A 143408-nucleotide genomic window follows, 5' to 3' on the forward strand; every position below is an offset into this window, starting at 1 on the left:
GCTAAAATAAAAACTTTGTTTAGCTCACAGGAAACTTCCTGACCAGACTCACTTGTGAATCACGGCAGGGAGGCAGACATTAACACATCCTCTCTGGATCCTGATCACAATGAGGAAATATTTGACTTTCCTCCCCCACCACCTTTGAGAATTAAGATAAAAGGAGCCTGAATTCTAATTCAGGCAAGATGGGTCCTGGGACAAGAGTCCTGAGTTTCTGAATAAAGTCACTGTTCCTTGCCCCAAGAACTCATCTCTCAATTTATTGGCCTGTCGTGAGGTGAGCAGGACAAGCTTGGACTCAGTTACAGAAGAGCTGACAGTCTTGCTCTTTTGGGAAGATTTCCATCTTCATTCATTTAGTCATTGTTCATGTATTTGAGTCCTGCTCAGAGCCAGGCCCTGCTGAACTCACCCTTGGAGACCTGGCTCAGACCTCACCGGGTCCACGATGGCTTTCTTGATCCCATGCTCTGCCCGCACCATTTTCTGCCTCACCCAGGACCCCTCAAGTCTTCAAGCACGCTGCGATGAGCTCTCCAGCTTGTGAGCCCTGTGAGGACGTCGAACAGATGCAGAATGGGGCTCAGAAAATGTGAAGATGACAATAATCAAATTAATGAGCTGGTCAAACACAAACCAGGTTTAGGTCACATTCACCAAAGATCATCTTCTTCTGCCTCCTTCTAGAGCCAGAGTTTCAGGGGGAGATTTACCAGGAGCTCAAGGATCTTCTCTGACACTAATCTTATCCAAAACGTTAACAGTCTGAGTGGATTTTATTTTCAATTTTATTTCTTTTTACACATGAAGTCACTTCGTGACTATTCCACTGAATACTGAGTAACTTAATGATCACTTCTGTTTTGTCTGGGCCAAGAAAGCCCAATACGGGGGAAGGATGCTGAGGAGGAGACGGTCAGGGGAAGCAGGGGGTGGTGAAACAGCAGAGGCAGGCGGCACCCACCCCCGTCCTCACTGCTCCACCCCAGGGGTAGGATACTGAGGAGGAGAAGGTCAGGGGAGTGGGGGGGCGGTGAACAGCAGAGGCAGGCGGCCCCCACCCCGGTTCTCACTGCCCTGCCCCACCCCCTTTGTACTTAACTGATCTGACTGTGATTACCGGGGTCCAGATGTCTCCTTGCTAGATGTTCTGTCCTTTAGAGCCAGCTGTAGAGGTCACAAGATAAACTTAAGTTCTGGGGCCCCTGTGTGATCCAGGAGCAGTCATCTGTGCCTTCAGAGGGTCAGTTTCTGACCCACAGTGATGCTCTCCCAGAGTCAGGTGTGAGTTGGTGGCCAGCCCTGCTTACCGTGAGATGCTGCAGCTCTTGCCCTGCCCTGAAACCCCTCCCTGCAGCCTGGCTGTGTTCAGGGAACACCTGGACAAAACAGGCATGAGCGAGTAGGAGAGAGTGGGCACTTCAGGGGCAGAAGAGATACAGAGAAACTGGATTTCACTCTGGCCACTTCCAACTGGTTCCAGCCTAATGCCACTTGTCATACACCCTGAGTGGACACGACCTCCTGGGAGCTCAGAAGACTCTCCTGAGAGCTGGGATGTAGAGCTGTGGAGGATGGGGCTGGGATAGCCCCTCACATGAGGCTGGGGCTCTGGGACTCAGAAGCTGGCCCGGGGAGTGAAGCTGGGCTGGTGGGTTTGCATTGCAGACTGTCGGGTGTCTGGCTGAAGCTGCTGGCATCCGTGGTCACACCTCCCTCAGCCATCTGATCGTTTCTGATACCAGCAGTTAAGCAGGTATGGTCTGGCAGGCAAATGGCTGAGACAGAAGTTCAGCATGGGCGGCTCCTCCACCTGCCTCTGCTCTCCTCTCTCCTGGTCTTTCTTCTTCGCCACCTCTGCCCCCCACCCCCCATGTAGCTCTCTTCTTAGGCCACCGTGGGGAGGCCTGTGTGGAGTCCGAGTCGGGAGGGTGGCACAGAGGGTCCCGAGAAGGCGTGTCATGGCTGGGCTGGTTGCTCTGTGCTCACCGGTGGCTTAGGGTCAGTGAGGCAAAGAGCCTCCCTGCACAAAGATGGTTCCTAGTGACGTGGATGGAGCGACAATGGTAATTTTATATTCTGTGAGTTTTTCACAATTAAAAAGAAAAGAACTCGGGGGTGTGTGTATGTATTATAATGACCTAGAAAGGAAAATTTTCAAGTCAAACAGAGGAATGAATCGTGTGCTAAACCATAGATGAGTCTCCAAGACATAGCACCAAGTGTAAGAAACCAGCATACGTGGCCACAGTTGTACAAATCCATGTACTTTAAATATGCAGAATAGGCAAATCATTAGGGTCAAAAAGCACACAGACAATTGCCAAAAGCTGGGGGAAGGAGGATGGGGAAGTGCCTGTTTAGTGGGTAGTGGCTTTCTCTGTGAGGAGATGAAGTGCTCTGACTTAGATAGCCATGATAGATGCACAGTTTTGCAAACAGATGGTGAATCATTTGGAGAAGGAAATGGCAATCCATTCCAGTGAGTTGCACGTTTTACAGAGTAAATTTTATGATATGTGAATTAGATTCCAACTTAAACATTGTGATTGATAGAGGATTTTTTTTTTTTTTTAAGAATTCACACAAGAAACACGTCTTATCCTGAGTTTTGTTTGGTTCTCACCCTTCTAACGTCTGTAGGCAAACAAACATCTGGACAGGGATGAGGATTCAGGTTTCCTCCTTCAGGGACTGACTTCTCTGAGCTTCCCTTCATCACCAAACGAGGATCCTCAGCCTCCACAGGAGCTGCTCTCCATGTTCCTACCATCCCCTCTCCTTCTCCTCCCCCTGCTCTGACAGGCTTCCTCCCTCCAGCTCTGCCTCCTGAGTTCAGTCTGGGCTCCTCTCACCAGGGCTCTTGCTGGGCTCCTGACCCCCCTCTGACTGCAGCCTCTCTGCCCTCCTGTTCGCTTTCTCTCTGTGATAACTGATCTGCGTTAACTGCAGTTCTGAACATATGCGTTCTCTACTCACAGCATCTGAGTGGCTCCCACTTCCCTAGGAAGGATAGTGGCATCCCAGGCAAGGCTCTAAATGCCTTTCACTATCTCTCCTCTGTGCCCTTCCTCTGCCAGCCCTCAACCCCTGCATCCACCCTGCAGTGCAAACTGCCTTTGACATCATCCAGGAGTTGAGATGAATGCTCTGCCTTCACAGCTGCCTTTCTAGGGGAACCTGCTCTCTGTTGCACCTACCACTGGCCCCGGCTCTGAATTCCTGGCTGCTGAACTGCATTCCTCTGAGGCCTTGACTTGAAAATCATCTGCTCTGCTGATTTTCCTGACTCCCTCGGGCTGTGTCGTAACTACTTGTCTTTCTTCTGGTCCTGTGTGCCTTTTCTCAGTGAGCACGTGCCACATGGTGAGGGGTCTTGTCTGACGCCCCTCTTAGGCCCAGGGCTTCCCGAGGACAGGAATCCAGGCCCCACGACTCTCCACAACTCTCTCAGGTCTGGAGGTGCTCACTGCTCACCTGCACGGTGACTGAAGGCTGTGGCTCCCCCATCAGGCTTGCAGGGCCATCTGGGTCTCATGTCAGGCACTGTCCGTGCTGTGGGGGAGCGGCTTCCACTCCAAGAAAGCTCCCCACGCTCTTGTTGCAGAGACAGGCTCTGGGAGGCCCGGGCGTCAGGGGTTGTGGCTCCAGGCTCTACAGGAGCAATAGTCGTGGCGCGCGGACTTAGCTGCTCCACGGCGTGTGGGATCTTTCTTGATCGAACCTGTGTCTGTTGCATTGGCAGGCAGATTCTTTACCACTGAGTCAGCAGGGATGCCTGAGATTACACATTTCTGACTTCTGCCAATTTTGTTGAGGCCCAAGGACCGTTGAAGAATCAAGAAACACCCAAGAGCAGCAGGGCCGCTCGTCTTACACGCGTGGAAGCCGACATCAGCGGAGCGCGTAGATGGTGTCCCTCGGCGCGTGGCGCAGCTCGGGCCGGGGTCCTCACTCCACACCCAGGGTCTCTCCTGAGCCCACCGCTTCCTCCCCCAGGTCAGAGGAGAGCACCGGGACCTACGCCAGGCCTCTCAGGGTCTGTGACCCCCCGGAGGCGTGTCTGAGGGTCTGGGGGTCAGACAGAGCCTTTATCAGAGGGGTTGAGAGGGGCGGGAGCTCGGCAGGCTCCTCTCTTGTGGCCCAGCTGTGCCTTCTGCAGGCTCACTTTCTACTCCTCATGGTGACCAAGAATGTATAGCTTCCCAAGGAGGGCCCTTCCATATTTTAACAAGTGTAGTGAAGGGTCCTTCCTGTCATTGTATATTTTATTTGCCACCAGAGCTTTGAACAAGCAGTGACACACTCCGTCAAGCCCTCATGTAATTGTAGACACTTCCAAGAAGGGGTCAAGATAAAACTTTAAAAAAAGAATCTCCTAGGCAATTGAACCACTTGAGCTGTGACATACAATCATTTCATTTAATCTAGTTTATTCATTGTGGATAGCACTCCAAAATAATACTTTAAAAGTCATAATGGTCTTTTTGCCTTTATTTCTGAAGGTCTTTGCAGGTGGGCCCCATTTGTCTGAGGAGATCGGTATATGAACATGAAACAGCATCATTTCCAGTCTGATGAAAGTTGCCATTTTCCTCTTCTCTGCAAGGGAAACACCACCTTGGCTCACCCCGCAGCTATTTCACACTGTCAGGAATGGAGGCCAGAAAAGCCCCTGTGCTGTACTCATAAGTGTTACTGGATCCCTGAGAAACCAGCCCAGCTAATCTCCACCCTCAGGAGCTTTAGCACCTTGCTACTCAAAGTGCAGCCAGGGGTCTGCAGGAAATTGTCATTTCCTGGGAGCTTGTGAGAAATGCGGAGCCCCAGGCCTATCCCATCTGCTCCGTTCAAGGCTGTAAGTATCCTTTACATCACTGAGAGGAAGGGGAGACTGCAGACCCTGAGGCAAAGCTAGTGCTTCATCTTTCTCAGCAATTGTGAGAGCGCATATCATCCTTCCACCATTTTCTTTTTTTAAATTGATACATAGTTGACATATCCCTTCATATTCATTTTAGACGAGCAACGTAATGACTCAATATCTGTATGTATTGTGAAATCATCACCATTGTAAGTCCATCGCACGTCCATCATCTCACATTGTTACATCTTTTGTGTGTGTATGGTGAGGGCTTTTTAGATCCACTCTTTTAGCAACTTTCAAATATACAAAATAATTTTTAAAAATAGTATTATTGGCTATAGTTGCCTTGCTACACATGATTATCCCATGAGTTACTTTTCTATAATTGGAAGTTTGTACCTTTTGACCACCTTCACCTACTTCACACACCCCCACAGCCCACCTTCTGCAAACACCAATCTGTGCCCTGGATTGAGGACCTTGGTGCTTTGCTTTTTATTTTATTCATTTATTTTTTAAGATGCCACATGTAAGTGAGCTCACCCTTTTTCTGTGCACCTGTAGGACTGGTGCAAGTCTTAGTAGGTCCTGGATCTGTTACTCTCTCAACATTCCATGTGGAGTCTTGGGCTGCTGTGTGAGAATGATCATAGTGGATGGTAAACTCGGTAAGATGGGAATATGATCTCCTCCCACCGCCTGTCGTGGGGAAGATTCTCCCAGCCCTGGTGTGTGGCTCTGGGGCACTTCCACTCCACATCAGTAAAGTGTGTGGTCACTCAGTAATCACTCTGTTTCCAACAATCATGATAATGGACATCACCTTTGATAAACGCTTCATTAATTAGAGCAACTGCTGTTTGGAAACACAAGTCCAGGCTTGAATCTCTCCCTTTGAAATATCAAACATCTGGCAGGAAAACAACTCCCTAGGAGACTTTCCCCCAGATTTTAGTCACAGAGTCAGCAAACCATGAAAACTTCATATGTTCTATAGGCCTTTACAGAAGGTTGCTTTTACATTAATTAAACTACAGGAGTGGGTTTGAACCTGCCCTAATCCTAGGTGATGCAGAACTGACTTCTGTAACTCAGGGAACATTAATTGTGCTCTTGGAATCTATGGACAGATAGGAATGAGAATTCACCCATATAAAAAGCCACCAGCAAAGATCTTAACCCTTTCTCAAATTCTAATTGCACCTATGGCTGGCAGAATTTTGCCCTGTATAGTTCCCATTTCAAAGATCATTGAAAGCTTTGAATAAAGTGAAATTCCCATGGGGAGGACCCTTTGTGTTTCTAGAGTACAAGTTTCAACCTGCTTGATTAGTCCCCCCAGAGGGACCTGGGGTGAGGGAATTAAAGCCAGTTGATCATCAATCACTTTCCAGTGTCAGTATTTACCGGAGGATAAAGACTGCCATAAGTTACCTTCTCCATTGTCCAAGCATGGCTAGTTCCTAGACCTTCAGAGATAACACTTGGTTCTTTGGCTACAGTGCTTTGGTACCCAGGAAACTATGGCCAAGTGCATGTCTATGTGATTTTGGTGGCTGTTCTCTGACCTGTGTAACTGGAGAAAGATCACAGAAATTATGCAGATTATTGTATGTGTGTAGCAAGCAGCTGTCACTTTTAACTCTTTCATCCACAGCCTAATCTTGAATCTCAAGTTCAGGACAATGAATGTTCAACCAAATATCTAGGAGCAAATGGAACAGGCTGGGGGTAAGCCTAAAGACTAATACATGTCTGAGCTGATGAACATTAGCAATTACCTCATCCAGTCTCCAAATCCTCCGAAGATGTGTGGCACCTCCAGATCATCGAAGAGCCAGGCCCCTCCCAGCACACCCCCATCACTCATCCTTCAATCATCCATTCAACAGTGACCAAGAATCAACTCATGTCAGGAACCAGGAGAGAACTGTGAGCAAGACACAGCCCTGCTCTCACAGAGTTTTCAGTCCAGCAGGAGATTACACGAAAACTGGCAATCTGATGAATGTTACAGAGGGTCAATACAGGTGCTCTGGGAGCTGATGGAAGGGTTAGGGAAGACTCCCCTGAACAAGGAGTATTGGACATCAAGATAAAATGATGGGGAGCTGGTGGGAAAAGGGGTAGGGGGAAGAGCTCCCCAGACAGGAGGAACAGCATATATAAAGCAATGCCTCAGGGGGAAATGTATGGTGCCAGGCACTAAAATAACTCCAGGGTGGCAGGGAGATTAGAGTGAGGAGAAACACAGGGGTCACTCATGGAAGGTCCTAGAATCTTGGGCCTGGTGGTAGTGAGAAACTACTGAAATTTTTAAGGAGGATTTGGTTTCTATTTTTTTAGTTACATTTTCTGTTATAGGAAGGATAGGTTTAAGAAATGCAGAGAGACCCTTTGGGGGCAAGGGGCAGGCAGAGATGGAAAATTTGACAAATCAAGGCAGAAAAGGGTGGGGGGATTCAATTAAGGGGTGACATTTGAGACAGAAAGTAGAGTAAACATCACTCTCAGAACTCCATTCAGCTTGACCATTCTCCTGAGAGGTTTTCCTGGTGGCTCAGATGGTAAAGAATCCACCTGCAATGAGGGAGACCCGGGTTTGATCCCTGGGTTGGGAAGATCTCCTCGAGGAGGGCATGGCCAACCCACTCCAGTATTCTTGGCAGGAGAATTCCCACGAACAGAAGAGCCTGCAGGGCTACAGTCCATGGGGTCACAAAGAGACACAACTTAGCAACTGAGTAGCAACTGAGTACACAGGCTCAGTGTTCACTCTGGCTGAGATTACTGAGAGCAATGTAACCAGTGTTACATCTCCCTACAGGAGGTTTGTTTCAAAGAATAAAATTCACAGTGTTATGTGAATTAAATTCACATTAATTGGTAATGTGAACAAAATCCACAATGTTTCTAAAGTATAGCCCTCAGCATATGTGTTACAAACAAACAAACAAACAAATAAACAAAAAACCTACCATATTTCTACAATGGAGATGGGCAAACTTCTATAAAGATCCAGAGAGTAAGTATTTTAGCTTTGCCATATGACATCTGTGGAGAAGGCAATGGCACCCCACTCCAGTACTCTTGCCTGGAAAATCCCATGGACCAAGGAGCCTGTTAGGCTGCAATCCATGGGGTCACTAAGAGTCGGACACGACTGAGCGACTTCACTTTCACTTTTCACTTTCATGCATTGGAGAAGGAAATGGCAACCCACTTCAGTGTTCTTGCCTGGAGAATCCCAGGGATGGGGGAGCCTGGTGGGCTGCTGTGTATGAGGTCGCACAGAGTCAGACACGACTGAAGTGACTTAGCATAGCATAGCATATGACATCTGTTGCATCCACTCAGTTCAGTCATTGTATCCAAGAAGCACCACAGATAAAAAGTACATGAAAGAGTCTGTTTCAAGAAAACACTGCTTATAGACCAGGAAATCTGGATGAATATGAGTATAATGAATATAATTTTCATGCTGCAAATATTATCTTTAAGAATTATTTTCAACCATTTAAAGATATAAAAACCATTTTTAGCTTTCAGGCCCTACCAGCACAATCTGGGAGTGGAATTTGGTCCATGGGACATAAGATGCAATGGCCTATTCTATCCATTTATAGTGGATTCTCCCACCCATAGGGACCACCATTCCAAAACAGAGTGACTGTGCTATGTGCTGTGACTATGGAAGCTATACTCAAAAAACAAAACCCAAATTACCAAAAGCTGCCTGAGGTGTGAGGGGTTCAAGTCCTACCCACCCCCACCGGGATGCTCCACCCCCGACCCCTCCTCCCGCTCATGCGTGGCTGCCTTGTTACTGCCAAAATCTCGCCTTTCTCTGCCCACCAATGCCCAATTTAAAAATACCGAGATGGGATTTTGGAGGAAGTAGACGGCTTTACTCCTCAGCTGGCCGAAGGGAGCACACAGCAGGCTAGCACCCCAGGAACAGTGCCCTGTCCCCACCCGGGGGACCTGAGAGACTGTACACAGCCGGGGTCTCCTGGGTCCCTCAGCCTGCCACCTTCCTTCCGAAATGCAAACAGCCCTAGGGGGTGACTTGCTACAGGAGGGTGCAGGGAGAGCAAAAATGCAGTACAGGATGAAAATTCCGTAGAATTAGGGGACTTGTGGTTACAGACACTACAGGTTAGTGTCTAGGAGCGAATAGCTCTCTGACGACCGGTCATGTTTCTTCTCTAGGCTTCGCTGTTTACTGTCCTTGTTCTCAGGTGAGGAAACACTTCGTTTCTATTTTTGCTGCGACAACCTCATCTGTGCGTCCCCAGCCTCCAGCAGGGAGTGAAGCTGCCCTGTCCGGTACCCCTTTCCTGCTGCGCGCTGGCGCCCATTGAGTTTTGAGCAGCAGTTGCTTGCTGGGCAGAGTTCCTCACCCATCAAGTCGTCAGTACCTGCTGAGGCTCCCAGAGGGACAGAAGCCGCCTTCCCAGCCCCAGCCCTGGAGCTGGAGTCCAGCCCTGAGAGTCTGACTCTGACGGCTGATGACCAGCCGAGGCGGGCAGTGTTCTGTGCTCCGCGCACCCACAGAGGGTCGGGCTCAGACCCGCCCTTCAGGCTCACCGCCAACTGTGTGGGTAAAGGTGGCGGTTCAAATCACCAACCGGCTTATTTTGTCCGGGGAAAGAACGCCTTCTACAAAATATTTACAAAGAACATTTTTTCCGCCCAGGGCTGGAGATCTGGGTTCTTTCACACCAGAGACATGGATCAAAGAAGCGGCGCGCATGCAGTTGACCCCAAGTCGTAGTTTCGGGGCTGCCCCTGCGCTCCGCGGGCAGACGGCGAAGCCCCTCGCTTGGTGTCCCCCGGCCCTCGGGCTGCAGACGGGGCGGCCGGCGGAGTCAGGAGCCCAGGCGGCCCCGTGTCCCCGTCCGACGGCGCCGCCAGCGGCCGCATCTCCCCAGCTGGGGGCTGCCGCTCGGCCGGCCGCGCCCGCGGAGCAGGCGAAGCGCACGAAGGGCCCGGGGCCGGGCGGGATCTGGGGTCCCGTCCCCGCAGGAGCTCCGGGCCCCTGGCCGCCGCTGGAACCCGGGAGCCAGATGAGCCCCGAGAAGCCGGGAGGCGGCAGGAGAGAGCGGGGCGGTCTCCGGGCCCCGGAGACGGTTTCGATCCCCCGCGGGCCGGAGATGTGGAGGACCCGGGACTCCGCCGGCGGCACGGCGGCCCCTCCTCCGGGCTAAGGGCTTCCGACCGACCGGGCTCGGCCCCGCGGGGAGAAACCGCACCCGCTCCCCGCACGCGGCCACCCATGGGGCCGCGCGTCCCCGCCCGCTGGCCTCCCTGGGCTCGACCCTGGGCCTCCGGCCGCTGCGGGAACCGGGAGAGGAGGACCGGGAGAAGGGGCGCGCGCGGCACACCCGAGCTCGGTCGCGGGGCCCAGGGCTCAGACGTGCGGGCGCCCGGGCCCCTCTCCAGCAGAGGCCCCGAGCGGGAAGCTCCGGGACTGGGGATCACCGACGGGGCGGCGCGGAAGGAGTCTCCTGGGGCTCCGGGCTCAGCAGCGCTGCTCTTTCTCAAGTGCTTCTTGATCTCAGCGGTCCGAACCGCCCTCTGCAGTCCTGCCACGCTGCTGTTACCACGTTGTGCTTTTGTGTTGAATGGACGCTGTAGATCAGGACATCACGGGGGAACTAGGAGTTAGAGAGGGTGGGCACTTGCACAAATAGGTGGTGAGAAGACTCGGCTTCTCAGGGACCCCCACACCCGCAGCCACATCCTGCCCACCCAGCTCCCACCCTAATGTCTGGGGCTCCTCCTGCCTGAACCCTGCAGAGGCCTAGCTGTCCCTTGGATTCTGTGCCTGTGTTCACCGGGACCTCTCCAGGCTCAGCCCTGTCTGTGCAGACCCCACCCACCCTCCCCGACCTCAGGCTTCAGGAAACGACCCCGACAGGTGTCACCCAAATACAATCTGATCGTTGTTTCTCGCTGATGAAAAATTAGGAAAGCATTCTTCTAGGCCTGTTTATTGTGACCCACATTATGACCCAATTGTATTAGCTGTATATCATATTTTAGTAGGTGATTATACTCTGAGCTGTTGTGAAGGTACTTTGCAATTGTTTAAAGTAATTTTCTCTCAAGTTGTGCAGAAAAAGTAGTGTGATCAACAGTTTCCCTCCCCCCAAAAGACGTCTGGGTCCTAATCCCCAGAACCTGTGACTGTTAACTCACATGGCAAAAGGGACTTGTGTGGGTGTGGTTAAAGAAAGGATCTATGCCTGGGGAGGCCCTTGGGTTACTGGTGAGTGTGCAATGTAGTCCCAAAGGTCCTCAGAAGTCAGAGAGGGAGTCAGGAGGGTCACAGCTGGTGAGGAGATGTGAGGACATGAGCCATAGCGGGGCTGAAGTGGCTGCTGGGCCCACAACTGAGCCGTGTGGCGACCCCTAGAATGAACACCCCCAGACCCTCCAGAAGGAACACAGTCCCGCCGACACCTCCATATCCGCACAGCGAGATCCACATTGGACTTCTCCAGATGGATGAGAAAGTGAACTTGTGCTCATTTGTTATACCAGCAGTAAGAAATGAATACAGGTAGGGAAATGTATCTTTTTTAAAGATACATGGGTTGCTACTGGTAGGAAGAATTTCTTTAAAAGTTAAAATGTTTTCTTTAAAAAATGTATCTTTTTAAAAGATACATGGCCCCCCTACTGGTAGGAAGAATTTCTTTGTATCAGGGAGTTAGAATGAGGAAGGTAATTCGATAATATGTATCCTCTGAAAAGCAATTCAGAAGCCACTCTCCTGAGAAAGAGGGAAGGGAAGATGTGGGTAGATATGAAAGGCCCTCCCTGGGGGCAGAGGAGCCTCAGGGAAACAGCTGGGAGGGGTGTGCTCCTGATCTTACTTAGATCTGGAGATGCTCTGGAGACAGCTGAGCTGAGAGAGGGTGATGCACAAGGGGCTCCTGGGGCCTTGCACCTGCATCTTGACCACCAGGTGAGCGCCGTCCCTCAGAGATGAGCATCCAGAAGCGGGGAGGGGGGGTCCCACTGGAGGGAAAGAGTAACCAGGAAAAAAAATGACCTTATATCACAACGTGCCCCATGGAAACTTAGCTTTGCATCTTTCTCTTCTGACACCTAGCTGAAAGTGACAGCAATATGTTATCAAATGCTGAGGTAAGAAGCCAGGCATTCTCAGTGCACAAGCCTGAAGTAAACTGTGCTTGTGTGAGTCGGGGTGAATACGAGCTGGCTGTGAGTCACACAAACATCCACATCCTATCGATACCCCTGTCTACTTGTGTGATTTTGGACAGGACACCTAATTTCTTTAATCACCTGTTTCTTTACTTCTAGAGTGGAAATGACAATCCTATTGCATCATAGAGCTGTGTGGAAAGTTACATGAGATAAGACATGTACTGACACTTAGATGAGGGTAGCTCAGTTCAGTTCAGTCACGCAGTCATGTCCAACTCTCTGTGACCCCGTGGACACCAGGCCTCCCTGTCCATCACCAACTCCTGGAGCTTACTCAAACTCATGTCCATCAAGTCGGTGATGCCATCCAACCATCTCATCCTCTGTCGTCCCCTTTTCCTGCTTTCAGTCTTTCCGAGCATCAGGGTCTTTTCCAGTTTGTCAGTTCTTCACATCTGACAAACTGAGCATAGCTAGCGATCCCCCCAGATCCCAGGGAATGACTCGTGATACTGAGCACAGGGGAATCATGCTTAGCATCCTCTGGATTCCGGTCCTGCTTTGGATTCTTTCCATCTGTCTGGCCTGTTTCTACTTCTGCATCCCCCTTGATTCAAAAAGACCTTATTACTCTCAACTTTAAAAATCTACTTTTCACTGTACAAGGTTGGAGGAGTTGGTGAGAAGCAGCCTTTCTCTGTGCCCACTCTGAGCCCTTTGAGTTCAGGAAACAAGGTTCTGAGGCAGCTGACAAAACTCAGACTTTGGTACTTTTAGAAACCCAGCCAAGATTAGAGCAAGTGAGAGTGACCACGATTCAAATGCAGATGAATCCTGTCCCTGGGTCTCAGACCCACAGGAGGTCCGCTTCCCATTCTACTCAGATCACCTTGGCAATTGCTTTCGTGTTTCTTTTGAAGTGACTTTATAGATTTCTTGGGCTTCCCTGAAAGCTCAGCTATAAAAAATCTGCCTGCAGTGCAGGAGATGTGGGTTCCATCCCTGAGTCAGGAAGATCCCCTGGAGAAGGAAATGGCAACCCACTTCAGTATTCTTGCTTGGGAAATCCATGGACAGAGGAGCCTAGCGGGCTACAGTCCATGGGTTCACAAAGAGTCAGACACAACTTAGTAACGAAACCACCACCACATTATTATCAAAGCAATCTATAGTTTATTGTAGCAAACTTTGAAAAATATTGATAACTGGGAAAGAAGACATTTAAATTTACCTGTATACAATTCAGAAATCTACCTATCAGAGATGATCTCGCTCCATATTTTGGTTTATTTCCTTTCCAATTTAAACATTTCCATGGTGTGAAAGTTGCTATACTTTGTTTAACCAAATCCTTATGCTGAGAGTAAAGATTATTTCTCATTTTAGAGTACATATTCTAATAGTCAAAATATTTACCAATTACTTGGTATAAATGCCCATAAGTGAGACTTAAAATTTCCATGCCAAACATAAATCATTTTTACCACTCTTTGATCTGTATGTACTGTCAAAGGACCAAACAAGAGGGAATGTTGAATACTTAGATCTGCTAAGGATGATAGCTACAATCTTTGTTAAATGTGTATGCTATTATTTTATGAGGCACTTGTCTCTTAATAGAAGACAAATTAGGATCTCAGCCTTAATTTGTTGAGGGAAGTTGACATTTTTTTTCTGTCTTCTAACAAGCATTTTTATTTCTTTATATGAACATTTCAGTTTATGGATCTTGCCAAACTTTTTGCTCGATTCCTTGTTTTATTACACACTTATAGGAGCTATGTGTTGGTAATGTCAGACTTTTGTCAAGTGTATTATAGTCTTGAGTTTGTAATTTTCCTTTTACTTTTTGACATGTAAGTGTTTAGCAATGTTGTAGTAAAACCCATGAAGACTTTTCTATGTAGTTTGGCCTTCAATGTAATGCTTATATATTAGTTTGCTGGGGCTGCCATAACAAAATTGCACATCCCCAGAAGCTTGAATGGCAGACATTTGTTTTCTTACAGCTCCAGAGGCTGGACACCCAAGATCATAGTGTGGTTGGGGTTGATTCTCCCAAGGACTTGGTCCTTGACTTGCAGACAATGACTTTCTCTGGGTCCTCACTTGCCCCTTCCTCTGTGTGCACCCTTCCTGGGGTTTCTTTCTGTGTTCAATTTCCTTTTCTTATATGGACAAGAGTCATACTGGATTAGGGCACAACTTAAAGGCCTCAATTTATTTATCTCTTTAAAACCTCGGTCTGCAGATACAGTCACATTCTGAATCCCTGCAGGTTAGCACTTCAACACATCTACCTGGCGGGACACAACCCAGTCCATCAGAGTTTATCAAGGTCTCCCCCATCTCAAGACTGCATAATGTTTATACTTTATTCTTAAAGTTTATTGTATCAAATTTTATATTAAATGCCACTTCGAATTTATTTTGATATGTGGTGCAAATATTACTGAGAAATAGATTATACAAAGAAAAGCTTGTAGGTAATATAAGTACATAATTTGCAGAATAATAGTAAAGCAAATTCTCATGTTCTCAACACCCACTCTCATTTTAAAAAATTCTAATTTTTCTGTATATCTCAATTCTATGTCATTCCCTGCCTTTTATTTGAGATTTGCATATGCATATGAGTTCCTGAACAGTAGACAGACTTTTCTTCTTTTGTCCCTTTATGTAAGTAGAATCACAGTGATTACCCTTTTGTGACATAATATTTATTTTGTGTGTGGTATTGGGTTCATTCATTCGTATGTATGCAATTGAATTACTTTTACTGCTGTATAGTTGGAGAAGGCAATGGCACCCCACTCCAGTACTCTTGCCTGGAAAATCCCATGGATGGAGGAACTTGGTGGGCTTGCGGTCCATGGAGTCGCTAGGAGTCGGACATGACTGAGCGAGTTCACTTTCACTTTTCACTTTCATGCACTGGAGAAGGAAATGGCAACCCTCTCCAGTGTTCTTGCCTGGAGAATCCCAGGGACGGGGGAGCCTGGGGGGCTGCCGTCTGTGGGGTCACAGAGTCGGACACGACTGAAGCGACTTGGCAGTGGCTATATAGTAGTCCATACTCTAAATGTACCGAGTCTGTCCATCCTATCGTTGCTGGACGTTGGCGCTGTTTACAGCTTTTTGCTGTTAAGAATGTCATTCACATGTATCTGCTTTATGAGCTGGATGGGAATTAATGAAACCTAGGGTGTGCACCTGTCCAGCTGTGCTGTGTTACAACAGTTGCCATTCCGATTAACAAGGAACGACAGCTTCTTCTGTCCCACATCTGAGCCAGCCTTTTCATAGTCACTCACAAATGTTTGCTCAACTGTGAGCTGTGAGATGGTGTTTTGTTGCAATTTTAACTAGTATTTAATTTATCACAAATGAAATTGATCACATTTTAAGTGTTCGTTGGACTTCCATGTTTCACCTTCCATGCAATGCCCGTTAATGTGTTTTTGACATCTACTTTAAAAAAAATATTTATTGGTGAAAGATCTTTACACTTGTTGCACATGTCACTTCCCACTCCCTGGCTTTTGCTTCCCTCATTTTATGATGTCTCTTGATGAGCAGCAGTTGTTACTTGTAACAGGATCATATTTATCCATCTTTTGCTTACCTGTTTGTTTGGCTTTTTAAAGAAGTTCTTCATCCCCCAGACATCATAATAGCATTCTGTTAGGTATGCTCCAAAAGGTTTCATGTTTTTTGTCTTTCACACTTAATGTTTAATGTATTAATACCTTCAATTTAAGTTTCAATTTACCTGCAGTTTATATTCATGCCTTGTCTCTGCAGAAAAACAGCTTCTTTTCCAGCAAAGCCTGTGGAGAGAAGATAGCACCCTACCCTCTCCCCACATCTCCCTTCACCCACAGCCCCATCCCTAGAGGCTGTCAGAGATGCAAGAAATAAGAGAGAGAGAGAGAGAGCAGGACGAGTGGAAGAGAAGGATGGCGCTGATGCCCTCCATGTGGTGTGGGGTCTCTCCCCCAGGAGGCAGCATTTAAGTAAAGGCCTGAAGCCAGTGGAGGAATGAGATGTCTGTCGCTGGAAGAGAAGTGTGTTTCAGGGGAATCAGAGAGAAGGGAAATGCTCTATGACTGAGGGGGTGTGGGGATTTCAAAGAACAGCCTGGGGTGCCATGTGGTCCAGCACCTGAGAGGAGAAGGCGGGCGGGGCGGGGGGGGGGAGGGGGATGAGGTTCATTTTCACAAACGTTCCCATTCTTCACACGAGCTGCCTCCACCTCCAGGTAAAAAAAAGTCTCACTTTTAAAGACTCACCTGAACCTCCCCTCCTCTATGAGACTGTCAGGGCCCCCAGACTCCTGAGTGGAGCGAGTGGACTCTCCACTGCCCTGTGATGGGGGTTACTTTCTGTATTACCAGCAGAGAATGAGCTTCTCAAAGAGAGATTTTGTTCTTTATCACTAGTGATAAAAATGTCCAGTAAATATTGGATGAATTTACAAATGAATCCAAGAAGGAATGATGCTAACATTTTCTTCCATCTTCACCTTGGCCCATTAGAAACTGGGTATAGTAGGAACCCTGGGCTTCTGTTAAAAAGAATCTAGTAACAGTCAGGTCAGTCTTTAACCTTGTAGGTAGGTCCTAGGAATGAGACTCAGGGAAAAGCTTCCTGCCGCCTCCCCTCACTGAGAGTTGGTGACTGGTCAGCACTTCTCTCTGTGTTCCGCCCAGTGGGTGTCAAGGTCTGCAGGCTCCATGGGCTGACCTTCCACCTGGCTTGGCTCTCCTTGGCCATCCCAGATTCACAAGTGCCCACCTGGTTCAAGGACCAAAAAGCTGATGTCATTATCTGCTGTGTCACAGCCCTGGGACCCCAGCTGATTTGTGTTTGCTTCTGGTGACAAGGGCATCCACCTGTCCCCGAACAGAGGGACTGGCCACACTTCCCCAGTCAGCTTCCCACACAGACAGCTTCCTGTCATTTCACCTTGACTCTGCCTGTCCCTTTGACTTATTGGGACGTCCTGGGTGTCACAGCCACTGCTGTTCCTCACCCTGAATGAGGAAGTAGGTAAGTTCTTATGACCCCGAGAATCCCCGGGTGGTGAGTTATGTGGCCAGCCCTGGCCTTAGCACCCCAGGATGATCTGTGACATAGCCCGCACTGAATGCAGTTGATTCATTCTGCCTGAGAGAGAGGAGGAGAGGGTGGACTTGGGGTGGGTCCTGAAGGTATTTACTGAGTCAGAGATGCTGAGATCAGGCCTGGTTTTCCTGATGGGGAGTCTGAATCATCATTGAAAGATGGCAACCTTCCCCAGCAGTTTGGGGGCTCAGGAAGTCCGGCCAGCCTGCGGGTCTTCTGCTGCCCCTGAGTGAGCACGCAGACAGCTGCTCCGGGGTCCATGGGCTGCTCTCCTCGTGGGGTTTTCTGGTGGTTTTGGTTCATTGCTCCCCTCACATCTCCTTGGACTATTCAGCACAAGTGATGTGTGCCTGTTCCCTGAGACACTAAACACACTGGGAATTCCTCCTTTTCTGTGACCTGGAGTTTTGTAAGCATCCTAAATATCTAACAGAACCAGGTACAGAATGTCAGAAGAAGAATGAACATAAAGAGAAATGAAATGTCATTCAATTTTTTTTTTTTTTCCAGACTCAGTCTTCTAAAAATTCAGCTAATTAATTACTTCCTTTGGCTGCCTGGGGCCGTTACTGCCGCACACCGCTTTGTGGCCTTCGTGCTGCAGAGGCTGCTCCTCACTGTGGTGCTTGGGCTGCTCACTGTGGCGGCTTCTCCTGTTGTGGAGCACCTGCTTCAGGGTGTGCACGCTTCAGTACTCGGGGTGCACAGGCTTGGTTGCTCTGTGGCATGTGGGATCTTCCCAGACCAGAGGTCAAATCTATGTCCCCTCCACTGCACCTCCAGGGAAGTCCCTGGACTCAATCTTTTGGAAAGAACTGAATTTAGTTTCAGAAGGGAAGTATAGAAGTGGCAAATGAGGCCAATGGTGGTTGGGGAATCTTTCAAGAACTAGTCTAAAGGAAGTCCTAGGATGGCTGGAAAGAGCACCCATGGTAAAACAAACAAGCAAAAAAAGAAACCAGATCCAGAATTAGAGCTGCTGGGGGAGAGGATGGGGCAGTGCTGGGCCTCTGGAGACCCTCTTCTCTTTCACATCAGCTGCTGCCCACAGACATCTTTAGGATAATAACCCAGAGGGGAGGGAGGCTTGGCAGAAGATTAGCTGGGGAGGGAACCCAAGTTCTCACCACATTAGCGAGAGCTTCTCATTCTCCTGTGGCCACTAGATCATCTGAGGTATTTATTTCGAGGGTGAACTTATGGCTGAGGCCTGACTCTCTTATGAAGACAAGAGAGTAGGTGGGACTTGTACTCAGAGGAAGCACACCTTTTTGGGAAAATGGGAAACCTGGAGATGAGCAGGATGAAATGAAACAAATGATTATATTTCTTATCTTTTTAGAAGATGGAGACCGTCAACTAATGTCAGAATATGCTTTGAGTGGGCACATAAATTTGTTCAATGAAGAATGTAATTAGTTTATTTTTTCTTCCTTAAAGACAAATACTTTCCTAAACAAAAATTGTGAAATGATGACTGTTTCTGCCAATAATATTTGGTAGGGCAGAAATCCATGTAGTATTTCACCATGTCTCTGAAGGTGTCAACTAGATTTCACCCCAAAGTAAGCTTCCTCTGCATTTGATGAGCATGTCTGCCCTGTGGGACTGTGACACCCACCAGGGGGCTCATGATGTACGTGCTCCTGCTTCTTTCCTGTGCAAAGGGGTTTAAGAGCTTATCTGTGCAGCCAGAGTGCCTGACCTTCCACCAAGACATGACTCCTTAGATTGTTTCACCCACTATTGAAAAGATTCAGAGTCGCTTGGCCACATATCTGAGGCCATGGATGATGGAACTAAGCTTAAGGCTCCAAAGCTGCCTGATTCCCACATGGGGGTGGGGGTGGGGGGCGGGGAGTCAAGATGACTGAAGGCAGTTGCATCCAGAGGGTCAAGGGAGGGCACAGCAGGAAGGACGGGGAACTCTAAACCACTTTGGTGGGTACTGGAGAACAACACCTGATGCATTTAATCAAGAATTAGTTATTGAAATGTTTGAGAGTGGTGTTTGTTCTGTGGAGTCAAGATTCCCCAAGTGGTCATTGTGAGGGTTTCCTGGGATTTGATGTAAATCATAGGAATTGAATATTAATTTAAAAACTCTGAAGAAGTAGGTCTTATCAGAGTATAACAGCTCATGACTTTCATTTTTTTCTGTGTAAAATGGAAATATTACTACATTGTTTATGTGGGGAATAGCCCATAGTGTTTTTGGAGAAGGCAATGGCACCCCACTCCAGTGTCCTTGCCTGGAGAATCCGAGGGACGGGGGAGCCTGGTGGGCTGCCGTCTATGGGGTCGCACAGAGTCGGACACGACTGAAGCGACTCAGCAGCAGTAGCAGCAGCCCCTCGTGTTTTACCTTTGACCCCAAAGAGAGGAGGGTTCCCTATTTCTCTGCATGCCCATGATTTGGTGGGAGGGGTCACCCCCAGGTGAATGCTTGGGGACTCATGCCTGGAGTATCTAGCAGGGCTTTAGAGGCTTGGCTCTCATAACTTCTTTCCATCTCCTCAGCTTTATCTGGTCAGTTTCAACTGTGCTGCATGAGGATGCAGAGGAGGACCGTGGTGGCTGAGTTCTTGACCTTGAAACAATGAAAGGGACTTGCTCTAGCTCCTGGTTTGATCTGTGTCTTGCCAAATTGTCCGGTTTCTCCTCTCAGCCTAGATATTTTAACACCACCCAGGAAATATTAATGCCAGTAACATCCACCACTCTGTTAGGCATATGCAGCTCAGGGACGGATACGGAAACACCCTCTTTGTGTCATTCACACCCGCTTGTTGCAGCATCCGTAAAGGTTGTGACTTTACAGGACAGATGGGAGAGGTTTCTATTAAATTAAAAAAAAAAAAAAAAAAAACTACAACCCTCAGGCTCACTAGAGAAAAATCCCCTGATTTACCATGTGAATGGCTACCATGGCCTCAAGTGTGTAGTGAGCATAGATGATAGTGATGAGTGTGAGAGAAGTCTCCAAACCAGGAGAACAGGCCTGTCGTCAGGTAAGCCCAGTGTGACAGAAGCTGCGGCAGAGGTGGTGATGGGTAAGAAGGAGCAATGAGGGATTATTTACTTTTCCTAATTTTAAAAAATATTAAGCTTTTATAGCCTATATTTGAACATTTTGGTAGCTACAAAACAGATAAAATTTTCTCACTACCTTTTTCACAATAACTCAGTTTCTCTCTGTGTTCTTAAACTTTGTTAAAATTTGAAAATTGAATGCAACATGTGTTGATTCTTATTTCTTAATGGTGACTCTGCATTGAGGAGAAAGGGTAGAGTGGACCAAATAAAGCGCAGGCCACTGGACAGCAAACTGCAGACTAGTGCGCTCCAAGCCCGCACTCCCCACGGTGAAATCAGCAAAGCAACCAGGGTCTGCCAGCGCAGAGGACCTGAGAAGCAGCAACAATGATTTCTTTTCTGCTCCCACCATTGCCAGCCCTAGCAGAAGTCCAGATTAGCTCCTGGGGTGTGTGTGTGCCTCTATGTTTATACGTGGGTGTGTGTGCGTGTGTGCATGTGCACACTTGTGTGTCTGTGTACTTCGTATTTCTTCCTGCCACATAAGTGAGTCTGGATGCTTCAAGTAAGCAATGGCCATGCCATGCAAACAGCACAGTGAAAAGCATAGTTTCTTTGGGAGTTGAGTGTGCACACAGAGTTTGTATAATGGGTCCAGGTGCAAACTTCCGGTTGTTCCCGTGGTTCATACCTGTTTTGTGAGGGGAATGGTCTTCCCTTGGGATATCAGCTCAAAGCTTATGGAGAGAAGGACTACACAGGTGTATGTTAGAGCCAGCAGCTCTGGGCATGGATGATTGGGCAAACCAAGTGAATTGCTCAAGGCTCCTGACATGAAGGAAGAGACTGTGGACAAAGGGATCCCAGGCCTGCAGAGTCAGAGTTCTGATTGCCTGCAGGGGCTGTGGGTGTTAGTGGAGCAGAGAGGTGGAGGGGCTGAGATGCCAGCTGCCTGTCCCAAGACTATAGTAGGAGGGAGCAGAGAAGCACGTAGTGTGGCCCATCTTTGTTTCTGGCACGTCTTTCTGTCCAGACACCAGGCTACAGGGCAGACTTGATTCTTGCTTTTTAAATCCGCTTTAGCTATTCTAACTCTTTATTTTTCTACTTCATTTTTTTAAAAAGCTATATATATATATATATATGCACCACTGGAAGTGCTAAAACTTTGTTTTCATTTAACAGTTTGCCATAGACATCTTTCCAATACCTATAGATCTAACTCATTTAAATAACAGCAATAAATCAAAAAGTAAATTGATAGTCTTGTGTTATGTGAATGCACTGAAGATTTACTTAACTGGTCCCCTACTAAGTTTTCTAAATATTGTGTTATTAAATAATGCTGATATCAACATTCTTATTATGTGTATAGTTGCACAAATGTTCCCGCACACCCATTTCTTGTCATCTGACTTTGGTAAAAACTTAAAGACCAATTACATAGTCAAATTTTCAGTCCTTTCCTTTATGTCTTCTGAGCCTTGTTTTTTAATACTTCAGTAACATCTCAACTCTGAAATTACAGAATAAAATGTCTTCCGTGCTTGCTTTCTTTCTGTTTTGCTTTCACTGTTGAGCTTACAGTTCACACAGCCCAGCCCCCTGCAGAATCTCCCTTGCTCAGGTTGGCCTGGGCCTTGCAATCTCGCGGGGAGGGCCTCTCTGCCGCGGCCTCCCGCTCTCCGCCCGCCCTGGGCCGCCTGGGCCGCTCGGCGCCGTGCTGTCCCAAGTGGTGAGTCCCCTCCGAGGCAGAGGCCCCCGGCGAGCTCGGGCGTTCGGGCGGTCGGCGCCTCGTCCCGGGGACGTTCGAACCGGTCGTCGGGCGCCCCCGGCGGCCGCTTTCAGAGCGTTCCTTTCCTTCGGCGACCTTCACAAGGGCTGCGATTCAGCCGGCAAACCCGGAGCAGAGCTCCAGAGGCCGGCATCATTGGTGGAGATAACTCCGGTGTTTCGGAGACCTGGGCATGCCTGCTCGTGCTGAAGATTGGGCCTGCAGTAGTCTGAGGTGGGCCGGCGCCGCGCTGTGGTGGTGGGGTGGTTTCTCGCTCGGGTCGACCAGCATCTCCCCGCGCCCCTTCATCCTCCGGGGCCTCGGAGCGGGCAGGGAGAGGGTCTTTCGCGCCAGAGCGCTTGTGGCTCGGCGGCCGTGCTCCTGAGTCACCGTTTAGGGCGTTCGTTTCCCCTCCGCGGTACACCCGCTCTAGGCTCCGGGGCTTGGCCAGCCGGCCTGAGTCCGTGCTTGGAGTGGTCGTTGCTGGGCGCGTTCTGCTCCCGCTTGACGAGCATGCAGGCTTGCGTGGTGAAGCCGGGCCATGTTTCTAGGAGCTGTAGAGCGATCGGGAAGTTTCCTTTGCCCGCGGGTACCGCTTAGCCCGCGACTGAGTGAACGTGCCACGAGCGGTGTCCTGGGGCTACATTGTCCAGTTTTCCCGTCTCGGCTGGGAGTGGCCATGTGTCTACGTCGGCCGTCCCTGGATCCCGGCCTTCCTCCCTTAGAGTAGGGACGTGCCGAACGCGTGGAACAAGGTGGCGCTGGCCTGCGCGCCCGGCCGGCACCGTGGTCCCCGTGCCCGCGTCTTCGCCGCCTGGGGTTCAGGTACGACCGGGGCCGGGAAGGGGGTAGCTGCTCCACGACGGACACTTTCTCCAAGCTCTTCGATCGTCCGCATGCCGTGCTGCGTTTTCGTGGGGACCACCTATGGTCCCTTCTGTTCCCCTTGAGGCCGCTGCGGTTGTGTGGACCCCACGCACACGAGTCTTTTCAACGTGGTTGACAACAGGGAACGCGGCGGGCGAGCAAGGACGTCGCCCAATGCGCGGCTCCAGTCCTGCCTGTGCTCGGCGGTCAGAAGCGCCAAATGTTTGTGAGAGTGTACGGTGAGGGTCCTGGGGAAACGGAGCCTGGCGCGTCTTCAGTCTCAGAAGAGCCTCTGAACACACGTGAAAGGGAGGACGCGGGAGAGAAATGTAACCTGCTGCGTACTCGGAGGGAACGAGCGTGGGGTAGTGGTGATGCTGTACCTTCTCCCTACGATCCGAATTTGTCCCGGTGGCATTCACGCTTTGATTGTAGCTGGGCCGCCAACAGGTCGACCAGATGGCCAGACAACTTTGGTACTTTGTAATTCACTGTAGTAGGTTTTAGTGGAAAAAAGGTAATGATAACCCACTCCAATACTCTGGCCTGGAAAATCCCATGGACGGAGGAGGCTGGTAGGCTGCAGTCCAGGGATCTCTGAGAGTCGGACATGACTGACTTGACTTTCATGCATTGGAGAAGGAAATGGCAACCCATTCCAGTGTTCTTGCCTGGAGAATCCCGGGGACGGGCGAGCCTGGTGGGCTGCCATCTATGGGTTCGCACAGAGTCGGACACAACTGAAGCGACTTAGGAGCAGCAGCAGGTTTTAGTAGATCAAAGTACTGAAATCTATAACAATGAAAATTACTATTATCGTTGTTGACGTTACTGTAATTATTACCGTTGTCTGTAATTATAAAGTTTATCCACAGAACAGCTGCTCAGTTGAAGGTGACCAAAGAGGAGTTTCAGTATGTCTAAATATTTGTTTCAAAGCAGAGGGAACTCTACAACCCACGAGGCCATACCCCTCAGCAATCATTCTGGCAATCCACACCCCCAAACTGCTGCAATAGGCCTCAAGGTCCGGTCTGGGTCAGTGACTGTTTCCTTCTGTATCCTTTCCAATTAGAAACAAATCGGTGGGAACAGGTTCCTCTAAGCAATCCCATGGGCGCCCCTCTTCCCATGAGCCTGCTTCCAGCTTCCTTACATCACAAGCTCCAAGCAGGACGTGCCTTCCTGTTTTGCTACGGCTCTTATGCGTACCCCTAGTCTCAGCCTAATGCAAGTGGTGCTGGCTGACCCCTCGCAATGCAAATAGTAGCTGCTCAATGCACTAACTGATCTGTATTTTTAAATCTTCATAAACATGGTAATGGAAGGATATTGAGTTAGAAACACGTGTGACATTGTTAACGATTTCCTTACTATTTAGACATTACATATAGGGCTCCTTATAACTTTTCCATCCTAAAACTAAAGCTATTCAAGGAGGGGAGAGAGGCTCAAGAAGCAAGTGATATACATATATATAAATAATTATGGATAATTTGCATTGTTGTATGGCAGAAACCAACACAAAATGGTAAAACAATTTTCCACCAATTAAAAAAAATTTTTTAAAGAATACTAAAGCTATTCGAATGCCTTTTGATTGCAAAGACATATTTCCACATTACTTTTTTTACTTTTTTAGTAGAATTCTAAAATTGTCATGACAAGAGGTTTATTGACATTTTTAAAAATTGCTTTCTAGAAACATATACATTTTGTATATGTGTACTGCTCACTAGCCTTCAGTTAATTGCCATACTTTGAAAAAAATAATATGGAAGGAATTGTTTTATTTTTTGCTTGTGAGACCAATATTTTCTGTTTTTGTGTTTTTATTCATTATGGAATCTCACCTGTGTGTCCTCAGATTGATATTCGATAAAGACTCAAATGGATCATTAAGCAGTTGTGGAACTTTTTCTCTGAATAGCTCATTCCTCTTTGATGCCCTGCACACAGATTATAGCCTCCCTGGCCTCCCAACTCACCAGTGTTCTCAATTCAGATTTTTGCCAGAATGTTTATGGTTCCTCTACCTGCAGCTGCAGTGTGAAAACCGCCTGAAGGCAGAGAGCGGCGGAGTCATAAGGTTGATGTGTGTGCTCACCTTCACTCGAGGAACCTAGCCCTGGAGCCTAACACTGCCTGCTGTTCAGGGTCTGAGAACCGTTTCCTATTTTGTTCAGCTTTCTAATTCCCAATGGTAGGTGAGCAAGTCTAGACACTGTTCCTCTTATTGCTGCAGGAAGAGGAACCCTTTCCAGGGCCCTAGAGTGGGCTCACACGTGCTGACAAAGCAAGAGACCTGATTGGGAAGGGCAGGCAGGAGGACAGCAGCAGGGTGAGGAAGCCCAGGGGACTTCTCTGCCACGTGACGTGCAGTCTCAGGTTTTATGATGATGAGGTTGGTTTCCAGGATGTCTCTGGCCAAGAATTCTGACTGAAGGTTCATTTCATGTATTTTGTTCAGCTCTCTAATTACCAGTTAATATTGGTGAGGAAGTCCAGACACTCTTTGTATTTATTTGGAAGCAGAAATCACATTTTATTTTAAGAGAAAATTATACTTTTGCATCAATAATTTAAAATCACCTAACCACACATGCTTGAAAGGTGTCTTTTGTTTCATATTCTTTGTTTTGCTCCTGAACATGTTAAAATAAAATGAAGTATCAGGAGACACACTTAGATGGCTTTCCCCACCCCCTAGAAGAACTTTGTGCCAATAAATCCTGGGTAAGGTCTTAGGAGTCTCTGAATTTGAATCCTTCAGGTACTATCAAGTCACTGTGGCAATTTTTGCTCCTGTTTTCATAAGATCTGTTGGTGTAATAAGTCACACTAAATTTTCCCACAGCTTATATTGTGGAGAATTTTTTTTCCCCTGAATCCCAGTGTCCATCTTCTTTTTCAGCCACTAGCAGTTCATTGTGCTCTAAAGTGTGCAGTTCACTATCTCTGGATTGGCTTGAGGTGACCACCTGTGTGACACCTGGCAGCTCATGTCACATTTCTAATCCATGAATTAGAATTAAAGGGACTTTAAGGCTTTTACATTCATTACTCAATAAATAATTATCAACTGAGAATTGTAATCACTGGAGGCACATTAATAAATTGAATAGATATGGACCCTGCCCTCATGTGGCTTTCTGGAGTACACAGACTCTTATAAATAAAATTTTTAATTGGGGAAAAAGTTTTGATTAGCATTATAAAAAAAAACACACACACAACTGAGCTTTCCAGGTGACTCAGTGGTAAAGAATCCACCTGCCAAGCAGGAGACATGGGTTCAATCTCTGGGTCAGGAAAATCCCCTGGAGAAGAAAATGGCAACCCACTCCAGTATTCCTCCCTGGGAAATCCCATGGACAGAGGAGCCTGGCAGGCTGCAGGCCCTGGGGTCGCAGGAGTCAGACATGACTTAGTGACTAAACAACAACACTGATGGAAAACATCAGGGTCACGAGGGATGGTAAAGGGGAAACACCAGCATTAGACAGGCTGGTCCAAGAATGCCCATCCCAGAGGTTAATATCTGAGCTGCCATCCAGATGAGCAGAAAACAGCGGCCACTTTAAGCTCTAGGACAACGGCATTCTAGGAGAGGGAAGAGCAGGGACAAGGGCCCTGAGATGGGCACCAACTTGGAGGGTGGAAACATATGGGGGCTGAGTTGACATGAGTGAGCGCACACGCGGTGAAGGGGAGGGGGGCGGGGCGGGGGGCGGAGTCAGTGCTAGCTCAGTGCTGCCAGTCCCTGATCCCGGGATTTGATCCTGCTCTGAATACTTCTCACATAAATACAGCACATTGATGCCATGTGCCCACACAGATGGATGACGCAGGGCCCCGGCGGTCAGACAGAGTGCATGCAGTAGTCAAGGCACCAGCAAGATCACAGGATCTGAGATCAGCAGGAACCTTGATGATACCACAGAGCCTATTTTAAACTCACGAGACTGAGGAGCAATTTTTGTAGTCTTGGCCAGTATGAACCAAAATGAATTTATTTCTACAGTTTGCAGAACTGTTGCCTCAAAAAAAAAAAGTTGGGATTTTCATAAATTTATGTAGAAAAAATACATAGAACCCATGCCTAGAAGTCCTACTTCCAAGGGAGAAAGCCAGCGGGAAAACTGCTTGGAAAGTTTAAGGAATGTGACTTTTAATTATAAAAGAGAAAGACACTAAAAGACAAGAGAAGTTCAGAGACAGAAGGGGTTGATCCAAAGCCGGCAGGCTTTGTCCTGGTGAAAAACCCAGCATACAGCACACTTCCTCACCTTGCTGGGTTTATTCCTACCATGCTTTCCCATGGACTGTAGCCCGCCAAGCTCCTGTGTGCATGGAATTCTCCAGGCAAGAATACTGGAGTGGGTTGCCATTTTCTTCTCCAGGGGGTCTTCCTGACCCAGGGATCAAACCCGTGCCTCTGGCATTGCAGGCACATTCTTTACGACCCGAACCACCAGGGAAGCCATTGCACTTTACATGGTGCCAATTTAAAATTCAGTTTAAGTAATATTTTTCAGGTTAAGTAATTCCTAAGACCCAAATAGCTCCCCCCTGATGTTATCTGCACACTGGCACATGTAGTATGCAAGAACCCTCTCTTCCCTGAAGACCTCCAGTCACCAGCCTTTTCCACACGTGTCTCCTATCACATCTGTCCACCGGTGTCATGGGCTCTCTGCCCGACTCTGCACAGAACTGTTGCTGATGGCATCTCTTTTAGGCAGGGAGTCATTCTGTCAGCCATCACCTAAACTTCAACGTCCTCCCGTCTGAGATTGTATTTCTATGTTCCTTAAAAGAACATTTTAACAAAATCTCGATTTGAACATGAGTGGGTTTTACCTACCGATTTTATCTGTCTTTTATTGTATACTATGGTCTGATTCTGCCCTTGGTCTCTCATGAAACAACTTGCCAGGACTTATGAATGACTTCTGATCCCTTTTCCATTTACCACCACCCTTCTGTGGCACATGCTTCTGTGACACGTCCTTATTGCCATGACGCTCTCCCCTTCCTTTTGGAATGCCTGCTGTTGCCTTCCTGCCTCTCTGCTGCGTCCTTTCCTGTGTGTGTCTCTCCCTGGCACTCACAGCAGGTTCACAGCAGACTCACTCACACGATCTTCCCTTTGGAGTCCCTGCCTCCCATTTTAGCTGTGATATTTGGGGACAAATTCCCAAGTATGTATCTCCAACCAAGACTCCTGCTCCCACGTGTGGGCTCTGTAGAATCTTCACCTGAATAATTACTGTGGATCAAACTTAATATACCTTTCCTTCTCCCCAGTTATACCCCTTACAGACACTCCCTCTCTCCTGGGCATCAGGCTCCCTGGTTCAGATCATCCATGACCCATTTCTCTACACTCAAAGAGTTATCTGGCCACGTTGGCTCCAGCTCTAATGGAGTGAGTTGAGCAGTGATGGACCCAGAGAAGAGTGGAGAAAACAGGTACGTACCCGGTGAGATTGTAACTACACTGAGAATAAAGGGCAGTGCTGATGATAGGAAAGACTATAGAGGGTTTCTGAAGGTTAGAAAACGTTGGAAAGCAGTTTTAAACACAGGTAGGGGAGTGGTGTGATGGAGAAGTTGCAGTTTAAAGAGAAAGGCTCATTGCTGGCTCAGAAGGATCTTACTGGTAGCATCTTATCAAATGCTCTCTCTGTTACAAATACTCCAGGTTACAAATCCTTTGGAAATATATCATACACATTTGCTAGCAGCAGAATAACACAGGTCAAAGTTCTACATTACAGCATTGTTTGTAATATAAACAGATTGTTGCATATCAGTGTTCATCCCACTGTGGATGGGCAAAGTGTATTATAATACTACGTCATCCACTCAGTGCACTGCTCTGCAGGAAATTATGTCCTGATAGAGGACAATTTCCAAGGCATTGTCAAATAAATAAAAGCAACATGTAACAAAACACCATGCTTAATATACCACTATTTGTGTTTTGAATTAGGGCATGAAGGAGAAATATATTTTCGTGTTTGCTTATAAGGAACTCTAGAAGGATCTGTAAGAAACAAAATACTACCTGTGGAGGCAGATGGCCCTGGACACACAGGCTAAATGACAGAAGGAACAGATTAAGGCGAAGTGTATTTTCAGTATCTTGAATCATGTACCTGTATTATAACCTCTTTGGAATTTTCAATAAATTGAATTTTTTAAAACTTCCAAAGAATAAAATGCATTTTACTGTTTTTATTTTACTATATTATTTTACTGTTTTTACCAACTGAATGATTTTCTGGTTGTTTTACCATGGTTGCTGTTTGGCTTCTCTAAAATGTCTGTTCATGAGTCTTTTCTGGTGGTTTTGACGTTTTTATTTTAACTTTGGTAAGAAACAAAGAAAAAGATTTTTCTCAACACCCTAGGTAGTTCGTCCTTTTCTTTTTTCCTCCTTTCAGATACTTTATATACTTTGTGGGTTTTGGCACTATTTTCATAACTTTTATTTGCAAGAAAGAGGATAAAGCTGTGCTAGTTTGCTAGGGTTGCCAGAATAGACTATCACAGACCGAGGCTTAAATAATAGAATTTCACCAGGGTATCCCATCTGGCTGCGCTCAGCTGCTCAGAGCTCTCCCTTACTGTGCTATTGTGTCATGTCAGCAGTTATGTCTCCTCTTTGTTACTGATTTTAGTTGTCTTTTTTCTTAGTCAATATAGCTAAAGATTTGTTTCTTATGTTAACCTGGTTGAAGTAACTTTTGTTTAAAATTGATTTCTTTGGTTTTCCTCTTCTGTATAATTATCTGAGAGCTAATCTTTATTATTTTCATTCCTCCTTCTAGCTTTGAGCTTGGTTTGCTCTCCCTTTTCTGCCTAGATGTAAAGATAGGTTGCTTATTTGAGCTTTCTTTTTCATGTATGCATTAACAGATTTATATTTCATTGTTGGTGATGTTTTTGCAGAATCCCATACATGTTGGTATGTTCTGTTTATATTTTGATTTGTCTCCAGGTGTTTCTAAGTTCCTTTTTTTATTAGTATTATTTTTTAGCCTACTGGTTATTTAAGAGTGTGTTTAATCTTCACATAACTGTGGATTTTCCCACTTTTCCTTCTACTATTAACTTCGTTTCATTGCACTGTGACAGGAAAAAGTTCCTTTGTATGATTTGAGTGTATTTAGAGTAGACTTATTTTCTGGCCTAACATATGGTCAATTTTGGAGAATGTTCCCCGTGCACTTGTGAAAAGTATGGAATCTGTCTCTGCCCGGGTCACACGGTGCCCTAGCTGCATGGTTCTCAGGGGTCACCTCTCACGGTCGGGCGCGACTGTTGGGTCAATCGGCCATTTTCGTGCATTAGTCACACGGGGAGATCACTGGGACAAAACGGACGCCTTTCTGTCAGCCGGTGACTCTCAGTACCCCTTTCTATGGCAGATAGGCTAAGAGTGAGCTCTGGTACGTCCTCGGAGCCTCTCTCAGAGTCACCCCTTGGCTACATTCTCAGAAACTGGAAAATTTAACCCTGCAAAAGGCCTGGCCCAAATACAAACTCAGTTCAGTTCAGTTGCTCAGTCGTGTCCGACTCTTTGTGACCCCATGGACTGCAGCACACCAGGCCTCCCTGTCCATCACCAACTCCCAGAGCTTGCTCAAACTCATGTCCATTGAGTTGGTGATGCCATCCAACCATCTCATCCTCTGTCGTCCCCTTCTCCTCCTGCCCCCAATCCCTTCCAGCATCAGGGTCTTTTCCAAAGAGTCAACTCTTCGCATGAGGTGGCCAAAGTACTGGAGTTTCAGCTTTAGCATCATTCCCTCCAAAGAAATCCCAGGGCTGATCTCCTTCAGAATGGACTGGTTGGATCTCCTTGCAGTCCAAGGGACTCTCAAGAGTCTTCTCCAACACCACAGTTCAAAAGCATCAATTCTTTGGCGCTCAGCTTTCTTAATAGTCCAACTCTATGTTCATTCTTGCTGTTGTAGCCACACGTTCTGTGAAACAAACTCACTCAGAAGGACAATGCAGATAGTGGAGTGCAGTTTATTACACTGGCGGGCCCAAGGCAGAGTCTTCTCTTAGCCTAGGACCCTGACCAGTTTTTCTGAAAACCTTATATACTCTAAGTGTACGTGTCCAAACTCACCTCCCCAAATTCCCTGAAACTAGTCTGAACAAAGCAAAAGAAAGATACAATCAAAGTTAACCCGTGATTCATAAACCTTAAGCTTAGGTAGTTAACAGCGGACAATTATCAATAGGCCTGTGGTCATACCCCAATAAGCATAATAGAATTTATGATTCTATTCGGTTACACAGATAATTAGGGTATTCTTTGGGCAACAGAGAGTCTAGGTACAACCCCTGGGGCTCTTCCATACAGGGGGCCTGGTTTTCCAGTTGGCTTGTCGTTTCCATAGATACTGGGAATATAGCTCAAAATCCACGGTCCGACCCAAGATGGAGTCCTGCTTTCAAGATGGAGCCTGTTCTGTCTGTTTCCTCCTTAATTGCCATCTCCTGTTTGACCACTTCCAATTTGCCTTGATTCATGGACCTAACATTCCAGGTTCCTATGCAATATTGCTCTTTACAGCATCAAACCTTACTTCTGAGACCAGTCCCATCCACAACTGGGTGTTGTTTTTGCTTTGGCTCCATCTCTTCATTCTTTCTGGAGTTATTTCTCCACTGATCTCCAGTAGTATATTGGGCACCTACCAACCTGGGGAGTTCATCTTTCAGTGTCCTATCTTTTTGCCTTTTCACAATGTTCATGGGTTCCCTAGGCAAGAATACTGAAGTGGTTTGCCATTCCCTTCTCCAGTGGACCACATTCTGTCAGACCTCTCCACCATGACCCATCCCTCTTGGGTGGCCACACAGGGCATGGCTTAGTTTCATTAGGTTAGAGAAGGCTGTGGTCCATGTGATCAGATTGGCTAGTTGTCTGTGATTGTGGTTTTCAATCTGACTCCCCTCTGATGGGGAAGGATAAGAGGCTTATGGACACTTCCAGATGGGATAGACTGACTGAGGGGGAAACTGGGTCTTGTTCTGATGGCCAGGGCCATGCTCAGTAAATCTTTAATCCATTTTTCTATTGATGGCTGGTGCTGTGTTCCCTCTCTGCTATTTACCTGGGGCCAAATTGCCAACATCCGCTGGATCATCAAAAAAGCAAGAGAATTCCAGAAAAACATCTATTTCTGCTTTATTGACCATGCCAAAGCCTTTGACTGTGTGGATCACAACAAACTGTGGAAAAATCTGAAAGAGATGGGAATACCAGACACTTGACCTGCCTCTTGAGAAACCTGTATGCAGGTCAGGAAGCAACAGTTAGAACTGGACATGGAACCACAGACTGGTTCCAAATAGGAAAAGGAGTACATCAAGGCTGTATATTGTCACGCTGCTTATTTAACTTCTATGCAGGGTACATCATGAGAAACGCTGGGCTGGAAGAAGCACAAGCTGGAATCAAGATTGCCGGGAGAAATATCAGTCACCTCAGATATGCAGATGACACCACCCTTATGGCAGAAAGTGAAGAGGAACTCAAAAGCCTCTTGATGAAAGTGAAAGAGGAGATGAAGAAGTTGGCTTAAATCTCAACATTCAGAAAACGAAGATCGTGGCATCTGGTCCCATCACTTCATGAGAAATAGATGGGGAAACAGTGGAAACAGTGTCAGACTTTATTTTGGGCTCCAAAATCACTTCAGATGGTGACTGCAGCCATGAAATAAAAAGACGCTTACTCCTTGGAAGGAAAGTTATGACCAACCTAGACAGCATATTCAAAAGCAGAGACATTACTTTGCCAACAAAAGTCCATCTAGTCAAGGCTATGGTTTTTCCAGTGGTCATGTATGGATGTGAGAGTTGGACTGTGAAGAAAGCTGAGCACTGAAGAATTGATGCTTTTGAACTGTGGTGTTGGAGAAGACTCTTGAGAGTCCCTTGGACTGCAAGGAGATCCAACCAGTCCATTCTGAAGGAGATCAGTCCTGGGTGTTCATTGGAAGGACTGATGCTGAAGCTGAAACTCAATACTTTGGCCACCTCATGTGAAGAGTTGACTCATTGGAAAAGACTCTGTTGCTGGGAGGGATTGGGGGCAGGAGGAGAAGGGGACAACAGGGGATGAGATGGCTGGATAGCATCAGCGACTCGATGGACATGAGTTTGGGTGAACTCCGGGAGTTGGTGATGGACAGGGAGGCTTGGCATGCTGCGATTCATGGGGTCACAAAGAGCCAGACACGACTGAGCAACTGAACTGAACTAACTGAAACTATGGTGGAGGTAATGATGATAATGGTCACCTCTCAAAAGATCCCATGCATATACTGCTACTCTCAACGTCTCCGACCCCGCAGCAGGCCAACACCAACCCACGCCTCCACCGAAAACTCCTGGATACCCACAGACATGTCCAGGACAGTCTCTTGTGGTGTCATTGCTCCTTTCTTGTGGGTCCTGGTGCACAAGGTTCCGTTGTGCTGTCCAGGGGTCTATTTCCTAGTCTGGTGTAAGTTCTGGCAGCTCTATGGTGGGGTTAATCGCAACGTCCTCAAGAGGGCTTATGCCATACCCAAGTCCGCTGCACCCAGAGCCCCTATCCCTCTGGCAGACCACCGCTGACCTGTACGTCGACACAAGACGCTCAAACACTGGAGATTGCAACAGTTTTCAAATCATTAATCACATAATCACACTCTCTTTGGCATACATCTTCAGTATTGTAATATAGTCTTCTATTAGAACCTGACAGCAATCTCCTTTAAGATTGCCTAAGACATCACCACACATTTTTTTTTTTTTTTTTGGATGTATTTCACATCAGTCTCCATCATAGTGAACATGTTTGGTTCAGCTTGACTATTTCACATAATATGCCCCCATCTCTGCCTCCTAGAATGAGTACATATTTTCCAGTGTAATCTTCTTTGCCACTGTCCATGATACCCTGAAAAGTGAAAAATGAAAGTGGTTCAGTTATTTCAGACTCTTTGTGACCCCATGGACTATACAATCCATGGAATTCTCCAGGCCAGAATACTGGAGTGGGTAGTCTTTCCCTTCACCAGGGGATCTTCCCAACCCAGGTCTCCTGCATTGCAGGAGGATTCTTTACCAGCTGAACCACAAGGGAATCCCACAATGATAGCCTGGGGTATATGCCAAATCACTTTCCACCAAATTAACATCCCCGTTGAGGATAAGAATATTTCCAAATAGTTTTATTTTTTCATTTTTTAATTAATTTATTTTTTTATTAAAGGATACTTGCTTTACATAATTTTGTTGTTTTCTGTCAGATGTCAACATGAATCAGCCATAGGTACACATATAACCCCTCCCTTTTGAACCTCCCTCCCATTTCTCACCCCATCTCGCCCTTCTAGACTGGTACAGTGCCCCTGTTTGAGTTTCCTGAGCCATAGAGCAAATTCCCATTGGCTATCTATTTTACATACTGTAATGTAAGTTTCAATTACCATATGTAATGCATGAAATTCTCCAAGCCAGACTTAAACAATACATGAACTGTGAAATGCCAGATGTTCGAGCTGGATTTAGAAAAGGCAGAGGAGCCAGAGATCAAATCGCCAACATCCACTGGATCATTGAAAAAGCAAGAGAGTTCCAGAAAAACGTCTACTTCTGCTTTATCAACTACACCAAAGCCTTTGACTGGGTGGATCACAGCAAACTTTGGAAAATTCTTTATGAAATGGGAATACCAGACCACCTGATCTGCCTCCTGAGAAATCTGTATGCAGGTCAGGAAGCAACAGTTAGAACTGGACATGGAACAACAGACTGGTTCCAAATCAGGAAAGGAGTACACCTTGCTTATTTAACTTATATGCAGAGTACATCATAAGAAACGTTGGTCTGGATGAAGCACAGGCTGGAATCAAGATTGCTGGAAGAAATATCAGTAACCTCAGATATGCAGATGACACCACCCTTATGGCAGAAAGTGAAGAGGAACTAAGAAGCCTCTTGGTGAAAGTGAAAGAGAAGAGTGAAAACGTTGGCTTAAAACTCAACATTCAGAAAACTAAGATCAGGGCATCTGATCCCATCACTTCATGGCAAATAGATGGGGAAACAGTGGCAGACTTTATTTTGGGGGCTCCAACATCACTGCAGATTGTGACTGCAGACATTAAATTAAAACACGCTTAGTCCTTGGAAGAAAAGTTATGACCAACCTAGACAGCATATTAAAATAGAAACATTACTTTGCCAACAAAGGTCTGTCTAGTCAAAGCCATGGTTTTTCCAGTAGTCATGTATGGTTGTGAGAGTTGGACCATAAAGAAAGCTGAGCACTGAAGAACTGATGTTTTTCAACTGTGGTGTTGAAGAAGACTCTTGAGACTGCAAGGAGATTCAACTAGTCCATCCTAAAGGAAATCAGTCCTGAATACTCATTGGAAGGACTGATGTTGAAACTGAAACTCCAATACTTTGGCTACCTGATGTGAAGAACTGACTCATTTGAGAAGACCCTGATGCTAGGAAAGACTGAAGGCTGGAGGAGAAGGGGACGAAAGGATGAGATGGCTGGATGGCATCACTGATTCAATGGACATGAGTTTGAGTGAACTCCAGGAGTTGGTGATGGACAGGGAGGCCTGGTGCTGCAGTCCATGGGGTCGCAAGGAGTCAGACACGACTGAGCAGCAGAACTGAACTGACTGAATGTACTTTTCCATGTTACTCTTTCCATACATCTCACCCTCTCCTCCCCTCTCTCCATTTCCATAAGTCTGTTCTCTATGTCTGTTTCTCCATTGTTTTTTTGTTAATAAATTCTTCAGTACCATTTTTCTAGGTTCCATATATATGCATTAGAACACTATATCTATCTTTCTCTTTCTGACTCACTTCACTCTGTATAATAGGTTCTAGGTTCATCCACCTCATCAGCACTGACTCAAATGCATTCCTTTTTATGGCCAAGTAATATTCCATTGTATATATGTACCACAACTTCTCCATCCATTCATCTGTCGATTATTTCCAAATAGTTTTAAGTGTAAAATTTCAGTGTTCTGATAAGGTGAGTCTTCATCACACACCACGTCTCTATGTCGTAGTCAACCAGGCAGTGGGCCAGTATCTTTCGATGTTCCCTCCGCAAAATATGGGTGGGAATCACTTCACCAGCTCTGTACTGCCTGACTCAATTCTTTCATTCTTCCTTATACTTTGTTCAAAAGAGTGTCAACTTCTTTGCTTTGCACATCACCATTGTAATGCTGAAAGCCCTGCAACACCAGTTCACAAGGGTAAATTCTCAAATTGGCAAGGCTGCCGTTTTTGTTTGTTGTTGTTCAGTCGTTCAGTCGTGTCTGACTCTTTGCAGCCCCCTTGACTATAGTCTGTCAGGCTCCTCTGTCCATGGGAATTCTCCAGGCAAGAATACTGAAACGGGCTGCCATGCCCTCCTCCAGGGGACCATCCCAACCTAGAGATTGAACCCAGGCCTTCTGCACTGCAGGCGGATTCTTTACCATCTGAGCCACCAGGGAAGCCCGAGAATACTGGAGAGGGTAGCTTATCCCTTCTCCAGGGAATATTTCCAACCCAGGAATTGAACCAGGGTCTCCTGAATTGCAGGTGGATTCTTTACCAGCTGAACTACCAGGGAAGCCCATATATATATATGTATGTGTACGTATATGTGTGTATGAAAACCAAGCTTATTGATACAGAGATTGGTGATTGCCAGAAGTAGGGGATGGAAAAATGGATAAATTGGGGTGGGGGGGGCGGGTGTGGAGGTTCCCCTCTTTAAATAAATTGAATCTTAAAAGGGAGGAGGGGACATTATCATCCACTTACTATCATGGTTTTCATGCAAGTCTTAGAATTTTTGGTCCAGTTGATAGATAGATAGATAGATAGACTGACAGATATAATTAGAGAGAGAGAGCTAGAGAGGTTAATTCACACAAATATATATTTACCAAAGAGAGAGAGAGAGAGATTTATTATGAGGAATTGACTCATGCAACTAAGAGGGCTGAGAAGTCCCAGGATCTGCCCTCTGCAGCCTAGAAACCAGGAACACAGGTGGTGTGATTCGGTCTGAGCCCAAAGGCTCGAGAACCAGGGAAATAGTATTTATGTCATTGTACATGTGCACCACATCTTCCTTATCCATTCCTTTGTAGACAGACATTTAGGTTGCTTCCATGTCTTGGATATTGTAACTAATTCTGTTATAAACATTGGGGTGCATGTATCTTTGCAAATTGTAGTTTCCTCTGAGTAAATGCCCAGGAGTGAGATTGTAGGATTATATGTCCCTATATTTTTAGTTTTTTAAGGAATGTCCATACAGTTCTCCATAGTGGCTGTACCAACTTACCACCAACAGTGTAACAGAGTTCCCTTTTCTCCACACCCTCTTCAGCTTCTATTCATTGTAGACATTTAAAATATTTTATTTATTTATTTGGCTGCAAGAGGTCTTAGTCGCAGCATGTAGGATCTTTATATTCCTGAATATGAACTCTTACTTGCAGCACTAGGGATCCAGTTCCCTGACCAGGGATTGAACCTAGGTCCCCTGCATTAAGAGTGTGGAGTCTTAGCCCCTGGACAACCAGAGAAGGTCCTAACAGTAGACTTTTGGTGATGGCCACTCTGACTGGAGTGAGGTGATACCTCATCATAGTTCTGATTTGCATTTCTCTAATAGCGATGTTTAGCAGTTTTTTCATGTGTTTATTGGCCACCTGTATGTCTTCTTTGGAGAAATGTCTATTTAGATCTGTTTAGATTTTTTATTAGGTTGTTTTTTTTTTCATATTGAGCTATATGAACTGTTTGTATATTTTGGAAATTAATCCCTTATCAGCCACATCATTTGCAAATATTTTCTCCCAGTCTGTAGGTTGTCGTTCTGTTTTGCTCATGGTTTCCTTTGCTGTGTGCACAGGATTCTTCAGAGAGTTTTCAAGTGCATGTTACCCCAGTTGGGCAACCACAGGTATAGGCAAACGTTTTAGAAGTTCATTGTGAAGGAGAAAATGTGGGGTCAAGGGGAACTCTTTTTTAGATGGAAGCTGGCTTGTATGCTGATGGGAATGGTCCATTAGAAAGGAGATGTTGATGTTAACACGACTGAAAGACTGAACAACAAGGATTAATCTGTCTCCTGGTTAGAATGGGAAACTTTAAGAATCAAACCAAACCACCTCAAATCCACTTTGGAATGAAGAGGGGTATAAATCAGATACAGAAGATGTTGACAGAGCCCTGTCGGCTCGCCGGGAGCTTGCTGAGTGGGTGGAGACCTGAACTAGGAGGCTTCCTCCACCCCCACCCCTCCTGGCCCCTGCTCCCTTTCTGTTGGAGTGAGAGAGTGTCAGACTATATACTTGGCCTCCAGTTCAAGCATATAATCCATTAAAAATGGAAACCCTCATCTCCTGTGGTAGTGAACCAGGATGACTCTAGTTGAAAGATTTGGCAACTCTAGAACAACAGTTCAGAAAAGAGAGTACTTTAATGTTTACTGGAGCAAATGCTCCCATGAATTCCCCCAGAAGAGTATTTCTCTTTGCAAGTTCTAAATATTCTGTGGCAAGTCTACCAAAAATGTGAAAACTATAAATAGGGAAGAGTGGGAAGGAAAAGTGGGAACCTGTCATGAGGCCACTGAAAATAGGGAACTAAAAACTTTTCAGAGATTTGAAGTCAAAGGGGGCTAATATTACTTAGAAATGGAGCAGGAGGCACAAGCTCTAGAATGAAATGAAGGGCAGAAGAATGAAATTAGGGAATATAAGATAGAAACTTGAAGATAGAACAATGTCAAAATGAAGTCCAACTCTTGAAGAGGGAATTCATAGGGCATGGGCCCCATCTTAGGCCTGTTCATGCTGATCATGCTCAGCCACATCTCCCATGGACTCCAAACTCTGTGCTTAGTACCTATGGAAACAGCAATAGAAGGATAAGACCCCCTCCAGACAGGGGAACCTCGGAGATATCCAGGTTTCTCATCGTCTAAGAGAAAACATACACTAATCACCCCTGTCTCTGGACAGGCCATAAATTTTTCTGTATCTATCAGAGTGTAACCTCGGTCTTATTGATTATTGGCCAGTTGTTTAACTGTTTGAACACATAACACATGAATGATGGTATTTACCCTTCCTTTGTTTATGTAAGTCTCAAGGAATTTGGGCGGTGAGTTCAAACATGTACACATGGGTATAAAAGACTTTCACAAGTGCTGGTCGGAGTCCTTGGCTAAGAGAAGACTCTGCCTTGGGCCCACCGGTTTAATAAACTGCACTCCACTATCTGCATTTTCCTTCTGAGTGAGTTTGTTTCCCAGAATGCATGGCTACAACACTCTTACAAAAAGTATAGATCAAAGAATTAGGGAAGAAAATTAAGATATACTGACTGCTTACTCCTTGGAAGAAAAGTTATGACCAAACTAGACAGCATATTGAAAAGCAGAGACATTACTTTGCCAACAAAGATCCATCTAGTCAAAGCTATGGTTTTTCCAGTGGTCATGTATAGATGTGAGAGATGGACTGTGAAGAAAGCTGAGCACTGAAGAATTGATGCTTTTGAACTGTGGTGTTGGAGAAGACTTGAGAGTCCCTTGGACTACAAGGAGATCCAACTAGTCCATTCTGAAGGAGATCAGCCCTGGGATTTCTTTGGAGGGAATGATGCTAAGGCTGAAACTCCAGTACTTTGGCCACCTCACACGAAGAGTTGACTCATTGGAAGAGACTCTGATGCTGGGAGGGATTGGGGGCAGGAGGAGAAGGGGACGACAGAGGATGAGATGGCTGGATGGCATCACTGACTCGATGGATGTGAGTCTGAGTGAACTTCGGGAGTTGGTGATGGACAGGGAGGCCTGGCGTGCTGTGATTCATGGGGTGGCAAAAAGTCAGACACGACTGAGCAAATGAACTGAACTGCAGTGATTTTGGAGCCCAAAAAAATAAAGTCTGACACTGTTTCCACTGTTTCCCCATCTATTTCTCATGAAGTGATGGGACCAGATGCCATGATCTTCATTTTCTGAATGTTGAGCTTTAAGCCAACTTTTTCACTCCCCTCTTTCACTTTCATCAAGAGGCTTTTGAGTTCCTCTTCACTTTCTGCCATAAGGGTGGTGTCATCTGCATGTCTGAGGTTATTGATATTTCTCCAGGCAGTCTTGATTCCAGCTTGTGCTTCTTCCAGCCCAGCATTTCTCATGATGTACTCTGCACATAAGTTAAATAAGCAGGGTGACAATATACAGCCTTGACGTACTCCTTTCCCAATTTGGAACCAGTCTGTTGTTCCATGTCCAGTTCTAACTGTTGCTTCCTGACCTGCATACAGATTTCTCAAGAGGCAGGTCAGGTGGTCTGGTATTCCCATCTCTTTCAAAATTGTCCACAGTTTATTGTGATCTACACAGTCAAAGGCTTTGACATAGTCAATAAAGCAGAAATAGATGTTTTTCTGGAACTCCCTTGCTTTTTTGACGATCCAGCGGATGATGACAATTTGATCTCTGGTTCCTCTGCATTTTCTAAAACCAGCTTGAACATCTGAAAGTTCACGGTTCATGTACTGTTGAAGCCTGGCTTGGAGAATTTTGAGTATTACTTTACTAGTGTGTGAGCTGAGTGCAATTGTGTGATAGTTTGAGCATTCTTTGCCATTGCCTTTCTTAGGAATTGAAACGAAAACTGACCTTTTCCAGTCCTGTGGCCACTGCTGAGTTTTCCAAATTTGCTGACATGTTGAGTGTAGCACTTTCACAGCATCATCTTTCAGGATTTGAAATAGCTCAACTGGAATTCCATCACCTCCACTAGCTTTGTTCATAGTGATGCTTCCTAAGGCACACTTGACTTCACATTCCAGGATGTCTGGCTCTAGGTCAGTGAGCACACCATCGTGATTATCTGGGTCGTGAAGGTCTTTTTTGTATAGTTTGTGTATTCTGGCCACTTTTCTTAATATCTTCTGCATCTGTTAGGTCCATACCATTTCTGCACTTTGTTGTGCCCATTGTTGCATGAAATGTTCCCTTGGTATCTCTAATTTTCTTGAAGAGATCTCTAGTCTTTCCCATTGTATTGTTTTTCTCTATTTGTTTGCATTGATCACTAAGGAAGGCTTTCCTTTCTTTGAAATGATCACTGAGGAAGGAGATATGGAATAATTTCTGCCATATCAATAAACAAAGGATATCACAGTCATCAGCACTTGCAGCCACCATGGGAGGTGAGCTAGTGAGCCCTGAGGGTATTCAGGACGGAAATAGTGCCTGCCATCTAGTAGCCATCAAACTGCAGCCATTCCCTATGGTGAGTCCTGAGGAAGCTCAGGATGTGAAAACAGACTACTGGCCCCAGATAGTTGAGAGGCATATCAAAGGAATAATCTCAGTAAGCCTAGTCTCTTGCATCTTCCTTTACATAGAAAAGCACTAAATTTCTCAACTTGGGATATCTGGTTTTCTTTAAGTTACAAAACATTTTTGACGTTCAGACTACCTACACTTTGTTGCAAAACTTCTATATAACCTGTCCCCCACCTCCCTGCCTCCTCAGAGCAGTTCTCTCAGGGTCACTTGAGCTGCTATCTCCCGGATTTGAAGTCCTAAAAATTCTCACCAAATAAAACATAACTCTCAACTTTTAGGCTGTGAATGGTTTTAAGTAGACACTGGCTTAGATTAAAAATAAATATGTATGCACATGTATTTTGTGTGCTATGTTCTGACTAGGTAGGTGATGAGGTGCTCTTTAAGAAGAGTGAAGACCAAAGTTACTCAAAGGTGCTCCCTTAAGAAAAGTGAAGACCCAAGGTTACTCCGACCTCCCACCTGGATCTGAGCCAGACCCTAGAGCAAGATCAGGGAGAAGATCTTGGAAGAATGCTGCAGGCAGATTTTTCCCAGTGGAAACGGTGGCTGGAGAGGGAGCCCCAGACTCCTCCAGCCAGTGGTCTTCAGCCTCAGACCTACCTCAATGGGAGCCAGACTGCCCAACCCAGCTTGCCTGAGCTGCAGTGCCGCCCTCCGCCGAATGGAGGCAGCATGACCTGCAGCGCGGTGGCAGCGCCGATCCCCACGCCCCTCTTGGCGGCGGCGGTCGGAGGCCGGCCCGCGGAGCCCTCGCTGATTGGCCCCGGCGGCCGCTGCCATGTTGGCGGAAGTGGCGCTCTCTGTGCCGCGGAAAGTGGCTGTGGCTGTGGCTGCGGCTGCACGGTCGGTCCGCACAGGGTCTTCCTTCTTCCCCTCGCCCGGGGTTGGCGCTGAGAGGCGGCGTCCGGCGGGATGGAGAAAAGTAGGATGAACCTGCCCAAGGGGCCAGACACGCTGTGCTTCGACAAGGACGAGTTCATGAAGGTGCGCGCCGGGGCTGCGCTCCCCGAGCCGAGGCGGGTGGCCCGCCTTCCTTTCCCTCCGGGGCCTCCTCGGGCTGCTCTTGCTGGGTCCTGGGCCGCGCACGCCCCGGATCAGCCCCCGGCGGGACCTCGCTGCCTTCGCAGTGAGTCTTTTGGCCTCAGGTGTGGCCGGGGCAGCCTTCTGTGAGAAGGCACTTCTGTGAAATTGTGCATAGGGACGAAAAGGCCTGAAGTTGTGAGCAAGTGGTTTTGAGCTAGGTGTAAAAGCTCCTGTTATTATCCGAGCCCGTTACCATGCAGTGCAGTCGGAGTTGCCAGATCCTGGGCAGACAGAAGTTTGTCGACCGCCGCCTTGCACCTGGAAACCCAGTACGAATGCATTGACCACATTTCGGGACCCACGTCCCTACCCAGGGATTAGGTGGGTGGGAAAGGCAATCGAAAGTTTTTCCTTAACGTTCGCCTAAAGTTTCTGAATGGGATATCTAAAAGATTAGAATCTTATTACTGATTTTGTTGCAGTACAACAAAGCAAACCATTTTGCTTTTCTAAAGTTACTCTACTTTTTATAAGGTGAACTTGAAGTTGGTCTGCAGGTAAATGTAGGACATGAGGTTACATAAACAGCATTGAAGTATTATGGATATTAAAGGTTTTATCAGGCGCAGCCTTGAAAATGTCCAAGATTTGAATCAGAGCTGGGAGAAACTTTGCATATTTTTTTGGTGTAATGCTCTGGGACTGTACATACACCATCAAGAAATACAATTATGCTTTATTTCTAAGGATTCGGGTTTTTTATATCACTTAGCGGCTGCTTTCAGTGTTAAAAAGTTAAACGTTTTTGCTCAGTAGACACTTAAACTTTTGAGCAACTGAATTTAAGTCTTACTTTTTTTGTTTTTTTGATGACTTCAAGTCATAGTATGTTTTTTTCTTTTTAGCTTCATTAGTTTATCTTTTTCATACTTGCATTCAGTTCATAGTCTCTGGTTTTAAAAAGTATTTACATCTGTTCTTTTTTATAGCTGAGTAGTATATACCACCGGAGAAGGCAATGGCACCCCACTCCAGTACTCTTGCCTGGAAAATCCCACGGACGGAGGAGCCTGGTGGGCTACAGTCCATGGGGTCGCTAGAGTCGGACACGACTGAGTGACTTCCCTTTCACTTTTCACTTTCATGTATTGGAGAAGGAAATGGCAACCCACTCCAGTGTTCTTGCCTGGAGAATCCCAGGTACGGGGGAGCCTGGTGGGCTGCCGTCTGTGGGGTCGCACAGAGTTGGACACGACTGAAGTGACTTAGCAGCAGCAGAATGTACCACATGGACATGAGCTTGGGCAAACTTGGGGAGATGGTGAGGGCCAGGGAAGCCGGGTGTGCTGCAGTCCATGGGGTCGCAAAGAGTCAGACGTGACTTGGGGACTGAACACCACCGCATCTTCTTTATCCATTCCTGTGAGCTTTTAGATTGTTTCCATGTCTTGGCCATCGCAAATAGTGCAGCAGTGAGTATTAGGGTGCGTGTATCTTTTCAAATGATGATTGTCTTCAGATATACGCCCAGGAGTGGGATTGCTGAATGATATGGTAGTTCTATATTTAGTTTTCAAAGGAGCTTCCATATTGTTCATAAAAAAGAGCAAAATAATGCCATTTGCAGCTACATGGATGGACCTAGAGATTATCATACTAAGTGAAGTAAGACAGAGAAAGAAATATATCATTTACATTTGGACTGTAATAAAAATGATACATGCATGCATGTATGCTCAGTCTTAAGCAACTCTTTGAAACCTCATGGACTGTAGCCTGCCAGGCTCCTCTGTCCATGGGATTTTCCAGGAAAGAATCCATTTCTTTTTCCAGGGGATATTCTTAACCCAGGGGTGAAACTCACGTCTTCCATGTTTCTTTGCATTGGCAGGTAGATTATTTACCACAGAGCCACCTGGGAAGCCTGAAAAGTGATAACAAATGAACTTATTTACAAAACAGACTCACAGATCTCAAAATTAAATTTATGGTTCAGTTCAGTTCAGTTGCTTAGTTGTGTCTGACTCTTTGCGACCCCATGGAGTGCAGCATGCCAGGCCTCCCTGTCCCATCGCCAACTCCCAGAGTTTACTCAAACTCATGTCCATTGAGTTGGTGATGCCATCCAACCATCTCATCCTTTGTCGTCCTCTTCTCCTCTCGCCTTCAATCTTTCCCAGCGTCAGGGTCTTTTCCAATGAGTTAGTTCTTTGCATCAGGTGGCCAAAGTATTGGAGTTTCAGTTTCAGCATCAGTCCTTCCGGAGAATATTCAGGACCAGTCTCCTTTAGGATGGACTGGTTGGATCTCCTTGCAGTCCAAGGGACTCTCAAGAGTCTTCTCCAACACCACAGTTCAAAAGCATCAATTCTTCAGTGCTCAGCTTTCTTTATGGTCCAACTCTCACATCCATACATGACTACTGAAAAACCCATAACCTTGCCTAGACGGACCTTTATGGTTACCAAAGGGGAAACACGGGAAGAGGTGATTAATTAGGAGATTGGGATTAATATATACACACTACTATATATAAGATAGATTAGCATAGGTTTACTATATAGCACAGGGAACTCTACTCAGCACTCTGTAGTAACCTACATGGGAAAAGAATCCAAAAAAGAGTGGATACATGTATGCACACGAATGACCTACTTTGCAGCACACCTGGAACTAGCACAACACTGTATGTCAACTATAATAAAAAAAAAAAAAATTAAGTGATGAAGTTTTTTAAAAAAAGCATTTCCATCTGGATCTTCTCCAGTGTGGCCATGTCATTTTTATTATGCAGGCCATCTAGACCCAGGAATAATGTGCTCTTGTTCTTGTACAGTGATGTTTCTGCTAAACCTCTGTTATGAAGGGCGTAATTTGAAAGGGAATACAAAGTGAACTTGCTGATCCACAAACCCTTGGTTCCATCTCCTGGCTGAGAACTGTCCTGGAGCAAGGGTAGAAGCAAAGAGCGCGCTGAGGCGAGGTGTGCTGAGAGAAGCCGGGGCGCAAGCAGGGGTTAGGGGCTTTGTTCTGGTCAAGAGTCTCAGAATACAGAGAGCTTAACGTGACCAACTTTTGCCTTCAAGGCTTCCTTCAGGCTCAACACCGGCATTCTTTCTGACTTGCTAGCCTCACCATGTTTCTTGCTCTGAACTGATAGAATGCCTTTGGGAAGAGAGGCTTCAGAAAGTAGAAACCTCAAAATAAGTTCTAAAGTAGAACTTGATGAAGGAGAGAGCACTGGGGAGGTGGCTGAAATGGCAGCAGTTCCATATTCTTCACGCCTCTGAATGTGCTCTGTAAATTGTAGTGCTAATACATGTGACCACTTCACGTGTAAAAGAAAAATACACAGGACAGCTGCCCTGTGTTAGATGTTGATTTTCTAGGTGAGACTTGGAGATAAAGGTTACTTGCAGTTTATGTTTCCTTCAGAGAGACATTTTAAAAGTTTTGGTCACATGGCAGAAATGTTAGGTAGAGAGTTTGCCTTTGGGGTTATATTTCTTAAGTCTGTCTGATTCAATGCATATTGTAATTTGTGTCTGTGAGAAAGTTAGAGAATGTCCGATTTGCATTAGGAGAGTGGAGGTTGCTCAAAAAATCCAGTCATTGGAAACTTTGTCGCACACATGATGAGGGCCTGTTAGGACAATGGTAGCAGTCATTCATTTACTAAACATGCACTCATGGATCACCTTGAGAAGGAAATGGCAACCCACTCCAGTATTGCGTGGAGAATCCCATGGACTGAGAAGCCTGGTGGGCTACAGTCCATGGAGTTGCAGAGAGTTGGACATGACTGAGTGACTGTCACTTCACTTCATTGATCACCTGCTTTGGGTCTAGACGGGATAGTACAAGGGTAGATAAGATTTAGGCTTTTGAGTATGGTCACAGAAAGACCACAGTGTGTGCTGAGAAACTGGACTTAGTCCAGAGAGGCTGGGAGGATGACCAGAATTGAGACGGGAGAAGTAGAAAGACAGCTGGGTGGGACGCCAGTTGGCCTGTGCACTGCACTGAGGGGTTTGCGCTTGATGAGCTACAGTCAGGTGTAAAGCAGGAAATACGTAGTCGTGTCTGCTGCATTGAACCCGTGTTACAGGATGCTGTGCCACTGGTTACTTCGGGTTAATATAGGGTTCTATTTCAAGGGGAAATTATGTTGGATTTGAACTGATGAGCTAGTGTTTTGATTTGGGCCATTCTTGCACGTGTATTTCAGTCCTAACTCAATGTCGTAGTGGTATCTCAGACTTTTAGGAAGTTATTTAATAAATGCTTAAGAAACAACCAACTACCTTTCTGAACACAGAGACAAAAGAGGCTACTTAAAATGCTTCAGTGGCCCTTGTAAGATCTAATGAGAAATACAGAGCACAGGACAGATTTGTGAAAGATGTAGGTGATCAAAAGCCAAGAGTGGCAGATGGTAGTAGAGGTGCCATCACTTGGGCACCTCTATCACTTGGTAATGGAGGTGGTGATGACATCATATCATTAGTTTTGTCAGCTTAAAAAAATACAAAAATCCTTAGTGAGGGCTGATAGCCAACTAATACATGAAATAGGACGTAAGATACTAGCAGTACGGGAGAGAAGAGGCTGCTAACAAAGGTAAGTTAGACCCATTCACCTAGGTGTGCTGTTGAAATCTGTCCTTCTATCCCAGCATATGACTTCTATTTTATAGAAAAAATAGTGCCATCAGGTGGGAACTTCTTCATCTTCACTGCTTACAACTCCATTCTTTCATGTGTGCCCGTCCCCTTTCTCCTCGCCTGTTTGGGAAGGGGTTTCCTTCCTGAGGTTGGTCCTTCCCACCCCACTCCTCCCCGAGCTTGCAGCCCAGACTCCCTGGGCTCTCCCCACCCTCTGATTCACCTCTCCTCTGACCTCAGCCCCAGTGGCTTTCACACACGCTCCTGCTTTGGTCTCTTCCTCTTGACCCTCCTGCCTCTAGTCATTTTCATATCACTCTCTTCCACATCACAGCCAAACTCTTGAGTTGTTTTTACTTTTGTATATGCTGATTGGCTATTTGTATATCTTCTTTGGAGAAATATCTATTCAGATCCTTTGCTAATTTTTTAATTGGTCTATTTGTCTTTTAATTGTTGAGTTGTAAGTTTTTATACCCCGGATATTAGACTCTTGTCAGATACATGATTTGCAAATATTTTCTCCCATTCACTGGGTTGTCTTTTCACCTTTTAAATAATGTGTTTTGACACACAAGGTTTAATTTTGATTGAGTTCAGTTTATCTTTTATCTTGATGCTTTTTCTGTCAATGACTGCCTAATTCAAGGTCACACAGATTTTCACCTCTTTTCTTCTTAGAGTTTTATTGTTTTAGCTCTATTTGTCTTTTAATCTATCTTGAGTTAAATTTTTGTGTATAGTGTGAGGTTGGTATCTAAATTCATTCTCTTCCATGTGGATATTTTCTAGATAATAATACCAATTGCTGGATGTTTAGTAAATCTACAGTATAAAGTGAGACTTTCTGGTAAATGAAATGTGGCAGTTACTACCTGCCACTGTGAGTCTGAAGTTGTTTTCTCTCATAGCAAAAGCTGCCTGATCCAATATTCATAGACGTTCTAAGTCATTTTCTCTTGTGTAGTGCAGCATTTGTTTATCCAAGAACAAATATATAAATGTCAAATTGAGCACTGATATTGCCTAATAGCGTTTGTTAGAGCTCAAGTTATATGATTTAGAATGCCATCATGAAGTTCAGATCTGAACTTCATCCATTTGAAGTTCATACTTTCAAAGTAACAAGCCGAGTGCTCTGCATAGAGTCGTATGGCTGGTCAGCACCAAGGCCAAGATGTCAGGCTGAGTCCTGCCCCCACATTCTTTCTGTGATTGTTGTGTAACTGTGAGTCTAAGGCGTTATCTGAGGTAGTCTCAAGAAGTAAAAGAAACAGTTGGTTTTTCACTAGGTGGCTGTGAAATGATAGTTTGGTAAGAAATCTCTTATCTGACACTATTATAGCAGGTGTTTGGGTGATTAGTTAAGAAAGCCAGTTTACATAAGTACTCTTATGGAATGGTGCATGTTGTCCTTACATATTTGTACATTTGTTCTACATTGATGTGGCATGAAACTCTTTTCTCTGAAAACGTGTCTGCGAATTAGATTGTTTTGTTGTACTTTAAGTTGAATGAGAACCCTAAGGCATTTGCAGAGAATCTGGTATAGAATCCTTCAAGATGTATGTGATCCTCCTTCCCACAGTACTACCTGGTTCATGGTCATCTCGTATATTTAATGTATTTCAGCAAAAATTGGCTTATCAGTTTCTCAGTATCAGGTCTTTGCAAAGCATCTGCCTTAGTTTTCATGAAAACAGTTATCATTTTGTACTTATATTTTGTTGGTTTACACAATGTTTAATAAAATTATGTAATTTTGGTGACAAGTATAAGTGGCCTTAACAGGTTTGGGAATCATCATACCTGATCCTTGATAACTAAACAGCTCAGTGAGTTCCGAAGTCATAAGTAGACAGTAATTTGCTGTCTGTATGCCTGTGTGCCTACCAGGGGCATCAGAATGTTATAAAGGGAAATAGGGCATAATGATTCTGTTCAGTTGAATACTCAACATCCATATAAAATGTCAATACCAATTAATATGTATTATGAAAAGACATTGAAGTTATATGTAAAAGGAGAAAAATAGCTTAGAAAAGTTTATTAAGATTCTGTGTGTGTGTGTGTGTCTGTGCGTGTGTGTGTGAACATGGAAAAAGGTCAAGGTTTTCATTCAAGGAGGACCCTACAACACTTACCTCCTCCCACGGACACACGCAATCAGTAGCTACACATGGCATAGTTTCCTCCTCTGAGCAATTCCTGCACACCTGGCAAACAGCCCACATCAAAGTGGAGAGGAGAGGCTGAGACATGGGCTCGCTATCCACCCCACTCCCAGCATGGTGACCCACAATCGGAAGGAAGCTCCCATCCCCAGCTGCTCCCTGGGAAGTGAAGGGTCAGAACCCTAAGCTTGGCACCCCTCCTTTAAAGACTTTTACCTGGGAGATCAGCCCCCAAACATCTACCTTTGGGCACCTGAAAGACCCACCAGGCTCATCATCTGAGAAACAGCTTTTGAAGGGCAGCATGAACTTGGTCACCCTCCTGGGGCCTGGCACAGGGACAGCAGCTGAAAAGGGCCCAGACTTTCTGTGAAAGAGGCTTGTTTATCTTAAAGCATCAGCCTGAGGGGCCGGCCTCTAATTTAACAGTCTCTGGGGGCTTGGAGGCTGGCAGGAGCTGTCTTTGCTCTTTCTGCCTCATTCCAGCTGGACAGTATCTCCTAGAAAAGAACTTGTTTACTGGTCTGGTGCCCTGATGTCTGCAGTTGCTGCCCAGAGACAACTCTAGGTCACCTGGCTTTGGTGGCCAGTGAGGCTTACACTTGTAGGTCCCCAGTGTTCACTGTACTATGATTTGTAATAGTCAAGACATGGAAGCAGGCTTAGTATCCATCGATAGATGAATAGATAAAGAAACCATGATATACACACACCACACACACACACACACAGAGAGGAATATTATTCAGCCATGAAAAAGAAATAAATCTAGACTCCTCTGGTGGTACTGAAAAGGAAAAGTTAAAATTTTACATAACCTCCTGCTCATTCTGCCTCTGTAACTCAGCTTGCTCCTTGCAAAGTCTGGATCACATAGGTCATGTAGTCTCAGAAACTAGGGACTTAAAATACTAGGAACTGGAGCTTATCTCACCACCCTTGTCCTGCTCTTTGCAATTCCCCAGCCCCTGTAAACCTGCCTAATCATGCCTATCTGTGTAAAGGTCAGGCATCCCCCTCCCCATCTTGACTGCTGTTCTCGTGCGCATGAAACTGCTAAGTTTAAACCAGCCTATTTGGTTTAAACGAGCTAGTGTTGCCCACTGTGGTCTGTCTATAAGAACTCTGGAACCCCTTTGTTTGGGGCTCAGAGCTTAGAGTGTCAACTGCTGGGGGCCCGCTGGCGTAATAAACGTGAGTTCTCCAACTCTGCGAGTGTGGTGCTTGGTTTCTCGATTACTGGTTTCTACAACAGTACGATGGCTAAGAATCTGCCTGCCAATGCGGGGGACGCAGATTTGATCCCTGGTCCGGGAAGATTCAACATGCCACAGGGCAGATAAGCCTCTGAGCCACAGCGGCTGCGCCTGTGCTCTAGCGTCCATTGCCCACAACAAGAGAAACCACCTCAATGAGAAGTCTGCAAACCGCAACGCAGAGTAGCCCCTGCTCGCCACAACTAGAAAGCCCGCACGCAACAATGAAGATGCAGCACAACCAAAAATAGTAAATACAAGTATTTTTAAAAAGAAAGAAATCTTACCATTTGTGGCAACATGGATGGACCTTGAGGGCATTAATGCTGCATGACGTAAGTTAGGGAGAGATGGCCATGGCCTCACGTTTATGTGAGATCTAAAACTAAAACAAAAGTTAACTCAAAGGTACTGAGAACACATGGCTGGTTGCCAGAGCAGGGGTTGGGGAATGGATGAAACGGGTGAGGGGTCAGATGGTACAGACTGCTGGTTAGTTAGTTACATAGGTCGTGGGGATGCGGTGTGAAGCATGGTGACTATAGTCAATAATACTGTACAGTATATTTGAGAGTTTAAGAGAGTAAATCTTAAAATTTATCATAGCAAGAAAAGGAAATTTGTAACTGTGTGATGGATGTTACCTCATGAATCCTCACAGTGAAAATATTTGGGGAAAAAATTCCAGGAAGTTTCAAAACACAAAATTTGAATTTGCGGCAACAAATAGTTGGCAACTATTTACATAGTATTTTCAATTATCTATATAACATTTACTTTTATTAGGCATTATGTAATCTGGAGATGATTTAAAGTGTATATAATACTGTGCCATTTTATATTAGAGACTAGGACATACTAGATTTTGGTGTCCTTGGAGGTCCTGTAAACAGGCCCCTATGGATGCTGAGGGATGGCTTTATTTATAGGTTGAAATTGTCACAGTGAATATTTGTTACTTTTAAAACTCAAGGGAAAAGCAACTATTTGTGTCTTGAGAAGAGCCTATTTAACGTGTGCAGTTAAAGACAAATGGACGCCTTTCAGGATTTAGGCAGCAGGAGAGCATGCTGTGGGCCAGGGCCTCCCTCTTGGCACCTTGATGGTGTGCCAGCACCTTTACGTCCTGTGTGTTTTCAAGTGCTTTATCCTGACAGCAGTTAACCTTTCAAATGAACAGAATGGTGCTTCTCTGTTATTCTCTCTCCTTTTATTTTTATATGTAACGTGATATTGTTGCAATAATTCTTTTTTTCTGGTTTTATTTTCAGGAAGACTTTGATGTCGATCACTTTGTGTCTGACTGTCGGAAGCGAGTCCAGCTGGAAGCACTCAGAGATGACCTGGAGCTCTACTACAAGCTGCTTAAAACAGCCATGGTTGAGCTCATCAACAAGGACTACGCAGACTTTGTCAACCTGTCAACTAACCTGGTAAACTTGAAATCCACACTTCCTACCTGTCAGTGTATTTACACATGTACTGCACACCTTTTTTCTCAGTCATGTTTATTCTTAACAGCTATGAGTCTTTTTAGAAACCTTTTAGTTATTTTTTTCCCCCAGAAATTTGAAGGGGTTGCTAATCTTATTAATAAAGGAACTAAACTTTCTGCATACATTTTCTTGTTGTTAGTTTGATTGTTTTTTGAATGACTTATTAAGAAGTGGTGAAAAGTAAAGGATAGCAGTACCAAGAGTGTTTGTTTCTGTTAGTTGCTAATTGATTACCATGAAATCTCACCAGTTTAGACTAATTTCCGAGAGCAGATACCAACTCCTCTTAAGGAAATGTTTAATTTACTTTCAGGTACATGTGCTAGCCAGAGATAGGTTGAGAAAACATTGGCCAGTATTGATCATTAAGAAGCCTATTTTTATACATTTTATAAAAATATAGGAATTGTTTATAAGAAGCGTGTCAATTACTTGGAAAAGTTGTTTAGAAATACTTGAGTTTTCATAGTTGTGAAAGTCTTGTTCATATTTTGTTTTTAAGTCTGTTTGTCAAAAGAGGTATGGAAAATAGCCCTCTGTATGGGAATTTCAAGAAGCTTGAGAATAATGAGCCATATTTGCTTTTGGGAAATACACCACTAAGATAAATGTTCCAGTAGGATTAGAAACCCTGAAAATTTTATTTCCATACTATTTAACTTGGATTTTTCTGAAGGGTTGTAATAATGCTTAGGAGAGATGTAGTCCATCAGACTTTCATATCATAAACAAAAGAGATAGCTATTTTTCCTGTTAGTTTTTTAAGTCATTTAAAAAATTTCATCCAAAGACAAATTGTGCATAGAAATTTTTTATTTATTATGACTTTCCTTATTTTTATAGTTCTTATATATCAACAGGTTTCTCACATTCAATGAGCAATATTTATGGCAAAGTAACATTTTTGTTATGTAGTTACTAGCAGCATATAATTGTACAGAAAGAATAACCTAAATCTAATGCTGCTGTGATCATTAAGCACAGGCTTCCCTGTTAATCCTGGCCCTGATGTGTTTGTGCCAACGTGATTTTGCCTTCAGGTTGGTATGGACAAGGCCCTCAGTCAGCTTTCTGTGCCTTTGGGACAGTTACGAGAAGAGGTGCTGGTAAGTCCCCAAATGCTATGCTGAGTCGCTTCAGTCGTGTCCGACTCTGTGCGGCCCCAGAGACGGCAGCCCACCAGGCTCCCCTGTCCCCGGGATTCTCCAGGCAAGAACACTGGAGTGGGTTGCCATTTCCTTCTCCAACGCGTGAGAGTGAAAAGTGAAAGTGAAGTCGCCTAGTCGTGTCCGACTCGTAGCGACCCCATGGACTGCAGCCCACCAGGCTCCTCCGTCCAGTCCCCAAGTAACAGTAAACAATCTACCGTGAGGCATATTACACTGTTTGCCTTCTCCAGGAATTCTTTTATTAATCTGTTAGATTGTTGTGATTGTTGTCGTTGGTGTTTTTTAATGTTCCATGATTATAGTATAATACTTTTAAAGTGTAAATGATTTGCATGTGCTATTACAACCTAAGAACACATTTGGTTTGAAGATGGCAAATTCTCAAGAGTAGACACTTTGAACATCGGGGAGGAGAGGGTGTTTCCGATTTAAACTTGCTGATACCACCTTCCCCATGTGTAGGTGGGCTCCAGCCTAGAACTGCCTTACTTACAGTTTAGAGTTTGTCATTTCACAAGTGTTTTCCCAGACAGTATTTTATATGTAGTTAGATTCGTGGACCAGTTTATACCAGCCATTTAACCCTGATGTAACTGAAGGATAAAATAAATGTCATGTAATACTTAGTTTCTCTGAGAAAACCTCTCCCTTGGGAATGGAACTGTCTGCCTCTAAGCCCTGAGAACAAGGACTTCATCCGGGTGAACAGTGGAGGGGGAGTTTTGGCATCACCTCCGACAGAAAGCCGTGCCGCCCTGTCCGCCTCACCCTCTAGGCTGTGCTGGCACCTGGCCCTCCACTCCGCCTTAGCGGTGAAGACGGCACCGTCACTTCTGCGTGTGTCAGCACTGGAGCACGCCAGACCAAGTGGCCTTATGCTCCTTGCCTCCAGACAGCACCTGGCACATGCAAGGCTCTCAGTAGATAGCGTAGTTCAGAGGTTCTGCTTAGATAAAAGCTGTAGGAAGTGCAGGACAATGGGAATGTCAGGGCTGACAAGTCCGGAGGAGGGTAGGCAAGAAAAAATTCGTACAAGAGGTTAAGTTGTGAGCTATGCCTTGAACTAGCAGATTGTTTGAAAGTTTGTGTCTTGTTTGAATTTTACAAAGCTTATTAAAGTGCCTTTTGTTGGAATGGAAGAGAAAGAAGTTTTTGGTCTGCTGCTGGATTCCACACCAGCCTCTGCATGGCCTTCCTGCCTCCTTTTCAGGACTCCTCTTACTTCTCCCAACGTGTAGCCATGACATTTCCTGAGCTCCGTCCTTTATTAACCCTCCACTCTTCCTCTGAACTGTCTCCACTCTGCTGACCTGTTCTTGAACTCCCTCAACTGCTCTCATGCGTTCAGGCTCATGTTCTAAACTGCCAGCTGCCAGCACCACCTCCCATCCCTTACTCTGCAGCTGTCTTTATAACCATCCTTCTCCTCATCAACCATAGACCTCACCTGCCTTTTTAATCTCAACTCAAGAAGCTTCTCTGAGATTCTAAGATCACTGAGGGATAAGACTGTTTCTATCTAATTCATCGTTGTATCCTCATTGGCTGACAGTTAGTAGACATTTCATGTTTGTTGAATGAATTAATTCACTTTTTATAAAATTTTTGTGATTTGTCTGGTGGTGGTGGTGGTGTAGTCACTAAGTCGTGTCTGACTCTTGCTACCCCATGGACTGTAGCCTGCCAGGCTCCTCTGTCCATGGGATCCTCCAGGCAAGAGTGCTGGAGTGGGTGCCATGTCTAGTTTATTCTAATCGTTTCTTTTACCTTTGTTTTGGCCTGATTCTTCATATTTTGTTTAATTTATTAGCTTCTGGACATGTTTCTCCACCTATGAGCTGCCTTTTCCTGGCCATTCTGTTCCTTACTCCTTGATTCGTAATATCCTTAGAACAGCATGGCATTGTGATGTATCAGTGCTTAAGGATTGTTTAGTTCCTGATAGAATCTAGTCTAAAATTCTCCTAAATCATCCCCCCACCCGATTATGTCTACTTCTGTCCAAAACGCAGCTGCTGGGCACGCGGGTGCACCCTCCAGCCCCACCTGTGCCCTGTCAGCCGTGCCTCTCCAGCCTCTGTCTTCTAGCGACTCCTCCCCTCCTCCATCGGCTTCCACAGGCTCTCCAAGTCAGACTCGAGTTCCATCCCCTGTGCCAGATTTTCCTGATTCTTTGATTCAGATGATTCTGTTCTCTGACCACGTTTGATGGTGATTGTATATGTATTGGGTTGGCTAGCAAGTTCCACTGGTTTTTAAGTAAAAATAAAAGACACAGTTTTCATTTTCACCAAGAACTTTACTGAACAGTGTATTCACAGTTTTGCTCCACTACCTTCTGCCGTTTTTCTCAGGCAGCTTCATAATTCCATCTTCCCAAAACTTTTTATATTTTTGAGCAAAGAACTGTTGCAGGTGTCTTTTATGGTCTTCCAGGGAATTGAAAATTTTCCATTAAGAGAATTTTGTAAAGACCAAAATAAGTGGAAATATGAAGGTGCAGTGTCTGGTGACTATGGCAGATGAACCAGAACTTCCCAGCCAAGCTGTAACAGTTTTTGCCTGGTCATCAAAGAAACCTGGTCTTGAGTTATCCTGATGCAAGCTGATGCGTTTTCTGTTGACTAATTCCGGATGCTTTTCGTCTAGTGCTGCCTTCAGTTTGTCTAATTGGGAGCAAGTACTTGTTAGAATTAATCATTTGGTTTTCCAGAAGGAGCTCATAATAGAGAATTCCCTTCCAATCCCACCATATACACAGCATTACTTTTGGATGAAGAGCAGCCTTACATATGATTGTGGTGGCTCATTTTGCTTGCCCCACGAGCTCTTCCATTCCACATAATTGTACAGTATCCACAGAGGATGAGATGGTTGGATGGCATCATCGACTCAATGGACATGAGTTTGAGCAAACTCTGGGAGACAGTGAAGGACAGGGAAGCTTGGCATGCTGCAGTCCACGCGATTGCAAAGACGGACGCAGCTGAGCAACTGAAGAACAACAGCAATCCCCTTTTCTCTCTCCTGTCACAATTTGTTTTAAAAATTAAACATTTTTGTTATGTTTAAGTAGAGAATTACCTGTGGAAATATGGTCAAGAAGGTTCTTTTTTCGCTTCAGTTATGTGGAACCCAAATATCAAAACGATTCACATAACCAAGCTGGTACAAATGGTGTTCAACAGTTGATTTGAATATTTTGAGTATGTTGGCCATCTCCTGCATGGTATAATATTGATTGTTCTCAGTTAAGGTCTCAATTTGATTGCTGTCAACTTCAACTGCTCATTTCAACCGTGGCGAAATCTATCCAGTTAGAAGTCTCCAGCACAGAACTTTGCAAGGCATTTTGACACTTCAGTCAGTCAGAGCACCTTCTCCATACACTGCACAAATCTTACTTTGCATTTCAGTTGTATTTTTACCTTTCTTGAAATAATAAAACATAATACGCAGAAAATGTTTATTTTTTTTTGTCCTTTAATATTAAAATGACTACACAAAAATTCAGTAGTTTTTTTTTTTTTTAATGCACACTGATATGACAGCTGTCACAATACAGTCTTACAAAATTATTTCTAATGAAATTAAAGACAGCCAAGCACTACTAGAGCCATCTTATGGTAAAAAGTAAACTAACTTTTTTGCCAACCCAATATTGTTATTCTTTTGGCCATTAGTCCTCTGTGATCGTGGCTTTATATGTCATTTTGCCCTCAAATCATGAGTACCCTCAGCACCAGTTGTATTTGATATTATGTATTTTTGTCAATATCTACATAATACTGGCCCCAAGATAATTAAGTTACATGGAATTTAATGTATAAGTTTCGTAATGCCACAAAACAATTTGTGTAATACGTTTTCTTTATTCTTTTAAAGAGTCTTCGGTCATCTGTCAGTGAAGGAATTCGGGCAGTAGATGAACGACTGTCTAAACAAGAGGACATTAGGAAAAAAAAGGTATCCTTGAGTGTCAGACTGTTAAACATGGGCTTACAGTGGCACCTGGGAGCTAACGGCACTTTCATGGATGCAATGTGATGGACTCCTCTTGGTGCCTTTGCAGAGAGGAGTGTGGGATCTTCCTTTCTCTTTAGGGATCAGCGTTCAGCCAGGCTCCTGAGGGGTTCAGCCAGAGCTGGGGCCCAGGTCTTCTCATTCCTTGGCTGATTAAAGTTCTATTAACAAGAATGGTGTGGTAACTAACTGAAGAAAAAGACAATGTTGCATATTCTTCTCGTGCTTCATTAATGATAGCATTAAAAGTTTTAAATACAGATTTCTTACGCGACATGCCAGCTGAAAGCCTCATGTCTTCTCAACTCACCATATGAACCTTTTTTCTTTTTTCTCCCAAAACTGTTTCTGTGCTTATAATGTCATGTTAACTATTTGAAATAAAGCGGAATTTTAGAGGTACCCAAATGGACACAAAATTAGCATTCCTCAATTTTTCCAGAATAAGAAACCGTAATAATGGTATCAGTGAAGCATTTTACAGTTTAACAGGCATAAAACTAATTTCTCAGTACCCTTGTAAAGAAGATATTCAAATTTTAGTGATTAGGGAGCAAGTAGGCCTGTAAGGCCAGCTCTTGGAATGTTGTGCTGCAGGTTGAGAGACTGGTGTGTTGCTCTCTCATTCTGCCACGTTTACTTCTTTTGCTTCCGCTTCTTAACTGTACCTCTGCATGCACTACTTTTAATTTTTAGCAGTCTTATGTTTTGATTTTATTTTCTGACTTTAATGGATATAATAATACATTATAATATTATATGTCCATTATATATATTATAATAATATATAATATATATTATATCCATTAATATTGGGTATAATAGGGTTAGAATTTGAGACAATTATCAGCTTTTGTCCAGAGATTTCAAGCATGTAGTGCCTTTCTAGAAAGGTTGTCAACTCTGTGAGAGCAGGGACTCCGCCTGTTCCATTCCCTTGTGTCCTCCCCGTCTGGAACAATGTCTGGTGTCCAATAGGTGCTCAGTAACTGTTTACATATTTTATTTTGTCTTTTTTTTAATCAATTTTTATTGGAGTATAGTTGCTTTATAATGTTTTAGTTTCTGCTGTACAGCAAAGTGAATCAGTTATACATACACATATATCCCCTCATTTTCAGATTTCTTTCCCATTTAGGTCACCACAGAGCATTGAATAGAATTCCCTGTGCTGTACAGTAGGTTCTGGTAACTATTTGTTTAATGAGTGACTTTATATCTTTCTGTTCTTTTAAGGATGGGATTTTTTTATAATGCTCAACTTCTTTGATAATGTTGTGTAATAATGTTGTTAATGAATTGATGCTTAAGCATATAATTGTGTCATATACATGTAAATAGGATAAAGGTGATCAGAAGCTACAGTTACAACATGAAAAAGGGTCATAAGAAAATAAATGTAGTACCCATAGAGAGGTTCATTTAAGATAGGAAAAGAAAGGAATAAAAGTGTGGGAAATGAGAAAACAAGAAGTCTAGTTTTCTTCTTTTTTTAACTATAAACTTGTAGTAGAATATTGAAAATGTGCTTCTTGACACCTAAAATTAAGATTTGCATCCTTGGGAATTCAGTTTTATGTAGAAGTATTCAAAATATAGAATGCCCTACATACCCTAAGTTGACATTTTGCTTTGTATTTCCCTGTATTTAGAATGGGGAAATAAGATGATTAAGATTAAATATCGTGATAACTTTTTTTCCCTTAATTATTATTTTATAGATATGTGTGTTGCGACTTATACAGGTTATTCGATCAGTTGAGAAAATTGAAAAAATCTTAAATTCTCAACATTCTAAAGAAACATCTGCACTAGAAGCAAGCAGGTAAGTATTTTCTTTACTAAATATTACATAAATTAATACTTCACATCTAGCCTAATTTTTTTTTTTTTTTGTAGTTAAAATTCATTTCTGAAAAAGGAGAAAAGCCAAGTCTATGGTTCAGTGTTTTTGAGTGTAGCTTGTGGAAAGTGGAGGATGTGAGATGGTAAAGTTTATGATACATCCTTATAAAGCCTTTATGGTTATGGGCCACAGTTCCAATACATCACTTCACAGGGAATCAGAGGAGTGTGCTTTTATTGCAAGAATTTTATCTTTGGAATTGCTTTATAGAAGCACTGGCAAAATTTTGTTGATCTTCAAGATATGAAATAGCTTTCCTCTTTCCTAAAGTCATTTAGACCAGAGTAATGCCCAGAGTATTGCCACTTAAGTGTCCTACCCTAGGATTACATCATTAAGAAACAGGATAGGCACGTTTAGTTAACATTTGTCAACAAGAAGAAAAAAGCTTGTGAAATTAGAAAAGGATGACCATTTTCTTTGTTACATACTGCAACTGTCTTATCTTTCTAGTCTGAATTTTAAATCAGCCAGGTAGGTGAGTGACTCAGAAAATGAGCAGCTCATACCAGCACCATGGGAAGCACCGTGGTGCCGTGGACAGATGTGTGCTGTATATTCCACGGGGCGGCCTGAGCCGTGGAACTCCACTCCTGGGGTCATTGACAGTGGAAGGCTAATGGGAACTCCTCTGGCAGGGTTGTCAACACTGAGATACCGTCAGCCCACACCTGGCATGTAGTAGTAGGCCCTCAGTTCAGTTCAGTTGGTCAGTCACGTTCGACTGTTTGTGACCCCATTTGATGGGTCATCCCTTCTGACCCATCCAGGGGAGCTGTTAGTCTCCAGCTGTTGCAAGTCTCTCGCCCTCAGCTGCCTTGGCAGCCCCTGCCAGCTTATCCCCACTCGACACCCACCGTGCCTGCCTTCCTGCTCTCTTCCCAGTTTGTCCATTCCTACTCTTCCTTTGATAGAAATGCATCACGATGACTTTTCCTGTAACACTGCTCCTTCGTGATATTCCGTGTTTAATGTACTAGACAGTATGCTGTTTCTTGCTCAGAATCACCTTTGAGGACTTTTTAAAAATTCAGATCAGCAACTTTGAGTTGTAGAGGAGAGACAACCAGGGCAGTGTAATGTAAATAACAGGGTAGAGCTAGAGAGGGAAGGGAAGTTAAAAATGAAGAAGGCCCTGAGCGGGAGAGCCTGGGGAGGAGATGCAAACACCCAGACTGGCCTGGCCGCTCTTGCTTCTCGGCTGGGCCCTGTGGTCGGCCTGGCAGTGTCAGGGGCTTATGCTTAACTATTATAGTTTTCCGCTGTCCTAGAACATGCTGTAGAAGGTCGTGGCACAAAGGATGCTACAGCTTCTACCTTATAGCAAGGGGGCTATGGCAAAGCACAGTGAAAGCATCAGGATTGCTGATCATGTGATATATTCTTGGGAATTAAAAACCTTTAGGAATTAACTCTTTTTAATTGTCTCCACTAGCCCGCTTTTGACTGGACAAATTTTGGAGAGAATTGCCACAGAATTTAATCAGTTACAGTTTCATGCTGTTCAAAGCAAAGGCTTGCCTCTTTTGGACAAAATAAGACCAGTAAGTGTTGTTTGAGATTTTCACGCTTTAGTATTTAGGAATTTGCTAAATAATTTTGAGTTTACCTGGTACAGGCAGATCTTGTTTTATTGCCCTTAGATTTATGGTGTTTCACAGGTATTGCACTTCTTTTTTTAAGAAAATGGATGGTTTATTGCAGCTCTGCTATCACCACGCTAGTTCCCTTTTAACAGCACTTGCTCACTTCAAGCGCTGTTATCTCTGTATCTCATTCTGGTAGTTTTCACAGTATTTCAAACCTCCACCAGCAGAATGATTGTAGCCTAGTGAAGGTTCACACGATGATTACGTTTTTTAGCAATAAAGCAGTTTTTAATTAAAGTAATTAAGGTCTGTATCTTGTTTTTTTTTTTTTTTTTTACACATAATGCTTTGGCAAACTCAGTATCCTGTATGTAGTACAGTATAAACATCCCCTTAATATCTGCTGAGAATCCCAGAAGCCCCCGTAACTGGCTTTATTGTGATAGCAGTCAGTTCATTGTGATGGCCTAGAGCCACGCCTGCAGGACTGCCAGGGTGTGCCTGTGTTGTTCTGACAGTTGTTGATCTGCAGGATTTTGAAACTAGCTTTGAATTTTCTCTTTCAGTTTTTGTTTTTTAGGCTCCTGCCTCCTAAGTGTTGCACATTATAGATTTTGTGTAAAGACACAGGCATATTCTCTGAATTATAAGGGTAAAATTAATTGTAAATTTCATGTAACTTGACACACTATATGATTTAGTCAGAATTAATTTATCCAAAACTCTTGACTGGACTTTAGAATCATGATGTTTGTCAGATTTACTCTGTAGCTTAAAAGAACCTCATTCTGAAGTGCTATTTAGATCCTCCTAGATACAGCAAAGATTAACTTACTAAGAGATATGAGGAGGAGGAGAGATTCATTGTTACTCTCCAGAAAATGTTAATATTTAATTTTACATATCTTCTGTTGGAATAAGAAATGTATTATGTGTGTGTTTGGATCTTTAGAAATTATTACAACTGGAGCTTTTTAACCTGTCTTTCTTGCAGCGTATAGCTGGTATTACAGCCATGTTACAGCAGTCACTGGAAGGCCTCCTATTAGAAGGTCTTCAGACTTCCAGTGTCGATATTATTCGGCACTGCTTACGCACTTACGCCACAATTGACAAGACCCGGGATGCAGAGGCGTTAGTTGGTCAAGTCCTCGTGAAACCATACGTAGACGAGGTTTGTGTACTGACGACTAAGGCCTTCATTCAGCAGATGTTCATAGAGCATCTGCTCTGTCTTGGATGCTTTACTGGGTGTAAGGGGTAGTTTCGAGGCCTTTCTGTAAAGATTCTCAGTTACTGTAGTACCATCAGTTGTAAGAAAAGGTTGGTCCCTGGTGGTTACAACCAGCATGCAGGAGTCAGGCACCTTCTCAAGTGTTTTTTCTGATGCTGTAGCCCAGGGATCATGTTAATTTAGTAGGAGGAGGGTCTTGCCTAGGGAGAAGGAATGTATCAAAACGTTTTTAGGTCAGTTTTATGCTATGTACATTGTTTGCCACTAAATTCTTAAAATGAATCTTTACCTCCCGGCCTAGTGGGTAAAAGGGAACACGTAAGCAGACACCAGTGCTGCGGCTCCTGGCAAGGGGCCTGCTGAGACCCTGAGCGTGGGAGTCTGCCGAAGGCTGTCTTCACAGAGACGTGCTCTAAGTCTCGAATACTGAGGAGTCTTTTAGCCAGGAAGGTGGGAGGGAGGAAATAGTCACTGATGCAGGACTTTCATAGGCAAATGAGCAGCATATACCCTAAGTCCAGTGTCCTTCATCTACAAGGATACAGTTAAACTTTGGAAAGTAAGCATATTCTGCCTTTGAGCAGCCAGAATATAGACTGTACCATATGAAGTTGCCAATACTCAACATTTTCTGACTCACAAAAACGGCAGCTTCATCTGGTTCAAACTGATAAAAGTCACAGGCGCATCCTCGGTGTCGGCAGACTCCCTTCAGTCCGCTGTCCGTGTGGGTGCTCCTTCTGTGCAGTAGGCCCACAGCCCTGTTCACCATGACTTTGGGGTGAAAGTCTCCCATTTATAAATGGGGGAAATTGAATCTCATTGATAAAAATGAAATGTAAGGATTAACTTCAGTAGTCCTTTCAGCTTTTGTTACTAAAAATAAATGATCTGTCAGTTTCCTCTCTTCCTATCCTGTTATATTTCATATCTAACTTGATAAGAATGAACAAGACAAATTACCTACTTTATTTCTTTATCAGTAAGTGAAAATCGTTAATAACTTATGCCTTTGTTTTTCATTGAACTGAACCTAATGTGCTAAATTAGAGAAACATTTGATGTTTCAGTGGCATATTAAATAAACCAAGGCCACATTTTAATTTTTTTAATTCATATGCTTATCTTGTCATTAACCTCTTGACTCTCAACCTTAACACAAAAGATAAAATAATAAAGTAAAATAAAATATATATTTCCATCTTTCTCTGTCTCACACCTTCTCCTGATCTAAATTATGATAGAAGAAAAGGCCGAGGTCAGTACAGGGAGGGGCTGTTGTCATGGGAAATTGTCGTTTTATTTTGTTTTCAATCTCGGGAGGGGAGGAGGCAAATGTGCTTGGCTTTCCAGCTTCAGGCCAGTCTCTCACCCAGCCTGTGTCTCCCCTGGGTCAGAGCTGTGCTTCCAAATCCTGAAACGAGTTCTGAGTATAGCTGTTACTGTTAGAAAACATGTTAGCTGGGGAGGAGGGGGCATGAGGAAGCATACTTTTGAGGTTTTCTCTATTTTTCCTGTAATGTGTAATTCATATCTCTCTTTTAGATGCTTTTTAAAAAATGCTGTTCATTTAATAGGTGATCCTAGAGCAGATTGTTGATAGTCATCTGAGTGATCTCCAGCTCATGTATGATAAACTCTTGGAGTTCGTTCCCCATCACTGCCGCCTTCTTCGAGAGGTCACAGGAGGAGCCATCTCAAGGTAGTTTAAGCAGCTGTGCTTAGAACTTGTGCCTGCTGATCACTGCTGCCTTGCTGGGGTCGGGGTCCTGTGCACTCCCCTGGTGATTTGTGGGTCGGGGTCCTGTGCACTCCCCTGGTGATTTGTGGGTCGGAGTCCTGTGCACTCCCCTGGTGATTTGTGGGTCGGGGCCCTGTGCACTCCCCTGGTGAACTGTTAGCATGGCACTGTGAGGTGGGCGTGGGTCATCGCCCCAGAAGGTCATCATCTTAGAAGGAAACTGTAATGAGTAGGGCGGAGGTGAAGGGAACATTGTTCTCAATTCACAACCCATACTTTCCCCTTTTCTATACTTTTTCCTAATTACATGTGAAATAAAAGTTGGTTTCCTTACATTATTCTAATGTTGTAATCTGTTTATAAATATCAATTCAGTTTAATTCAACAAGTTTTATATTAATTGTGGTTAAAGTCATCTTTAGTATTCCCTCCTCTTGCCTGATTTCCACACTTTTAGCTTTGTTTCATAAATACCTGACTGCCTTTCACCATCACCACTGGCCTGATCCAGGCGTTTGTCATAGTTTTATCCAGAATAACGGGATCTGCCCACCTCCTCTCCCTACCTCCACCCTCTCCCTTCTCAGCCTTTCCCTCTGCCCTTCAGCTGTCACATTTACCCACAGTTCTGATCTTTAGGCACTGCCTTCTTCCTAAGTCCTAGTGACTTGTTGTTGCTTAGCGGGGAAAGCGCAGGCCCCTGATGCGGCAGACGAGGCCCTTCACGCGCTGGCCTCAGTGGCCCTTGCGTGCGGCACTCTGTGGGCTTCCCTTGCTCCGCTGGTCCCCAGCACACGTTTGGCAGGCCTGTGTTTTTCCTCAGAGTCCTCTGCCTTTCCCTTTCTTTTTGTTGATCTGTCATTCTGTGTGAAGCCCCAACTCAGATGCCACTTCCTTCAAGAGACCACCTTTCGTCCTGAAGTCTAGCTTTAATCCTGCTCTCTTCAGGCGATTGCAAGCTGCTTTCACTTCTGTTGAGGACCCATCTTAACAGCTTGCTCCCATCCTGCACAACCCATACTCCCCACCCTTGGCACAGTGTCTTAAGACAGCAACTATCCAGTGTTTGTGAAATGAAACACTCAGTCAGTTTGAAGCATTAGAAAGGCAAATAAAGTCCCTTTCTTCATGGAGTAAAAATTATTTTTAGTCTTAAGATTTTTTTCTTTGAAAGGAGAAACCTGGGGAATAAATGTGCTGATTGACTGTGAAGTACCCTCTCTGTTTCCACTAGATGATTTCAGATGAAGGCTTGTTTTGCCACTTTTTAATAATCATGAAGATTTAGTTGGATTGGGGGTAAGAATTTAATAGAAGTCATCATGTGAAATTAAAGAGGCCACAGTAACGAAACAACCTATCATTAGATTTCACAAGCCTAGTCTTGGTCCTGAAATGTCAAGTTTCATGCCTCACATGTTTGTTCTTTTCCACAGTTTTCAGTGTGGCAGAACTCATGTAGAAAGCTCAGAAATTTGAGTGTCTAGACTGTACCTTGGTAGGTCATCTGCCTTTGCTTCACTCCCCATCGTCTTGTTGCCCTGGACCCTCCCTTGCTCAGCATCTGCCTTTGGGTGCTCTGTATACCCGGCAACACCAATGATGTTCAGGAGTTATTTTCCAGAGAACTTAAATTAGCTTTTCTAATTGTTGATCTTGCATATTTAAATTTCCTTTTTGAGGCTTTAATTGTATATTTAGTTTGGAAATGAGGTGATCTTGGAATTCATTGTTGCTCATATTAGTGCATTTGTATTATAAAATCTTCAATTTTGTTCTCTCTTCCTATGCCTTATTAGAGCTAGTTCTTATTGTGATTAAAAGTATATGATATGATACGTAGAATTGGGTATGTGGGACATAGGCATCTCCTTTCCCTCATTGAATATAAAGAAAATCACCTTAATATAGAGCATGTTAGCAATGAGCAGAGTGGGTAGGTCAGTAAGATGATGCTGCCTAAAGGTACTCACAGATCTTTAAGTTCAGAGAAGCCTACGGAGCCCACCTTTTATTTATGTGCTATGCATTTAATACTGCTAATAGCATAAGTTAGCATAACACTGCTAACTACCATATGCTAGTCAGTGCTAAATGCTTTACAAACCGTACACCACCCTAAATGCTTCACAAATCTCACTCCATATAATGGCCCTATGATTTTAAAGATGAGGAAACCAAAACACAGAGAAGTTAAATGACCCGAGATTTGAACTCAGGTGCTGTGGCTCCTGAGAGCATGATTTTATCTCAGTGTTCTCTCTCACCTAAGTGTGTGAATTAGAAACTCAGAATTTGGCCTTTTTGCTGACAATGCAAAATAAAGCATGTGCATACGAAAACCATGAATATTATCAGTGTTTTTGTATTAAGATTTGTAATCCAGATTTTACATGAAATAGTCATACAACATTAGACCTGAAGATAATCAGAGATAGCTGAGTCACAAAGCTGTTAGTAACTGGTAAATCAGTGTGATTTACAGTGTTTTAGCGTTGAGTGGTGTTCAGGTTGAATGCAAAGATTGCTTTTCTTGTGGTATTAGATTGCTGCTTTTTCAGGGTAGTGTATAAACATGGCAGCCCATTTTAGGGGAGAAGACTGCGCCAGGGCAAGTCCGCACAGTTTTCCTTTATCCTTGACCCCAGCTGTCTGCTCTGTGATAATTGTAGGAGTCAGGACACAGGGGATGTATCAGGTTCTAGGTGAGAATGAGATCAGGAGTGAGATAGAAGTTTGGGCCTAAAAACAAAATAATTGACAAATATAGTTGTTTTTAAAAGATTGAAGTAAATTTTAGGCTGAGGAACTTTTATTTTAATAAAACACCACAATGGAATTTTGCTTTTTGTAAGTATATGTTTCTGCTGTATTTGACTGAAATTTTTCTCTTATCTTACAGTGAAAAGGGCAATACTGTTCCCGGCTATGATTTTTTGGTGAATTCTGTCTGGCCAGAAATAGTACGAGGATTAGAAGAAAAATTACCGTCGCTGTTTAATCCTGGGGATCCTGATGCATTTCACCAGGTACCTTCCCCTCTGTTGTCTGGACTCTTGACGGTGTTAAGATAATCATGTCTTTTTCGCATAGTCTTGGTTCTGAGGTTTATTGAAACTCACAATCTGAGTTGCGGAGCCAGCATTTACCTTAAAAATACACACATTGTTTTATTCAAGTCATAGTCTCTGATATTTGGGGGACTAAGAATATTTTTTAGAATGTAAGGTAGAATTCAGTCGAGAAGCAATTATGACTAGATATGGATGTTTTTTATCTAAATTTTAAAAAAGATCTTAAGGACCATTGAAAACAAATCTCTACAGTTGTTTTCGATGAAAAATCAAGTTTGTAGAACTCTGCTATATCACTTCGAAGGAAAACAAGAAGTAGTAATTGGATTGTAGTATATATTAGGGTCAGTATATATTATATCCAATTACTACTTCTTGTTTTCCTTCAAAGTGATATAGCAGAGTTCTACAAACTTGATTTTCATCAAAAACAACTGTAGAGATTTATATAATTAATATTATAATTATTAACGTAGTATAAAAATTTCCTCTGTAATCTGAAAGATTAGGAGGCCTTCATATTTCTTTTTTAAAAAAAAAATCATGTATTTTATTTAAAGGACTTCGTGGTTGATAGATCAAAAGTAAACCCATATGTTAACTTTCCGCTTTTAAAGATGTTATGCAGTGTCCTGGAGAAGAATGAAGACTCTAGGCCAAGTGGCCTGAGTCTGCCGCGCTCTCCTGCTCAGTTCCCTGTTGCTCAGCCTCTTGGTGCCTCTCCTCTTCCTGCTCTGGATTTTGATTTTTGTTTTTTTATTCTTTTATTCAGTGTGACAATCTTTGTCTTATAATTAGGTAATTTATTAAATTTACAATGATTGTAGTGATTGATATATTTGCGGTTTTTTTATTTCTTCCTATTTGTCCCATTTTTCTTCCTTCTTTTCCTTTCCTCTTCTTTTTTTTTTTTTTCTTTTCCACCTTCTTTGTATTTTGCACTTTGGGAAATTTGTTTTTCTCATTTATTCTCTTTTACCCCTCTACTAATTTGGAAGTTCTGCCCTCTATTTATTTGTGTATTAAGTAACCTTAGTGGTTACTTAACAGAATTTAAAGTTACTGGTGTTCTTCAGCCTCCCAAACAGCACAGGATCTTAGATGCCAACCATGCCCTTCCATAGTATATATCAGGGTCTTATTTCTGTTTTAATATTTTTATGCCCCCAAGTTGGGCATTATTTTTATTGCTTTAACGTGGCCATCATCCTCCTCTCAAAATTATTCCACATGTTTATCATTTCCTTTGCTTATTGTTCCTTCTTGGATGTTACACCTTTTCTCTTGGATCATTTTCCTTCCTCCTGAAATTCATCTGTTACGAATTTCTGTTGATAATAAATTTCACTTTTTTATGATAAACCCTCAGTTAATATTTGTTTGAAAATAACGTTATACCTTTTATGTTTGAAAGGTAGTTTTGCTGGAAGTAGAATTCTCTGCACTTTGAACTTGGTCACTTGAAAGGAGTAGTTGCTGTTGTTTCTTGGGAGTTAAGATGGCTTTTTCCCCTGGCTCCTGTTAAAATTTCCCCAGTGACTGGTGTGCTGTTTCATTATGATATATCTAGCGTGGACTTCTTTTTATTTGCTGAATTTAAGATTTGTTGGGTTTTCTGAATCTGAGGATTGGTGGTTTTTTAAATCGTTTCTATATCATTTTTATTCATTAACTCAATTGTGCTTCTGTCTCATTCCTTTATCATTTGCTTTTAGAACTCTTGATTAATTATCCTCACTTTATCTTTCATGTTTCCTGAATTTACTTTTTTATTTTTCATCTCTTTGTGCTACATTCTGGGTAATTTCTTGAGACTTTTCTTCTAGTTCAAGAATCCCTTCTTCAGTTGTGTCTAAAATTCCTTTTCACCTGTTTCAAATTTATCATTATTTTCATTTCTAGAAGCTCTATTTGCCTCTTTTTCTAATTGTGCTTGGTTGCTTTGCTTACTAATTTTTAAAGTGTAGAGAGGCAGAAGTTGAGTGTGGTGAGCCTGGGCCTAATAACTTCACAACAGGTAAGAAACCAAATTTGGAACTTTATTATCCCAGAAATACCACTTATCTGTTCTCTTGGCCCTTGTTACAGTGTGTTGAACCATATAATTAAGTAATATGATTTTCAACAAGTTGTGTGACACTGAGTTTTGTGACTTTATAAAATAGACCTTTATAAATAAATAAAGTAGGGCTTTTAAAAATAGATACCATAAGCAGAATGAAGTAATGGTCTTAAGCATTAGCAATTTAGACCCTTTACATCCCTCTTTAGAGAATCATATTGATCATGTTAGGCTCGAGATTTTTCAGCTCAGAAGTGAAGCTTTCTGATGAAATGTTGCCTTTAGAATTCTAAACCAATACTTAATGTTCGTGGTTACATTTCTTGCAAGAAATGCTTTCAGTTTTCAGTGTTAATGGGACATGCTTTTGAGAAGAGAGAAGTATTTTTGCATGCCTTTAACATCCATTATATGCAAGGGTGTAGTTTTTCCCAAAGGGGATGAGTAATATTTTTCTTTGTCTCAGCTCCTCACATCTAGACCACACTTAGGGAATTCAGTAAGTGTAGCTAAGAGTCAGACACGACTGAGCGACTTCACTTTCACTTTTCACTTTCATGCACTGGGGAAGGAAGTGGCAACCCACTCCAGTGTTCTTGCCTGGAGAATCCCAGGGACGGGGGAGCCTGGTGGGCTGCCGTCTATGGGGTCGCACAGAGTCGGACACGGCTGACGCGACTTAGCAGCAGCAGCAGCTCAAAACCAGCTGAAAGGAATTTAACACTATAGTAGTGTTTACTGTACTACAGTTCCCATGTAACCACAGACATCATATTTAGGTGATTGGTTTGGTGACCCAGAATAGAGCTTCTCTTAAGTGAGAAGTACATGGGAAATCCTGCAGTGTTCTCCCTAGAGCCTGGGGATTTAGAGCCCTTGCCAAAGGATGTTGAGGCTACAGTTTTGCACTGCTGACTGACAGGGCTTCTGGTTCCTCTATTTCCTTGCTTTGTTTCTGAGTAAATTCCCTCTGAGCCTGAGCAGAAGAGGAAGTGTTATCTCTATAGGAGATGATAATAAAAGCAGTTAACCTAGTGGTGTAGTTTTCTGGGTTAAATTAAACAATACAATTGTAAGCACTGTGTCCAGATGATACATGTTAAGTAAGTGTTACCTGCTGCTCTTAGTGGTGTTGCTGGATTCCCCTTGTCAGTCTTCATGCTGTCCCATCTATAAAAATGATGTAATTACTCACATGGTTTGAGTAATTTCTTTCCTTTTCTTCCCCCCTCTCTTTCCTTTTTTTAAAGTTTCTACTTCTTCTCGAAAGGCATTGAAATTGTCCCACCTAATCCATGGTCTCTTGTGGCTCCTGGGCAGTTGGGGCCCTGGGAGATGAGCGAGCACTGTCACTTGAAGACCACTGGCCTTGGAATACCTGGGCGTCTCGATGGGCTCGCCACCCAAGACCTTGAACAAGTCATAGAACCACTTTGGGCATTGCTCAGTGTGGGGATCTTCAAAGGAAGATCCTGCAAGGTCCTAATGAGATCTTTAAACCTATGATTCTGTGTATTGATCTTTATCTTGATTTCCATTTTTCAGTATATAATCCCGATTCTGGTTAGTTTACTTAAAATGAAAATTCCACCTGTTTGTTCTTATTTTAGAAATATACCATAAGTATGGATTTTGTAAGAACATTTGAACGGCAATGTGGATCACAGGCCAGTGTAAAAAGATTAAGAGCACATCCTGCCTATCACAGCTTCAATAATAAGTGGAACTTGCCTGTTTATTTTCAAATAAGGTCAGTAATTTATTCCCATCACCTCCACCCTTCTGAAATAGAATGTGAACACCAGTTCAGATGGACTGAACTCCATCTCACAGCCCCTTCCTGGAGATCATCATATTATTCCTCGGGAAACAACTTAAAGCAGAAAGGCGCAGGAAGTATCATGATTGCCCAAGTTCTGGCTTATACGACAGAAGGATTAAGCTCTACTCTTCTGTCATTAGCACGCTGAGAACGCTGGACTCCAGGGAGCGAGGCCAGGCCCAGCTCCATTCCCAGGTGCTATGTCTCCATTCGCCACGAAGAGGGTCACCCAGCAGCTCTTCCTCTCCATTTTCCTCGTTCATCACTTGCTTCAAATAGCAGACCTATCCTTCATCTGTAGTTTTGCACATCTGTAACATTTTTATCCTCAGAGGGAATCAGGAAAAGTATTCTTTCTTGAATATTGTTTGTAGCTGATTCCATCCATCAATTTATAAGAATTGTAGTTACAATTTATAAGAATTGTAGTTATTATTTTGGCTTCCTTTATAATCGTGGTGAGTGTTCTGGAAAATGGTGACACTTTCCTTCCGGATAGCATAATGATATCACCAGTGTCAGTAAGTGGTCCTGTAGACAGTTTGGGGCAATTTAGGATAAATTCTTAACAATGTATGTTCCCCTAGAAAAATAGCTGGTAACATGGCCGTTCTTGCAGACTCTCTTGAATGAGACTCTCTTGAATGAGGTCACACTAAGTTCCTCCGTTAGTTAGAATGGTTCTTAAAGACTCGGAAGCTTTTTGTTTGAATTGCTGGATGCTTTCATTAATTATAATGCCGTCCTTCCCTGGAGTTCTGAGGAATAATTACAGAGAGGGAAAAATATTAAATACCTTGACTTGTAATTACTTGCCATGATTGAGAATCTATATAATCATCTTTTGATGATGAAATCAAAGCTGTCAGACTGTTAGTATGGTGCTCTTTTACATACAATACTGAGCTTTATACTTAATTTTTCAAGGTTATATTATCATGTAGGTAAGAAATTAAGGATTTGTTTGTCTGAGATACTCATGGACTGCATGGGAAGTAACCGTTAGGTGCTGATCAAGATGTAGCCAGGGCAAGAAGCCCTTTTGGTTTGTGAGAAAAATTTAGAATGGTGAAGCATCATTCTATAGTGTAAGAGTGCAGTAGAGAAATGATATTTAAACTTTCCGTGTGTCCTGTAGTCTACGTTTTGGGTTAGATTGCTTTAGATATCTAATACCCATCACAGCCTGTACTCCTGTTTACTGCCTCCACATGCCTCTTATCTAGTCGTTTTCCCAGGCCCCATACCCCCAACTTGGTGATCTTGCCCTGTCACGTCATTCTGCCTTCCGGAGTCGTGGGCCCTGCAGGGTAGCACAGCCTGGCCTCAGCCCATTCTCCTCTCATCACAGGTTCTCTCAAAGCTGGTAATTGAGTCTTAAACTATGCTGAAACTCAGCCAGTCCCATGAAAGACATTTTTAATCTTCACCAGAGTTTAGCCATAAGCATTCAAAGGAATTGCTTAACTTTTCTGTGTAAATAGTTTTATTCAAAATTTATGAAATTTAAAAAGTTACGTTTGAGATACGAAGTGTGGAACCTGTTTTCAGTGCATTTGCTCTTTCCACTTAAAAAGAAATTCAAGTAATACTTTATAGAACACCATTCTGTTGATTTTTGTCAGTGGTTGGGTTATTTATTCTCTGGGATAACAGAATGTTCTGCAGACATGGCTAGTGTCAAAGCTGTATTGCTGTCTGATTCACTTCAGGGTCATTTAAAGTAAGCCTAAACGCCAGTAGGGTGGTGATGTTTCAAAAGATTTCTAGGAAGGAGTATCAGTACTAATACTGCACTCTCAGTAGCAATCAGACAGTCCCAGGTCTGACCCTCTGCCTACATCCCCATCATCTTCAGGAAAGAAGGCACGCCTCCCGCCACCACCATTCTGTGAGCACACGGGCACCCCTTCTGTCTCTGGTGCCCTGTTGTGCCAGCACTTCATTTGTTCTTACAGGAGTTTTGGAAAGCAGGGTTAGGAATTAGTTTTCATAGAAAGAGATTAAATGCACATCGGCCCCCAACAGCCTCAAATGGTAGTAAGTCAGTGGCTGCCTGGAAGCTGGGTGTTAGCCCCTTAAATGCTACAGGCAGCGTTACGTCTTTTTTGACTGAACTCTTGCTAGAATGTTCCATGCTCCCAGGATGGTCACCTGTGCTCTCTGTCTGCTCCATTCAGCACATGCTTCACAGGGTGTAGCTCCTTCACAGCTTGGAGTCTGTGTGGCACTAACGTGCCTTCCTTCCCCTCCACCCTCCTCAAGTTGTGTCCATGCATCAGTAGAGCCATGCGTGGGGAAGGGGGTGTGTGTCTCCAGATCATCCCCATACCCAAATGTAAAAGTTTAGGAGTGTTTGTACTTGGGGTTGCCTTTCTTACAAATCCTCTATCAAAAGTAGAATGGCATCCCATATACATGTGAAAAGTTAGCATAACTTTTCAAATTTCACCAAAGTAACATCTCACTTTGTTTATTTTCTAAGAAGTACAACCTAACATTTCAATCCTGGAAGTTACTGGCCAGCAAAGCTACTTGAGGGGCTGGTGCTGGGCTCCTGGAGGGCAGGGCGAGGGGGCGACTGGGCCGCACGACACGGACAGTTTAGTTTTAAGGATCTCACACCTGGTCACTCGTAACCTGCACATCTGTGTAAAAGGCATTAATTTAGGGGTCTGCTGCATTTGTTTCTTGCACTTTCTCGTTTGTGTGATTTTCAGATTGTTGTAGCATACAAATAGTTTTATCCTGTGTCTTTACTTACACTGAATTATACCTGTTCCTCTGATGGCCACAGAACTTCAAGCTGACCTCTCTTCACGCTGCATTCAGTAGGAACTGTGCCGCATCTTACAGAAACCTCCCTTCCTTGGGGCTGTGAAGGTTGCCTCTGGCTTTCCGCGTTCTGAACAATGCTGCGTTAGTGTCAGGCCTTTTCCGTGTTGAAGCTTACTTCCTGTGTTTTATGTATTAAATGATTTGGGCAAAAGGTGGGATGAGGGATCTGAGCCTAATGCAGAGCTGGCCTCTCTCCACTGCAGGGCAGCCCCTGCCCTCTCCCCCTCATTGTGCTCAGGAGCACCGCCTCCTTTGCGGTCTCCAATGCTCTCTTCTCTTCCTCCACTTCGCTTCTGTCACTTGTTCCCTCTGTGCCTCTGCCTGCTGCTTGGAGAAACTCGCCTTTTGCAGGCTTCGCGGGGCAGTTGCTGAGTTCTTCCCTCCGTGTGGGGAGCGGCTAGCTCCAGCGGTCAGGGTGACCCAAAGCCCTCTGCTCTCAGCCGCTCGTGCCTTTGAGGGCAGGGCTGCTGCTCTTTGTGTGAAGTGCTGCTGCGTCTACTCTCCAGTTTCCTGAGGATCAGTTTCAGAACTGCTTTTAAAAAGCATATAAGTACTATCGAAAAAACCAAGATCATCGATTAGGTAAATTGATGTTAAGTATGTTCAGAATTTATTGGTAGCAAGGGAACTAGGGGGTGACAGAAGAATGCATGGTAAAGAAAGTATGAGCATGGAAGCGTTGGTTATACAGGTGGGAAGGAGGATGCTACATAGGCAGCTAATTAAGGAAATAAATGCACACACAGTTTCATTTCACAGTCATAAAAATGTGTCCACATCAGATGTTAAAACAGAAGTCTGTGAGAAGATGGTATGCAATGGCAAATAGCCAGCAGAGAAAACAGAAAACCCATCGAGAAAGCAGATCCTGAGCCTCAGGGTGGGCATGCGGGTAGCAGATATTTGATGAGCACCAGGCAGAGACTTGTTCTAGTTTAACTGCCTATTTTCAGTGATATGTCTCAAGCTGCAAACGAAGATACAGAATATAGCTTCTCCATTTCTTAGTTTGAGGGACATTTACTTTCTTCTGATAGTGTGGAGGTAAGAGGACTGGAAAATCCAGTCTTATGGCCCAGAAGTGATTACCTGATTGTAGGTGGTGGGACTTGCCAGAAATGGCTTCCTGGTCAAGTCATTCAGATAAGTTTATTTCCTGCTCAGTAAGAAGAAAAGTCTGTGGAGGCCAGGCATCAGGGCTGCTGGGGCATCTCTGAGGCACTGGCCCTACGAGCAAGCAGGAGAAGGGTCCTATTGCCTGGGGTGGGGGCAGGTTGGGGGAGAGGCACCTGAAGCAGAGAAAACAGCAGTTTACACTCTTGTTTTTCTCTCAGATTTAGAGAAATAGCGGGATCCTTAGAAGCAGCACTCACAGACGTCCTGGAAGACGCACCAGGTAACGCCCTCACAGTGACGCAGGCGGTGGTTAAGCGGGTTGATCCCACTCACCAGGTCTTCTTGGCGGCCGGAGCGCCCGGGAGCTCTGAACTTCTGCTGTCCTCCAGTAGTGTTACTCGCTCAGCCATGTCCGACTCTTTGCAACCCCACGGATTGCAGCCTGCCAGGCTCCTCTGTCCCTGACATTCGCCAAGCAAGATTACCGGAGTGGGCAGCCATTCCTGACCCAGAGGTCAAACCCAGGTCTCCTGCATTGCATGCAGGTTATATACCATCAGAGCCAGCAGGGAAGTAAGTTAGACCCTGAAGATATAGTTTAACTTCTTTTTTAAAAAAGGTTTATAGAGCTTCCGGCTGTATAGAGACGATGTAAAGGATGCTTTAAGAACATGGGAAGGAGACCATATTTTCGTTTCTGAATATAATGTGTCAAGGGGATATAACCCCTGCTGTGCTTAAGTGACAGCCTTTCTTGTAGCCATGTGGCCACCCTCCACTTCCCTCTCAAGCTAAGGTAAAGGATCAGAATGACCCTTCCCTCCAGAGGATGACTCAGCCCGGACTGCTGCCTCAGGCCTCCAGAGCCCTTGGGCCAGTCCTGGGACAGGGGGCAGAGACTGGGCTCAGCCTACACGTTCCAGACACGTTTGCATCAGGCATGCTTTAGGCGTCCCTGCTGACTGCCCACCTAGGTGGCTGTTCCTGTAGCCACAAAGCTCCACTCCACTGTGCTCCCTTTCGTGCAGCCAAGTTCCATCTAAACTGAGCTCCTTTAGCCTCAAAAGTTTATTTTCAGCTGTCTTTGGAAAAGTAGCCATGTGTAATTGACTTCCTATGTTTAAATAGCGTATTCAGGAGTGGAAGAGAAGACAGGACAAGTCCAAAACCAAAGATTAAACCCTTGCAAGTGACTGCCACTCCAGTTCGCATTTGCCAGTTTATTATAGAGTGCCTGTTAACCGACTATTTCTGATTGTTGTATATGTTTAATGTGTATCGAATGCCTGGGAGAAGGAGTCATGTAAGATTAGCAAACAGCATTACACGAGAGGTGTAGTGGCGTGCCCGCCTTACGGCGTCCTGGCTGTGCACGCCACCTCCTAGTAGCGTGCCCGCCTTACGGCATCCTGGCTGTGCACGCCACCTCCTAGTAGCGTGCCCACCTTACGGCGTCCTGGCTGTGCACGCCACCTCCTAGTAGCGTGCCCGCCTTACGGCGTCCTGGCTGTGCACGCCACCTCCTAGTAGCGTGCCCGCCTTACGGCGTCCTGGCTGTGCACGCCACCTCCCCAACTCTTTCTGACCTCATAGGATTCTTCAGAAGGTCACTGGCTTCACTCTTGGCTTCTCCGCTGAAGATTTTAGCTGTTAGCCCTTCTGCTGCGACTCCTTAACTGTGCGTTTTTACCTCTAGCTGGGAGCCCGTATCGCCTTTTGGCTTCTCATAGGACGTGGAGCAGCCTTCAGAGGTGCTGGTCTGACAAGATGTTCTTGCCGCTGCTGGCGCATCGTCTGTGGAGACTGACGCTGCAGATTCTGGCGCGGTACTCCATATTTGTCAAGGAGGTGAGGGCTGGCTGGTGCTCATCCCTAATCAAGACTGAAATGAATTAAAGATAGGTTAAGGAAACGTGCCAAGATTTTTAAAGCCCACGTGGTCATGAGAGGTTGATGCAAGGGCTATAGTCCAAATTCCCAAGTTTCCATCCTTTTCACTCTTGTTTATGTGACCTTTAGGGGCATCAGTCATCACATATTCATTGCTTCGTCTTTTTGAAAAGCACCGCATTGACCTTATTTTCCTTGAGGAAAACCAGAATCTTTGTATGGTGCCTCCAATACAGAGGCACCATAAAACAGAGATGATCGTTTTAATGAAGATGATAAAAATATGCATATTTTTTCCTTAATATTTGGAAATTTAAAAACACCAAATGGCTGAGATTAGAAGGTTGTAAAACTGATTAACCTTCCCTTCGTTTCAGAAACCCTTTTCAGCTTGGATGTATTAGGTATTCACATGCCCATGATGATTGGTTAGTTTTTGTGCATAAAGTCACAGGAACATTCCTGTGGTCCAGTGCTGAGCACCCGGCCCCACCTGGTCTGTTCCAGGTCTTAGAGATGCCTGCACAGACAGCTCAGGGACAGACACACACCCCGGCCAGTGCAAGGTGATGAGTATAAGAGAGCATGAGCAGAAGTTTAGGAAAGATGACATGGAGAAGCCATCATCCACGGACACGAAAGCACTCTGTCAACTGGAGGAGAGTGTTTCAGTGGAAAAAGCACAGGCTTCAAGTCAAACTCAGACCTCGGCCCTGCTGCTCTTTAATTTCACGGTCTTAGGGAAATTGGCTGAATCTCAGATTCTTCGTCTGTAAAATAGGAAAACAGCTTCTACATGTGCTTGTTGTGAGGAGTAAAGAGATTTCTTGCCCAGCAAACTGATAACGAAGGTGCCCAGCAGATAATGGTGCTCCATCCGATCTCAGTAGAGCCCCTGCCCTGTGCAGCTGTTCACGGAGATCGTGCAGTTCCTGGGACACCGTGGACTTGATATGATTCTGTGAGGCCTGGGCTTGCTTCATCACCCCCAGCAAGATGCCAGCCAGTGATTATTCTTACACCTAGAATATTCCATTCTTTTCTCGATGCAAGTGCTCTTCTCTTAGGTTTTTTCCCTTGTAGCAATCCATTATGCAGAGAACATTATGCCATTTGTATTATTTGAAGCATGATTGAGGTTGAGACTTTTATTTTTTACCCTTATGATGATAATTTATCAAGTAAATACAGTGAATTGTTTACTTTTTAAAACCTTCGAGGTTCCAGATCTTAATCTCCCTTGAGTTTCGGGACCTCTTGCTTGATTTCTGACTGTCACGTAAGTCAAGGAGGGGTGCACACGGGGCCAAGTGTGTCCTGCCCCTGCTTTCACACCTGCCTGGAGAGGCGGGACGCGGTGTCCTTTCACGAGTTACTTTCACTTAATACTTTTGTGTTGAGTTACATGCTCATGTATCTTGCAGGTGGAAACATTTTATCACTGAAATCCTTTTTCAGCTTTTACTCAGGCCCATCTCTAATGAAAGTGCTAAGGATGTTAAAAAGCCTTTGGTAACTGGCAGCAAAGATCTTTCTATCACCCAAGGAAATTGCGAAGACCAAGCAAGTGGCCCTTCTGAAACAAAGCCCATCGTCTCCGTTTCCAGCACTCAACTTGTCTATGTGGTCACAGACCTGCACAGGCTTCAGGAGCAGGTAAGCCTGTGTTGCAGAGGATTCTAAGTGGGGGGTTCAGTGTTCTCACTGTCTGGCCTCATGGGGTTTAGACTTGTGGGCCCAGGGCCCCTGAGAGAGAGCATCCATTTACTTCCCTGCCCGTGTTGCCTCCACCCCTGACGGGCATGCTCTCCTCCTTGGGTAGCAGCCTGTCTACAGCATGCCTGCCTGGAGCCCTGGCTTCCCCTGAGCAGTGACGCCACAGGCCAGGAGCAAGCCAGGCCCTCATTAGCTCAGCTTACTCTGTGGAGCCATGGTCTTTAATGGGTTGGATTCCAATTATTTCTAGTCTGCTTACCCAGTACTTATACTTTAAAAGTGCTGAATGATTAAAACGTCTTCCTATTTCCTCCACATAGGTTTCATGTTCTTGCTTTTACCATTAACAGAACTTTGTTTAAGAACAGAATGTGTTTAAGTGCTGTGATACTTATTTCTGCTTTTTACAGGTTTAAGTGTTTTGTGGCGCTTGGACAAATACTGTATGTGTTGAGCAAAAACATGGTCTTTATCATAAGGTTTTTTTGGTATTGAGGGAAGCTACAGAATAGCGTTAATAGCCATGAAAATATGATTTTCCTTGTCGTTGAATTATTTTCTAGTGAAAGCATTAATTAAGAATTTTGTTTTCTTCCAATGAAAGTTATTGAAAGTTCCGAGTTTAGTTTTATCATTAATTAATAACATTCTGGAGCTGTAGGTGCATAGAGAATTGCCTCCTCCTTTGACTAATAAAAAGTAACTGAATATATAAAGTGCATATTTATTTCAGCTTCCAGAACTCTTAGAAACAATCAAGCCAAAACTTGAAGTGATGGGCTTTAAGAATTTTTCCTCCATCTCAGGTAAAAATGAGTCTTTAGATTCAGCAAATCTTTGAATAAGAAATAACTTAATAGAATTTTGGAGACTAGGATATATTTAATTATCAGTTTTCTCTAGTTGTAAATCCTTGGTTGTTTCTGTATTCTGTTCTGTGATTTTTAACTTCTCTGAATGAAATATTTTAATTCTAATGATTTGATTTGGTTTATTGTATACTCTCTTTAGGCCTGGGCCTGAATAGAGTGATAAAACACATCTTTCCATCTCCGCAGCAGCCCTGGAGGACTCCCAGCTGTCTTTGTCTGCCTGTGTACCCGCCTTGAGTGAGAAAATCACCCAGGACTTAAGTGAGTCTTGCTTTAGTCACCTGAAAAGTGCCCTGGAGGTCCCCAGGCTGTACCGAAGAACCAATAAGGTCAGTGCACTCATTGACAAGAATTCTGAGGTGGGGAAGTATGTATCAGGAAGGCCAGAGAGGGAAGAAATGGTTAAGCGAGAACAGAAGTAGGTTCTCCAGGGGAGACTCCATCTCATTCAATTATGAGAAGATGGCCAGGGCCTGGGCACAGACATAATTTAGGTAGCTGGACTTAGGCAGTGTGGACTTTGGGCCTTGAGGGAAAATAGTATTTTCAAAGAAAGCATTTTAATAAAACATTTTAAGTCCTGCCCTTCTTTTGGTCTTCATAGTCTATATTTGAGAAGATCTGAATTTACCTTATTTCTTTTATATTGCCATTGGAAGTATCTGCTTCTGTCTTTTACTGGATATGGTATAAAAGCGTTACATTAAAAGATATTAAAGGTATTTATAAAGTGAAAAATTGAGCTTATACTGGTATTCAAAGTCAAATTCTCCTTTGTCTTCACTTTATAGGATAGGAATTGGGGAATTTGTTTTTAGCAGTGTTTTAGTTTTTCTCTTGAACTCTCATTTTCAAGTGTTTATATTCATTCTATTCTTGCTAGTTCTTATTTTGCTTCTAATTTTCTTTTCTCCTGGTTGTAAAGTTGGATTTTAGTTTACAACTAAAGTTATTCCCAGGAGCTGTGAAAATGTCCCACAGCATTGTGCTGTTTTGGAATATCCTGGAGTTTCCACACGCACACCCAGTGCGGGGCCTGGTCTGCTATTGCTGCTACTTCTCCCATCCAGCTCCTGCTCTGGATGCAGGGGGCAGCTGGGCTGCGTCCTGAGACGAGATGAGCTCATCTCTGTGGCTATTCTCCTTTTCCTTTTAAAATCTAGGACATACAGCAGAATTTCCACCTCTGGGAACATCAGCAAGAGTATCTAATCTCCTGATGTTCTGGTCTGAAGTGGGGAGACAGACCTATTTTAGTTTGCCAAATTCATTACTTTTCCTTTAGGAATCTACCAGCTTTCCCTTTGTCATCAGCAGGGTGTTGTTATATTTACCAAGGGCTCGCCTCGTGGGTCAGTGTGCTAAACGCTTTCTACTGACTTTCGTCATATGAAGTGAGTGCCAGTGCCCTGATGTACAGATAAAGAGACCAAAGTAAGCAAACTGGATCCTCACTTCTTAAGAGCTGGTCTGTTAAGCAGCAGCAAATGGTCACTGGTCGGAGCTGGTCATAAATGCATGGTCTCAAAACTTGGCCCCGCTCACCTCCTGCCCAGTACGCACACACAAAATCAGACCTAGAATTAACAAAGTGGCCAGGTGATTTGTGTGAACACAAGGTTAGGGAACCTGAGTCCGGTCAGCTCCGGGCATCGTCCTCGGTGGCTCCCTCTTGGTCTCCAGGGTCTTTCTGTAGACAACACTTGAACGTGTCTCAACTGGTACCTTAGTAATGTCCTTTTGAACATGAGGTTGGAGTAACTTACTTTCTCTTTTTCTGTTCATCTTTAACCTCTACCACCATTACCCAGGAGGTGCCCGTGACAGCCTCCTCTTACGTGGACAGCGCTCTGAAGCCATTGTACCAGCTTCAGAGCAGGCACAAGGACAAGCTCAAGCAAGCCACGATTCGGCAATGGTTAGAAGCCACCCTCTCTGAGAGCACGCATAAGTAAGTCACTTACAAGTAGACTGTTCTGGACCTTCTTAGAAAAGTCCTAAGTCAGAGGTCACTGGGGTCATCACAAGTGGTTGTCGGTAGCCTCGTCACTGGACGAGGCTGGATGTGGGCACCCAGTCTCTTCCCATCTGTGCTCACTCCACCCCAGCCAAGGCTCTGCCTGGCCTGCAGCCACGCCAGCCCTGCCTCCCACAGCTCACATACCTCTGGGGACCCAGGCATATCCCACAGGCCCCTGAGCGCGCTGCCTTTGATGTCCTTAATGTCACTCCATGTAGGGATGTTCTGCAGGTCTAGGCACACTTCTCCTTTCAGGTCCTGTTTCCTTTTTCCATAATGGCTCCGGTCATGCCGACAGTCAGCAGACTTGCACTGGGGAGACCAGGGTAATCAAGGAAGCAAACATGTTCCTTGTGGGGTGTGATTGTAACTCTTACAGGGTTGCTGTCAAAGCCTCAAGCTAATGAGACTAGAGGTCTTCAGTCTGGTTGAATGTCTCTTCAGTTCTAATTCAACCAACTATTTTCCCCGAATCCAGCATTGAGTTACATCAAAATATATTATTTGATTTTGTTGTTGAATTTTAATTATTAATTTTGCAATAATATTTTGTTTCTACTGCTTATGAATTAAGCAGCATTTGTGAGTTAATTTAGAACACAGCAACGAGTTATAATGCGGTTTCTGTTGGCAAATGTATTCTAAATGCCAGGTAACCAGCTTGTAAATAAAATTTTTAAATATAGCTCATTTATAATTTGGAAATCATTTTGAAGGCAATTAGTTTTATTTAAAATTTTTGAAATACTGTTACTCTTTAAAAATGATGAGCTGTTCCTAGAACTGATTGTAAATGAATTTGCTAATTACATTTGGGAAATGAGCTGCTGTTCAGCCTTGATATAGGAAAGACTTTGGCCTGTGATTTCTCTTAGTGCTCAGGACGGACATTTTAAACAAAATTCATATACATAGTTCTTAAATTCTGAGGGAATACAATGCTAGAGAGTCGAGACCCTGTTTTTCTTTCAGTCTTAAACAATATTGACTATGGCTGATCTTTTATTGGAATTGAATTTTTAACTAAAAAAATCCCTTTTTTGGTCCACAAAGCTCGTGGGTGTGTTTGGTACTACGTCTCTTTGACCGCTGTGTCTTATGTTCAAGGTACTATGAGACTGTGTCGGATGTCCTGAACTCTGTGCGGAAGATGGAGGAGAGCCTGAAGAGGCTCAAACAAGCCAGGAGAACCACTCCTGCCAGCCCGGCTGGGCTCAGTGGCGGCGGCATGAGCGATGATGACAAGATCCGACGGCAGCTGGCCTTGGACGTTGCGTATTTAGGAGAGCAGGTGACCCGAGCACCGCTGCGCTTCCAAGGGCCCTGACTGCGTTCCAAGGGCCCAGCAGGCACCCGGCGATGACTGGGAGGGACCAAAAGCTCATTCCCGGGGCTAGAAAAGAGGGCCAGGGCCCCAGACACTTGGAGGAGAAGGATGTGCACCCAGCGAATATGAGGAGGAAAAAGCAGAGTTTTTGAGGTCCAGTGAATTGACATTCTGTTGGCTTGCTGGCATTTATGTTCCCAAAGCTGCTGGGACATGAGCCCATAGGCAGAGATGGTGCCTTTTGGTCCAGTGTCTAACCCGTGCTTGATATGGCATTGGTGCTGGCTGTCGGAGGATCCTTTGAGATATTTGTTAGTTTGGCTTTAGAATAACTAGAGAAGCATTAGGCCATTGATTTCTCCTTGTGGTGCTTGAGAAATCATCTCAGCACAGTTTCTTTGCCTCCCTGCCTGCGGTTTTTAGGTTTTCTGTAAAACACAAATTTTGGTGTCACACAGTGGAGGGGTGGACAGTCACGTAGGCATCGTCACATGTGTGCAAGTGTGGGTCCTACGCAGGGCCTTCCATCCTTACTGAGTGTCAAACTCTTGAATGTTCAGAAACTGGCTTTCTCAAGTGCTTAGGTTTTCTGTAGCAATAAATGCTCAAGAAAGACCTTTTTAAAATTGCTATTTATTTATCTTTGGCGCACTGGGTCTCTTGCTGCTCGTGGGCTTTCCCTCGCTGTGGCAGCAGAGCTACTCTTGGTCGTACTACATGCTTCGCAGGCAGTGGCTTCTCTCGTTGCCGAGCACAGGCTCGGAGGCCTGTGCTGCTTCGGTGGTTGTGGCTGTGGGCTAGTTGCTCTGCGGCGTGTGGAATCTTCCGGATCAGAGACTGAACCCATGTCGCTTGCACTGGCAGGCAGATTCTTAACCACTGGGCCACCAGGAACAGCTTTTTGCTAGAGAAAAAGTGATATCATAACATTCCCATCAAAAGATGCTTGGTTTTCTAGTCACTCTTTCTTACGGCTCAGCGTCATCACTGAAAATCCAGATTTTTCCCTTTTCAGGTGAATTTACAGGGACATCTTGGCAGAAAGTCTATTACCTTCTTCTGTTTACTTACTCTGTTTCACAAGAGACTTAAAGTCTTTTTATGGGCAAAAAAGTTGGCCATAAACAGATGAAGAGCAAGTAAGCAAAAGACCAGGGAGATGGGTTCTTCCAGCCCCCAGGCAAGCCGCAGCATGCCCGCAGAGGCTGCACAGTCGGCCTGGCGTTCTCCAGTCTCTGCTGTGCATGCGTGCGCGCGTGCTTGGCGGTGGTTGAATAAAGGGTGGCGGGCGCTGTGCTGCATCTCTGCTTCCGTGTGGTTGCTGTGCCAGAGTTGTTTCTAAGAAAAAGTTGTTAATGATATGCCAACAGATTAAGACCTCAGGCGAGTCGTTTTTTGAGAATTCTGCACTTAAAAAGTTCCTTTTCTTAGTGTGAATTTTCTCTTTCAGCCTATAAGAGAGGCTCTTATCCTGGTGAGAGTATGATTTAGTGAATGGAGATAAATCGACACTGACTTCTTAGAATGACCTCCAGAAATAAATGTTATAATAAGTACAGTTTTTAACTTCATTTATTTGAAAGTAAAAAATTATTGTACCAGTCTTCAGGAAACTGCCTTTTTCTGGTTTAGTGGAGGGTAAGGTGAGGGTGGATATCTTGTTTTCTGCTTTGTAAGGGTCTCTTCCACATTTAGCTAACTTGATTCATTCCTGTGGCCTTTACAGATAGAAAAGATGGGCCTGCGAACAAAGGACATAAGAAGCTTTCCAGCTCTTGCAGAGCTCGTTGCTGCCGCCAAGGACCAGGCAACGGCGGAGCAGCCTTAAGCATCTTGGAAGAACCCAGGGGAATAGAAAGTTGGACCTCACGCCTGCAGGGAAGAAAGCGGCTCTGCTGTCTCTCAGGCTGCAACAAGGACGCACGTCCACTCGTCCCTGAAAGTGCGCCAGGGCAGCTCCCTCAGCGTCTTTGGGTCTTCTTTCACCCAAAAAGAATACAAAACTCTTTTTCCGTTGTATGGAAGATAATTTTAAGATGTTTGAAACTTTCTACTATAGTTTACAGAGCAAATTATTTTATTTTTACTGTAAATCTTAGCGTGGAAGAGATGATTTCTAAAATATGATTGAAGTAAATATGTGTATGTGTGAATAAAAAGTCATCTTCTGGTCCGGCAGTTAGAAGTGGCTGGCTGCAGAGGCGTGGCTACACTGTACCAACGCCCTTCTCGGTGATGACTCACTGCCTCTCTAGAGGGCTGTACGGGCGGCTCTCCATTCTCCCGCTGGGTGTTCAGAGCAGGGCTCATCGCCCAGACCTCTGTCAACAGTAAGAAGCAGCAGGGGGATCTGTTTCCTAAATAAAAGAGTCTGCCAAAACATATGCACCTCTTATTTGTGAATTCAGCAAGGTCAGATGCCACGTCCCCTCTCCTTTGCACCTGCAGGGTCCTGTCATCATGGAGTGCCCTTCAGGTATGTGGCAGGTCTGGGCTGTCGGAGGGTGACCGAACATACCTTCCCCCTGAAGTCAGCAGGACCCCTGCTGACTGCGTGTGGGAGGAGGGGGAGTGCTGGGAGGGGCACTGGGAGCACGTGGTCGCTTTGTTCCTCCCAGATTCACACAGGAGTGCGGAGCACTTGTGCGTGGCTTTGGCTCTGCCCTTCAGCCCGACACTGACATGAGAGCAGGTGCACCTCCTCCTCTGGGTTAACTGTAGGGGAGAGAAAGAATCAGTGATAGGGAAGGAAGTAAGCAGGCCTGGGAGCTGGCAGGAGTGGCGAGATGGAACTGGAGAAGCAGGAGGGAGAGGAGCGGGGCCCCAGAGAGCAGTGAGCACTGCAGGCGGGGCACGGGCCCTGTCCAGGCTGCCAGCCTCCAGTGGGGCGTGCTCTGGCATCTCTGCTCTCTGTTGGAGAACAGGTACTCTCATCTTAGCAGGGAGGGCCCTGCCCTTGGACAGATGTGTGTCTTAGTTTTAGGAAGCTGGTGAGAGGAGCAACACTGAGACGGCAGGAGGGATCTACCCCAAGGGCGTGAGCCCTCTTCCGAGGAGCCAGCTCGCCAGGCTGGGCTGTGCTTCCTTGTGTGGTGCTGGGCACGTGGGCAGCAGGGGCAGGACAGGGAAGAGAGCTGGGTGTACAGTGGAGAGCTGCTGAGCTGGCACTTGCAGACTGAGTGGGACACTGGTCGCCCTGGGACTCCATGTTCAGCGCTGGGGTGCCTGGCACACAGACCTAGGATCTGAAGAAGCTAAGGGAAAGGCCTGCATTGCCCGCAGCCTCGTGCTCCAAGGTGAGCCTGTAGCAGCGTAACGGTGCATGCACACCCTGCCCTGCACCGTCACACCTTCTAGTCACACGTTCCCTGAGGCCACGCCGAGCTCTGCACCAGCAGAGCCTGCCCCGGCAGCTGTGCCATCCAGCCTTGGGCGGAGGTGGGCTCCAGCACTGTCTGCGGCCACTTGACCTCTCTTGATCGTCCCTGAACGTGGCGGACAGCAGTCAGGTGTATCAGCCCCTCATCGCCAGCACTGCTCTTCCCAATCTGCAGAAGAGGGAGCAGAAATTAAGCAGTGAAATGAGTAAGAGATTTGGGATCTGATGACATTCTTCATGGGGCCTTGAGATGACTGCCCCTGGCTGTCCTCAGGCTAGGGCTCGTGCCCACCAGGAATATCAGATTGAAGGTAACTGTGGCTGCTGGATGATGACCTTATCTACTGGATAAGCACTGTGCAACCCCAGGAAGACATAGGATTTGCTGCAGAAATATTGAAGAGAAATCTCTACAATTAATATTTTTGTGTTGAATTATCTAGAACATGCTGCTATTGAGTGTCCTGACCAACTTTCGTTTTGTCAGAATAAAAGAGCTCCGCAACAAGGACAGCGAGTCCATTAGTCTACTTCCAGTTGCTTTCTGAAATAAAGTCAAAAACACCAACATTCCTCTTCCTCCCTCTGCCGTGCTAGTGCTGTCCCAGGTCTATGCAGACAACTTCAGAACCACAGTTACGACTCAGGATAACTCTTGTCCGGCTGGGTCCCCTCACCCAGCACAAAGCTGGACTTTCAGTGGGCCCCTCACAAATATATGTCAAATGAGGAAAGGCATTTATTTCCTGGGAGGATATTTTTTGGCAAGCAGCTCTTAATCCAGTAATCACATATTTTGAAAATAACCATTTTATGTTTGAAGTTGTCTTAGAAATTACAGAAGACACTGCAAAGGTTATGTTTCTGGTTTGAACATGTGTCCCCTTGAGATCCTAAATCCAAGAGGTGAGTCCTGACTGGCTGCGGCCACATTCCCTTCTAGAAGCCTGTGTTTGGAGGGGAGCTTTTGAGCATCACTTAAAGCAGTGCTCCCTAAACTCTAGTGTGATCCCTGGGCCTCCTGTAAAGATACACATCCTGACTCAGGAGGTCTGGGTGGGGCCTGAGGGCCTGCCTCTCTCACAGGCTCTCAGGGCAGTGCTCCCACGAGCCTGTACGGGAGGGTCCTGTCCTTGCCTTTCAAGCTGCTTGGGGCTGTGCTCACAACTTGCGCTGTGGCCCCGAGTCACTGCTTTCTCCTCTTCCAGTCTCTCTGTTCCTCCCTCTTAACAATGATGGCTGTGCCAGCGCTAAGGCCTCACCAGAGCCCAGGGTGAGCTTATCTCAAGACCTTGAATCACAGCTGCAAAGCCCCCCTTGCCATCTAAGATCATGTTCATGGATGCTAGGGACGGGAGCCTGGCTGTCTTTGCGTGCCATTATTCAGCTTGCCACAGTTGCCCACAGGTGGGCACCCCAATCCCTGTTGTGGTTCTGTGGAACAGGACTTCTAGACAGGGTGGAGGTCATGAACTCTGTATGGACTAAGGTCCAATGATGTACTGGTGGTTATTCATTTATTCACCCAAGCGTTTCCCATTTTACAAATAAGGATGGGGAGGCCCAGAGAGGCTAAAAAACTGGATCTGGGTTAGTAAGTTGGAGCTGGACTCCTGCCAGCTGCTGTCTCTGGAATCCCTGCTCCTAAGCAATCCCATGCTGCCCCATGTGCTGGGTGCAGCAGACTAGAAGCCTCTGAGGCCCACCTCAGAGGCTTCCCAGGTGATGGCTGGGAAGGACAGCCATCACCCCTGACGTCAGAACTAGGCAGAGGGTTTTCAGCTGCAGAAGGGGCCCTTGGGTGTGTAGGGAGAGAGCCTGAGATGCTGGCCTGTGCTGGCCTTGGTCCAGCTGCAGACCCTGCCTCCATCCTCACAGCTCCCTCTGGACGAGCCAAACCCTTGGAATAGCTGCAATGGCCCAGACTGGGCAGCTCCTACAAGCAGACCGCCGATCCCACCCGTTTCCAGCCCTCCAGCCTCCCAGCTCCCCTGTCCCCCTGCCCTGCGCCTTGAGCCCTGTGGTAGTGGCTACACTGCAAGCCTACTTAGTCCTCTGAGTATTCATGGAAGGGAGGGAGAGAATGTGCCTTCTGTTCATTTCACAGTCAGGGGAAAACAGCAGCGGCCCACCTCCTTCCCAGGATTTAGAAGGTGGGGTCCCCACTGAGGGGAACATGTGCCCGTGTTCATGGGTGGAGATTTCTCTCTCCATCTTCTGATTCCAGGCGGTGTGAACAGCACTCCATGGGCGGGCCCAGGAGGACGAGTGACAGCTGTCCCCCGCCCAGTTGTGCCCAGCGGGGTCTGTGCAGCTGGTCACCACCGCCCAGAACTTCTCCAGACAAGGCTGAGGACAGCCTGTGCCTTCCATGAAAGCCCCATGCAAACGGCTCCAGGTCCTAGAAAGCCCTTGTGTTGGTACAGCCTGCTGGCTACCTCACACATATTTGTCCTGCCGCTGCCAAGGGAAAGAAGTTTTCTTTTTGTTTATTGTTGCAAGACATTTATTAGTAACAGGGATAATCAGCCAGGGATTACGGATTAACATACATTCAGACTCTTGTGTTTTTTTCATAATGTGTTTTTCAGAAACCGCAAATATCAGGGGAAGGGAGAAGAGAGAAACCCAGAGAAAGGAAGGCATGGGGGGCCCACTTGCAGGGCATCTTCACCGTCAATAAGCCAAAGGTAAGCCTGGGGCAATGAGAAAGGGGTGTTTTAACTTTAATGCCCAATTTTGTTCTCAGTGAAAAAGGAAACCATTTTTGGTTTCAAAGTCAAGCTGATGTGTTCAAACTCATCAGAAGCAATGGCCTGTGCAAAACAGGGGCTCATGGCCCTGCATCCAGCACCACCACCCAAAGGCTGCTCAAGGTACACAACGCACGTTTCCTGAGGAGCGGCTGCTCTCAGCTCCGGGTGGACCCGTGGAAGCGAGCGGGGGCGCGACACGCGGGTGGCGGCCTCACTCAGCACTCAGCGGGCGGGACACGCGGCCCAGGAAGTGCAGGGCGCCCGAGCTTCTCTCCAGGACAGCCAACAGGAACGGGCTGTTCAAGGTCACCTCCAAGGCCTCTGGCCCGGCTGGCTGTGGGACGGACTCTGGGGCCTGCTCTCCATCTGCTTTTAGTTCAAAAAGAACGCTGTTCAGCACCTGCAAAGCAGTGAGCCTAGGCGTCACTCCTGAAGGCCTGGGCCCCAGGGGGAACCATTCTCCAGCCTGCCCACCCTCACTTGACCCAACTCATGGGACGCAACGGCTCCTCTCCGAAGTGTCCCTAAAACCCACCTGTCTCCACTTTCCCCTGCTGTCCCGGGCAGGCGGAGTCTTTGGCCCCTGGCCCCTGGCCCACCAGGGCTTGCTTCCCCTCTCTGCTAACGGCAGAGGGCTCCGAGGCCAGGACTGTGAGCCACCCCCACTTCTCAGCCTCCCAGCATTAAGGCACTTCTCAGCTGTGGGTTGCATCACCCCTGTGCTCCTGGGACAGTCCGTCCACTGCTGTGTGCTTCCCTGAAGCCAGGAGCTGAGTGCCAGGGCCAGCGGCCAGCCTAGAGGCTCTGCTCACCAGGCCCTAGTCCTGGCCCTGCTGTAGGATCTGGAGAGGAGCCAAGGCGAGGCCTGGCTGCACCGAGCCGCGAACACATGCAGGGGAGGGTTTCACTGCTCTCCAGCTGTCCCTGGGAAGACCCAGAGAGCGCTGGTCACTTCTCCCCCACCCTGGGCCAACAGCCTCCTGGCCACGCGCTCACACCTCTCCATCCTAACCGCCTCTACCCAGCCCACCCTCTCGGTGACGCCTCCCCTGTGTCCCCCTCGCCCGTGCCTCCCACTGCACGAGCACACAGAGCCACGGCAGGCATGGATGCCCCCCGCCCAGTACCTTTCCAACTCTAAGGTTGGCATCGCTGATTTTGCCCAGGTTTGCCTCGGCGCCCAGCAGGGTAGGCAGCTTGGCCTGGGCAAGCAGGTCCTGCAGGTCATAGGACGCTTTCAGTGTCAGCTGGGGCATGGTCAGGTGGATGGCCCTGGGGAGACGACACATGTTGACCAAGGGTATCTCACAGTGTGAGGCCCTGGGGCACGCTGGGCTCACAGAAGACCCGGGAAGCATGTGCTCCTGAACGAGGACCTGTTGCCATGCTCACTCAGCTAGGGTGTCTTGGGAAAACTTTCAGCAATAAACACACTAACAAGCTTTCATTTTCTTTGAAATACTATGAGAGGGAGGTACAAAATTCAACAGTGGGGCTCTGAGGGATTGATGTGAATAGTTGTCAGTTCTGTCTCCTGTTCCTTTTTTCGGTTGGCTGCATTGAAAGCACATTCAGTGGGTAATCCTCAAATGCTGCCCTCTAAAATAACGTCCTGTCTCATTACCTTCCAGTGCAGTGGCGAGCTCCCCGTGGGAGGGAAAGGGGCGGGGCAGGCACACGGTCAGCCTCTGGGCGTGCCACTTAGGTCAGGCCAGGTCACCTCCACCAGAAGCCCTGCCTTCCCTGGGCATCGCTGAGAGCCCACCGATGTTTCCAGTGACTGTACGTGGCTGTTAGCACACCATGTCCATAGCAGTCTATTCACAGACCCCCAAAGGTAGAAGGGACCCCAGTGTCCCATCAGTGGGTGGATGGATACACGGAAGGCGGCAGATACACACAATGGAATACTATTTAGCCTTAAAAGGAAGGAAATTCTGACACAAGATACAATATGGGTGAGCCTTGAGGACACAACGCTAAGAGAGATAAACCCAACACAAAAGGCCAAATACTACGTGGCATACCCCTACTGGGGTACACCGAGGAGTCGGCACGTGGAGACAGAGAGCAGAAGGGTGGCTGTCGGGCCGGGCAGGGGAAATAAGGAGACAGAGAGCAGAAGGGTGGCTGTCGGGCCGGGCAGGGGAAATAAGGAGACAGAGAGCAGAAGGGTGGCTGTCGGGCCGGGCAGGGGAAATAAGGAGTTAGTGTTTACTGGGCACAGAGTTCCAGTTTGGGAAGGGTAAAAGTTTCTGAAGCCCATGGTGGGTAGCACAGAAACGTGAAGGTATTGATGTCATGTTGATAAACACTTAAAAATTGCTCAGGTGATCGATTTTATGTTACATGTCTATCACAGTTTTTTTTGAATGACTTAAAAAGTGTTGACCTCAGGAGGTCCCCTGTGCCCCTCAGTGCCTGTCTCAGAGCAGAGGGCCCGCTGGATGTGGGCCTCCCAACCCTGCAGCTCAGTGTCAGCACAAGGCAGGTGGATTCGTCCTCCCCTAAGTCTCCTGCGCCCAGAGAGAGAAGATAAGAGCTGAGTCCCTGCCTGGAGGGGGTGCTTTGTGGGGGTGCCCAGGCCTCTACTCACCTTTCCCACCTGCCCGCCCCCCGCCTGCTGGGCGCCCAAGGCTCAGCCAACACGGCGCCCTTGCCCACCCACGTGCCCCCACTCCCTGGGCAGAACTGCCCACGCAGATCCCCGCTCTCTGGGGTGGGGGGGCAGCCCAGGAGGGTCCAAGCAGTTTCCTGGAGCCATACCGAGGAGAGAGGTTCTTCATTCGGGTCAGGAAGTTGTGCTGGAAGGTGAGGGCCTCCACCTTCCGCAGGTCGGGGGTGTGGTGCGGCTGGATGAGCAGCAGGTAGGTGTTGGCGCTCAGGGGCACGCGGGTCACGGAGAGGTTGTTCTGGCTGTCGCTCCAGAAGTGGAAGGTGCCGGTGCCAGAGAGCATGGGGACTGACACCGAGGTGGTGTTGTCCACCCAGAACTCCTTGAGCCCTGGCAGCAGGGAGAAGCCCCTCATCTTTCCTGGGGACCCAGCAGGAGACAGGAGGGGAAGAGTAAGGGAAAGCACGGGGCTCTGGCGGAGCAGAGGGCTGCCCCTAAAGCCTCCACCACCACCAAAGCCTCCTTCCTGGCTCTCCCTCCCCCCGCCCCAGGCTGCTCTGCCCTTTCCTGGCCCCTCAACTTCACCAGCCCCAGGGCACCCAACAAAGCCTTCCTCCTGCAAAATCCACCAACTGCCAATGTTGAAAACGTAGAACACGCCAGGCCCCAACCTGAGGCCCACAGAGGAAAATCCTACCCCACTATTAACAGACCAGGTAAACTCAGACCCAGAGCTGTCCTGGCCCCAAGCCTGGGCTCTGCCCTGCTCACTTAGAAAAAAAAAAAAAGGCACTATTTTTCAGAGAAGTTTTAGGTTCACAGCAAAATTGAGAGGAAAAGTGCAGATATTTCCCGTATACCCACCACTCCCCAGCAACACACAGCCTCCCCCGCACCAGCTCCATTAAACAGCACATTTGTTAACACTGATGAACATCATCATCACCCAGAGTCCATGGTTCACAGCAGAGTCCACTCTTGGACATTTTACAGGTTTAGACAAACACACAATGACGTATCCACCATTATGCCGTTGTACAGAATTGCTTCACATTTCTTGGTACCCCTCCCTGCTAGAGACCCAGGATGACCAGTGGATGTGAGCTGTGAAACCTTTGTGCTGGGCCTTGAGGGGAGGGGCAAGGCTCCTGTCGCCTCGCACCCCTGCCAGTAGGCTGTGGCCTTGGGGTCCTGGAGCTGAGCTGCCAGCTGACTCAGCTGTTGAGCAAACTGTTGAAAGCACTGTCACTCGGGCGGTCTCCATAGCAGCCTCTGGGCACACAAGCACACCCCCTCCCTCTGCAGCCTGCCCAGCCCCTTGAAAGGCCCATTGTGTGGTTGTTCCTGGGAGAACAAGGTGAAGTTGAGGATGAGCCCATCATGAAGTGGCCCCTGGCACTTGGAGGTCTGAGCAGAGGTGACTAAGTGAGTCAGGGCCGTGAGTTCTCTGAGGAGCGAGAGTAGGGAGCTGGGGAAGGGTGCCCAGGTATTGGGAGACAGGAGTAATAGGGTCCCCAGCCCTGCCTTGTCCTCTAGCCTGGGATCCCTGTGTCTTCAGGCAAGTTCAGCTCACAGGAGGGCTGCACACAAGAAGCTGGCCCACAGGACTGACAGGAGGCTTGTTAGTTTATAGGGAAAAAGGATGCTACCTCCAAAAAGATACAGGAGTCTGAAACAAGGGTACCTGCCGCCTACCCTGCTCATCTCATCGCACAGCATCCTGTCCTCATCCAGAGATTAAGAACATCTCGCCAGGTTAGAACAACAGGTGTGGCCCATTTCTGGGGCCAGTGGCTCTCTCTGACTCTGCCTTTGGGGAGTAGGCCTTTCTCAATGAGCTCTCCTCCTGGGCACCTGTTAGTGACTCTTGGCTCAGCCCAGGGGCCCCCTTGGTCCTACATGGGGTGCAGCCACCCTCAGCTCCGGGGTCCCTGACTGGACGCTGCTCCCAAGACCTGTCAGTGCTGGGATCTGTGCGATCCTGGGCTATCACCTTCCTCCTTCTCCCGGGGGGCAGCCTGCTGCCTCTTCTTGGCAGCTTTTCAGACTTCCAGGTTATTGTCAGAGTAAGAAAACAACTGTGTTCTGGTCAACCTTCCTCTGTCCTCACAGTTCTGCCTTCTGGCCGCCGACATCCTTGTCTCTCAGTTCCACTCGTTGCATATGTTGATGGGACCTCACACACAGTTTCCCTGGCCCACCCATCCATTCACAGAGCTTCAGAGTCTTGTTCCTGGAACCGTTTGCTGAGCAATTGCATAACCTTCCAACCATTCTTCCTGCCTCCAGTCCCCATAGCACAGGCCAGGGACCTCTGAGCAGAATGCCTGGCACCCAGCTCCCAGCCACCCACAACTCCAACCTCCCATTAGCACATTCAAAGTCTCAAAACCTGGCCTTGACCCATCTCTCTGGCCTTGCCTAACACTGATCCCATTCTGTCCCTCTGAGCTCAGGCCAAACAAAGTCACCCCTGTTCTGGTTCCTCGCCCTGACCCTTGCAGTCTTGCAGCATTGCCCAGCCTTCCTTCTGTTCTCTCCCAGGCGACATTCTTCCCCAAGCACTCTGAGCCCCGGGCACCTGCACAAAGCAGCTTGCCTTCAGCTCTGGGGCTGAGGCATTGGCCTGTGGGATCCAGCTTTCTGGTTAACCACAGTCAGCAAGCTGAATCCGGGCTTGTGTGGCCTCCCTATTCTCCCCTCTGAGACACCAGCTCAGAGTCTTGCAGGTAATACATCTCCAATCATTATTTCCGAATGAATGAACAACTTGTGTGTTAGGCATTATTTTGGTAATAACTTTCTCCCAATATGAAAATGATCCCAGCAAACAAACTGGTTATTTTTGCATTGGACAGTGAACTTCTCAAGGACAAGATCCCTTGACCTCAACAGACAGGAACCCATCTCTTCTGTGTGTGGAGCTGGGCCACGAGATGTGTGTTTGGAAACCAGGGCCCTGCTTGTGGCTGTGCCATCAGGAGCGGTCACTTTGTTTGTCTGAGTCTTGTTCATCACTGATGAACAAGGGCAATCATACCTCTTCACCGCATCTCAAGGGGGTCCAGTGATGAAAGGAAAAGGATTCAGCGTAGCAGCTGCACATAGTAGGGTGGCAGATGGGGAGGCCAGTGCTCAGATAACGCTCATCCAAGGAGCCCAGTGGGGCAGCCACTTGGTACTCTGTAAGGCTGGCCCCAGGTACTTGTTCATCTGCCCCCCTGCCCATCTCCAGGCATGGCCCTGCTCAGCTGAGCTGAGATGCTGGACAGTGGGTTCATACAGAAAGAACTGCCACCCTCCGGCACTGGCCAGGGGCAGAGCCCCGCCAAGGGCTGGCCTTACCTTGGAAGTGGACGTAGGCATTGAAGAGCAGGGTGCTGTCTGGGCTGACCGCTGTCAGGGCTCTGCCCATGTTCCACCCCGTCACTGACTGCATGAACCTGTTGATCTTCTCAGCAGCGAGATTTGGGTCCGTGGACAAGTCTAGTGAGCGCGGGAGAGTGATGGGGGCAAAGGAAGAGAGGCTCTGCACGAAGGGCTGCTTCAGGTGCAGGCCAGGGGCTGTGAAGAGGCCAACCACCGTGGACAGGAGCAGCCTGGCCTGACTGCTGGCCCCACCCTGGGCGACCAGAAGGCCCTGGATGGTCTGCAGGGAGGACAGGACCTTGTGGCCATCCAGCCGGGAGGTGCAGCCCTGACCCTCTCCAGGGACACCCAGGAATGCCTGTAGTCTGCTGGCCGTGGGGTCTAAGGCCCCCACATAGAAAGAGGTCAGGGTGCTGAAGAGGGCCACTGGGGAGAACACAGCCCCACTGGCCACACTCCATGTCTCGCTCAGTGTCTTGTACATGTGGAAGCCCATGAAGTTGAGCAGCAGCCCCACCTCTGAGGCCCGCAGCCGATCTTCAGCCTCTAGCTTCTCGGTGGCTCGAACCAGCTGTTCCCACAGGGCCTCCTCATCCACTGCGGATGACTTGGTCTGAATGGGTACAGGTGTGAAAGTTGGGTCTGGAGGTGTCTCCACACTGGGTTTCTCCAGCTGGTCACAGTTGCTCTTGCTGTAGACGAGGAGGTGGAAGGGGTGTACATACACCCGGTCACCAGCAGCCAGGCCAGCCCAGGCCAAGAGGCAAAGGATGGCAGCCCCTAGGCTCAGGCCAGCAGGAGCCATCTCTGACCAGGCACTTGCTTCTGCTATCCTGAAATATTTTGTGAAGAGTTAAAGGGGATTATTACGTGTCTTCCAGCAACATTCCCTGCAACCAGTCAGCACATGAGACATCCATCCCTGTCTCGTAAATTTCAAAGAGAAGAAGTGGCTCAAAGCTCTGTGAAAGAATCTACAGATACGCTCTAGTTGCAAGTACACCATCGTGGGCTCACCTGCGCTTTTGTGGGCTTTATTTCGGGGTTGGGTTTGGGTTTTATTTTGTTTAAAGTTTAAAGTGGTAAGGATGTCTGAATATTAAGACATTTGTGTATTTTAAAGAAAAATATGAAATGGGGTTATTTTAATGTAAACACATGTTTTCATAAAATATCGCAGGTGTTTTTATCAAGAATATGTAAGCGGCTGATCCATTTTTACCTTAGTTAGTGGTATGATGCTTCAGTCAATAATTACATGTTTAACAAAAGAGAAATATAGAAGCATCTTAATTTATTTTTAAATGAACGCTTTGAGTAAAAAAAGTATCATGATAGTTGTTATGCCGAAATTTAAAAACTCATATGTCAAAGTTGATGGAAGAAATTTTTACATACTCAAGTACGGAGAAATCATTCTGGTTTATCCAAAATGGAGCTGGTGGCCACTGTGGATGTTGTTTCAGATATGTTCTTTCATCACTGCAAACTTGAATTTACTGAACCTTAAACTCAAGGCCGCAGTCCTAGCTGCCAGCTGCAGCCTCTGGTCCCAAGGCCCCTCCTTGTAACTATGCAACCGTTTTGAGCCCCAACCAATCCTTGCCTGACAAACAGCCTTACTTCTTGCCAGTTCCAGTCCTAGTTCTTGACAAACAACGTACCTAATTGTGCGGTTTTCGCCTTCATAAGCCTCCTCTGTTTTGCTGTCTGGTGGAACACGACTCAAGTGCTTCCTGAATCTCTGTCTCTCTGCGATAGGCCTCAGTGTGGCTCAAATACAACAGTTGTCTATTCCTTTTATAGATTATTTATTGATTATTTTTGTTAACAAACTCCTGACCCCTAGTGCCTCAAAATGCAACTGTATTTGGAGACAGTCTTTAAAGAGGTAATTTAGGTTAAATGAGGCCTTTAGGATGGGCATTAATCCAGGCTGACCGGTGTCCTTATAAGAAGAGATCAGGACACAGGGAGAACCGCATGAAATTACAAGGGGAGGATGGGGAGGAGACCACCTGCAAGCCGAAGAAAGAAGCCTCGGAGAAACCAACCCTGTCAACACCTTGTTCTTGAACTACCAGCCTCCAGAATCATGAGAATACAGATTTCTTCTGTGTAAGACTCCAGTCTGTGGCTCTGTTGGTAGCAGCCCATAACACCAATATGCCCACCTGTTCAAGGCTATAAATTTCCCCAAAGAACAAAATGTGGGGCAGCAGGGGTCTTTGTGGGGCTCCAAGCTCTAGGGTAGGTGGTAAATCATTTTGGAATACGAGACCAACTCACACAGAGGTTTCTCCTGTGCTACAAATTAGCCTGACAAGAAAATAGTCCAGCTGTGTGGGGAATGTTCCCCTATTTCCCCAGCTAAGGTGTATAGTTTAGAATGGAGATCTCATATTTGTTTGGCACATGACAATTCACAAAAGCTCTTTCCCATGGATTATCCAGTCTAAGGTGTCACGTAAGCTAAGATTGTTTCACTTCTTTGCAGACACAGAAAGGGGAGTTCTGAGATACAGAGAAACATCCCCAAGCTCATGTTACAGCAAGGATGTAACAGAGATCCGATTCCAACCTACTTTACTCTCATAGGGTATTCTCCATCCCGGTGCTCACAGGACTCACCCAGAAAGCCTGAGAAACTAACAATCTGAGTCTCACCTCCAGAGATGCTAATTAACTGACCCTGGGAAGGGTCTGAGAAAGGGCTTTTAGTCTACCAGTGGTTCTAACATGCAGCTGGAATTAAGCACCATAGACTCAAGCTGGGGAAGCCCAGACATCCCTGCCTGTCTCAACCCCCTCGCTAGCTCGCACTCGCCCTGCGGAGTAGATCTCCGAGGGACTCCAAGTCATCTGTGCCCAAGCCCATTCACCAACAGTCAGATTTCACTGGCCTGTGTCCAGTTGTCCGGGGAGGTGCGACAGTGTAGAACCTCCGCCTGCCTCACCTGGGGCAGGTGAGGTGGGACTCGGTACCTCTGCCTCAGCCTCACTTCTAGCCAAGAGAACAGGCGTGGGATGAGCTCCTGGGAGAAAAGGCTCCTGGGTCGGCTCTGCTGGCTTTTTCTGCGATGGTTCTCGCTGAGAGATGAATATGCCCTTGATGGGTTCATTCAGCTCTAGCAGTTTTTATATGACACCTCCTTCATTTGGGGGGAGGGGAGTGTCGTACTACCAGGTAACGGCTCAGCCTTCCCACTCCCCTCCTCACTCTCCCCGCCTTCCCAGAGCTGGCCTGGGGCTCCTCGGAGCTACGGTACATCACCACCAATTCCAGGTCGCCTGGAAGCCTAGCTGGTTCCTGCACACCCATGCACGCCTGGTCAGGTGCGGTGACTGCAGCTGCCTGGCGAGGGCCTCTGGATAATGCGCATGTACTCACTCTGCTCTAAGTGTCAAATTGCCAAGGGAACTCTGACCTCTGATCTTAACCCCCACCTACTCCCCTTCCAAGCTGTTTGACTCCACCCACTGTTCCCACAAGGAGTTACACAACACGGAAGAAAAGGACAGAAACTTCTCTCTTTAGAGGCCTTCCTGTCAGGCAGGCCTAAGTTGCCCGTTGACACTGCTCCTGGGGAGACTGGCAGGGCCTGAATCCTTCAGGAGCAGGCCTAAGGGGCCTGGGCCAGCCGCCTCCCAGCTGCCTTCAGGCCCAGGCCCGTTTCAGGAGATTAACCAGGTAGAACAGAGGCTGTTGTTTGCTCTCAGTTGTGGTCGGTCTCACTGGCCTAGGTGCTAAGCCAGCACGCAGCCTCCCAGCCTGACAGCCACGCCTTGGGTTTTCTCTTCCACCCGCCTACACCTGGGCTCCCCCTCGACCAGCCTCTCCTGCAAGGCTTCTTACGTCTCAGGGCTTGTGCTCAAGGCTAATGAGGACGGTAGCAAACGCAAGTGCAAGGCTGCTCACGGTTTGAGTGACGTCAGGGGTCAAGTCTGAACCCTCACAGCAGCCCACCTTCCTGTCTGGGCCTCCCCACCACCGACTGCACCCTGCGACTGGCCCTCCACGCCCGGCACTCTGGACTCACTCCTCCTGCCCTCCTCTCCTCGCCCTGTGGCGCTAGTCACCTGCAGCTCTGATCACTGAGTTACTCGTGTTTCTTACGTTTGGCATTTATCACCTGTCTCCTTCCACACGCACGCAAATCCTGGAAGACTGAGGTTCTTGCTCTGTTTTGCTTACTGATGTGTCCCACATTCCCCAAAATACAATAAGTGGTGGCTAGATGATGCTGTCCTGCACATGAAGAGAGCAGTTCGGAGACTTGCTCAAGTTCACACGGTTGGTAAGAGGCAGACCTAGTATTTGAACCCAGAGCCCCTAACTCCATCCTCCACACCCTCAAGCACTGATCTACGCGACTGTGAACAAGACTGTGTCTCCCTAGCTCACCCTGAAGCTTAGGAGCACTGTCGGGCTGCACTGCCAGGCTGCACTGGCACTCTTAATTTATAGCACAGTTCCCGAGAGAGGGAGGCCAGGTATTGCCGTTGGTTCCATTTTACAGATAAGCAAACCGAGGTTCAGGAGACAGAGTGATGAGCTTGACTGCTCAGACCTGGGCCTTGAACCCAGGGCCAGAGCCAGCGCTGCCTCAGAAGAGCGGCAGGAAGATAGAGCACTGCTCCCCTGAGCCCTGTGGGGACGCAGCCCGGGCTCACTGAGCCTGCCCTTCTCCCAGCCCCACTGCCTGCACAAGCCTTGCTTGCCCTCTGGCTGGAGGAGGCCCCAGGGGACTCCTTCTGCGCTGGCCGCCTAGGACCCAGTCCTGCTCAGAGAGAGCGGAGGACCTGGCCAGCCTGCCTGCTGCTGAAGGGAGCAGTTCCTCTGGTGAGACCCATGGTACGCTCCGGGGAGGGACAGCCCGTGCCTAGGGGAGAGGCACCCTCCGAGTCTGCAGTGCTAATGTCGGCTGCAGCCCAGGTCACCGCTGTCCCCTGGTTCCTGGGTGCAATTTAGCCACAGACTTCCAGCAGCTCTCTCCCATACCTGTCGACCAGAGCGCCCAGCTTTCTCCTACCAGCAAACAAGGCAGTCGCATGAAGAGAGCTGGGGAGGGGTGTGTGTGGAGAGGGCCCCCACTCACCTTCTGCTCTCGTCCTCAAAACAGGGTGGCCTCTTCCTCTGGCTGGGCCACCGAGGCCCTATTTATGTCTGAGGGGTGGGGATGGAGCGGTTCCCAGAGCGTCCTGTGCTCAGGCCGGCGGAAGGGTGTTTACATGACTTGGCCAGGCCGTGGGGGTGGGGGCCTCAGCAGCCTCCCAACTAGAGGGACAAATGCCAGGCCAGGCGACTCTTAGGATGGGCCTCCTTCCAGGAATCCAGGGTGATCAATGCACTGTTGCTGCTGACACTGAATGGTACACAGTCAAGTTACACATTTACTGAAGTTTGCTCGAGTAGGGGCTGTTGTTATGGGACACGGGAGCATCCCATGTGGGTTGTGATGTGTCTTTCCCCCCGGGTGTGATGGCCAGAGGTCAGCCACCCAAGCCTTGAGACTGAGCCCCCTTGGGGTGTGCTTCTGAGAGGCCCCAAGAACATGTGGGCTCACGGGCCCAGCAGGAAGGGGAAAGCCCTGCTCAGGTAGCCTGGGTACCTGACTGATGGCCTTGAGTGGCTCAGTGGTTGTCCAAATAGCCATTGGGGACCCACTCCATGTAGAGGCCTCTGATGGAGATGGGGAGAAACACACAACCCAGCAAAGCACACTCTAGAGATTGTGATTTATCCGGGGAGGCCACTAGACACCAACAGCAGGGAGACGGGAAGGCGCTCACAGATGCTTTCAGATTGTGAGATGGTTTAGTCTGCTAGAGCTGGAGAAGCTTTCAAAGTTCTCTCTGTCATTTGAGTCACACCTTGAAGGATAAATAAGTTGGTTCTTTGAGGTTAAAGAAGGGCTTTTCAGAGGTCAAGGCTGATAAGGCAATAGCAGAGGTGGGAAAGTGTGGGGCTTGTCTAGGGGTCACCACAGGGGTCACCCACAGGCCCAGGGGCTGAGAGGGAGGTCAGTGGCAGCAGCAAAGCTGCTTCTGGGCTGCCCCCCCCCCCCCCCCCCGCCTCCCCAGCCATGACGAGAGGACCCCAGACGCAGAGCCGAGCTGCAGGCCGGGCTCTGCAGGAAGTAGAGCTTCTGCACGAGATGCCAGGCTGGGTCTGGGCCGTGTAAAGTGAGTGAGGGAAGGAAGGACGCTGATTAGTGCCAGACACCATGTAGGAGGGGAGAGACAATGCTGAGAAAGGGACTGAAGATGCCTGGGTGAGGCGAGGGGCACGATGTTGACTTCTGCTTTAAAAAATGTTCTCTCATAGCAATACTGTCATGAGGAAAGATGGAGAGGGTCCAGGCACCACATTTCCAAGTTCAGGCTCCTGAGAGAATGATAAAACCAATAACCCCAAGAGGGACACAGGAGGTACAAGAACTCTGGCGAAGGACTGTGCAAAGCTGAGTTTGGATGGTATTCTTTCAAGGTGTCTATTGGAACTCAGTGCTGAATACTTGCTTAGATGGTTCCGATGCTCAAGAGGGAGATCCAGGCTGGGGACACAGATGTGGAAGGCAAAGGCACCACCGTGTAATCCAAGGCCTGCGGGAGGAGGTGTTTTACCCAGGGAGAGTCAAAGCAAGGAGAGGAGAGGAGAGGGGAAAAAGGGAGAGGAAAATCTAGCGAGAGAGGGAATGAGAAAGGAGTCGGCCACCACAGGAGGGATCCAAGGGGGCAGTGAAAGAAACAGGAAGTGGTATTCAAGAAGCCAGGAGGTAGTTTTGATAGGTGAGGACTTAGGGCCTGAAAGAGGTCTTTTGGGCAGAGTCATTAGTACTGAGATGTCTCCTCCCAAACTATTTTTGATCAATCATTTACTAACATTTTATTGCTCACCAAAGGCCAGGAGGAGATGAGTCGAGATCATAGGCAAGTTGGAGAGCAGCCTCAGGGAAGGATGAGGGAGGGACCAGGCTGAGATGGTTTGATAAGACCTCGGAAAGAGAAGCAGGTAGATTGAACAGTGAGCTGCTCTTTATTGAAATGTGATCATGAAAGAAGAGGATTATTCTGTATTTTCAACTTTAAAATAGAAGGATGAAGGAATTGACATTTATTCAGTGGTTGCTACATGCTGGGTATATAAATCTTTCAACATGGCTACGATATAGATGTTACTATACCTCTCAGGGGACACACACTGACTGCCCACCCCACCAGGCACCATAGTAACCATTTGCATGAGTTGTTTTTCGACAGGAGGTCCTGGTCAGGGACACAGAACTAATAAGCCACCACCCACCAGGGGAGTTCAGGAAAGGTCTAACACTGTGTGTCCAACCAGCTCCGAGTCCTTCTTGCTGGTGTCCATCTTGGCTGAACAAGGCGTGCACCACCAGGAGGGACTCTGAGTCAGAATGACTGGCTAAGGACAACCCGGAAACTAGTCCCATCACCATAAAACCCGAGACTGCGAGCCACGGGGCAGAGCTGTTCTCCTGGGTTCCCTTACCTACTGCTCTCCACCCGGGCGCCCTTTCCCAGTAAAATCTCTTGCTTTGTCAGCACATGTGTCTCCTCGGACAATTCACTTTTGAGTGTTGGGCAAGAGCCCACTTTTGGGCCCTGGAAGGGGTCCCCTTTCTGTAACACACCCACTTTCCAGGAGAGAAAACTCAGGTCCAAAGAGGCTCAGCTGCTTTCCAAATGTCACCCAGAACCAGTCCGGGTTTGCCTGAAACAAACACCCATTCTTTTCATGTCACTTTTGCTCATTTGTCCACCAATTATTTATTGAAAACCCGCTACATGCCAAGATAGGAATTCATCTCTGAGGTGACAACTGGAGGCAAATCAGGCATGATCACCACCCTCTTGAAACCTACAGTTTTGCAAGTGTTAGGATTAATCAATAGTCACATAAATAATGATTTATTTGCAGTTTGGATAAATGTTAGGAAGAAAAAGAATCGTGAGCAACCTGAGGATGTAACAGTAAGCCTGGTCTAGCCCGTACAGTCAGGAAGACTCACTTGGGAAAGGAGAAGTCAGGACAAGACTTTGAGGATGGGTGGAGTGGTCCCAGGAGCAGTGCTGGTGGGGCTGGGCCCGCACTGCCCGGGTCGACCTGGACCCACATCTAACAGCCAACGATTTTTTTCAGTTTTTACTTTGTACTGGGGTGTAGTCGATTAGCAATGTTGTGATAGATTCAGGTGGACAGTGAAGGGACTCAGCCATTCTTGTACACGTATCCACTCTCCCCCAAACTCTCCTCCCATCCAGGCTACCGCATAACATTGAGCAGAGTTCCATGTGCTAAATGGTAGATCCTTGTTGGTTACCCATTTTAAATACAGCAGTGTATACATGTCCGAACTCCTTAACTACCCCTTCCCCCATCCTTCCCGCCCTGCAACCATCAGTTTGTTCTCTGTGATAACAGTCTGTAATTCTTGCAGAGATGGGACAGACTAAGGGATGACATAGTCCCATACTATCCTGGGCCGGTCTCTATCCTGCTGGGCTGTGAGTGTTTTCTCACTCCTCTCTCTGCCCTGAGTGACCATGAGTGCCCTTCTAGCCCTAGGACTCCCTTACTGTCTGTTTAGTAAACTCACCTGGCCCTGCATCTTGAGAAAAAGATGCACTCAGCCCAGGGGAGGGTCTTGGCTGAGAAAGGTGCTCTCCCACTTGGCAGTCTGCTTTCCCTTCAGGCACTTAGTTTGGGCATCACAAATAAAATTTAGATTGTGCTCGTCAGTGTAGAATTGAAATGGGTCTTAGCCTAGCTCTCAAAAGGGCCAGAATGTTTCACAAAAATGACAGTATTAGGTTGTGGGGGGATATCTGCTATCTAGACAAATCATAACACACACATGTTTATTGAACTAGTGAATTTGGGGAAGGGCCTTGAACCCCAAGTATGTGTGTTACTAGATTTTGCTGCATCATTTCAAAATGGCTCAACAGCAGTGGGGAAACTGAGTCCCGAAGAGTTGACTCTTGGGACCAGAACTAGAAAAGGCCTCCCAAAAGTTCTACCTTTAGATCCCACGGGCCACTCTCCAGGCACGTTCCTCTAAGTGTCCCAAGTTCTCTGACTCCTGGGACCTGTGGAGTGGGAGGACCACGAGCTGTGTGGTCCCTGGTTCCTGTCTCTCCCCTTCAGGGCACACATTCTTCAAATGGTACCAGGGTTGATCATATGTCCAAGTAGCTCTGAGACTCGTGCCTATAGAACACGTCAGTTAGAGGAAGGCTGTCTACTAATGAGATCACTCTTGCTGGCCGGCACGAGACTGGCTTACTGTCCGTGTGCAGCAGGACGTGGGGTGTGTGTGTGTGTGCGTACTTTGTGGTGTGTGTACAGATGAGTGGTGTGTATGGTGTAATGTGTGTGTTTATGTTTGGGTGTGGATGTAGTGCGGTGTGCGATGGTTTATGTGTGTGCTGTGGTGTGGTACGAGTGATGAGGTGGTGTGTGTATGTGATGCATGTGTATGGTGCAGCACGGTGTGTGTGTGTGTGAGGGGAAGTGGTGTGTTCATGGTATGTGTACATCTGTGTGCTGGGCTGTGCATGTGTATATGTATGTATATGTGCGTGTGTGTATATCTGTGTAGCACGGTGTGTGTGTATGTGTGTGAGGGAAGTGATGTGCTCACGGTTTGTGTACATCTGTGTGCTGGGCTGTGCATGTATATGTATGTAGTATGGTATGTGTAGAAGCAGAAGATATTAAGAAGAGGTGGCAAGAATACACAGAAGGACTGTACAAGAAAGATCTTAATGACCCAGATAACCATGATGGTGTGATCACTCACCTAGAGCCAGACATTCTGGAATGAGAAGTCAGGTGGGCTTTACGAAGCATCACTACAAACAAAGCTAATGGAGGTGATGGAATTCCAGTTGAGCTATTTCAAATCCTAAAAGAGGATGGTGTAAAAGTGCTGTATTCAATATACCAGCAAATTTGGAAAACTCTACAGTGGCCAGAGGCTAGAAAAGGTCAGTTTTCATTCCAATCTCAAAGAAAGGCAATGCCAAAGAATGTTCAAACTACTACACAATTGCATTCATCTCACATGCTTGCAAAATAATGTTGAAAAGTCTCCAAGCTCAGCTTCAACAGTACGTGAACTGAGAACTTCCAGATATTCAAGCTGGATTTAGAAAAGGCAGAGGAAACAGATCAAATTGCCAACATCGAATGGATCATAGAAAAAGCAAGAGAATTTCAGAAAAACATCTACTGATGTTTTATTGTCTGTGCCAAAGTCTTTGACTGCATGGATTGCAACAAACCATGGGAAATTCTTAAAGAGATGGGAATACCAGACCACCTTACCTGCCTCCTGAGAAATCTGTATGCAGGTCAAGAAGCAAGAGTTAGAACCAGATGTGGAACAATGGACTGGTTCCAAATTGGTGAAGGAGTATGTCAAGGCTGTATATTATCACACTGCTTATTTAACTTATATGAGTGAATAGATAAGAGTGAAACACTGGGCTGGTTGAAGCACAAGCTGGAATCAAGATTGCAGGGAGAAATATCAATAACCTCAGATAGGCAGGTGACAACACCCAGATGACAGAAAGTGAAGAAGAATTAAAGATGCTCTTGATGAAAGTGAAAGAGGAGAGGGAATGAGAAAGCTGGCTTAGGACTTAACGTTCAGAAAATTAAGATCATGGCATCCTGTCCCATCACTTCATGATAGATAGATGGGGAAATAATGGAAACAGTGAGAGATTTAATTTTGGGAGACTCCAAAATCACTGCAGATGGTGACTGCAGCCATGAAATTAAAAGATGCTTGCTGCTTGGAAGAAAAGCTATGACCAACCTAGACAGCATATTAAAAAGTAGAGACATTACTTTGCTGACAAATGTCCATCTAGTCAAAGCTATGGTTTTTCCAGTAGTCATGTATGGATGTGAGAGTTGGCCTGTAGAGGAGGCTGAGTGACAAAGAATTGATGCTTTTGGACTGTGGTGTTGGACTCTTGAGAGTCCCTTGGACTGCAAGGAGATCAAACCAATCAATCCTGAAGGAAATTAGTCCTGAATATTCACTGGAAGGACTGATGCTGAAGCTGAAGCTCCAATACTTTGACCACCTGGTGAGAAGCACTGGCTCATTGGAAGAGTGTGTGTGGTGCACAGCTGAGCAACTGAACTTACTGACTGATGCTGCGTGTATGTAAGTGTGTGGTAGGGTGTGATGCGTGTGTGTGGTATATATGTAGGTGTACAGGGTACGTGTATATACACATGGGGCATACGTGTGTGTGTGTGTGTGGTGGCATGTGTGTGCATGTGTGTGTGTGTGTGTGTGTGTGTAATCTATCTACGTATGTGTGGCAGTGTTTGTGTATGTATGTGGTGGCGGTGATGGTGGTTTAGTCACTAGGTCATGTCTGACTCTTGCGACCCCGTGGACTGTAGCCTGCCAGGCTCCTCTGTCCATGGGATTCTCCAGGCAAGAATACTGGAGTGGGTTGCCATTTCCTTCTCCAGGGGATCTTCCCGACCCAGGAATCAAACAATCGAACCCAGGTCTCCTGCACTGAAGGCAGATTCTTTACCGACCGAGCTATGAGGGAAGCCCCGTATGTATGTGGTGGGATACATATATGTTTGTGGTGTATTCTGTGTGCATTTATGTGCAGTAGGTAGTGTGTTTGTTTGTGTTGTACATGTATATGCATGTTTTTGTGTGTATGTACATGTGTGGTGGGGAGTGTGTGTGTGTGATGTGGTATACACATGTAGGTGTGCAGTAAAGGCTTCTTGCAGTGTGGTGTGTGTCTGTATGTCCGTGGTGGGGTGTGGGCAGTGGGGGGAGCTGGGCATAGTGGCCGATAGCTCCCTGCCCACACAAACACCATGTGGCTGTTCTGTGAGCCCATCCTCCCCAGACGACTCACCCAGGTGTTTGGCTCCTGGCTTTTCACCCAGTACTCTCTAAACTGGAGGGGGATAAACACCATGTTTACTCCCAAAGAATATCCAATTCCTTCCTCTGTTCTCCAGTCTTTCCCTGAGTCCAGGAGTTGCTGGTCCTGACCCCTTCTATCCATCTTCCTGGGAACTCACTGGTTCCCCAGTTCATGCCCAGGTTAGCCCTTGACTCTGCTGGATGGCCACTCCTTTGTGGGCTCAGCTCAAAGGCTCTCCTCCCCATCTCTAGCCTTGGCCATGCCCACCACACCCAGGTTACCTCCATCTCCTCTGGGAGCTTCTGCAAACCCTACCCTTGAGTAATTCTCCTTGGAGAGTCCTGCTCACTCTCAGCTGGGAGGGAGCCTGCCCATGATCATACATCTTTTAGTATATTTGAAGCAGCTTCTCAGGAATCACAACTCATACCAAAGTTCATTCCAGCTTCGTCATGATGAGAGAGGCTCTAAACCAATGAAGAAACTTCTGTCTTGGTAATGATATGTTATTGGGGAAAAATAAGGAAATAATCATTGTCAGGTAGAACACAATAAATTATATCTGCTTACACTTTCTGCAGGATTGGTTCAAGTCCCTTGATCAACTTTCAAGGGTGACTATCAGTTGGATGGGTTTCCTATGTGAGGCTTTTAAACTCATTAAAGTAAATCAGAAAACTGCTAAAGCACTTTATCAGCATTTTATCAAGAATGTAAATTATCCTTGGCTGCTACTGCTGTTAAGTTGCTTCAGTCATGTCCAACTCTGTGCGACCCCATAGACAGCAGCCCACCAGGCTCCCCCATCCCTGGGATTCTCCAGGCAAGAACACTGGAGTGGGTTGCCATTTCCTTCTCCAATGCATGAAAGTGAAAAGTGAAAGTGAAGTCGCTCAGTTGTGTCGGACTCTTAGCGACCCCATGGACTGCGGCCCACCAGGCTCCTCCAATCTATGGGATTTTCCAGGCAAGAGTGCTGGAGTGGGGTACCATTGCCTTGGAGCACCTGTTCCAACAAACCACAAAATTTTGATGCAGATTTAGGACAGGTGGTGCTAGTGGTAAAGAACCCTGCTGCCAATGCAGGAGACACAAGAGACACGAGTTCCATCTCTGGGTCGGGAAGATCCCCTGGGGAAGGCCATGGCAACCCGCTCCAGTATTCTTGCCTGGAGAATCCCATGGACAGAGCAGCCTCGCAGGCTATAGCCCATGTGGTCCCAAAGAGTCAGACAACTGAAGCAACTTAGCATGCACGATTTAGGACTTCTTTCCAGTAGGTGCTATTTCCTGTGCTTTCACTGCAGCAGTGGACGTTAGGGACAGTTTATGTCTGGGTGATAAGGATTTGAATGAAAGTAAGTGGTGGCTGTGGACGACTTCATTTAGAGTTGGATCCACAGACCCAGCGTGGGACCAGTCAGCAGTCATGGGCTGCAGTGACGTAGTGGTGAAAGACGTCCCTCAGGCTGGTGATGTTCAGGTCTTTGTGGATCAAAGTCTGTTCTGTGCTTGTGAGATGAGCCTTAATCCAAACCAGAACTCCAGCTTTCCCAGTTCCTGACCAAACATCCTGTCACGGGACAAACACAGAACTACTGCGAAGTACAACAGCCAATCCAGGAAAGAAGAAGTGATTTGTTTACACATGTGAGGCAATCCCGCTTGGAGCCAGCTTGCAGGAGGTAAGGAAACGAAGGAGGGTAAACACAAGGACTGGGCTTCTGTTTTTACACCCAGGACAAAGCTGCTTGTTTCACAGAGGATTTGTCTCTGCCTGAATCAGACAGTCTTACTACGAGCATGCTCTGTTCAAGACACATAAGCACTAAACTCATTATTTACTGGAACCAGGGGACGGGAGAAGCTCCCTGTCCTGCATCCAGTCTTCGTTGCTTGTGGTGAGGACACTCCCGCCCTCTCTGAGCCCTTGTTGCTGCTCACCTTCAGCAAGTGAGCTGGGACAGACCTGAGGGTCTGCCTTTGCAAAAAAGGCTCATCAGGGGAAAGGCCATTTCTTTCCAATAAAGAGCACTCACGTATTAATACAAAGAGTTTTCTCAGTTTGCTCAACGAGCTTTAGATTTCTGGTAAATAAAACAAAATAGTCCCAGCCTCCCATTTCCCCAGGAGGAATCTGTAGGGGGAGAAGACAGTTCATCATCCGTATAATGATGCTTGGGGCCGCACCTGCAGACTGCTGTATGCAGCCTTTGCTGGCAGAAGTGCGGCTGCTGCTTCGGATGCAGCAAGCCATGGACTGGAGAAGATAGTAATTTGGCATAGCAAGTTCTGGGAAATGTGATTGGGTCATGTTTCAGGAGTTATAGCCAAACTGATGGCTTTTCTTGGTCATTGAGTGCAGTTGTATAAATAAGAAGTGGTTTGTCTGTCCCTGTTAATTTTAGCATTAGATGACAAAATTCCTGAATTCAGTTCCCCTGTCTTGTGAAAAGTGGTGATAAACTTTATGCCAAATACAAATGGATACTGAATCCTCCTCCTACACTTTTCTCCTTTGTCCACATCCACGTAAAAACTGAGAAAAATAAGCACTCACTTTCCTAGCCTCCTCTGTAACCATTAGTAGCCAAGTAAGAGATTTGTGGTCAATGGGAAAGAAACAGATATCTGCCGAGGGCTTCTGGAAGTGTTTCTGCTTTCCTTTTATTAGCAGAGTCAGTGGCTCAGACTCTATCTACCCCTTCTTCCTCCCTCAAATATTGATGTAATTCTGGAGACAGAGCGGTCATCTTTCAACCATAAAACAACAAACCTAAGGACCGAGGCCAACAAGAACACGAGAGTGGAGGGACAGATAAAAACCTGGGCTTTTGACCGACACGTAGAGCTGCAAAACTAGTACCAACATCGCTCGTCTCTAACATCCACTCATCTGGACACAATTAGGGGCATTTTTAGATGGTTGCATGCAGCTGAAAACATCCATAAATAATTAAATAACAAAAATTTTAATTCCATCCAGAGGCCAGAAGAGCATTTTTAAAACATTCAGTTCCATTGATACAGTCTATTTCCTGTCAAATTTCAGCCTCTTTGTAATGGGCTTTCCATTTTCCATTGTTTCAGTTGGCTTTATTTTACAGGGAACACGCAAAATATAATGAAGTATAGCAATTTCCCAATGAAGTTCAGAACTTAATCTGCTATGCCCAGATGAGGTTAATGACTCTAAACCTTGAATAAATAACAAGATTAGTGTTATACCTTCCTTTGCTATTAGTTTTTATTTTATCATATAATATGCTTCATCCATAATTAGCCCTGTGATGAGGGTCTGGACAATATTTCTGCCTCCATTTTCAATAAGATTGGAAAATGATTGCCATCCCCATATCCATTCACAGGAGGTTATGGTTCTTAATGTAATGCTGCAAGGCTTTGAGTTCTTGGAAGAAAGCTAGGTATGACTTTCATGATACATACATTGTTGGTGTGCAATGTTTCAATCACAGCTGCCATCCTGAATGACTAGGTGAAAAGAAACCATCTCTAATGTGTATTCTAGAGCTCCCTATTTATAGTCATCTAGCCCTGGGATTTCTTTGGAAGGAATGATGGTAAAGCTGAAACTCCAGTACATTGGCCACCTCATGCAAAGAGTTGACTCATTGGAAAAGACTCTGATGCTGGGAGGGATTGGGGGCAGGAGGAGAAGGGGATGACAGAAGATGAGATGGCTGGATGGCATCACTGACTTGATGGACGTGAGTCTGAGTGAACTCCAGGAGTTGGTGATGGACAGGGAGGCCCAGCGTGCTGCAATTCTGTGGTCACAAAGAGTCGGACATGACTGAGCGACTGAACTGAACTGAACTGAACTGATGGTCAATCCTGGAGAAGGCAATGGCACCCCACTCCAGTACTCTTGCCTGGAAAAGCCCATGGACGGAGGAGCCTGGTAGGCTGCAGACCATGGGGTCACTAAGAGTAGGGCACGACTGAGTGACTTCACTTTCACGTTTCACTTTCATTCATTGGAGAAGGGAATGGCAACCCACTCCAGTGTTCTTGCCTAGAGAATCCCGGGGATGGAGCCTGGTGGGCTGCCGCATGGGGTTGCACAGAGTCATACACGACTGAAGCGACTTAGCAGCAGTAGCAGCATGGTCAATCCTGGCAAGTAAAGGATACTTTTATAAAACAAATAGAATGAACATCCATTCCAGGAATTTGCAAACTACAGCCCATGGGCCAAATCTGGACCATGTGCAAATAAAGTTTTATTGGAACACAATCATGCTCATTAATTTTCATACAGTCTATGACTGCCTTCAAGCTACTACAGTAGAGATGACTGGTTGCCACAGAGAACATATGACCTGCAAAGTCTAAAATATTTATTACCTGGTCCTTTTTAGAAAAAACTTGTTGACTCTAACCTAATCTGTTAATTCAGATTGCCAGTAAAAGACTTGCATACTCTCTCCTTTTAGTTAAAAATTAGCTTTGTAAAAGTATGCTATATTTATAGCCCTTATTTCATGTATAATTCACATCATTTCATTTCTAGATGAAGAGATTACTAACCAACGAATTCTGAAAACAGATAACATGATGAATATGACAGGTAGCAGTAGTCTACATAGCCCATCCACAGAGAATGGCTAGAACATCACATTATAAACTTAGCTACCAGATGAAATTTGATTTAAAAAAATACAGCTGGTAAAATTTAGAGCTGAAAAATTTAAGCCTGGGATACTGGATTTGACCAAAGTGGGGAAACAAAGAAAAGTGAAATGAAATTGTGTATCTGGCCATAAAAGAAAACTTTCAATCACAGAAGCTATTATCAGGAAAACTGAATGATGACAGAATCTTATTGATTAACCTGCTCTTCATTATAAACTCTAAATGGAAAAGAATGTATCCTTATGAAAGGCACTTCTGAGAAATAAAAATGGAAAATGTTTCATTAATTAATTTTAGAAAAATAAAAATGATTTAACCACAGTATATAGAAATTAAGGAATTAAATTGGCTTGTGAAGTGAAAGTCATTCAGTCGTGTCTGACTCTTTGTGTCCGACACTATACAGTCCATGGAACTCTCCAGGCCAGAATACTGGAGTGGGTAGCCTTTCCCTTCTCCAGGGGATCTTCCCAAGCCAGGGACCGAACCCAGGTCTCCTGCATTGCAGGTAGATTCTTTACCAGCTGAGCCAGAAGGGAAGCCCAAGAGTACTGCAGTGGGTAGCCTATTCCTTCTCCAGCGGATCTTCTCAACCCAGGAATTGAACCAGGGTCTCCTGCATTGCAGGCAGATTCTTTACCAATTGAGCTATGAGGGAATTTATTTCAGAAAATGCTTTCTTCAATGAGAATTCATTAGGATTCATGTAATTGTGAATACAGTGTCACTTAAAATGGCACATCCTCACATGTCCTGTTTGTTTCGTGGATGCCTCCCTAGTTCAGAAATGGCCCTGAACAGACCTGAAGAAACTTTTCTGTGTCAGCAGAGTGAAGTGCTGTGAAAGCAGATACAGAAATACTATTTCCAAGTCTATTTTTCCATTGAGACTCTCTTGCCCTCACACCACTGCCAGTGAGGCGGCTGAACCCCACATGTGTGCTTTGGCACTCATGCAGCTGGGAAAGTCTACCAAGGACATCCGCTCACCATTTAATAAGTTTAGATAAGCAGCGGCTGTCGAAATGGAAAAATGTTATCACCCTTTTCCCACTGAAGCCCAGCATTGTGACGATAGAAATTCTGTGCTTGTGGGCCTGAGATCCTATCTCTTATGAAAACCACGCTCCAGAAATATTTATTTAACGGTCAGCTTCTCTTCTTTGAGAATCATGGCAGAGAAATTTGGAAAGAGAAAAATTAATGCCTTCCTACTGTAAATGAGAAGAAGCAGAGGATGCAGAGTGGGGGGATCTGACACTGCCAGGCTGCGGGGAAGACTGCCAGGACAGCAGCAGGAGTCCGGTCCCTCCACACCCCACCCCCACAGTTTTGTGCAGAGAGCTGAATAGCCCCTCCTGTCTGAACATCTGTGTGAGAAGTACCCATGAGAGTCGCTGTGGTCATCTTTACCGTAAGAGGGACCAGCTGCCTTATAACTGGTTCAACGGCAGATGGTCAAGCTAACTGGACATAAGACTTGGCCTTATGTGTCACACTACTAGCCAAGGTGAGAGAGAGCTCTATTTGGTTTGTACTTGCAATATTTTAAATAATGAAACAAAATAAAAAAGGTTTAATTGACTACTTATATTACTTCATTATATCCTTAATCATAGTAGATGATGTGACTCTCTTCTGGCATCCTTTCTAAATATCCTTGTTCCATAATTCAGTAAAGAGTCATCTGTATATATTTTTCAACCTGAAAGACTCACAAAGGTCCCGACAACCCAGGGTCAGCCATCCCATTCTTCCTCAGTTTCAGATTGTTTTCACTCCCCAGCTCTCAACAGGGCCTCACTGAGCCCAGGTACCATGCTCCCGACCCTTCTCTTCCCACCTCACCATTCCCTTGGATCTCAAAATATTTTCCAAGAAGATACCAGGGCTATCTGAGTAAGGAATAAGGAATTTGGATGAAAAACCCAGAAGTCTTCCTTTCTCCCTCTCTTCTAGATAATCACGTCTTGGTGTCCTTCTCAAGTCAAAGTTACCATCTCATAATCATAGTCATACCTGTACCATGATCGATGAGTGGTGGGAGTTTGGGGAACCCCAGCAGGCCTTGGGGAGCCCTAAACTCATACCAGTTGTACCCAGGTGTGACTCTGATGCTCAGAAAATACTATCTCTCATCCTCAAGATTCTAGGCAAAAGGAAAACACAACTTCCCTTAGCTCTCTGCTCCAGACATTAGAGATCCCCTGTGCCAGGAACTGATTCTCATATGTGAATCCAATTGGGTGACCCACCAGGTCAGGGCAGAGAGAGCATCTCATAACACCAAGCAACCAAATTGGGAATCCCAGATGTCTTCACCAGGATGCAGATATCCAACAGCACTCACTGGGTTATTCCACAGCCATGAGCTGAAACTATCAATCAACTGTCAACAAGCATTTACTGAGTGCACATGGACAGACCACAGTTGCGGGGAAATCAGAAAAACTGAGAAGGAATTCTAAATATAGCTCTAAGCCATGAAGGGGGAAAACCTAAGTGGCATGCATAATCCATATAATCAATACAGGTTCAAGATGAAATAGAAATCCTAAGTAAATGAGCAGAACATAAAACATTCAGTCAAAATCCTCCCCTTTTAAGACACCATGCTGGAGTGGAAAAATGACAAGTTCTCTCCACTTGTAAAGAACCAATAATTCTCATCTTTTGTGAATCATTATTGAGCACCTACTCTATGTTAGGTCTTGACCTAGTGCTAAGGACACATACAAAATGGGAAATTCTCCAGCCTTCTCCTGTCTTATGCCAAGCTGAAAAGGTAATATTTATACACATGAAAATATAACCAGTGAAATGTTAGCAACACCAATAAGATGCTGTCGTTTACTAGGCACTTTTGATATCCTGACATCTTTATCAAACACTTTCCATCCACGTCTTCATTTCATCCTCCATCATACAGTGCGCAGCACAGGGTGGCACGTACTATTTGCACTGTGGTTCTTTCGGTGCAGGAATTATTTTTGCTCTTGCATAATATATTCTTTAGATAAAGTCAAAGAACATATCTGGTGCATTTTGGCATTCCATGAAATCCCTAGGAGAAAAATTCCTGTTCCATGGTTTATTGTGAGGATAAAATTAATTAACATATGCCAGGGTTTGGAAGAGGGCCTGGCTTGCAGTGAGTGTAGTTTAAGCATTAGCTGAGCTGCACTCACGCATTAGAGGTCAGCTGGTGGCCTGATTCTCAGCCAGCAAGCTGGGGAAAGAGAGGAGATCCCCCCAGAGCTAACTTGTCTAGGCTCACAGCAACAGCAATGCATAGGCAGGCTGACACTCTCCTGACCTGCAGCCCACTTCCTCTGCAATTTCTCCACCAACTACATTGCAGACCCCACTGCCCTTTGGCCACCACTTTCCACCTGCTCCCTGGACTTTCACCTACACTCAACAAAAGCCTGATTATGCCTGCCCTCTGCTCTCCTGGGCTTCCAACACACAGTGGAACCTGTGCAAGGACAGATATAAGTCTAAAATCCTTCCTGTTAAGGGTGGGAAAGAGATTCCCTTCCCATCCTTCTTCTCAGAGCATTCATCTTAGAAAATGCCTCATTGTAAGTACTTTCTCTTCTTTTTGAAATATAAACATTAAATGAGACAGCACCCTGCCTCCCAGTTCAGTGGGCACCTGGCTCCAAGTTGCAAAACCACCTCCTGTCATAAATACGTGAGTTTGTTTTTCCACTGCTCTGTCACAGTGAAGGGGCTTGTGTAACTCGATAAAGTTGTGAGCCATGCCGTGCAGGGCCACCCAAGATGGATGGGTCATAGCTGATAGTTCTGACAAAACGTGATTCATGGAAGGATGGCAAGCCACCCCAGTATATTTGCCGTGAGAACCTCATGAACTGTATCAAAAAAGATCTGACACAGAAAGATGAGTCCCACAGGTTTGAAAGTGTCCAATATGCTACTGAGGAGGAGCAGAGGAAAACTACTAATAACCCAGAAAGAATGAAGTGGCCGGGCCAGAGCAGATACAGCTCTCAGCTGTGGATGTGTCTGGTGATGGAAGTAAAATCTGATGCTGCAAAAAACAATATTGCATAGGAAACTGGAATGTTAGGTCCATGAATCAAGGTAAGTTGGACATGGTCAAGCAGGATATGGTAAGAATAAATATCGATGTCTTAAAAATCAGTGAACTAAAATGGACGGGAATGAGTGAATTTAATTCAGATGACCATAATATCTACTACTGTGGACAAGAATCCCATAGAAGAAACAGGGTAGCCCTCATAATTGACAAAAAGAGTCTGAAATGAAGTACTTGGATGTAGCCTCAAAAATGACGAATGATTTGGGTTCATTTCCAAGGCAATTCATTCAACGTCACAGTAATCCAAGTCTGTACCCCTACCATCAATGCCAAAGAAGCCAAAGTTGATCAGCTCTATGAAGAGCTCCTAGAACTAACACCAGAAAAAGATGTTCTATTCATCACTGGAGATTGGAATGCAAAAGTAGGAGTAACAGGCAAGTTTGGCCTTGGAGAACAGATGAAGCACGGCAAAGGCTAACTGAATTCTGCCAAGAGAATGCATTGGACATAACAAATATCCTTTCCAAAAACACAAGAGATGACTTTGCACATAGACATCACCAAATGACCAATAGTTAAATCAAATTAATTATGTTCTTTGTAGCTGCAGATAGAGAAGGTGTATTCAGTCAGCAAAAACAAGACATGGAGCCGACTGTGGCTCAGATCATCAGCTTCTCATAGCAAAATTCAGGCTTGAACTAAAGAAAGTGGGGAACCACTAGGCCAGCCAGGTATAACTTAAATCAAATCCCCTATGAATATGCAGTGGAGGTAATGAATAGATTTAAGGGATTAGAACTTGTAAACAGTGTGCCTGGAGAATTATGGATAGAGGTCTGTAATGTTGTACAGAAGACAGAGAACGAAGCCATCCCAAAGAAAAATAAAAGCAAGAGGGCAAACTGGCTGTGTGAGGAGGACTTACAAATAGTTAAAGAAAGAAAAGAAACGAAAAGCAACGGAGAAAAAGAAAGGTATATCCAACTAGATGCAGATTTCCCAAGAACAGCACTGAGAGACAAAAAGCCCATCTTCAGTGGTCAGTGTATAAAACTAGAAGAAAACAACAGAAGGGGAAAGACTAGAGATCTCTTCAGGAAAATTGGAGATATCAAGGGAAGATTTTGCCCAAGGCACAATAAAGGACATAAATGGTAGAGACTTAGTAGATGCTGAAGAGATCAAGAAGAGATGGAAAGAATACATGGAAGAACTGTACAAAAAATCCAAATGAACCAGATTGCTACGACGGCGTGGTCAGCCACCCAGAGCCAGGCATTCTGAAGAGTGACTGTCTGGTGGGCCTTCAGAAGCACTGCTGTTAATAAAGCTAGTGGATGTGATGGAATTTCAGTAGAACAATTCAAAACCAGAAAGGATGATGCCATCAAGGTGTTGCATTCAGTATGTAAGCAAATCTGGAAGACCCAGCAATCGCCACATGACTGGAAAAGGTTGATCCTCATCCCAATTCCCAAGAAGAGTAGTACCAAAGAATGTGCTAACCATCGGACAATTGCACTCTTCTCCCATACTAGTAAAGTCATGCTTAAAATCTTTCATGCTAGGCTTCAGCGTTATGTGAGCCAAGAACTTCCAGATGTCCAAGCTGGGTTTAGAAAAGGAAGAGGAACCAGAGATCAAATCGCGAAACTTCACTGGATCATAGAGAAAGCTAGGGAATTCCAGAAAAACATCTATCTCTGTTTCATTGATTATGCCAAAGCCTTTAACTGTGTGGATCATAATAAACTGTGGAAAGCTCTTAAAGAGATGGGAATACCAGACCATATTACCCGTCTCCTGAGAAACCTATATGCCAGTCAAGAAGCAACAGTTAGAACCCTGAACAACTGATTGGTTCAAGATTGAGAAAGGAGTATGACAGGGCTGTCTGCTGTCACCCTGCTTGTTTAACTTATATGCTGAGCTCATCATGAGAAAAGCCAGGCTGGATGAGTTACAAGCTGGAATCAAGATAGGTGGGAGAAACATCAACAACCTCAGGTATGTGGATGAAACCACTCTAATGGTAGAAAGTTAAGAGGAACTAAAGACCCTCTTGATGAGGGTAAAGGAGGAGAGTGAAAGAGCCAGCTTAAACTAAATATTTAAAAAACCCTTAGATTGTGGCATTCAGTCCCATTACTTCATGACAAATAGAGGGTGAAAAGGTGGAACTAGTGACAGATTTCCTCTTTGAGGGCTCTAAAATCACTGCAGATGGTGACTGCAGCCATGAAATCAGAAGACATTTGTTTCTTGGCAGGAAAGCTATGACAAACTTAGTGTGCTGAAAAGCAGAGACGTTACTCTGCCAACAAAGGTCCGTATTGTCAAGGCTATGGTCTTCCAAGTGGTCTCCTATGGTTGTGAGAGCTGGACCACAAAGAAGGTGGAGCACCAGACAATTGATGTCTTTGAACTGTGGTGCTGGAGAAGACTTCTGAGAGCTTCCTGGACAGCAAGGAGATCAAACCAATCAATCTTAAGGGAAATCAACCCTGAATACTCATTGGAAGGACGATGCTGAAGTTGGAACTCCAGTATTTTGGTCATCTGATGGGAAGAACTGACTCATTGGAAAAGTCCTTGATGCTAGTAAAGATTGAGGGTAGAAGGAGAAGAGGGCATCAGAGGATGAGATGGCTGGATGGCATCACTGATGCAATGGACATGAACTTGGGCAAACCTGGAGATGGTGAGAGACAGAGAGGCAGTCCATGGCATCTCAGAAGAGTCGGACATGACTGGGCATCTAAACACTAGCAAGGCCAAGTGGCCAACACAAATGGTTCCCCAATTACCAAGTAAAGCTGGGATGAACTCTGTGTGACCAAGATGCAATCAGGCCTGTTCACATGAGGTCTGGTTACTGTTTATCATGAGAACACACATGGGATTGATTATATTTGCTTGTCTGCAGAAAAAGGGTAAGGTTGCTTCTTGTTTTTGCAGTCCCTTAGTAGATTTCCTATGATACCCACAACATTCTGGGGTAATGCTTATTCAGTAATAAAAGTGTTTGCTTTCCCAGCTACTTTGTGGAGAGGATTTTGGGGGTTGGGAGATGACTGTGGCCCCAGCAGTGCCCTGTAACTGAAAGGTTGTTGCTGAACCCACGAAAAGACACCGTGATTCTTGGCCTCCAGAGGAGAAGAATTCAATCCGGGGCCAGAGACGAGGCTTGATCGCGCAGAGGTTTTGTGCAATAGAGTTTTATTAAAGTATAAAAGGGATAGAGAAAGCTTCTGACAAGACATCAGAAGAGGGCAGAAAGACTACCCCCTTGCTAGCACTAGCAATGGAGTTATATACTCTCAAATTAGTTATTGCAATGGATCAAAAGAATGTCTGGAGGTTGTAAAGACCTCACCAGACCTACTCCCCTCATTTACATTTTGAGATAACAGAATTAGCCAGAAGGTTTTTTCCATAGGCTGTCCTCAAGCAGGATACATTATTGTTATATAATCTTAAGGAATGTAGAGGGGAAAAATAGTGTGTCCTTTCTTCCTCCTTGAGAATTCCAGACCCTTCTCTCCTTGGGGACCCCTAGACTTCCTATCAACCTGCCTAGGAAATGACTGTCTCATAACTCTGTCTGACAAATGCGTGGCTCCTTCCACAGGCCTTCTGACCAGGCTTCCTGCTTCCCCTGCTGCCCCTTCCATCCATTATTTATGTGGCTCTCAGTGGAAATCAAATCACATCAGAGACTGAGAGTATATAACTCCATTGCTAGTGCTAGCAAGGGGGTGCTCTTTCTGCCCCCTTCTGATGTCTATGTCAGAAGCTTTCTCTGTCCCTTTTATACTTTAATAAAACTATTGCACAAAAGCTCTGCGCGATCAAGCCTCCCAGAGTTAAAGTCCCCCACAGGCAGCTTTCCCACGAGCCAGCTGCTGCCTGTCTCTAGGCCTCGCCCTGAGCCCGTCCCTGTCCTCTGGACCCCAGCCATGCTTCCTCTGTCCCCTGAACACAGGATCTCAGTGCTGCCCGTCTCCCACCCCTCGGTGCCCCTCCCCAACCCACCACAGCAAGGTTTCTTTCTGGATCTGAAGCAGGGGCTCCTCACTACTCAAATCTCAGTTCCTTTGCTTATGAGGGTGTGCTTTGCTGGACAGTGTACCTGGGGCAAGCTATTTTTGGAGCACCCCAGAGGCCAGGCTGTTAACTTCGAACTGGAGTATTTTCAGTTTGCATACTGGTTTTTAACTCTTGTTCTGTTACTATGGAAAGATTTAAGATTACTTTTTCCAATTCATAACCTCTGAAGTTTGGGAGCAAGATCTTCAACGCTGAAAAGAACTCGGAGTCGTGATACACAAGCGGATTCTCTACAATTTCTTAACTGGCACGATTATATGGCACCAATGTCATGAACAAAGAAGCCCAGGTTTGTAACTTGGTTGGCATTTGGGGTGAAGAATTTGGTGACAGAAGAAACCAAGTGCCCAAGTCTATGCTGTCCAGACCATTGAGATGGGAATGCTTTAAATAGTTGCCACATAAAATTTTTTTTACAAAAAGTGTGGCTTGTCAACAGATTTAGAATGGAATCTGTAATTTCCAGGATCTGGAGCATTCTATGGCCATTGTCGTTGGTGTCCCCAGACCTCCATTTCCCATGTGCTTCTGCCAATATTTGAGAACAAAACATATTTGCAAAATAGCTGGTACAGGAGGCCTGTCATTTGGTTTTGGTAAATGTATGGTTTGGTTCTTTCACTTAACCAAGTAAGTCCAGATTTGTGATCCACCCACATATAGTCTGGGTATTGGTCAGCTTAATTATGCAAGGTAGGTACAGTTCCTCCAGGTTGTACAAGGATGGTTTATGAGCCCTTCGGAACATGTGATTTGGCAGACATTTGTGCCAAAAAGGGAGGTGCTGGAGTTGCTCACATCTTTATTGAGAGGTTTGAGGATGCCACCCATGGCTCAAACTGCAGAGTTTGATTGCAATGTTGTCCTGGAATGTCACATGTTCCATTTCAGTGAGAAGGGAAAGTTTCTATTGTCCTTATCTGAGTAAGTGACAGACCACCCTAGGGCTTCTGTGGAGTTTTCTGGGGCCCAAATGACACTCCAGAGAAAAGACAAAACATGACACTGGACCATTCCTGGAGTGAGTTTTCTTCTAAAGGCCCTGCTGTACACCCAGGCTCCTGGTCTAAAGGGATGGAAACCTTGGCAGTCCGTGGAAGGCACACCCCATTTACCTGCTGGCATTGTTAGGCTTCAGCTACACTTGTTAGTTCTTATATCTAGTGAGTCATAGCATATTTAATCCCAGAATGGCAGGTTTACAGATGCCAGAAGGCATTGGTTGTCTAAATACTAGTTCAAAAGACATCAATTCATGTTCCCTATTTGGAGTATTACAGATCACAGAAAACTAACCAAACTAATCAAATGGATCACAACCTTGTCTAACTCAATGAAACTATGAGCTATGACAGGCACAGCCACCCAAGACAGACAGGTTACGGTGGAGAGTTCTGATAAAACGTGCTCCACTGGAGAAAGGAATGGCAGACCACTTCAGTATTCTTGCCTTGAGAACCCCACAAACACTATGAAAAGGCAAAAAGATATGACACAGAAAAATAGATATGACATACATGCATGCACACAAAAAGCTATGACACAGAAAAGCCTCCCCAGGTCGGTAGGTGCACAGCATGCTGCTGGAGAAGAGCGGGGATACAGCCCCAGAAGCAATGCAGAGGCCAAGCCAAGGGAGAAGCAACGCCTGCTGCGGGTGTGTCTCATGGTGAAAGTCAAGTCCGATGCTGTAAAGAACAACACTGCACAGGAACCTGGAATGTCAGGTCCATGAATCATGATAAATTGGAAGTGACCAAACAGGAAACGGCAAGAGTGAACACCAACATTTTAGGAATCAGCGAAATAAGAGGGACCTGACTGGGTGAATTTAATTCAGATGAACATTATATCTGCTACTGTGGACAAGAATCCCTTAGAAGACATGGAGTATCCCTCGTAGTCAACAAAGGGGTCCAAATGCAGTACTTGGGTGCAATCTCAAAAACAACAGGATGACCTCTGTTCATTTTCAAGACAAACCATTCAGTATCACAGTAATCAAGTCCACGCCCCAAACACTAACACTGAAGGAGCTGAGGCTGACTGGCTCTATAAAGACCTACAAGACTTCTAGAACTAACCCCCCCCCCCACTAGAACTAAACCAAACCAAACAAAACCAAACAAAAAGATGCATTTTTCATTAGAGGGAACTGGAGTGCAAAATTAGGAAGCCAAGACATACCTGGAGATACTCCAAGGTAAGTTTGGCCTTGGAGTACAAAATGAAGCAGAGCAAAGGTTAACAGAGTTTTGTCAAGAGAACGCACTGGTCATAGCAAACACCCACTTCCAACAACACAAGAGATGACTCTACACATGGACATCACCAGATGGCCAATACCAAAATCAGATTGTTTATATTCTTTGCAGCCAAAGAAGGAGAGGATCTGTAGATTCACCAAAAATAAGAGAAGGAGCTGACTGTGGCTCAGATCATGAACTCTTTATTGCCAAACTCAGATTAAATTGAAGAAAGTAGGGAAAACCACGAGACCATTCAGGCATGAGCTAAATCAAATCACTTAAAATTATACGGTGGAAGTGAGAAATAGATTCAAGAGATTAGATCTGATAGACAGAGTGCCAGAAGAACTATGGACGGAGATTTGTGACATTGCACAGTAGGTCATGATCAAACCATCCCCAAGAAAAAGAATGCAAAAATGCAAAATGGTTGCCTGAGGAGGCCTTACAGATAGCTGAGAAAAGAAGAGAAGGTAAAGACAAAGGAGAAAAGGAAAGACATACCCATCTGAATGCAGAGTTTCAAAAGACTAGCAAGTAGGGATAAGAAAACCTTCCTAAGTGATCAGTGCAAAGAAATAGAGATTAAAAATAGAATAGGAAAGACTAGAGATCTCTTCAGAAAGTTAGAGATACAAAGGGAACATTTCATGCAAAGATGGGCACAATAAAGGACAGAAACGGTATAGACCTAACAGATACAGAAGATATTAAGAAGAGGTGGCAACAATACACAGAAGAACTATACAAAAAAAGATCTTAATGACCCAGATAACCACGATGGTGTGATCAGTCACCTAGAGCCAGACATCTTGGAGTGAAAAGTCAAGAAGAATCACTATGAACAAAGCTAGTGGATGTGATTGAACTCCAGCTGAGCTATTTCAAATCCTAGAAGATGATGCTGTGAAAGTGCTGCACTCAGTATGCAAGCAAATTTGGAAAGCTCAACAGTGGCCACAGGACTGGAAAAGGTCCATCTTCATCCCAATCGCCAAAAAAAAGCAATGCCAAAGAATGTTCAAAGTACTGCACAATTACCCTCATCTCACACACTAGCAAAGTAATGCTCAAAATTCTCTAAGATTGGCTTCAACAGTACATGAACTGAGAACTTCCAGATGTTCAAGCTGGATTTAGAGAAGGCAGAGGAACCGAAGATCAAATTGCCAACATCCTTTGGATCATTGAAAAAGCAAGAGAATTCCAGAAAAAACATCTACTTCTGCTTCACTGATTATGCTAAAGCCTGTGACTCTGTGGATCACAACAAACTGTGGAAAATTCTTAAAGAGATGGGAATACCAGATGACATGACCTGCCTCCTGAGAAATCTGTATGCTGGTCAAGAAGCAAGAGTTAGGACCAGACATGCACTGGTTCCAAACTGGGAAAGGGGTACGGCAAGGCAGTATATTGTCACCTTGTTTATTTAACTTCTATGCAGAGTACATCATGTGAAATGCCAGGCTGGATGAAGCACAAGCTGGAGTCAAGATTGCCAGGAGATTTATCTATAACCTCAGATATGCAGATGACTCCACCCTTACGGCAGAAAGTGAAGAGGAAGTAAAGAGCCTCTTGGTGAAGGTGAAAAAAGAGAGTGAAAAAGCTGGCTTAAAACTCAAGATTAGAAAAACTAAGATCTTGGCATTGGTCCCATCATTTTATGGCAAATAGACGGTGAAACAATGGAAACCGTGGCAGAATTTATTTCCTTGGGTTCCAATAACTCTGCAGATGGTGACTGCAGCCATGAAATTAAAAGATGCTTGCTCCTTGGAAGAAAACCTATGACAAATCTAGACAGCATATTAAAAAGCAGACATTAATTTCCCAACAAATGTCTGTATGGTCAAAGCTATGGTTTTTCCAGTAGTCCTGTACAGATGTGGTGTTGTACCATAAAGAAGGCTGAGTGCCAAAGAATTCCTGTTTTGAATTGTGGTTCTGGAGAAGACCGTTAGAATCCCTTGGACTGCAAGGAGATCAAACCAGTCAATCCTAAAGGAAATCAACTCTGAATTTCATTGGAAGGACTGATGCTGAAGCTGAAATTCCAATACTTTGGCCACCTGATGCAAAGAACTGACTCATTGGAAAAAGCCCTGATGCTGGGAAAGATTGAAGGCACAAGGAGAAGGGGCATCAGAGGATGAGATGATTAGATAGCATCACCAACTCAGTGGACATGAACTTAAGCAAACTCCGGGAGAGACTGAAGGACAGAAGAGCCTGGCACGCTGAAGTCTATAGTATTGCAAACAATCAGACAAATTCAGCAACTGAACAGCAACACAGATGAGAAAGTTTGTCAAAATTAAGTAAGTCGAGAGCTGGGGGTGTGGATAAAGCTTATTTTAAGTTTTCAAAGGAGGTCCATGTCTCTGGAGGTCAGGAGATGGGCTCTGGGGTGGTCCCTGGGAGGCATCCATACAGAGGCTTAGCAAAAGCTGCAAAATTACAATTCCATTGGCAGCAATAGCCACTGCTGATGGCTACTAACATTTAAAAATTCTGAATCACTACACTGTACACTTGTAACATATAATATTGTACATCAACTCTACTTCAGTTTTTAAAAAAAGGAGAGGGAAGTCTATATAGATTCAATTCCTGGCTTTGCATCCCTAGAGAGGAGCATTGAACTACACTTGGAAATGGTCTCTTCTTTTTTCAGTAGCGTGAATATGTTCTACACTCGGTAACAATCCTACTTCATTTGCTTGTGAAGCTCAGAGTCTAACTGGGACAATTTTTTTTTATTTTTAAAGAACTCATCTCTTCAGAGACATTTAAGTCAAGATGAGTTTCTAGTAAGGAAAGTAGAAGATTTGAGATTTGGTCTGAGAGCAAGGATGAAAAAATGCTTTTCTCATTACAATGTACAGTGGCATTACATTTACACAACAAATCTGTGCTGAAAAGATTTGCTGGTGAGCAGTTAGAAAGTAGAAAGGTGGGTGCTCAGAGGACCTGACATTGTGGGGAAGAGCTGAGGTGTGTGCAGGGACCCAGCCCAGAGGCTCCCACAGGTCAGATTGTATCAGAAGTGACAGGTAGAGAGAAATCCTCTGAGCAAAAAGAAAGTCACACCAGTGTCAACTGCGCTATCCCGTCCCCGGGCCTCCATCTTAAATCGAACGGCAGGCCCTGGGGTTTGACCGAGGATCTGCTGACACCCTCACTTTGGAGAAAACTGTCCCTCAGGTGGAGACAATGAAAATTCTGGGGATGCTGAGGCCTGGGAGGGTTTTTCTTTAAACTTTCCTTTCTTGTAAATTCAGGGCAGTTTCTCTCCCAAGGTTCTGCCTTCTTGAAAACCGGCAATTGCCTGCAGGTACATGGAGAAAGCACTGCCTGACCTTTAAATTATCCTCAGAGTCATACTTATTTTTCCTAAGGATTCAAGTTGCAAAGCAGGAACGTGTGTGTTTGTGTGCTCAGTCGTCTCTGACTCTGTTACCCCAAGGACTGTGTGCAGCCTGCCAGCCCCCTCTGTTCATGGGATTTTCCCAAGCAAGAATACTGGAGTGGGTTTCCATTTCCTTCTCCAGGAGATCTTCCCAACTCAGGGATCAAACCTGCATCTCCTGCATTGGCAGGAGGATTCTTAACCATTAGGGCCACCTGGGAAGCCACCTGAAAGCAAAGCAAGAATGGTCGCTTTTAATTTCCTTTCCTTCCTGCTTTCCTATAAGTTGTTGCCAAAGAATTACGTGATAGCCTCCACTATTATGTTTAATGGCTGTCCTGACTAATTAACCATGCTATTTTGAATTTGCTTTTTTATTATCAAAGAGAGAATTTCCTACTAAGTAGAAATTAGGAGACTAATTTCTGAAGCCTCTGCTAGGGTTTCCAGATTTAAATGCAGTGAGACTTTGAAAAGTTTGTACAAAAGGTTCAACAAATAAAATTTTTTAAAGTTCAACAAAGGCTTTTGGATGTTCACTTTTCAGAGTGCACAATTTCAATCTCTGACCAATTAACTCAGGAGGAAATGCCTCTGAAATTGCCCCTACTAACCTATGGTTTTTTCCAGTAGCCACGTATGGATGTGAGAGTTGGACCATAATTAAAACTGAGCACTGAAGAATGATGCTTTTGAACTGTGGTGTTGGAGAAGACTCTTGAGAGTCCCTTGGACTGCAAGGAGATCAAACCAATCAATCTTGAAGGAAATCAGTCCTGAATATTCATTGGAGGACTGATGCTGAAGCTGAAACTCCAATACTTGGGCCACCTGATGTGAAGAACTGACTCACTGGAAAAAGACTCTGATGCTGGGAAAGATTGAGGGCAGGAGGAGAAGGGGACAAGAGAGGATGAGATGGTAGTGTTAGGTAGGTAGAATAGGGAAAAGGAGTCCAAAATGGCAGTGGCTAAAAGACAAGAAAGGTCAAAGGAAGGTCCGAGGACCAGAGTGAAGACTTCAGGCAGAACAAACAGCACTCCAAGCTAAGCCCAGTTTGCATAGGGCAGGCCCAGGTGGAGAAAAAAAAAAAAAAAAACATATAAAAGGAGGAGCCAAAGCGCTTTCTCATGGTCTCTCTCTCTCTCTCACTCTCTCTGTCTCTCACTCTCTCTCTCTCTCTCTCCCTCCCTCCCCACGCACTCCTCCACTCTCTTCTCTTCGAGTCTTGGATTCTCCTGCTATCTTCTAAATAAAATGGAGCTGTAACACTGATTTGCCTAGGAGCTGTAACACGGTTTGTCCAAGACCAGAGAGCTGTGACGTGCCGAGGGCTTTAATGTCCGTTGCTCCAAATCTTTGTTGTGATGAGACAAAGAACCGAGGAACATACACTTGAGTGACAGTAGGATGTCAGCACCGACTAGATGGACATGAGTTTGAGCGAACTCCAGGAGTTGGTGATGGACAGGGAAGCCTGGTGTGCTGCAGTCCATGAGATTGCAAACAGTCGGACATGACTAAGCCACTGAACTGAATTGAAACCTTGAATATTAGCTTGCAGTAAAGCCATTGCTGGACTTCCCTGGTGGTTCAGAAGGTAAAGAATCTGCCTGCAATTTAGGAGACCCGGATTCAATACCTGGGTCAGGAAGATCCCTGGAGATGGGAATGGCTACTGTCTCCAATATTCTTGCCTAGAGAATCCCATGGACAGAGGATCCTGGTGGGCTACAGTCCACTGGGTCACAAAAGAGTTGGACACGACTATGCAACTAACACTAAAGTTGTTTTCTGGTCATTGACAAAGGGCCTGGAAGAGGGTGTGGCCATCTATTACCCCTGGTTGGGTAGAGGGCTTCTTCAGGGGCTGCCTAGACTGTCTGATAACTACAGGATGTGTGCTCGGTCCCTCAGTTATGTCCAACTCTTCACGACCCCACGAACTGTACCTTACCTGGCTCCTCTGTCCATGTAATTTTCCAGGCAAGAATACTGGAATGGAGTGCCATTTCCTACTCCAGGGGATCTTCCTGACCCAGGGGTTGAACTTGTGCCTCTCGGGTCTCCTGCATTGACAGGAAGATTCTTTACCACAAGCACCATCAAGCTACAGTGTAGTTGTGGGCAGAAAGAATGCCGGCTATTAGCCAGTCAAGGGGTCTATGGGTGGGATAATGAATAGCAATTAATCTTTCCAATTCCTCTACGAATTTTGTTGGATCTTCTAAGTGGCAGTAAGAGCATTTTAGATTTTCAAAGTCAACTGCTATCCAGGGGACTCGAATTCTCTGGCATGGGGAACATTTCAGGGCATGACCACAGAGCCTTGGAGAGTAGGAGGAATCACAGGGACAGCCAAAGGAGCTGTCCTGCTCTTCTTGGTTACTTCTGCTAAGCTCACGTCTGACTTTCAGCATTGACACAGGTAACCTCTGTAACCCTGGCTAGAGGCCAGGCCTGAATACCCTCTGCAAGTCTTCTTGAGGAAAGGAGGTTGAAACTAGCAGTTAGACGTTTTCTGTAGAAGCTGGGGTCTTGGGATCTAAGGGAACTGTTTGAGGATTTTGCAATGGGGGTTAAACCAGGGACCCAGAGATCCAGAAGAACTTCTGGGGAATCAGGGAGTTAGGAACATATGGGAGTATAGGAAGGAGGAAAAGGGGGATTTTTAAATTTTTTATTTATTTTTTATTGAAGGACAATTGCTTTACAGAATTTTGCTGTTTTCTATTGAAAAGGGGGATTTATATCAGATTTAGTTTTTAATTTTGTTCTAAGTTTGACTGTGTTCTTTCATTTTATTAAGGGAGTCCCTGAGCCTAGGTATTATAGCCCTTCTTTGGGTTTTCTTTTCAATTTGGTCCTCCCAAAATACCAGTAAGGCAGCTGCTTAGTGTTGATGGAAAATTAGTTAGTCAATGTAAGAGAGGAATGGAAAATTTTCATTTGAGCCAAATTTGAGGCTTATTAACTGGGAAGAACATTTCAGAAAGCCATGGGAACTGGTCTACACATTAGCAGTCCAGGCACAGTTCTGTTAGTGTTTTGAGGCAGAAGGCTGGACATCAAATGACATATTACTGACAGTTTACACAATCCAGATCTAAAGGTCATTGTAGCCCCTTAGAAGATCAAGAAGGAATGTAATCTTCAAGGAGTTGTCTTGTTGATGCTGGGAGAATGTTTCTCCTTATAGTTAAGTGGGTATTTCTGCCCACAGGAGAGATTTAGTGAATGCCTAATGCAGATACACAGCACAGTATGGAGACAGAGGAGGCCAAAGTGTAAAGAAGATTTTTTTATGTTTAAATTTTCTTGTCTTGCCATAAAATATAAATTTTTATTTCACATTAACCCTGAAATTTTTTCCAGTTTCTTTTCCAATTCAAAAGATCTGTCTTTTGGCCACTGATGAGTAAGAGCTCCATTAGAGTATTTATTCCAATAGCAACTCAATCTGAAACTTAGCCAGGCCCTATGGGGCTCCTGGGCATGGAAGCCTTTCTGTGTCCCCTATTACTTGTTTGTAGGGGACAGACTCCACCTTCCATGATCTTTCCTGAGTTCCAAAGGGCAGGTTGGAACAGTCGCTAATCAGGGAAGGGAAGGGATGCAGAAACAAGGGAGGAACAGTTAAGAAACAATACTGCAGCCTTGAGGCAGAGTCCTGGTTCCACCTCAAGGGATATACACAAGGCATATTCCTCAAGGGAAAAACTTTTGGGCTATTTATAGAACTAAAAACCCCAGAGAATGGAAGATGAACCAATTCTCATTCCAGAGAGAAGGTCACAGCTTGATAATCTTGAGGACAAGAGAAGTTTATCTGGAGACCACCTGAGACCAGATTAAAGGAGTACAGGCTCTGCGCATACCCACATACCCTATATCATCAGCAATCCCACCCTTGAACTATTGCTATAAAACTCCTTGACAAAACCTCCCAGGTTAGGAAACAGTGTTTGAGGGTCACAAGCCTGCTGTGCCCCTCTTTGCCTGGCAAAACAATAAAGCTACCCTTTTCTACCTCAGCTAAAACTCTGTCTCTGAGATTTGATTCAGCACCACTGCACAGAGGTTGAGCTTTCAGGATCAATTTCAATAAGCCTATTTATGAAAATAAGCAGAGGTAATTTTCCAGGTTTAGAATAAATCTTTGCCACTGATGCAAGAGGCATCCCTGGTGAGGCGGCAGAGGTAGACCCTATGATTCAAAAAGGTACACTTCCAGAAACAGCCTAACAAAGTAAAGGCCTCCATTGCATAGGTGGTAAGGGCGGCATAGTGAAAAGTTCCCCTGGTCTCCAGCAGAAATGCGGGGTAAAGAGTGTTAGTCAGCCATGCCCTGCTCTTTGTGACCCCATGGTCTGTCCATGGGATTCTCTAGGCAAGAATACGGAAATGGGTTGTCTTTCCCTTCTCCAAGGGATCTTCCTGACCCAGGGATCAAACAGGTCTCCTGCATTGCAGGCAGATTCTTTATCATCTGAGCTACCAGGAAAGCCCCAAATGTGGGGTACCTCTGCCTACAAAGCCGCTAAGTTATGGCACTGGGCAGGTTCTACTGGAATGGGACATTTCCAGCAGTAACAAGCAGCAAATGTTGAGACAACAAACATACAGGAGCCAGCTGTGGGAGCTGGAATGGCTGGACACAGTGCTGCTTGTGCCTGTGTCTCAGAACCCCAGTCTACTCAACTGGCCATGAAATGCACCCCCTCTAAATGCACCTTCTAGATGGCAGAGACCAGAGAGAGTTAGCCAGATCCGCCCTGGCTAACCAGTCAAACTCTTCGGGACATAGAACAAGACAGAAGGGGAAATTTCATCCAGTTTTTTTTACATGCACTTGAACAGCTTTGCCTAGGTCTTGGGTTTCTTAGAATCAAGATAATGCCTGAGAGGTTGGGGGCTGAGTAACATTTTATAGAGTATCTGTGGCATGGAAATTTTCTTGAGGTTGGTGAGTGAACTATTTGTTTTGCTGAAAGTTTTCACTTTTGTCTCAGGCTCAAAAGATTTGTTGACAAAATAAGCTAGAACTAGACATGGAACAACAGACTGGTTCCAAACAGGAAAAGGAGCACGTCAAGGCTGTATACTGTCACCCTGCTTATTTAACTTCTATGCAGAGTACATCATGAGAAATGCTGGGCTGGAAGAAGCACAAGCTGGAATCAAGATTGCTGGGAAAAATATCAATAACCTCAGACACGCAGATGACACCACCCTTATGGCAGAAAGTGAAGACGAACTAAAAAGCCTCTTGATGAAAGTGAAAGAGGAGAGTGAAAAAGTTGGCTTAAAGCTCAACTTTCAGAAAACGAAGATCATGGCATCTGGTCCCATCACTTCATGGGAAATAGATGGGGAAACAGTGGAAACAGTGTCAGACTTTATTTTTTTGGGTTCCAAAATCACTGCAGATGGTGATTACAGCCATGAAATTAAAAGATGCTTCCTGGCTTCCCTGGTGGCTTAGAGGTTAAAGAGTCTGCCTGGAATTCAGGAGACCCGGGTTCGATCCCTGGGTTGGGAAGATCCCCTGGAGAAGGAAATGGCAACCCACTCCAGTACTCTTGCCTGGAGACTCCATGGAGGGAGGAGCCTGGTAGGCTACAGTCCATGGGGTCGCAAAGAGTCAGACATGACTGAGCAACTTCACTTTCACTTACTCCTTGGAAGGAAAGTTATGACCAACCTAGACAGCATTTTCAAAAGCAGAGACATTACTTTGCCAACAAACGTCCGTCTAGTCAAGGCTATGGTTTTCCCAGTGGTCATGTATGGATGTGAGAGTTGGACTGTGAAGAAAGCTGAGCGCCGAAGAATTGATGCTTTTGAAGTGTGGTGTTGGAGAAGACTCTTGAGAGTCCCTTGGACTGCAAGGAGATCCAACCAGTCCATTCTGAAGGAGATCAGCCCTGGGATTTCTTTGGAAGGAATGATGCTAAAGCTGAAACTCCAATACTTTGGCCACCTGATGCGAAGAGTTGACTCATTGGAAAAGACTCTGATGCTGGGAGGGATTGGGGGCAGGAGGAGAGGGGACGACAGGGGATGGGATGGCTGGATGGCATCACCAACTCGATGGATGTGAGTCTGAGTGAACTCTGGGAGTTGGTGATGGACAGGGAGGCCTGGCGTGCTGCGATTCATGGGGTCACAAAGAGTAGGACACGATTGAGTGACTGAACTGAACTGAACTGATATACAAATAAATAATACAAGTATTTATCATAGAATTATTTAGCTTAATTTCAATATACTAACAGGAAAAGAAAAGAGAAACAGGAACAGCAGAAGACACATCACCAAACTGGGTTTTGACCAACATCCAGACTCAGTCAGCTTTGGGAAGTGCTGTGTCACAGCACATCTGGAGTTCCAACTGGGAAAAGGTCCCAGGCAGTGACTCCACTCTGTGGGTGAGACTTCAAAGACTGCCATTCAATGTTCCCATTTATAATCCCAGGAAGCAAACGGATATCATCATCAATCTTTGAGCAAAACTGCAGCTCTGGTATTATGTTAATTTTTTATAATGTTGTTTGCTTTGTTCTGAAATCTTGGAATGTCGCTAAGTCCAGGGAGTCATTGGCCAGATCTCCTCCAGGGACTTAAAAAATTCCAAGATCCCTATCTATCTACTGTGTTTCTCTCCTGACACTCATAGCAGGTGCGGCTGGCACCTATAGCAGTAGTCAGGGCAGTGTCCAGATAGGTTAGAAGCAAGGTCAGAGGCCTGCTCTGCTTGTCTCTGAAGCCTAAACAAGACTATCTATTTAATTTCCCTAACACTAGAGTCAATCTGATAGGTTCAAAATGAAGCAGGGAAAAAGCTAACAGAGTTTTCCCAAGAGAATGCATTGATCATACCAAACACCCTCTTCCAACAACACAAGAGACGACTCTATACATGGACATCACCAGATGGTCAAAACCGAAATCAGATTGATTATATTCTTTGCAGCCAAAGATGGAGAAGCTCTACACAGTCAGCAAAAACAAAGCTGACTGTGGCTCAGGTCATGAACTCCATATTGCAAAATTCAGACTTCAGGTGAGGAAAGTAGGGAAAACAACTAGGCCATTCAGGTATGACCTAAATCAAGTCCCTCACGACTATACAGTGGACGTGACAGATCCAAGGGATTAGATCTGATAAACAGAGTGCCTGAAGAGCTATGGAAGGAGGTTCGTCATGTACAGGAGTCTGTGATCAAAACTATCCCCAATAAAAAGATATTCAAAAATGCAAAATCGTTGTTTGAGAAGGACTTACAAATAGCTGAGAAAAGAAGAGAAGTGAAAGGCAAAGGAGAAAAGGAAAGATACACCCACCTGAATGCAGGGTTCCAAAGAATAGCAAAGAGAGAGGGAAAAAATGCCTTCCTCAGTGATCAACACAAAGAAATACAGGAGAACAATACAATGGGAAAGACTAGAGATCTCTTCAAGAAAATTAGAGATACCAAGGGAACATTTCATGCAAAGATGGGCTCAATAAAGGACAGAAACAGTATGAACCTAACAGAAGCAGGAGATACTAAGAAGAGGTGGCAAGACTACACAGAAGAGCTATATGAAAAAGATCTTAATAACCCAGATGACCACAATGGAGTAATTACTTACCTAGAGCCTGATATCCTGAAGTTTGAGGTCAAGTGGGCCCTAGGAAGCATCACTTTGAACAAAGCTAGTGGAGGTGATAGAATTCCAGCTGAGCTATTTCAAATCCTGAAAGATGAGGCTGTGAAAGTGCTGCACCCAATATGCCAGAAAATTTGGAAAACTCAGCAGTGGCCACAAGACTGGAAAAGGTCAATTTTCATCCCAATCCCAAAGAAAGGCAATGCCAAAGAATGTTCAAAGTACTGCACAATTGCACTCATCTCACATGCTAGCAAAGTAATGCTCAAAATTCTCCAAGCCAGGCTTCAGCAAAATGTGAACTGTGAACTTCCAGTTGTTCAAGCTGGAGTTGGAGAAGGCAGAGGAACTGGAGATCAAATTGCCAACATCATGAAAAGGAAGAGAATTCCAGAAAAATATCTACTTCTGCTTTAATGACTATGTTAAAGCCTTTGACTGTATCACAACAAACTGTGGAAAACTCTTAAAGAGATGGGAATACCAGACCACCCGATCTGCCTCCTGAGAAATCTGTATGCAGGTCAAGAAGCAATAGTTAGAATCAGACATGAAACAATGGACTGGTTCCAAATTGGGAAAGGAGTTCGTCAAGGCTGTATATTGTCACCCTGCTTATATAACTTCTATGCAGAGTACATCATGTGAAATGCCAGGTTGGATGAAGCACAAGCTGGAGTCAAGATTGCCAGGAGAAATATCAATATCCTCAGATATGCAGATGACACCACCCTTATGGCAGAAGGCAAAGGAGAACTAAAGTGCCTCTTGATGAAAGTGAAAGAGGAGATGAGAAAGCTGGCTTAAAACTCAACATTCAGAAAATGATGATCCTGGCATCTGGTCCCATCGTTTCATGGCAAAAAAGTGGGGAACAATGGAAACAGTGAGACTTTATTTTCTTGGGCTCAAAAATCACTGCAGATGCTGACTGCAGCCGTGAAATTAAAAGATGCTTACCCCTTGGAAGAAAAGCTATGACAAACCTAGAGAGCACATTAAAAAAAGACATTACTTTGCAAACTTCTATATAGTCAAAGCTATGGTTTTTCCAGTAGTAATGTATGGATGTGAGAGTTGACCTATAAAGAAAGCTGAGCACTGAATAATGATGCTTTTGAACTGTGGTGTTGGAGAAGAATCTTGAGAGTCCCTCAGACTGCAAGAAGATCAAACCAGTCAATCCTAAAGGAAATTAGTCCTGAATATTCATTGGAAGGACTGATGCTGAAGCTGAAGCTCCAATACTTTGGCCACCTCATATGAAGAACTGACTCATTTGAAAAGACCCTGATGCTTGGAAAGATAGAATACAGGAGGAGAAGGGGAGAACAGAGGATGAGATGGTTGTATGACATCACCAACTCAATGGACGTGAGTTTGAGCAAGTTCTAAGAGTTGGTGCTGAACAGGGAAGCCTGGCATGCTGCAGTCCATGGGGTCACAAAGAGTTAGACATGATTGAGCAACTTAGTTAGCTGACCATGTAATATGCCTGGCTGGATGAATCACAAGCTGGACTTGAGACTGCTGGGAGAAATATCAGCAACTTCAGATACAAAGATGATAGCTCCCTAATGGCAGGAAGTGAAGAGGAGTTAAAGAGCCTCTAGATGAGAGTGAAAATAATGGTTTAAAACTCAACATTCACAAAAAGTAAGATCATGGCATCCGGTCCCATTACTTCATGGCAAACAGAAGGAGAAAAAGTGGAAGCAGGGACAGATTTTCTTTTCTTGGGCTCCAAAATCACTGCAGACAGTGACTGTAGCCATGAAATTAAAAGATGCTTGCTCCTTGGAAGGAAAGTTATGACAAATCTAGACGGCATAATAAAAAGCAGAAACATCACTTTGCTGACAAAGGTCCTTATAATGAAAGCTATGGTTTCTCCAGTAGTCATGTACAGATGTGAGAGTTGGACCATAAAGAAGGCTGAGCAGTGAAGAATTGATGCTTTCAAATTGTGGTGCTGGAGAAGACTCTTGAAAGTCCCTTGGATGGTAAAGAGATCAAACCAGTCAATCTTAAAGGAAATCAACCCTAAATATTCATTGGAAGGACTGATGCTGAAGCTCCAATACTTTGGTCCCCTGATGCAAGAGCCAACTCATTGGAAAAGACCCTGAAGCTGGGAAAGACTGAAGGCAACAGGAGAAGGGGGTGGCAGAGGATGAGAGTTAGATAGCATCATGGAGTCAGTGGACATGAATTTGAAAAAACTCTTGGAGATAGTGAAGGACAGCGGAGCCTGGCATGCTGCAGGCCACAGAGTCACAAAGAGATGGACATGACTTAGTGACTGAGCAACAACAACAACAACGATTCTTAGGAGTGGAAATTCCAGGTTATACAGCACGTGTTGTGAAATAAAACTCACATTTCATGGCAAGAGAAGCAAAATTTAATCATAAAACCTCTTCTCTGCCCTTTGACCTCCTCTCGCAATTCTGTGCCTGTCTGTTGTTCAATCATTAAGTCGTGTCTGACTCTTTGTGGCCCCATGGACTGCAGCCCACCAGGCTCCTCTGTCCATGGTTTTTCCCAGCACCAGGCACTGACCAAACCCCCCTCCATGGGCAGAAATGCCTGCCCAACCTTAAGGAGCAACATCCTCCCAGTATCAACAATTCCTTAAAGATAGCATCCTTTCTCGGTTTCTTAAGGAGCCACTTAGATCTTTATTGTGTAAACTGTCAATGTGTCATTTGATGTCCAGCCCTCTGTCTCAGAAAACTTATATAACTATGCCAGGACTGCTATAGGGCAGAACAGTTCTTAACGCTTTTAAAGATGTTCTTCTCAGTTTATAAGCCTCAAATTCGGTTCAAATAAAAAGTTTCATTTCTTTTTTAAATTGACTGACTAATTTTGTGTTGACTCTGTTTAATCATTTGAGGAACCGCCAGACTGTTTTACAAAGTGACTGTTTCATTTTAAATTCCTACCTGCTTGCATATTTTTAATTACTTAAATTAAATAGGAAATTATATTCATAATCAGTCATAGTAACTGAACTTGTTACTGTGGTAGCTCATACCATAGTACTCAGCTGAAAAAATAAGTCCTATCAAAGAATAAATGATTATTATGTTACTTTGTGTCTTTACAGCTATGACTGACAGTCAGTGACTTTTAAATTATCTTCTCATAGGAACCTAAGCTAATGCATTCCCTTCAAAAGTTGGATTTAGGAGTGTTTTCTCATTACCAGAGAAATGCAAATCAAAACCACAATGAGGTACCATCTCATGCCGGTCAGAATGGCTGCTATCCAAAAGTTTACAAGCAATAAATGCTGGAGAGGGTGTGGAGAAAAGGGAACCCTCTTACACTGTTGTTGGGAATGCAAACTAGTACAGCCAATATGGAGAACAGTGTGGAGATTCCTTTAAAAACTGGAAATAGAACTGCCTTATGACCCAGAAATCCCACTGCTGGGCATACACACCGAGGAAACCAGAATTGAAAGAGACACATGTACCCCAATATTCATCACAGCACTGTTTATAATAGCCAGGACATGGAAGCAACCTAGATGTCCATCAGCAGATGAATGGATAAGAAAGCTGTGGTACATATACACAATGGAGGATTGCTGCCAAGTTGCTTCAGTCGTGTCCGACTCCGTGCGACCCCAGGGACTGCAGCCTACCAGGCTTCTCCGTCCATGGGATTCTCCAGGCAAGAACACTGGAGTGGGTTGTCATTTCCTTCTCCACAATGGAGTATTACACAGCCATTAAAAAGAATATATTTGAATCAGTTCTAATGAGGTGGATTAAACTGGAGCCTATTATACAGAGTGAAGTAAGCCAGAAAGAAAAACACCAATACAGTATACTAACGCATATATATAGAATTTAGAAAAATGGTAATGATAACCCTGTATGCGAGACAGCAAAAGAGACACAGATGTAAAGAACAGTCTTTGGGACTCATCGACTTGATAGCCACGGGTATGAGTGAACTCCGGGAGTTGGTGATGGACAGGGAGGCCTGGTGTGCTGCAGTTCATGGGGTCACAGAGAGTCAGACATGACTGAGTGACTGAACTGAACTGAACTGGAGAGGGTGAGGGTGGGACGATTTGGGAGAATGGCATTGAAACATGCATATTATCATATGTGAAATGAATTGCCAGTCCAGGTTTGATGCAGGATACAGGATGCTTAGGGCTGGTGCACTGGGACGACCCAGAGGGATGGTACGGGGAGGGAGGTGGGAGGGGGGTTCAGGATAGGGAACACATGTACACCCGTGGCGGATTCATGTTGATGTATGGCAAAACCACTACAATATTGTAAAGTAATTAGCCTCCAATTAAAATAAATGCATTTAATTAAAAAAAGAGTTTATGGGTGTTCTTTATCACTGAGCCACCTAGGAAGCCCTAGCTTAAAGGAGACAGACAGTTCTTTCCCTGAGTCACTCATCCACACAAATGTAGCATGTTTGCTGCCTACTGCTGCCTTCCCAAATCAAGAGGATACATAATTTATGAGAATGTGACAATGGTATATTAAAGAGAGGAAATAGTGACAAAAAAGAAGGCATAGGAGGAGATGCTGAAGATAAACCTTTACCACAAAAAGATAAGAATCAAATAAGATCTATGTCACATAATTAACTATGCAACTGTAGCTGTAAGAGAGAGGTTCGATGAGGCGTTTCCAATTACTTCAATTAATTTAATAACCCAGAAGTATTATACTTGGAGAAAACATCAGTTAAGATCAGTTCAGTTGCTCAGTCATGTCCGACTCTTTGCAACCCCGTGGACTGCAGCACACCAGGCTTCCCTGTCCATCACCGACTCCCAGAGCCTGCTTAAACTCATGTCCATAGGGTCGGTGATGCCATCCAACCATCTCATCCTCTGTTGACCCTTTCTCCTGCCTTCAATCTTTCCCAGCATCAAGGTCTTTTCCAATGAGTCAGTTCTTTGTATCAGGTGGCCAAAGTATTGGAGCTTTAGCTTCAGCATCAGTCCTTCCAAACAATATTCAGGGTTGATTTTCTTCAGGATTGACTGGTTGGATCTCCTTGCCATCCAAGGGACTCTCAAGAGCCTTCTCCAACACCACAGTTCAAAAGCATCAATTCTTAGGCGCTCAGCTTTCTTTACAGGCCAACTCTCACATCCATACATGACTACTGGAAAAACCATTAGACAGACATTTGTCAGCAAAGTAATGTCTCTGCTTTTTAATATGCAGTCTAGCTTTTCTTCCAAGGAGCAACAGTCTTTTGATTTCATGGCTGCAGCCACCATCCACAATGATTTTGGAGCCCAAAAAAATAAAGTCTGTCACTGTTTCCATTGTTTCCCCATCTATTTGCCATGAAGTGATGGGGCCAGATGCCATGATCTTTGTTTTCTGAATGTTGAATTTTAAGCTAGCTGTTTCACTTTCCTCTTTCACTTTCATCAAGAGACTCTTTAGTTCTTCTTTGCTTTCTGCCATAAGGGTGGTGTCATCTGCATATCTGAGGTTATTGATACTTCTCCCAGCAATCTTGATTCCAGCTTGTGCTTCATCCAGCCTGGCATTTCACAGGATGTATTCTGCATAGAAGTTAAACAAGCAGGGTGACAATATACAGCCATGACAAACTCCTTTTCCAATTTGGAAACAGACCATTGTTCCATGTCTGATTCTAACTGTTGCTTCTTGACCTGCATACAGATTTCTCAGGAGGCAGGTCAGGTCGTCTGGTATTTCCATCTCTTGAAGAATTTTCCACAGTCTGTTGTGATCCACATAGTCAAAGGCTTTGGCGTAGTCAATAAAGCAGAAGTAGATGTTTTTCTGGAACCCTCGTGCCTTTTCTATGATCCAATGGATATTGGCAATTTGGCCTCTGGTTCCTTGCTTTTTCTAAATCCTGCTTGAACAATTCTCTATAATGAGAGGATTTTTCATTATGTCTCCTTCAGCTGTAGAGAAACTTCACAAATGTTTATCTCAAGTAGCAAAGAACCTGATCTGTCAGCAGCAATTCATGTCAGCCATGCTCTTGCTACTGTGCCCTGCTTGCAAGTACCAATGACTTCACTGCTGTTCCTAGTAATTAAAAATACCAAATGCCCAGTCATTAATGTTGTTACTAATAGGACACATGTGAGAGAAAATATCTATTTTGTTCTGCCTAGCATTTTGTGTTGATGAATCTCAAAAATCACAAAAACATCAGAACCAGAAAACTATATGGGAAATAAGTAGTTTTTAACCCAAGGGGAAACAAGCTCATTTGGGAATCTGCTGAAAAATGTAGACTTTTGGCTAGAAAAATGAGTAGCAACCATCAATAGTATCAGGGCTGCTAGTTAGCTATCCCTTACTCAGCTTAACCAGTAGGGCTGTGAGTGACAACCAGAAACCCTTACCTGCAAGATTCTCACAGAACAGATGTCCTTAGAGTCTGCTGGTGGGGCAGAAAAAAATTGTAGGTGGTCAGAGACTTCTGGAGATTAGCCCCTCCAGAGCAGGCAGGCAGATTGCCTCCAGTGGCAAACAGTTTAGAAAAATTACCTAGTAAGGGATCTTCTGGAGCTGACTGTTCCGAGGGGAGTCTGAGACTCAGGCTCAGAAAGAACAAAGCCAGAAACCACAACTGCCTGTAAGGAGGCTGCCTTAGAGAAATGGTGCTGTCACTGACGCTCACAGAAACATTGCTATCCAGCCGGTCCTTCCTTCCTGCTTCTTTCTTCTCATCACCGGCTCTGGATCAGCCTCACACAGGAGCATCTGATGAGCAGGTCCTGAGTCAGGAAGCCGGGCCACCAGGAAGACCCAGGAATGAGATCTGTTTCCATTGAGACCCAGGAATGAGATACGGGGCTTATAAAATGAGCAACTCTCTAGTTAGGAAGAAGGATGCCAGGCAGCCCAAACACAACAATTTCCACTACTGGGGAGGGGATGGCTGAGACTGAAGAGCTGGGGAAGCGACTGATGGAGAGGCCTGGCAGGGGCTTCTCACTGGGGGAAAATGTTGGATCCAGGCTGAGCCCTGGGAAAGGGCAATGCATGGTCCCGGATGAGAAAATGAGATGCCGGTTACACCAGATTTGGTCCTTCCCCAGAGGCCCCAAGGCCCCACCCTGGTGCCCTGGGTACATAGATCCATCCCCCATTCCTATGCCACTACTGGAAAGAAAGGGAAGGGAAGATGACGAGTGGGAGAAATGGACCTTATAGAGTGTTTAAACTTTCAACTGACTGCTAATTTACAAACAGACGGACAGAGAGGGAGAGATTATTTTAAAATGAAAGATTGTGACATACAGAAAAATTTGAAATGAACTTTTAGCACTGTATGGAACAGGAGCTTCAGAGCAAGAGGAGATAAAATACATAGCTTAAAAATTAAAGTTGGAATTTTTGCACCTTAAATTATGGGGAGTAAACACCCAGGGTTCAAGTGACCCTGATTGCTGTGCACAGGGCCCCTGACAGCCCCTGGAATGAGATCAAGTGGCAAAGAGAGAAGCGCTGGGGCAGGAGAAGGGCCGGGGAAGGTTGATCTTCTGCAACACTTTTTTTTTACTTTGTTTTCATTGAAGTACAGTTGATTTACAATCGTACATTAGTTTCAAGTTTACAGCATAGTGATTTAGTATTTTTATGGATTATACTCCATTAAAAGTTATTACAAGATAATGACTATAATTCCCTGTGCTATAGAACATATCCTTGCTGTTTATCTATTTTTCTATTTTTTATTGATGCATAGTTGATTTACAATATTGTGTTAGTTTCAAGCACACAGAAAAAGTGATTCTGTTACACATATATATGTATATATCTAAGTGATTTTTAAATTTTTTTAATTGCAGTTCGTTACATGACACTGAATGTAAATCCTGCTATTTATCTCTGTTACACATGGTAGCGTGCGTCTGTCAATCCCAAGATAGGAGTTTTGAAGAGTAGAGTTCCTTCTCAGGGATGCAAGGGCAATTTCAACAGTGTCAGATTGGGCCTAGAGTTTACTGGGGAAAGTAAGCCTGCAGAGGAAGCTGTGTTCCACAACAGAGCTTTCAGGCAGCTTCCTCAGCTCTGGGAAGTGGGAGGGAAGTTCATTGTCTGTATCTCCAAACTGGAATCCCTCTGGAGCCAACAAGGCCCGTGACTGGGAGGAGGCCATGGAGGTGTTGGGCAGATGCCTGAAGATGATCTCTCGCTCTGTGATGTGATGCCTTTGCCAGGCTAATTCCCACCCAGGAGAAGATGGACTCCTGCAGGGGGAGGGGTGCACAGCCCGATGAGGGATGGCAGGCCGCAGGGAAGAGAAGCGGGAGCCTTGTCTGGTGGCCAGGTTTGCTATATGAATTTGGGAGGTAAGAGGCAGTGCACAAGCCCTCACCTCATAGGGCACACCGTGATGTGCATGCCCACAAATGGGCCTCCTGTGCAAGCCCAGACTTCCGGGGGAGGCCCAAAGAGGGAGGCAGAGCTCAGCCAGAGCAAGGACATCACTGCTCAGCTCTGAGCTTCAAGCTAGACTTTTAAGTCTATGGCAAGGTTTTGGACAGCTGGACTATTGATTGAGAGCAAAGGATTTCTCAAAACCCACAAATGACACTTTTTTAACATCAAATCTTGGAGAAGTAACTAGAGAGTAAAGCAAATCGCCAAGGGACAACAGTTATAATGTAAAAGTCATTTCCACCTAAGAGAGAAAGCCTCCTGGGGCTGGGAGCCATGAGGACTTGGGGAGGACCGCAGCAGCGGTGGGCTGAGCAGAGGCCCGCTCCCTGCACCTGTAAGCTGACAGAGAGCGCGCAGGAACAGAAACACCACAGACGGTGCTCACTCTGAGATGACTCGGCTTTTGCTGTGAGAGTAACTGAGACAGTCATACTTAAAACTGACAGAAAACTTACTGCATTGGACTGAACACTCTGTAGAGGGCCAGGATGTCTGTGTCTTCCACGCAGTTTTGGAGCTCAAGGGCTAGCGGGGAAGCAGGTGCTAGAAAGGAGGGAATAGCATTTCTGTACATGTGGGATGCAGGGTGTGAATTCTGAGACACCAGACCCGGCTTACTGCAGAAACCGACGATTCTCACCCTGGGTGTGTGGAGCTCCTTTGCGCCTGCTGTGAGTGCCAAGTACTGGGGCACAGGTGGAAGGAGGTGGCCAGGACAGCCCGTATGGGAAAAGTGCAGGGTGTTCCGTGCTGAGGGAAGGCACCCACCAGGATCCGAGGGCAGGGGGACTGGGAGTCTGAAAGAGGAAGATAGGGCATTGGCAGGGCCTCCTCCTCTGTGAAACTTGCCTGTTGTCTAACCACCGCTGGGAGTTACCCTTTCATGGACATCTCAATGTAAGAAGAAATTCAACCAAATAAGCCTAGGGAGTTACAAGTGAAAACACTGTCCCTGTGTTCAGCCCACCCCTCTCACTGTGCCTCGTGTAATTCCCTGGCTCTGCTCTGTGGCTGCCTGGTACCCCATTTCATGGTTGGTTGGACCATAGCTGTTTTATTTATCATCCCCCCAAGTGGTGTGTACTGAGTGCTTTCCAACTTGTTTCTAAAGTGAGTAATGCTGCAATGAAATGGATTAACTTGAACATCCTCACTTTCAGGGGTGCAGGTTCATCTGCAGGATAAGTTGCTAGGAGTAAGTGGTTGGATTAGAGAGTCTGTGCGTTTGTAATTTTGATATTAATAAACTGCTCTCCAAAAAAAGTTATTCCCATTTCACTCCCACCAGCTATTAGGAGGGAGTTTCTGTCTCAGAGTTTTGAGGCTGTCTTCCAGGTTTGCCCTCCATTCTCCATTTGCTCAGGTCCCATCTGCCCTCAGTGAGGAAGTGATTTTCTGAAGAGAATCTGCCTCTTCCTCTTGCGTTCTCTCCTACCACACTGGTGTGAGCCATGGCCCCACTCACTTGGGCACCTGTGTGGGCCTCCCAACTCCCCTCCTGCTTGTACCTTCCTCCACCTCTTCTCCACATGCAGGCAGTGGGGTGCACACCTCACCCAGAGCCACAGGCAGGCTCCTTATCACTTCCCACAGGCAGCCACAACAGAGTGCTTCCCACTGCAGGCTCATACGCTGTGCACACCTGTCCAAACCTGGTGAAGAGTCTGCTCTGCTGTAACTTCCGAGTCCACCTGAGTCCCAGGACAAGGTCTCTACACCCAGGTGAAGATGCAGAGCACTGTTCTTGGGTTCTGCCCAGAGGCCTCACAGATCTACCCAGGGAGCTTCTTGAATCCCGCTGCCCTGCTGCACACACACACAAACACACACACACACACACACACACACAGGCTTACTCAGGCCTCTGCTGGAGAAAGAGAAACATAGCCGCCTCTGCAGGCCGAGGGTGTGGAGGAGAGAGGAAGAAGGGATGGGAAGTCCTCAGGGCCAGGGTGAGGGTCAGTTAACCTGGAGGGTACTTTACAGTTGATCTCTACGGGAGGAGCACGGCTAAAATGATGAGTGGTCCCTATGGGCACCTCTAGGTCCCACCTCTTGGCTGGCGCCAGGTGGGCAGAGCTTGTGACAGGAAACGTGCACTGTCCTGCCCTGTCTGTGAGCAAATCTGTGGGCCTTGCCTTCCAGAGGGCACTGCTCTTCCCAGCGTATGTTTGGGGCTGCATGGAGGAGGCTGAGATCCCCCTGGGCCTCCAAATGGCATGGCTTGAGTTCCTCTAAATATTCCACCCAGTGAAGAAGCAAAGGTTTGGAACATTCAACTGAGAGGCTCAGGTATGGTGTCTGCTTTCTATGTTCCCACAGCAAATGTGTGTCCAGCTACTCTTGCTGGGCTGAGTGGAGTGGGGCTCAGAGCACAGGGACACAGCCCTAAGTTGGGGCAACAAGCTCTGCTGAGTGCCTGTGCCTGCGAC

General features: G+C 45.6%; 2 protein-coding genes and 1 long non-coding RNA gene across 7 annotated transcripts; 1 reads left to right on the plus strand and 2 right to left on the minus strand.

The window, feature by feature from the left end:
* Positions 1–21823: 21823 nt before the first annotated feature.
* COG2 (component of oligomeric golgi complex 2) lies at positions 21824–84689 on the plus strand. Of its 4 annotated transcripts, XM_086382577.1 has the most exons (20): positions 21824–21950; positions 22095–22223; positions 28167–28331; positions 51684–51845; positions 52949–53014; positions 56963–57043; positions 58822–58925; positions 60442–60550; positions 61590–61769; positions 63407–63531; positions 66473–66599; positions 70317–70456; positions 74701–74762; positions 76179–76330; positions 77831–78028; positions 78822–78894; positions 79147–79289; positions 80772–80911; positions 82088–82271; positions 84034–84689. In XM_086382577.1, the coding sequence occupies exons 4-20, from the start codon at positions 51789–51791 to the stop codon at positions 84133–84135; spliced, it is 2043 nt and encodes a 680-aa protein (XP_086238703.1). In that variant the 5' UTR covers positions 21824–21950; positions 22095–22223; positions 28167–28331; positions 51684–51788; the 3' UTR covers positions 84136–84689. The 4 variants fall into 4 exon arrangements, with proteins under 4 accessions (XP_086238703.1, XP_086238704.1, XP_086238701.1 ...); XM_086382578.1 differs by lacking the exon at positions 21824–21950 and having other exon boundaries at positions 22027–22223; positions 79150–79289; XM_086382575.1 differs by lacking the exons at positions 21824–21950; positions 22095–22223; positions 28167–28331 and adding an exon at positions 42079–42279.
* On the minus strand, positions 83862–85855 carry LOC147342691 (uncharacterized). Its single transcript, XR_015157081.1, has 2 exons — positions 85658–85855; positions 83862–85022 (listed from the first exon to the last, which is right to left on the minus strand). It is a non-coding gene; the product is annotated as an uncharacterized LOC147342691 (long non-coding RNA).
* Positions 85856–88155: 2300 nt separating this feature from the next.
* On the minus strand, positions 88156–99560 carry AGT (angiotensinogen). Of its 2 annotated transcripts, none has more exons than XM_086382579.1 (5): positions 99525–99560; positions 94402–95258; positions 91209–91476; positions 89570–89714; positions 88156–88842 (listed from the first exon to the last, which is right to left on the minus strand). In XM_086382579.1, exons 2-5 carry the CDS (start codon positions 95228–95230, stop codon positions 88654–88656), a joined length of 1431 nt encoding a protein of 476 aa, XP_086238705.1. In that variant the 5' UTR covers positions 95231–95258; positions 99525–99560; the 3' UTR covers positions 88156–88653. The 2 variants fall into 2 exon arrangements, with proteins under 2 accessions (XP_086238705.1, XP_086238706.1); XM_086382580.1 differs by lacking the exon at positions 99525–99560 and adding an exon at positions 97383–97808.
* Positions 99561–143408: the final 43848 nt, after the last annotated feature.

The sequence above is a fragment of the Bos grunniens genome, chromosome 28 (genome assembly GCF_055505025.1).
Source record: "Bos grunniens cultivar Pamir isolate PY7600 chromosome 28, Bosgru_T2T1.0, whole genome shotgun sequence".
Classification (NCBI taxonomy): domain Eukaryota; kingdom Metazoa; phylum Chordata; class Mammalia; order Artiodactyla; family Bovidae; genus Bos; species Bos grunniens.

Excerpts from the sequence above, each read along its gene's own strand:
- COG2 (XM_086382575.1), top strand. The coding sequence starts at position 42,208 with ATGGAGAAAAGTAGGATGAACCTGCCCAAGGGGCCAGACACGCTGTGC. Across the intron at positions 60,551-61,589 it reads TTTTGGACAAAATAAGACCA|CGTATAGCTGGTATTACAGC; the intron begins GTAAGTGTTGTT and ends TCTTTCTTGCAG. Across the intron at positions 76,331-77,830 it reads ACTCCATATTTGTCAAGGAG|CTTTTACTCAGGCCCATCTC; the intron begins GTGAGGGCTGGC and ends ATCCTTTTTCAG.
- AGT (XM_086382579.1), bottom strand. The coding sequence starts at position 95,230 with ATGGCTCCTGCTGGCCTGAGCCTAGGGGCTGCCATCCTTTGCCTCTTG. Across the intron at positions 91,477-94,401 it reads TGCCTACGTCCACTTCCAAG|GAAAGATGAGGGGCTTCTCC; the intron begins GTAAGGCCAGCC and ends CTGGGTCCCCAG. Across the intron at positions 89,715-91,208 it reads ATGAAGAACCTCTCTCCTCG|GGCCATCCACCTGACCATGC; the intron begins GTATGGCTCCAG and ends TCGTCTCCCCAG.